The sequence below is a fragment of the Trichomycterus rosablanca genome, chromosome 2 (genome assembly GCF_030014385.1).
Source record: "Trichomycterus rosablanca isolate fTriRos1 chromosome 2, fTriRos1.hap1, whole genome shotgun sequence".
Lineage (NCBI taxonomy): Eukaryota > Metazoa > Chordata > Actinopteri > Siluriformes > Trichomycteridae > Trichomycterus > Trichomycterus rosablanca.
Window position 1 is genome coordinate 37,070,043 of NC_085989.1, and position 144,179 is coordinate 37,214,221.

At 39.9% G+C, this 144,179-nt stretch overlaps 7 protein-coding genes across 10 annotated transcripts in view; 6 read left to right on the forward strand and 1 right to left on the reverse strand.

Annotated features, from left to right (window-relative positions):
- Positions 1 to 5,313: 5,313 nt before the first annotated feature.
- On the forward strand, positions 5,314 to 12,126 carry si:ch73-345f18.3 (uncharacterized). The gene is made up of 4 exons (XM_062990813.1): positions 5,314 to 5,353; positions 9,882 to 9,939; positions 10,047 to 10,256; positions 11,231 to 12,126. The coding sequence occupies exons 3-4, from the start codon at positions 10,073 to 10,075 to the stop codon at positions 11,599 to 11,601; spliced, it is 555 nt and encodes a 184-aa protein (XP_062846883.1). The 5' UTR covers positions 5,314 to 5,353; positions 9,882 to 9,939; positions 10,047 to 10,072; the 3' UTR covers positions 11,602 to 12,126.
- Positions 12,127 to 13,669: 1,543 nt separating this feature from the next.
- Positions 13,670 to 15,349, forward strand: LOC134301514 (piggyBac transposable element-derived protein 4-like). The gene has a single exon (XM_062986246.1). It carries the CDS (start codon positions 13,670 to 13,672, stop codon positions 15,347 to 15,349), a length of 1,680 nt encoding a protein of 559 aa, XP_062842316.1.
- A 3,072-nt stretch (positions 15,350 to 18,421) lies between these two features.
- Positions 18,422 to 73,476, forward strand: hycc1 (hyccin PI4KA lipid kinase complex subunit 1). Of its 3 annotated transcripts, none has more exons than XM_063015068.1 (12): positions 18,422 to 18,532; positions 44,837 to 44,918; positions 47,749 to 47,850; positions 50,161 to 50,340; positions 56,251 to 56,331; positions 56,408 to 56,523; positions 59,621 to 59,716; positions 61,542 to 61,658; positions 62,980 to 63,067; positions 64,409 to 64,568; positions 66,497 to 66,810; positions 73,399 to 73,476. In XM_063015068.1, exons 2-11 carry the CDS (start codon positions 44,868 to 44,870, stop codon positions 66,745 to 66,747), a joined length of 1,242 nt encoding a protein of 413 aa, XP_062871138.1. In that variant the 5' UTR covers positions 18,422 to 18,532; positions 44,837 to 44,867; the 3' UTR covers positions 66,748 to 66,810; positions 73,399 to 73,476. The 3 variants fall into 3 exon arrangements, with proteins under 3 accessions (XP_062871138.1, XP_062871154.1, XP_062871147.1); XM_063015084.1 differs by lacking the exon at positions 18,422 to 18,532 and adding an exon at positions 18,605 to 18,663; XM_063015077.1 differs by lacking the exon at positions 18,422 to 18,532 and adding an exon at positions 28,315 to 28,451.
- Positions 73,320 to 77,111, forward strand: LOC134333216 (hyccin-like). The gene has a single exon (XM_063015096.1). It carries the CDS (start codon positions 73,362 to 73,364, stop codon positions 73,938 to 73,940), a length of 579 nt encoding a protein of 192 aa, XP_062871166.1. The 5' UTR covers positions 73,320 to 73,361; the 3' UTR covers positions 73,941 to 77,111.
- A 3,070-nt stretch (positions 77,112 to 80,181) lies between these two features.
- tomm7 (translocase of outer mitochondrial membrane 7 homolog (yeast)) lies at positions 80,182 to 105,251 on the forward strand. The gene is made up of 3 exons (XM_062990814.1): positions 80,182 to 80,358; positions 90,548 to 90,596; positions 104,882 to 105,251. Exons 1-3 carry the CDS (start codon positions 80,220 to 80,222, stop codon positions 104,895 to 104,897), a joined length of 204 nt encoding a protein of 67 aa, XP_062846884.1. The 5' UTR covers positions 80,182 to 80,219; the 3' UTR covers positions 104,898 to 105,251.
- Positions 105,252 to 105,526: 275 nt separating this feature from the next.
- il6 (interleukin 6 (interferon, beta 2)) lies at positions 105,527 to 110,128 on the reverse strand. The gene is made up of 5 exons (XM_062986258.1): positions 110,041 to 110,128; positions 109,748 to 109,944; positions 107,468 to 107,572; positions 107,249 to 107,392; positions 105,527 to 105,724 (listed from the first exon to the last, which is right to left on the reverse strand). The coding sequence occupies exons 1-5, from the start codon at positions 110,126 to 110,128 to the stop codon at positions 105,527 to 105,529; spliced, it is 732 nt and encodes a 243-aa protein (XP_062842328.1).
- Positions 110,129 to 143,797: 33,669 nt separating this feature from the next.
- The window catches only part of rapgef5a (Rap guanine nucleotide exchange factor (GEF) 5a), a 117,945-nt gene continuing 117,563 nt past the window's right edge, over positions 143,798 to 144,179 (forward strand). For both annotated transcript variants that reach the window (XM_063015108.1, XM_063015113.1), the window contains exon 1: positions 143,798 to 144,171. In XM_063015108.1, the coding sequence (XP_062871178.1) occupies positions 144,025 to 144,171 (147 nt within the window). In that variant the 5' untranslated portion in view covers positions 143,798 to 144,024. The remainder of the gene's footprint in view (positions 144,172 to 144,179) is intronic.

The following is a 144,179-nucleotide window of genomic DNA, read 5'->3' on the forward strand; positions in this document are numbered from 1 at the left end:
GTGTAAAACATGACGTTAAAATCCAAATAAACAAACCAAACAATAACTTCGTCCTTCTTACAATTACTGTTTCCTTATGCTTCTTAATCGTGGAGATGCTTCATCTTGGAATACCGTATTCCGTTCAGTAAAGGCGCATTCACACGAGAAGCGGCAAAACCGCTTTTGCACTGCCTGTACCTCTATTTTCTATGGAGTGTGGCGGTGCACAATACTTAACATGACTTATTGTACTAAAACAAGCGAGAAATGTTATTAGTGGAGAGAACTTATGAGCAGTAATAATTAATTAAAAACACATTGAGTTTAAAGGAAATGTTGAGTTTAAGGGAACAAATTTCTCGACAAAGGGCATTGAGTTTCAAAGATTTTGAGTTTAGGGGACGTTGAGTTACAAGATACTACCATAAAACCAGAACATCACCGCAACCACAGATCTAGAGAGTTGAAAGATAACTTGAGAACTCATTTACATTTTCGGCATTTAGCAGGCGCTTTTATCCAGTGACAGTATATTGTTTAAGCAATTGAGGGTTAAGGGCCTTGCTCAGGGGCCCAACAGTGGCAACCTGGCACTGGTGGGGCTTGAACCAGCAACCTTTGGATTACTAATACAGTACCTTAACTGCTAGGCCACAACTGTCCCGTACACACTAACAGGTTGTTAATTATTTACTTTATTCTAAGAAAACCCTTCATCCTAATCAGTGTGGCAGTGCGTCTGGAGGAAATACAGACATGGCCATCAACCACACATTTACCCATTTACTCAGTCACTTAATTAGTTATGCCTAGGGGGAATTAGGATTGGTACATCTTATAAGACATGGAGTAAACCTGCCAAACTCCAAACAGACACTCACCCAAGATGAGGATCAGACCCAGGTCCCCTAGTCATTGGAGTTGATTGGAATCGCACAATGCAGAAGCTGTTGGTAATAGTGCACCACAGGTAGTGCTGCTGCATCAGTGCTCCAGGGTGCTTAGTTTAATCCCTCACTCTATTGTAGTCCACACTTTCACACCTTAATCCCACACTCCAGTTACTGTCTTTGTAGTGTTTTGTATATTTTTTTGGCCCGCTATTCTTGATTTTTTTTCCCACCCTCCATGTTGGTGATTAGTCTGCATTCTTTCATTTTGCACATTTATATAGTGTACCACACATGTTGCAACAGTGAGGCCAATGAGTAAGTTTTTCATGAAGCTGTACTGTTATAATAGATAATTCTGAATAGATAGTACTCAGTAATGCACTTTGTGGACTCCTAATGCAACAGAGAAACATTTATTCTTTTGTCTATTCTTTTGATCTTGAATACGCCATAGCAGTCTGTGGTCAGGTGTCCTAGAAAAAGTAATAAGCACTTCTTTTTGAGTGGGTGGAATGGAATTCCTAAAATGATACAGAAATCTGAACAGTTTTAGAATGGAATAGAATCTTTATAGTTACTATACACAGGTACAAGGAAATTTCAGGTAGACAGCAATCAACTAACAGTTTTTATCTCTCAAACAGTAGAAGTACAGAGGCATCTGCATTCTAAACAACCTAGATGGGACTCAAACCCACAATCCCTGGCGTAGGAGGCCAGTGCTTTATCCATTAGGCCACTAAGGCTCTAGTAAGTGGTTTTAAAACATGATCGAGTTCTATTAATACTAAACTATCTGGACAGCACCGTTTGTGTTATTTTCTGTTTCCAGTTATGTAGGCTACTTGTTAAAGTAAAGTTAAATCTAAAGCTGTGATGTCATTCTTAATCAGACACTAAAAGCAAATACGCCATGGTACAAAACAATGTGACTACTGGTACATTTTTACATAGTAATTTTAAATTTGGTGTATATGTGGATCAGGCTCATTGCAATTTTTAAATCAAGCATATTTCAATACTAGCAAAGTTCTATACACTTACATAAAAGTAGATAACAAAGTTCCCCATTGTGATTTAAAGAAAAGAATTTAAACCATTTTCAGATTCCCTTTCTGTAGTAGAAGAAACTTATAATAAGTTAAAATAACAACATCAACAACAGTAATAATAATAATATTAAATGACCTATCATAGCGAATCGGGCGTTTTGTCCCACCCATACGGACCCATACTCCTGGTCCCTGGTCAGAAGGGAGAACCACATTTAGCACTGGCATACGGGTGCAGTACAGGTCACCTGGCACTGACAAAAATCCACCTAAATGTGGTATTTAATAACATGCCATACTATACCGTATGGTGCAGTAGAAGATAATCAAGAGTGACTGGATGCCAAGTTCAAACCTGTGTTTCAGTTTGTTTCCCAGTTTGCATGCTGTGCCACCATGCTGTACAGTTTAAGAGTATGTAATAATGTGGCCTTTGGCTATTTTTTACTTCAGCCATCTTAAACCCCAGTGATTATCAGGTAGGCAGACTATACTAATTGTGATTTAATGGCTCCCTCTACTGTCTGAAGATTTTACAAGTACCGAGGAAAATTATAGTCTAGCCTTTTAGACAGAACTGTATTATTTGAGGCAACTGACAACATCCTGTATTGTTCTGCGTTTTAGAAATTATACAAGTAATTAAACTTACATTTTAATGGAACTATATTACCAAAACAGCCTTATTGTTTTTCTGTTTGTTTGTTTGTTTGTTTTTTTGGGGGGGGGGGGGGGGGTTATAATTTATAATTAGCGTAGTATGTTTATGATTGCTGGATTTATTTTCTCAGTTGAGTACATTGAAAAAAAAAATGTTATAAATCCACATGCTATTTAGGCACGCTGGCTCAGTGGGTAGCACTGTCGCCTCACAGCAAGAAGATCCTGGGTTTGATCCACAGGTGAAGCGTTCCGGGTCCTTTCTGTGTGGAGTTTGCATGTTCTCCCCATGTCTGTGTGGGTTTTCTCTGGTAGCTCCGGTTTCCTCCCACAGTCCAGAGACATGCGAGTGAGGTGAACTGGAGATACAAAATTGCCCATGACTTTGTTTGACATTAAACTTGGGAACTTATTAATTTTGTGTAATGAGTAAACTGCATGTTCTGTTATGAACAAAACAAAGTGTGTAAAAAAAGACGTTAAAATCCTAATAAATAAATAATAAATACATTTTAAATCCTTGTATGCACAGTATACAAGCACTGTGTAAGTGTGTGGCGCTCTGTAAACCTATAGCAGGCATGTCCCAAGTCTTCTGTCTTAAATTGCATTACTTGTGGCCCGCCAGCACAGTCAAACAACAACAACAAAAAAAACTAATTTAAGATGTAAATTCGCCTTTTTACAAATTGGTGACAGCAACACTGTAAGTACGCATTCATGAGAAGCAGCAAAAACGTGAATGAGACGTACTCATTGAAATGACGTGATCAAAGCGACACAGGTTTTAGAAACAACGATTAACGGGAACAAAATTTAACGTGACGTTTAGTACTAAAACAACGACCTAAGAATTTGAGTGGTGGAGAGAACTTATGCCCAGTACTAATTTAGAGAAACTCAGAGTTCCTGTGTCGTTCTTTTTGTTACATAAAGCCACATTAAGCAGAGTTTTCGCAAATCGCAAAAGAGTTTCTGAAAGTTTTAAAGTTTAGTTAGAAATTCAGATAGCTTGTTCTGTGTGTTCTGATTTGTTCATCTGAATGCTTACATTTGGGTGCTGTTCGCTGTGTGAAAATATTTATATGCTTTTATACAACAGTTAGTTCCAACCTTACAATCTGATTGGTTGAGAAGCGTTCTAACTGTGCTGATATTCGTGATAACAGCACGGTCTTTTCACACCACAACTGTATTACTCCGCTGACGCGTTGCCAGCAGGGCCGGCGCTAGGGGGGGGCTGAGGAGGGCATTGCCCCCCCAAATTGTGTCTTTGCCCCCCCAAGCAAAGCAGTCCAGAACCGGGGCTAGTGGGGGGCTGAGGGTGGCATTGCCCCCCCAAATTGTGTCTTTGCCCCCCCAAGCAAAGCAGTCCAGAACCGGGGCTAGTGGGGGGCTGAGGGTGGCATTGCCCCCCCAAATTGTGTCTTTGCCCCCCCAAGCAAAGCAGTCCAGAACCGGGGCTGGTTGCCAGTAACGACAAGCTTCATGCACACAAACGCGCATGCAGGCGACACAGCCTTTGTTTCCCGATCGCGTTTTAAATCCGTTATCTGATATACATTCTAGCGCACTGTGTAGGGAACATAAATCTGTTATCTGATACACAATCTAGCGCACTGTGTAGGGAACATAAATCAGTTGTCTAATATATTGTCTAGTGCACTATGTAGTGAACATGAATGCGTTATCCGATACACAATCTAGTGCACTATGTAGGGAACATTAATGTGTTTGTAACGCGAACAGTTAGCTTAATAGCCCAGTTAGCAGCTCCTAAAACTTCTGTTCTCACCTATATCCTTTGGTGTGTGCAAGATGTTTTTTATTTCTTTTTTTTTCTCTTCGGAGGTTCTTGACTTTTTCTTCTTGTTGTTCTTACCTCCCTGAAATGAGTTTTTGCAACTTGGGATGCTTGCTTTGTAGTGTTAAACTTTATATTCGTTGTGGAACTACTTTTTGGCGGAAGGTATTGTCAATATTAAAGCATATTTATTATGAAATTCAAGGCTTCTTTGATTTATTTTATTTCTTTATTTTGTAAAAACTGTTGTATAAAAGCAATAGAACACGAGAGGGAGTGTGTTATCGCGACCGAATCACAGCCGTGATGTTATTCGCGATAACACACTCCCTCTCGTGTTCTATTGCTTAATTATAAAACGGATAGTTCCGGTCCTAAAATCTGATTGGCTGAGCCGCGTTCGAAGCCGTTGTAAAATAAAGCAATAAGCCACGAGAGGCCGTACGTTACTGTGATTTTAGCACGGGGATGACAACTTCTTTCCCCGTGCTAAAATCATAACAGTAACGCACGGTCTCGAGTGGCTTATTGCTTTTATAAAACGGCGGTCAACAAAAAATATAATAAATACAACAATGTTTAATTCATAAATGTATTTATCGTGTATAAACTTACAATAAAGCATTCTTCCGCGACGCAAAATAGTTCGATTAACAGTGTTGCTAGGCAACATGAGGGCGAAAATAACATTAACTTTTCTATTCAGTGGCGTATTAATATGGAATGATGTGAGGTGGTCCTAGGTGTGAGTTTATCGGGGATTTTACAACGGCTTCGAACGCGGCTCAGCCAATCAGATTTTAGGACCGGAACTATCCGTTTTATAATCCCCGATAAACTCACACCTAGGACCACCTCACATCATTCCATATTAATACGCCACTGAATAGAAAAAGTTAATGTTATATTCGCACTCATGTTGCCTAGCAACACTGTTAATCGTCGCGGAAGAATGCTTTATTGTAAGTTTATACACAATAAATACATATATGATAAAAAATTGTTGTATTTATTGTATTTTATGTTGACCGCCGTTTTATAAAAGCAATAAGCCACTCGAGACCGTACGTTACTGTTAAGATTTTAGCACGGGGAAAGAAGTTTTAGGCACTCCGCTTCGCGTCGTGCCAAAAACGTCATCCCCGTGCTAAAATCACAGTAATGCACGGCCTCTCGTGGCTTATTGCTTTAATATGCTTATTTTATCGTTTAAAATAATGTCATCAGGGACGGTTGGCCCCCGGGCACTTTCACATATTCAAATATGGCCCACCTAGAAAGAAGTTTGGACAGCACTGGCCTATAGGTATTCTGGGTGGCACTGGATCCACTGCGACCCTGACCAGGACAAAACTAGGTAAAATGAACCAATATGAACTTCATATAGCGGTATGGGGCACAATGTGCGAAGTGTTGGCACGAAGTGCACTGTACTAGAGTCTACTTCCACTGGGTGGAGAACAATAAGGAAGTTATTGCGAAAAAATACCTTCAGCAGGTGCTATCTGCGCTCTTATCCCAACTCGTGATTCGGACGGTTCTGACGTCATGATAACAGCGCTTTTGGTTTCTACAAGTGAGAGCGGTGGTCAGTTTTAGGTCAAATGTTCTGTGTGCGGGTTTGCCGTTCTCTGTGCTGCGGTAGCTCTGATTCGTCTGAGGAAGAGGTAGGACGTTAACACTACAGTTTGGTTTATTTCTGTGCTGTCAGTATTTGACTACAGCCTACAGCTTTCTATACTCTCACACTGTATCACAACGGATCAATTTTAACATTTTATTACTGACATTCAAGGCACTTCATAATTTATCCCCTGCATATCTCACAGACCTTCTACAGTTTTACACTCCTTCCCGCTCGTTGCGATCTTCCTCAGCAGGTTTTTTGGCAGAACCAGCCATTAGCCTTAGTACAATGGGTACCAGGGCTTTCTCCTATGTTGCACCTAAACTCTGGAACACACTCCCCACCCATATTCGAACATTGCAATCCATCGCAGAATTCAAAACGGCTCTTAAAACTCATCTTTTTAAACTGGCTTATTCACTTTAACATATCTTGTACTTTTTGTTTTATGCTTGTGTGTTGTGATAATTTGTTTGTTGTAGTTGTAATAACTTATTGTATGTTTTAATTCTTGTTTTAGTTGATGTAAGGTGACCTTGAGTGTCATGAAAGGCACCAACAAATAAAATGTATTATTATTATTATTATTATTATTATTATTATTACTGTAACAAAAACACTGCAGTCTGCTTTGCGTTAAAGTGTAGTTCTTGTGTCGCCGTTGTTTAACCCCCGGGAGATAGTACATTTGTTAAAAACCAAATCACAAAAAAGCAAACATGTGGTGTGTTCTTCTACTTTACAATCATATGTCGCAGGCTAGATTGTTTTGTTTATTACGATGGTATGCTGTTAATGACACAGCTATAGGTAATGTGTACTACTTGTGTTGTGGGTGCAGACAAATAGCAAATAGAGTCAAATTGTGTCACAATATTAGTTGTGTGTGTGTATATGTGTTGTGTGTTTTGGCCATTTACATTGCTAATAGGTGTATATAAATCAGTTTATTTTCAACTACAACCCCAAATCAGAAAAAGTTAATAAAATACAATAAAAATGCAGAGTTCCTTACATTTACTTTGACTTTCATTTGATTGCAGACAGTCTGAACCTGAGATATTTCATGTTTTGTCTGCTAAACTACATTTCATTTGTTAATATACCCCCATTGGGACGGGGTATTTAGGGCTACTAATGAGGTGAAAAAACTAAATAATGATGTGATTCCAAACAGCAGGTGTCAACAGGTGATTGTAATCATGGTTTGGTACAAAAGCAGCATCCAGGAAAGGCTAAGTCTTTGATGAGCAAAGATGATCAGAGGATCTCCAGTTTGTCAACAAATGCATGAGAAAATGATTGAAATGTTTAAAAACAATGTACCTCAAAGAAAGATTGGAAAGGAATTGCATATTTCTCCCTCTACAGTGCATAATATCATTAAACGATTTAAGGAATCTGGAGGAATTTTAGTCGCAAGCTTAAGCTGAACGCTTGTGATCCTTGATCCCTTAGACGGCACTGCATCAAGAACCACCACTCAACAATAGCTGATATAACCACATGGGTGAGGGATTACTTTGGCAAACTTTTGTCAAGCACTACAATACAGAGTTACATGCACAAATGCCACTTAAAACTTTACTGTGCAAAAAAGAAGCCTTATGTTAACCATGTCCAGAAGCAGCGTCGACTTCTCTGGGCTCAGAGGCATCTAAGATGGACCATCACACAGTGGAAACGTGTATTGTGGTCAGATGAATCAGCATTCCAGGTCTTCTTTGGAAAAAATGGACGCTGTGTGCTCCGGACCAGAGACGAAAAAGACCATCCAGACTGTTATCAGCTACAAGTCCAAAAGCCAGGGTCTGTCATGGTATGGGACTGTGTCAGTGCCCTTGGCAAAGGTCATTTACACTTCTGTGATGGCAGCATTAATGCTGAAAAGTACATTGAGATCTTAGGGCAACATATGCTGCCTTCAAGACGTCATCTTTTCCAAGGACGTCCATGCATTTTTCAACAAACCACATGCTGCACACATTACAAAGGCATGGCTGCAGAAGAAGAGGGTATGGGTACTGGACTGGCCTGCCTGCAGTCCTGAACTGTCCCCAATAGAGAGTGTGTGGAGAATTTTGAAAGGAAAAATGCGACAACAACGACCCCGTGCTGTTGCACATCTTAAGACGTGTTTGCAGGAAGAATGGGACAAAATAACACCTGTTACACTAAATCACTTAATATCCTCGGTGCCAAAACATCTATTAAGTGTGATGAAAAGGAATAACATCATTACAAAGTGGTAAATGCTTTACTTTCCCAACTTTTTTGGAATGTGTTGCAGGTCTGAAATGCAGGAATGGATGTTTATTAATAAATGAAAGTTGAGCAGATAAAACATGAAATATCTCAGGTTCAGACTGTCTGCAATCAAATAAATGTCAAAGTAAATGTAAGAAACTCTGTGTTTTTGTTTTTTTTAAATTTGTATTTTCCACGCTGTCACAACTTTTTCTGATTTGGGGTTGTAAATAAATACATTTATTATTTAATAAATTATTTGCTTTCAGGTTTGTTACAGTTTTTGGGGAGGCACTTATCTGTTCTAGCCTGGTTGTTTCCCTGTGCTCAAAGTGAGATTCACAGCCCTGACCTTAACTCCATTAGATTAAATTAGAATAGAATGCTTTTGTCATATATACAAATACACGTGTATAGTACCTACAATGATTTTTTTCTCCTATATTTCAGCTTGTTTGGAAGCTGGGGTCAGAGCGCAGGGTCAGCCATTGCACTGCACCCCTCAAGCACACTGGGTAAAGGGCCTTGCTCAAGGGTCCAACAGTGGCTGCATAGGATTTTAACCGACAATCTCTCGATTGAAAGCTCAAAGCTCTACCCACTAGGCTACCACTGTACCACCCTCACGCATATTGGCAGTTACATTTAGAACTTTACATACACTTACTTGTATGGGACATCATTTTATTGATTTTTGCAAGTGTTTTGTTTTTCTATTAAGAATTAAAACTTTAAAATTCAAAGTTTCTGCTTCTAAAACATTTAAATACATACAAGCAAAAACATTCATTAAAAACAATCACAGCATGTACTGACATATTAAAGTAGTTTAAAGTGGGCAGTAAACATACAGGCATGTTTTTGGAGTGAACGTGATGTGTATCCTCCTATTTTTAGGTTTAGTTGTTTTAACCACACCCATTGTTGCCAGGTGTTTAATCATTTATTCATTGTTTTACTACTGCTTTATGCTATTCAGGGTTGCGGTGGGTCTGATGTACAGGGCAAAAGGTGAAAACATGAATGAAAAATGAATATGTCCTATGTAATTTTTTGACCCAGCATATTAAAAAACACAATGATATATAAACAAAGAAGTGTGCTCCCATTAGTTCCAGAAATCATTAAATCAGTAACTAACTAAAAATTGAATGAACACAGTATTATAAAGTTCTGTCAGACATTTTGGTTATGAAGGAGTTCACACATTCACATTCACACAATCTATTATTATGTCTCTAGGTATTTGCTTTTAATATTTGCATTTGCATTGGATAAAGCAGTGACTGAACCAGCCTGACCAGTATAAAGTCATTGCTGAAGAGTATTAAAAAGTGCAGTACACAGTGTCCTGGTTAGCAAGTCAGACATGGAATTTTGGCCTTTATTTTGAATGATGGAAATCATTTAAAGCCAGTGCTTAAAATGCTGTTAATTTTCAGCTCATTGTGAAACTGGGGTTAAAGCCATGGATTTATCAAGTTGTCACTTCCTGAGAATGGACTACTACATGAATTCTACATGAGTCCACTTGGGCTATTTGGGTAGCCAGCATGCTTGTGGAAAGGAGTCCTTATACATGTAGTGTTTGTTCATTCAAACCATTTGTTTTGCAGCGACAGCCTATAGTTGGGCAACCACAGTATGGACAAACGGCTCGTTCAAACCATAACGGTCAGTCCTCATAATTTTGAATTCTACTCGTCTCTCTACTCAACTTGAAAACACATTAATGCTCCATTACTATAATAAACACTAATGTAACACCTACTCTTGCTCAGGTTTCGAACCCGAAGATGTCAAGATTATGGTGCGGTATGTTGGCAAAGCTGATCTTGACCATCGCTTTAGTGAATTTGGAGAAACATTTGAAAAGCAGCAGAAAAACTTTGAGAGCATGAAGGAGAAACGACAAAATCTGATGGACAGCTATCACTGTTCTCCTGATGACAGCCTTTCTAAGTGTCTGCAGAAGATTAAAGAAGAACACTGTGAGTCAGAGCATTGTAAAGTTGAACAGTTATCTCTAGGTGGCAGTATTAGCTTAAATCTTACACTGATCAACTATAACATTAAAACCATCTCCTGGTTTCTACACACATTGTCCATTTTAGCCTGTTTTCACCCTGTTCTTCAATGGTCAGGACCCCCACAGGACCTCCACAGAACAGGTATTATCTGTGGATGATTCTCAGCACTGCAGTGACAATGACATGGTGGTGGTGTGTTAGTGTGTGTTGTGCTGGCATGAGTGGATCAGACACAGCAGCGCTGATGGAGTTTTTAAATACCATGTCCACTCACTGTCTACTCTATTAGACTCTCCTACCTGGTTGGTCCACCTTGTAGATGTAAAGTCAGAGACGATCGCACATCTATTGCTGCTGTTTGAGTTGGTCATCTTCTAGACCTTCATCAGTGGTCACAGGACGCTGCCCACGGAGCGCTGTTGGATGAATATTTTTGGTTGGTGGAGTATTCTCAGTCCAGCAGTGATACTAAGGTGTTTAAAAACTCCATCAGCATTGCTGTCTTATCCACTCCTACCAGCACAACACACACTAACACACCACCACCATGTCAGTGTCACTGCAGTGCTGAGAATGATCCACCACCCAAATAATACCTGCTCTGTGGTGGTCCTGTGGGGGTCCTACACATTGAAGAACAGCATGAAAGAGGGCTAAAAAAAGTATGTAGAGAAACAGATGGACTACAGTCAGTAATTGTAGAACTACAAAGTGCTTCTATGTGGTAAGTGGAGCAGATAAAATGGACAGTGAGTGTAGAAACAAGGAGGTGGTTTTAATGTTATGGCTGATCGTGTATTTTGCATATTTTGACTCTTTATGAAACACTTTTGTTAATGTATTGTCTGATTAGAAATCACACGATTGTTATACTGTAAATCTGATTCCCTTTTATTCCTGTCCTATTTGGTTTATTATTTCTTGACATGATTTAGACATACACCAAGTGCAACTGCAAATGAAGGGCTATGACTTCAGTTTGACTGTGACACCAGACGATAATGTGCCTGACAAGCTGAAGCAGACTCAGGAGAACATCAAGGAGCTGTGCCAAGCTGTCAAAGCCATCATGGCGGTGGGTCCAAAGCTTGAGGCGATGACCAGCTGGCTTTTAAAGGAACAAAATAGGCTGACCGTAGAGGTGAAGGAAGAGGCGAAGACATACCAGGATGCCGTACGCCTTGGAGACAACCTAAAAGGGAATCTGCAAGTAGTATCACAAGCTAAACAACTTAGTCCACTTTACAGGAAACAAGCTACCAAAATCTGTAAAGAAGTGGCAGAGCTGTCTGGTTGTAATCCATAAATCACTTTATCAGGACCGGAGTGTGAACTATGTGGAACTTGACCTTATTTAAAGGGAAACATATTAATGTGTGGTTGTTTTTTTTCTTTTAAAGCAGAAAAGTTGGCATTTAAAACATATTACTTTACTTACACAGTAGGCATCGTTGAGGATGTGAGAGATCTCCAAGCCAGGACAAGATAGGTTTTCTTTATCTCAGGTGAGAGATTTATCATTTATATAGCGATTTTTATTGTGTTTGAACAGTGTTTTTGTTTTTAATGGCCTTATTTACATTGTGTTATTTACTTTAAGCAACAGTATCGGATCGGATTACATGTCTTTTTCCTTCCAATATCGATCCAGTGATTTGGGACAATATCGGACCAATACAGAGTACCAGAACGGTGCCAGCCCTACTTAATATGTAAAACCTTTCCAACTAATGCCAATTTTTTAAAAATAACTAAACCAGGTGCAATTTATATACAAGCATTTTAAAACTTTATTTGCATTAATATTTAGATTTCTTTTTCCTTTTTTAATCTTACTGTAATATTTAATGTAGTGAGTAAGTGATTTGGCTTAAATTATGCTTGTTAAGCTTTTTTCATATTGAAGTAAAAAGTCAAATCATTGTGTGTAAATCTAAATGAGCTATTTGCAATAAAATTATATTGATTAACAAAAGTAGTTGATTATTTGTCTTTTCTACACTGCATGTCTTTGGGAATCAATGATTTCTGGTTGCAGCACAAAGTTTGTTTAATTTTATTTTTACTTATTTAAATTAGTTGTATTTTTTTATGTAAAATGCTTGCACACTAAAGGATGTATGGATACAGGATCAGCCTTGACATGTAAGCTGAGCTTTGGGGTTCCATGGTCACATAGAACATCAGAAAATGGTGAGCACAGTAACATTCTCAACACATCATTAAGACTGTGTATGCTATACCCAAGTGTTGCTAAAGGTTTTAAATGCACTTGGCTTGCTGTTAAAGCATTTAGGTTTAAACTAGGGCTGTCAAACGATTAAAATTTTTAATCGCGATTAATCTCAAAATTTCATATAGTTAATCGCGATTAATCGCATTAAGAAAAATCTGTGTAAATGTTATAGAAAACAAGGATTTTTAAGTGAAATGTTACAATTAAAATGGTGTTTTACGTTTTATGCTAAATGTACTAATGTTAAAAACTGCTGGGACAAGAGAAAACTGTAAGGGAGTTTTATTCACTCACATACTAGGCAGTAATACTATCCAATGATTTGATGGACGTTTCTACACGAAGTGAGTGTGTTTTGACCCTTTGGGGCTTCCATAGCTCATGAACTAACGTGCTTGACTCAGCTGTCCGGTATTCTTTACCGTAACAGAATAAGTTAATAAAGTGTTCTGCTCCCGACAACTTGTGAATATAGCGTGTATTTATTTCTTTATTATGCAAGTGCAGATGCTACGACGCTCTTTTACATTTTGTTAACAAACCGCAAATGAAAAACGGTGGCAAGTCCGACATTAAAACGTTTGTTCTACCAGTCAAGTCTCAACATGAACTAGAATTTGCGTTAATGGCACTATTTATCTTAATCGCGTTAACCCTTGTATTATGTTTGGGGTCAATTTGACCCATTTCAATTTTTGAGTGGACCAAAGTGCAGGTTATCCTTACTTTTTTTCCAAGATATTTTATGAGTTTTTCTCATCTAGGGTCATGAACTCCTGTGTAAAATCTGGACACTTTGATGTGTCGTGGATTGTCTGCACAGAGTTTGTATACAAAGATGATGTTGTGGGTCATTTTGACCCAGACAAAAACAAGCTGTTCAAATCCAAAATAAACATGTCTCTTTGATATTTTTTATTTTGACTGCCTCTGAATAGCCATTCAGAACCAGGTGTGTGTGTGTGTGTGTGTGTGTGTGTGTGTGTGTGTGTGTGTGTGTGTGTGTGTGTGTGTGTGTGTGTGTGTGTGTGTGTGTGTGTGTGTGTGTGTGTGTGTGTGTGTGTGTGTGGAAGAGGGACTTAATCTCCCCTGTCATGGTCACTGTTTCCATGCCCTTTCTTTGGGGGCATACACCAAAATGAGCTCCAAACAATTTACAGCTGAAGAAGTTTTATCGCAGCTTATGAACTGGGATAGTGATGTAGAGGAAGAGATTTCAGAGACGGAGGATCCTTCAGAGCCAGACTACAATGCTGTTGATGATCCAGATTGTCAATTTTCCCATGATGAGGAGGATTCAGAGGACGAGTCTGCCGGTGTCCCTTCATCAGATGAAAACCAAGACACGCAACAATTGTCATCCACACAGGGGACATGGACATCTAAAGATGGTAAAATAAAATGGTCAACATCACCACACCAAAGCCGAGGCAGATTGTCATCTTCTAATGTCATCAAAATGACGCCTGGTCCGACAAGATTTGCTGTCACAAGAATTGATGATATTGAATCAGCATTTCAGCTCTTCATATCCTCACCCATAGAGAAGATAATCCTCGACATGACCAACTTGGAGGGGAGGCGTGTCTTTCAAGAAAAATGGAAGCCACTGGATCCAACTGACTTGCATGCTTACATTGGAATTCTAGTATTAGCTGGAGTATACAGGTCAAAGGGTGAAGCAACTGCAAGTTTATGGAATGAAGAGAATGGAAGGCCAATCTTCCGAGCAACAATGTCTTTGGAGACGTTTCACATGATCTCTCGTGTGATCCGATTTGACAATCGTGACACCAGAGCTGGTCGTCGCGAGAGAGACAAACTTGCAGCGATCAGAGATGTTTGGGATAAATGGGTCGAAATCCTGCCTTTATTGTATAATCCTGGCCCCTATGTTACTGTGGATGAGCGCCTCGTACCATTCAGAGGACGCTGTACTTTCCGACAGTATATGCCAAACAAGCCTGCGAAATATGGCATTAAAATATGGGCAGCCTGTGATGCAAAATCCAGTTATGCATGGAACCTGCAAGTATATACTGGAAAGCCACCTGGAGGAGCACCTGAAAAGAATCAGGGAATGCGTGTGGTATTGGAGATGACTGAAGGGCTGCAAGGTCATAACATCACATGTGACAACTTCTTTACATCCTACCATCTTGGAGATGAACTTCAGGAGAGAAAGCTGACTATGTTGGGAACAGTCAGAAAAAATAAGCCAGAACTTCCCAGTGAGATTCTGAAGATGCAAGGAAGACCTCTGCATTCCTCAAAATTTGTTTTCACAGAGAAAACAACACTTAATTCTTACTGCCCAAAGAGAAACAAGAATGTTCTTGTGATGAGCACAATGCACAAAGATGCATCTCTGAGCACGAGAGAGGACATGAAGCCACAAATGATCCTGGATTACAACTCCACCAAAGGAGGAGTTGACAATCTTGACAAAGTCATAGCAACATATAGCTGCCAGCGCAAGACTGCCCGTTGGCCATTGGTGGTTTTCTACAACATTGTGGACGTGTCTGCTTACAATGCCTATGTGCTGTGGATTGAGATCAACCAGCAGTGGAATGCCAGCAAACTGTACCGACGTCGACTTTTCCTGGAAGAACTAGGCAAAGCACTCGTCACTCCCAAGATCCAGAACCGGGCCAGGCCAGCTCGATCCCCAGCAGCTGCAGCTGTCATCGCAAAAGTCCAGGGCAGGGCATCTGACCAACCAACAATGGATCCTTTGGATAAAGGTGCAAAGAAACGCAAAATATGTCAATTCTGTCCCTCCCGAGATGACAGTAACCTGCTGTATGAGGTGTAAGAAATACATCTGCAGAAAGCACACAGTCACATTCTGTCCATCATGTGGGGAACACTGAAAATGTTGAACATTGAAAACCCAAAAAAAGGGTTCGTGAAGAGGGAAAAATTTAAATCAGTTCTTTTCAGTTTGTGTCTTCTTAAATTGAAATTGAGTTATTTAATATAGAGTTGAAATTATATATCTCTTCTTCTGGTTTCTTCTAAATGTTTGTATAATTTCTTATTGGTTTAACTTCATTTTTGACTGTGTTGAGTGGATTTACACAATACGGGTAAAAATGACCCGCAACATAATCAATGTATTTTTTTCTCACCATAATACAAGGGTTAAATTGAGATTGCGTTAATGCGTTATTATCGCGTTAACTTCGACAGCCCTAGTTTAAACACAATATGGCCAAAAGTATGTCAACAGTATGTGAACACCCCTCCTAATTATTGAGTTCGGGTGTTTGTTGCACCCATTGCTGACAGATGTATAAAATCAATTTTATAAAATAATCTAATATGCACATTATACATTGTACAATACACATATGTGTGTTCTGGCAGCAGTTTGGGAAATCCTTTTCCTTTTCAGCATGACTGTGTCCATGTGTGCAAAGAAAGGTCCATGCAAAGATTCATGGTTTGCAAAGTGTGGAGAACTCCAGTAGCCTTTGACACTATTGAACACTTTGGGGATTACCTAAATGTGGATTGCAAGGCAGGCAAATCTATTTAACAAATCTATTTTCATTATGTTCTTGCATTCCCCATTCTTTCCAATCTAGTTATATTCAGCTCCCCAACTGTAACTTTCACCGCCCCCTGCAGACACCCCAGACCGAGTAGAGCCACCGATTATCACATGCACAAAACCTCCCCAGAAGAGCGGAGGCTGTTTATTGCTGCAAATTCAAGATGATGTGTCCATATTTTGAGTGACAGTACTATTCTCAACTTAGAAGTGACTTTATTTAGTGGCACCATACACAATTTTTTAAGGGAGTTTTCCTTGCCACAGTTGCTTTCGGCTTGCTCAACGGGACTTGACAATGCTGTGTCCCTGCAGTGCTCAAAATAGTCCACTACTTTCACAACATTTGATGACTGGCTATTAAGAAATGTTTTCTACCTGTCTGTTATCTGGGCAGTGGTGGACCTGTGGTTGCTCTCTGTGGTTACTGTCATTATGGTTACTGTCTGTGTGGAGTTTTCAATCTGGCTTTTTCCCATCTCAAAAAAGGTAGCTTTGCTACTCTAAATTGCCCAGGGTATAAGTGAGACATTGAATACTGTCCACACTATCCTCCTACCCCAGGGTTAGTCTAATTGGGATACACAGGTAATTAAGCTAAATAAATAAACATATGGTTTAAATTTACATTTTCAGCATTTAGTAGACACCTTTTTATTCAAAGTGACTTACAGTACTCTGACAGTATACAGTCTGAGCAATTGAGGGTTAAGGGCCTTGTTTAAGGGCCCAACAGCAGCAACCTGGCAGTGGTGGGGCTTGAACCAACAACCTTCTGATTAATTGCCCAGTAACTTAACCACTAGGCTACAACTGTAATTGTATACTATATGTAAATGTAATTCTTTGGTTTTACTTCTTATGTCTTCTTTTGCCGCTTGTGTCAAAGATAGAAGTCACTGTTGGAGAATGAAGAATATAAACTTACTTTCCCTTTATCAGAGATGGCCATTAGTGTCTGTTGGGCACTGTTACCAATCTTGTTCCTCTGCCTTTGTCCCGTTCGGTTGTGGGGTCGTCTCTCGGCCGATCATGATCCGGCACAATTTTTACGCCGGATACCCTTCCTGACACAACCCTCCCTATTTTTCCAGGCTTGGGACCGGCACTACAATGCACTGATTTGTGCATCCAGCGGCTAGGTGCGTATAGGATAATTCAGTGTCTCCAATTAGCCTGGCTGCATGTTTTTGGACTGTGGGAGGAAACCCGGAGCACCCGGAGGAAACCCACGTGGACACGGAGAGAACATGCAAACTCCGCACAGAAAGGACCCGGACCGCCCCACCCGGGGATCGAACCCAGGACCTTCTTGCTGTGAGGCGACAGTGCTACCCACTAAGCCACCGTGCCCAGTTCAGCACTGTTACCAATAATAATAATAATAATAATAATAATAATAATAATAACAACAACAACAACAACAACAACAACAACAACAACAACAACAACAACAATAATAATAATAATATAAATAAATAAATAAATAAAAGAAAATCTAAAATAAAAGTTGTGGCCTGAATAATAGAATATGATCAATTGTACATTAGCTGGCTACGTCTAAATACACTTTAAATAGTAGGTCAATTTGACCTTTTATTTAGTACATTAATATGCGGTTTGAGACACAGCCGACTGACAACCTAGCCCGCTCATGGAAATTGAAAAACAGACCCGCCTTTATGGTCATTTGATTGGTCACTATTTGTGGCGGGACGTGTGTGCTTTATATAGCTTTCAGTCATTGGATACTATTAATGTCGGTTTGACAAAAAACTAGGACTGTTCGACTCCAGAAACGGTGGAGTCGGTTCGGGTTCCACGTTCTTAATAATAGATGGAGTCAAATTAAGAGTCGATTCTGCACCACACAACGGGAATCTAAACGGATATATTATTGCTGCACATTAATAATATTCGGTGAATATTTAGCTAGTATTAAGTTACCAACAGCAAACAATTTATTCTCTGCGAACTATTTATTTTGTGTGAAATAGTTACTGATATAATTTGTCTTTTTTAAAGCATATTGCTCAGATGACTTACATAGTCTTTTTTCCCTCTTGTAATATAATAAAAGGACAGTGGTAGCTTAGTGGTTAAGGTTCTGGACTAGTTATCAGAAGGTTTGATTAATGCGAGTTTGACACTGTTTCTACATTTTGGAGTCAGTTTTATTGTGAGTAATTGACACTTAGGTTTTGGAGATGACTGCTTTTTATAAATGCCTGGAATCAAAGAGTCGACTCTTTGGGGGAGTTTGATTCGCACATCTCCATAATGCCCCAAATCTAAGGTAGTTTGAATTGTGAAAGTAGTGAAAATGAAGGACTCGGTGTTTGTAAATAATTCAGTATGTTTATAAAGTAACTGATATCCAGCAGTCGGTGGAAGAGAAAACAAACCAGGAGGAGAAGCAAGAAATATAAAGATAGCATGAACGTGAGTACATGTACTGCTAATAACTAAATACCACCTTAGCTAGATGCTAACCTGCTAACTTAGTACAGTTACTAGATAACGGTACGGTAGTAGTGAAGCGCATGGACATGCACAGACTCTCCACACAGCTAGTAATGTTTTATTTACTCTTCGCTTTCGAAATTACGACTAATATTTTAAAGTCAAGAAAAAGGAAAGTGGTGGAGTTTTGAGAACAAGTGAACTTGTTGATAAACTGGGTTTGAGTGCGAGTACAAAATGCTTAATAGTGCAAAATCTACACTGTGCTTGCAACTATGTATTGTAATACTGCAATAAGGAAATCTGATGTCATTATATGCAGCTGTAAATATAAATATACATTATTACAAGTGTATACACTGATGAGCCAAAAGATTAGGACAACCACATGAAATGTGCTTTGCAATGTGCTATTTCCTAACAATTGTAGCACGGTAAGGGATATGTTAAATGTTGTGCTAATAGTAGTTACTAATAGTACTCATGTTAATATGCAGATATGATTAACATAGAAACCTGAATGACCTCGATAAGAACCAAACTGTTTTGGCCAGGCTATTGGGTTAAATATCTCCCAAACAGGCTGGCACGACAGCTAAGCTGGTACCACTGTCGCCTCACAGCAAGAAGGTCTGGGGTTCAATTCCCAGATACAGTGGTCCAAGTCCTTTCTTTGGGGAGTTTGCATGTTCTTCCCATGTCCACATGGGTGTTCTTCAGGAGCTCCGGTGGGCGGCACGGTGGCTAAGTGGGTAGCACTGTCACCTCACAGCAAGAAGGTCCTGGGTCCTTTCTGTGTGGAGTTTGCATGTTCTCCCCGTGTCCTCGTGGGTTTCCTCCGGGTGCTCCAGTTTCCTCCCACAGTCCAAAGACGTGCAAGTGAGGTGAATTGGAGATACTAAATTGTCCGAGACTGTGTTCGATATAACCTTGTGAACTGATGAAGCTTGTGTAATGAGTAACTACCGTTCCTGTCATGAATGTAACCAAAGTGTAAAACATGACGTTAAAATCCCAATAATCAAACAAACATCAGGAGCTTCGGGTTCCTCCCACACTCCAAAGACACAGTCAGGTTAATTAGAGATACTAAAGTCCACCAAGGTATGAGTGTGTGTGTAAATGTGTTTGCCCTGTGATGGACTGGCGACCTGTCCAGGGTGTTTCCTGCCTTTTGTCAAGTGAATCAGTCCCACCGTGTGCCTATACAGAATAAAGTGGTGGTAAAATAGTCAATGAATGAATGAGTAAATCTCCCAAACAGCAAAGGGTGCTTACTGAAGACCGTTGGTGAGTACCCACTGACAGTGGTCAGATGAGGGACAAGCCACAAATTGCAGACAGGTTGTTGGGTAAATACCACACAGTGATGCCAGAGAACACAAAATCTATGGTTTTGGGTATATACCATAAGAAATGCTACTGTGGCTCAAATTGCAGATGAGGTGAATGTGACAGGTGACAGGCTGCATAGTTGCAGGCCAGTCAAAGTGCCCATGCTAGATCCTGTTAATTGAGAAAAGCACTAAATGGGCATGCAGGGCATGCATGCATCAGAACTGGACATTGCAGCAAAGGAAGAAGGTTGAATGGTCCAGTGATTCCTGTTTTCTCCCAGATTTTGGTGAAGGCTGGGCACGTGTGCACCATTTACCTGCTGAAGAGATGGCACCATGATGCACTGTAGGATTATCATTCTTGCAGCATGCAGCTAAAGTGAAGTAACTGCTGGTTATGTCCTGGTGCCAGATACTACAGGACTCTTTCCGATGTCTTGTGGAGTCCATGTCCTGGCAGGTCACAGCTGACCTGCTAGCATGTAATGTGGGTAGTCCATGTGTTGGCTTATCTGGTATATGCATTGTGTATGTATATAAATTATACATTTGAAACTCTATGTGTAGATTCTACACTACTTTGCGTATTAAATGTGACATGCAAATAAATTGAGCATAATGTTGGACCTTAAAGTACAGTGAAATGCAAATGTACCATATGCTTCGTTAGAGGTATGTGTAAGGAGTCCTGGTTTTTTTGAGAATTGTGGTCTGGAAAAAAGGTTTTCAGGTGTTGTGTGATGTTCAAGGTTCTTATTCTTGGTTTCTGTTTTAAAGAGAAACACTGGAACAGAGAGTGACTGGAGGTGTCTGAGGTCAAAAAATATTTCACAAGTGCTCTCTTTTACTCAGGAACAATATCAGAGGAAGTGGAGAGGTGCAATTGAAGTGTTTTTGTGCTTCTAACAAGATTCTGTAGCTTCTGCTTGAAATGAAAAGTTTCAGAGCAAAACCAGTCAGAAATGAAGGATGTAATGATCAATTATATTGTTGTAGAATAGATCCAACAGATGCTGCTGTGGCAACTAAAATTACTTTAGCTGTCAGAAAAAAGCACAAGCATTGCAGGGCATTTGTTGATTTTCTGTTTGATATCCTGATGAATTAAAGTATTTCCATTAGGGATGCACATTTCTTTTAACCAGTAAATAACCATCTTTAATAAATGGTTAACTTGTAATCGACAAGCTTACAGCCTCTCATCAAAATATAAAACACATCACAGTTTCATTAAAATAGTTTAATGTAGTGAACATGACAGTAATGTAGAAAAGTAAGATAAACAACATCAGATCAACTTCAGAATGTAGATTATAAAAGTATAGTATAGTAGCTGGTAGCAAAATTTTCAAAAGCTTCCTAAAGATGCAGTCATGTATACACCGATAAAGTATAACATTATGACCACCTTCCTAACTGACTGGTCTGAGGCTATGCAGCCCCATACGCAACAAACTGTGATGCACTGTGTATTCTGACACCTTTCTATCAGAACCAGCATTAACTTCTACAGCAATTTGGGCTACAGTAGCTCGTCTAGGAATAGGAAACAAGCACAGGCCAGCCTTTGCTCCCCACGTGTATCAATGAGCCTTGGCCGCCCATGACCCTGTTGCCGATTTACCACTGTTCCTTCCTTGGACCACTTTTGATAGATACTGGCCACTGCTGATGGGGAACACCCCACAAGAGCTGCAGTTTTGGAGATGCTCTGACCCAGTCGTCTAGCCATCACAATTTGGCCCTTGTCAAACTCGCTCAAACCCTCACGCTCGCCCATTTTTCCTGCTTCTAACACATCAAGTTTGAGGATAAAATGTTCACTTGCTGCCTAATATATCCCATCCACTAACAGGTGCAGTGATGAAGAGATAATCAGTGTTATGTGGTCATATATATATAAGATAAGATTCCTTTATTGATCCCCATGGGGGAAATTCGAGCCACATGATATATAATGACCACATACTGTATATATATACATTTATATATATATATATATATATATATATATATATATATATACAGTGCCTTGCAAAAGTATTCAGCCCCCTTGAACTTTTCAACCTTTTGCCACATTTCAGGCTTCAAACATAACGATATGAAATTGTAATTTTTTGTGAAGAATCAACAACAAGTGGGACACAATCGTGAAGTGGAACGAAATTTATTGGATATTTTAAACTTTTTTTAGAAATAAAAAACTAAAAAGTGGGGCGTGCAATATTATTCAGCCCCTTTACTTTCAGTGCAGCAAACTCACTCCAGAAGTTCAGTGAGGATCTCTGAATGATCCAATGTTGACCTAAATGACTGATGGTGATAAATAGAATCCACCTGTGTGTAATCAAGTCTCCGTATAAATGCACCTGCTCTGTGATAGTCTCAGAGTTCTGTTTAAAGCGCAGAGAGCATCATGAAGACCAAGAAACACACCAGGCAGGTCCGAGATACTGTTGTGGAGAAGTTTAAAGCCGGATTTGGATACAAAAAGATTTCCCAAGCTTTAAACATCTCAAGGAGCACTGTGCAAGCGATCATATTGAAATGGAAGGAGTATCAGACCACTGCAAATCTCTAAACTTCCTCTAAACTTTCAGCTCAAACAAGGAGAAGACTGATCAGAGATGCAGCCAAGAGGCCCATGATCACTCTGAATGAACTGCAGAGATCTACAGCTGAGGTGGGAGACTCTGTCCATAGGACACAATCAGTCGTACACTGCACAAATCTGGCCTTTATGGAAGAGTGGCAAGAAGAAAGCCATTTCTCAAAGATATCTATAAAAAGTCACCTGGGAGACACACCAAACATGTGGAAGAAGGTGCTCTGGTCAGATGAAACCAAAATCGAACTTTTTGGCCACAATGCAAAACGTTATGTTTGGCGTAAAAGCAACACAGCTCATCACCCTGAACACACCATCCCCACTGTCAAACATGGTGGTGGCAGCATCATGGTTTGGGCCTGCTTTTCTTCAGCAGGGACAGGGAAGATGGTTAAAATTGATGGGAAGATGGATGGAGCCAAATACAGGACCATTCTGGAAGAAAACCTGTTGCAGTCTGCAAAAGACCTGAGACTGGGACGGAGATTTATCTTCCAACAAGACAATGATCCAAAACATAAAGCAAAATCTACAATGGAATGGTTCACAAATAAACGTATCCAGGTGTTAGAATGGCCAAGTCAAAGTCCAGACCTGAATCCCATCGAGAATCTGTGGAAAGAGCTGAAAACTGCTGTTCACAAACGCTCTCCATCCAACCTCACTGAGCTCGAGCTGTTTTGCAAGGAAGAATGGGCAAAAATTTCAGTATCTCGATGTGCAAAACTGATAGAGACATACCCCAAGCGACTTGCAGCTGTAATCGCAGCAAAAGGTGGCGCTACAAAGTATTAACGCAAGGGGGCTGAATAATATTGCACGCCCCACTTTTCAGTTTTATATTTCTAAAAAAAGTTTAAAATAGCCAATAAATTTCGTTCCACTTCACGATTGTGTCCCGCTTGTTGATTCTTCACAAAAAATTACAATTTCATATCGTTATGTTTGAAGCCTGAAATGTGGCAAAAGGTTGAAAAGTTCAAGGGGGCTGAATACTTTTGCAAGGCACTGTATATATATATATATATATATATATATATATATATATATATATATATATATATATATATATATACACACACACACACACACACACACACACACACACACAGATATATATATACAGTACAGGCCAAAAGTTTGGACACACTAGGGCTGTCGCGGTGAAAGAATTTCCCCTTGCGATATTCAACCTGTCTCAATATCGCGGTATGCGGTGATATCAGCTTTTTTTTTTTTTTTTTTTTTTTTTTTGAGAAAATTACTTAATTAATCTGGATTTTAGAGCTATATAAACAAGCTTTATTGTTAGGCTATGATTCGGTATATTATTGCTTTATAATGACAGATGAGACAGCTTTAAGACCAATGAAATGCGTGTTTAATGTTAAATACAGAACAGAGCAGGGATGCGCGTCTTTTCTCTATTAAAAAAGGTTTAAATTTAGCTTTTAGCCTAGGATAGATATACACTGTGAAACGAAAAAAAAAAGAATTTAGGCTAAATATTTTAAACGCACATCTAATCAAAATATGATAAAAAAAAAAAAATAGAATAAAGAATAAAGTCTGTAAGAGTTTAAACCTGCGTTATCATGCACGCTAGAAAAACCAACACGTTCACCTGATGTGGTTTAGAGAGGATCTGAGTGGGGTAGAGATGTTCCCGACGTTACCGATGTTACACTAATTCACACGTGTACTGATCCTGCATGCGACTTTACAGATCAAAGCAAATCTAGCCTGGTTATCGCGCCACTATTAAATATCTATTTAGTAGATATAATTAACATAACAATATATACTACATTTTAAGTTATTATTCGTTTCAATACATTTTTATTCAACGAAAAAATACATTTAAATCATTCCAGCAAGCCAGCAAGAGAATATTTGCAGGCTGCAATGCCATATTATAAAACGGATAGTTCCGGTCCTAAAATCTGATTGGCTGAGCCGCGTTCGAAGCCGTTGTAAAATCCCCGATAAACGCACACCTAGGACCACCTCACATCATTCCATATTAATACGCCACTGAATCGAAAAAATTAATGTTATTTTCGCCCTCATGTTGCCTAGCAACACTGTTAATCGAACTATTTTGCGTCGCGGAAGAATGCTTTATTGTAAGTTTATACACGATAAATACATTTATGAATTAAACATTGTTGTATTTATTATATTTTATGTTGACCGCCGTTTTATAAAAGCAATAAGCCACTCGAGACCGTGCGTTACTGTTAAGATTTTAGCACGGGGAAAGAAGTTTTAGGCACTCCGCTTCGCGTCGTGCCAAAAACGTCATCCCCGTGCTAAAATCACAGTAATGCACGGCCTCTCGTGGCTTATTGCTTTATTAACCGTCATTAATTGTTTTAGTTCGCCGAGGCTGTTTGAATATAGTCTAAATTACAAGTATTTTATTGAGTGTGAACTCAATTTGATCATTAATAAACTTGCTTATAATTCCTGTTGTGATTGTTTACATTTTAAAACACAAAGCCTGACGCTCAGCAGCAACGCATGCGAACAGGTTGCGGGAAAATGTCGCTCCTAGCTCATTTTCATTATGAATTTATTTAACATTTATTACGCCCGATTGTAAGTGTATAAAACAAGATGGACCCTGCAAAAAAAAAAAAAAAAAAAAGAAAAAACGTGAATATCGCGGTGATGCGGTTGCTTGGCATGCCCTGCGGTTGGCTGGTCTATACCGCGATATTTCAAAATTGCGGTTAGCGCGACAGCCCTAGGACACACCTTCTCATTCCTGTGGTTTTTCTTAATTTTTTAAAATTTTCTACATTGTAGATTAATACTAAAGACATCCAAACTATGAAGGAACACATATGGAATTATGTAGTAAACAAAAAAGTGTTAAACAAACCAGAATATGTTTTATATTTTAGATTCTTCAAAGTAGCCATCTTTTGCTTTAATGACAGATTTGCACACTCTTTGAAATTTTCTCAACCAGCTTTATTAGGTATCCACCTGGAATGGTTTTCAATGAATGTTTGCGCCTTGTCTAGAGTGAATTTTTGGAATTTGTTGCTTTTTTAATGTGTTTGAGACCATCAGTTGGGTTGTGCAGAGGTAGAGTTGGTAAAATATAAAACATATTCTGGTTTGTTTAACACTTTTTGGTTCACTACATAATTCTTCATAGTTTGGATGTCTTCAGTATTATTCTACAATGTAGAAAATAAAAATAATCAAGAAAAAACATTGAAGAGAAGGTGTGTCCAAACTTTTGACTGGTGTGTCCAAACTTTTGGCCTGTACTGTGTATATATATATATATATATATATATATATATATATATATATATATATATATATATATATAAATAGAAAAATATCTGCAGTGTTCTTAATCCTTTTCATTTATTTGATTTTCTCAGTTGTTCTTGCTCACTCTTACTATTCACTGAAGTTTTAGCCAGTGTGACCAAGATCATTTATTAATGTTATGGATTGGAACCTTGTCCAGAAGATGAATTCCCTTCATTTGTCTTTCTGGGATTTTGGGCAGTATTTATGAAACCCTGCCAGGGTGGCTCTGTGAGTGCCTGACATAGAAATTCAGTGTTTTGTCAAAGAATGCTTGGAGCATTTCTTACCTTTTATGTAAGTCAATTCCATTTTTATTTCAAGTGTGATACTGCTTGGCTGAAGCAGTGTTGACTTTTTCTTGCCTGCTGGCTGATTACTGATGTTTATTACTGTCATAAAGAGTGGGCATGTGGGTTATTTCTGGCTTTGTACCATAAGATTAGATGGAACCAGAATTGCAATGATGCCGGGCTTCATTAAATGTACTAAAATTATCACACATCCCAGGGTGATGGAACCAAAAAGTGTGCATTTATTTAGTAGAAACTGTGTTTTAAATCACGACCTGCTGTTGGTATTGATTTGAATAATCTAAAGTCCAGACTGCTGATATTGATTTATTCATAATATAATTTTGTTTTAGCATCAGTTACACAGGTACATTTAATTAGAAGTTTTCTTACAAGTGCATTATTTCAAAACAGTATTTTTGTTTAGAATGCTGCCCAGTAAAGCAATCTCATATAGGTAATGAACTGTTTGCTATTGACTTGTGTAAGATGGTTCTGCATGTGTTTTTGTTTATTATACTGTTCTACATTACTGCCATGTTAGCTATGCTACCCACCGAGCTACCGTGCTGCCCTCAGTGCAGACAGGATATATTTGCAGAGGCTATATTTAACCCACGGTGATATAAAGCTTGTTTGATTGCCCAAAGTGTTACCCAAATTGCAGCAGCTGCTAATTTAATTGCAGGCCTGTTTTTTTTTTATTACATTTGATCATCCACACAAATTTACGCTTAGCATAAGGTGCTAGTTTGTTTTTTTCTTTCTGACCTTGACAAGATACCATTTTTTCATGCATGTTTTTATGAGTGCAATTAAATTAGCACTATTAATCTAGACACGTTACTAGCCAAATCAAAATCACTGGCAACTTTTGGCGGCATTCAATTAATTATCTAAGTTACTGTATGGATATTTTCCACCCAATGAATCATGGCCAAACCTATCCTAACACTAGAAGAGTTTATTCTACACCGCATCAAACTTGCATAACTTGCAAAGGTTGCATTCATATGATACATATTTTGTGCATTGGTCACCCTGAGGCTGGACGCGTATTGCTTTTTACTGCTGTGTTTACGCCATTTGCATGTTGCGCTGCAAAACTGCTTCCTGCTGACAAGCTATTTGATGGTTTTTGATAACTGACAAGCTTACAGCATCCCATTAAAATATAAAGCACAGTTTACCATACAGTCTTGACTCCATAGTGGCACAAAAATTTTATTTTAAAGTTCAGTTTAGAAACTCAGAATGTGGCTATACACAGAGCTGACGCATGCACATTGAGGGTGGGTAACAAGTACGGATTAAGGATAGTCTGGGCCCCTGGGCAAAGAGTTGACCTCAAGGGCCCCTGGGCGCTGGCCCCACTGGCCCGGTCAGTAATCCAGCCATGGTGGGTAAACTATTTTTAAACTATTTTAAAATGACATTTTTAACTGTCAGCAGTAATCATACATTAAGTTCTTTGTCGGATACTGATTTACCGGCTAATCACTGACACCCCTAATTGAGACTATTAATAAACTTTCTGACTCCATTGATGGATATGCAGTTGCCATTAGTCCATCTGTTTCCCCACCATGTGTTTCCTGTTTTTGATTACTTCCTAATTCTGTTTTCTTTGTCTACTGATGAAAAATTTTTGGTCACCTGCTGGCAACCTCGTGACTTGGACTCTTGCGTCACTAATGCTTGGATCTCATTTGGAAGCCTGGGTATTGTTCTATTGAGTAAGATTGTGTGGTTTAGTTATGACTCTCTGTTATGAGAGTTGTCTTGGGAAATGCAAACACGGTAAGCATTTCAGTCTGATTTGATTCCCTAATAATGTTGAAAGTTTCCTCCAGAACCAAGAGACATTTAAAGAGGTGTGTCTATGTTTGCTTAGTAAGCATGCATGTGGCAACACAGGAAAAAGCGGCCAAGCCAGATTATTCACACCCTTTCACCACCCCTCCTCCCTTCAAAACTGCCACTTGCGGCCTGATTGGTGGTGGCCGTGTTTCCTGACTGCCGTACTGGTCCGATGTCGGGAGGGTGGAGGGCTGAGTGTGTGCAGCAGGAAATAAAGAGGCTTTTTTGAGTTGAGGAGGGTTAGTCCGTGGGCGTGTGGAGCTCTCTCTGCCGTCTCGCGTCTCTGTTCAGCCAGGCTCAGTGATTATATTTAAACTCTTACATCTCGCACCGTTCAGCTGCATGAATTCTCCGTTGCCTGCGTAAAGCTGTCAAGGGTCTGTGGAGTACGTGTGGGCGAGTGGAAATATTTTCAGCCAGTGTCTGCGTGGTGGAATGAGTCACGTTTTAAACTCAAGCAATGGCCGGTGAGTATATGGTGGTAGAACGAAGAGTGCTCATTTGAGAGTGAGGAAGACTTGCGTTGTCTGAAAAGTGCAGGTTGTGCAATTTGTTCTCAACTTCATTGAACCTGCTACCTTATTAGTGTTTCAAATTAATAAGCACCTGTTTACTGCACCACTTTGCCACTCAGGGAGTTAGTGTGGGCTTTAGTGGGAGACAAAAGACCAAACAAGAAAAGTACAGTTGCATTTGTCAGACTGCATATGGTGAAACTGTAAGGACAGATTTTATTTATATGAATTATGTTTTTAAAGGTGGATTGAGGTTAAAAATTTGGCACATGCTGAAAAATGTTGTTACAGAGGCTGTCTCACGTACACATTAGGGATGGACAAAGACTAGACACGTAGCTGCCAAGGGAGCAGGAGGGTTCAGATATAGCAGTTACCTGCTATAACTTTTAATTATAGCAACACAAACTTTTGGTGGTGTTACACGCCTCAAGGCTGTAACTGAAGCACTGCTTGCACTATGAACGTCATCTGAGTAAAAGTTCATGCTAAGGTCAAGAACTTTTAACTTCTAATCTAACTGCTAGTGTGCCTAGAGTAAAACATGCTATACCGGAGTCATTTTAGGAGAGAAGAAAGATTATGACTACACCAGGGATGCAAATTCAGTCAAGTTTTTACTGTTTCATATCAACCCAGCTTCACGCATTATTAAATGAAAAACAGTGTAATGTAGTGAATGTGTATACACAGCCAGTGACAAACAGTTTATTACAAGCGGTAAAAAGTGTCAAACATGCTGATCGAAATTTAAAAAGGATGCAGTCTGGGTATTAAAGCTCTTTCTAACAACATCAGAGTCCTTTATATTGGAACACGATGCAAAATCCAAATCATTTCAACTAACTCCATACTGACCCGATACGGCCACCGTTTGTGATTTTAATGTGTAATAGTTCCATTAGTCATGCTTTAAATAACATAAGTGAATAAAAAAGACTAGATCTTGGGGATGTAACGATACACTCTTCCCACGATGCAATGCGATTCACGATACTGGGTTTACGATACGATTTTTTAAATTGAAGACAAATTATGACAAAGTTTCCTTTTATTGTTTCTCTTTAAAAAATAAAATGCTGTTAAATATATATGAATGTAACCAATGTACTGTATTTGTGCTTATCTTTTATTTATCTAAATAATGAATGCCCTTTTTTTGAGGTAGGTACAAACTATGCAAAACAATGCTGCGTTTGTGTAAAAAAACTAAAATGAAATAAATCCCACATTTAATAAATAAATGAATAATACAAATAAAGAAAGTATCCTCACATGAATACATTTTAGCTGGAAATTTCTGAACCTGGCAACCCTATAGTGATGTCAACCAGGCGATGTGAATAGCGCCAGTGCCCTCTGCTGTTTAAAGTGAATATCGATTCATTATACATGTAAACCGATTTGAATCGTTACACATGTGAATTGATTTTTAACTGTCTTGTGGTGCATCGTTACATCCCTACTTCTGCTTATTGAGTTTAAGTGTTTCAGCGAGAAAAGTATAAATAAATAAATGAATATAAAAATTGCCAATAAGAGCCAGTAGGGAACAGTTCTCCTGCTGATGAATAGACAGGTTTTTAAATGACACTAATTTCCAAGGTTTTATATTAAGGTTAATAGACCTCATTTAAGTCCTGATGATCCTACAGGTGAAGGTCTAAAAGATCATAATTGGCCCTGCTCTGTGTATACAAGCGGGGCAAGTGTGCTGTGCACTATGACAATGTATGGACAGCAGGTTAACAAGAAATGTGCAGCAATTTGATTATAAATAACGACTTACCTGGCTGAACCCAGAGCAGTTCATCCATCTACTTGTGCCATTACAGCTCATCAGCTGCAGTGTGGCCATCCTAAAGTGACAGACAGTGATCTCAATAAGGTCTCCGCTTGCCTGTTCTCTTCATTACTATCCTTCTCTTCAAGACATCCTTATTTCCCAGCCTGCCAGTTTCAGAATCTGTCATGAAGCCCAGTAGGATTTGCAGACAGGCCCAGTTAGGTGTTAAATTTCTCTCCTGTAACCTGTTAAGTCCCTTAGATGCTTGAATTCTTAAAGTTTTGTGTTTTCCCGCATAGAATAATTTAAGAAATCAGATTTGGGTGATAATTTGATTATGCTGGTTTAGTGCAAACTCATTCTGTAGACATATGAGTAGCCTTTTACTTTTCTGTAGAGAGGTAGTGGTGCCCCCTCATTTTAACACTGCTGTAAGTAATGTGCATTCTGTTGAGTCACATCATTTGGATTGAGCTTTTTGTCTGACCACTGGCTCTCAAGCTTAGACACTCTGGAGCAGTGTAAATGTGTTTTTTCTGACGGGGAAATAAATTCCACTTCATTGTCTTGCAGTCTGATGGATGAATCAGTTTGGTTCATTTGCATGGACAGTTCAGGTCGGGTAATAAACAGAAATATTTTGATGATTTGTGCTTGCTCCCTCTGTTTTATTTATTTGCTTTTAGTACCTGATTAATTGGGCGGCACGGTGGCTAAGTGGGTAGCACTGTCGCCTCACAGCAAGAAGGTCCTGGGTTCGAACCCCAGGTGGGGCGGTCCGGGCCCTTTCTGTGTGGAGTTTGCATGTTCTCCCCGTGTCTGCGTGGGTTTACTCCGGGTGCTCCGGTTTCCTCCCACAGTCCAAAGACATGCAAGTGAGGTGAATTGAAGATACTAAATTGTCCAAGACTGTGCTTGATATAACCTTGTGAACTGATGAAGCTTGTGTAACGAGTAACTACCGTTCTTGTCATGAATGTAACCAAAGTGTAAAAACATGACGTTAAAATCCTAATAAACAAACAAACCTGATTAATCAACCCATTTAGGCCATAACTGATCTGGGCTTACCTGCACAATGGGCAGTGTTTTCCAGTTGACCCACTTGCATCCTGAAAGAAATGGGGAAAACACAACTCTACGCTTAGAGTGACCTAAGCTTTAAACCCTGGTCTTTTGGATCCTGGAGATGTTCAGCACACCCAATACTTGTTGCACAATCCAAGACAAATGCTAACTGTACAGCACAAAACGTTTGGTAATACTTTAGGGAGAGCCATTTCTAGATTAATCATGACAAAGCAAGGTCCATTAAGAAACGGTTTGGAGAGTTGACTGGTGTGTGTGTGTGTTTCGCACTATTGCTAATGTAGCTTGTCTCCAAGAAAGGGCATCATTTTGTCTTGTTTAGTTTTCATGAGTCAGTCTTCATGATTCATCAGTAATGACCTTGCATCTGGTACAGTTTTGGTGACTCAAGTGTATCCAGCCTGGTTGCTAGAACACACCATGTGAAACAAACACAGCCAAACAAGTCCTGCTTTGTCACGTCTCTTTAATTGATTCTCTGGATGATGATGTGTATTTGAAACATACTCTAATTGGGCAAATAACAATGCTGATTCCATTTGCCAGTATGTTGTTTGTACAGGATTTATGTTTGTGTCTTCCTGGAAACGAGGCTGTCTGCCAGTAAGGCGGTCTTCCTGCAGATTGAACATTGCAGCATCTTTGTTTGGCGAGATGCACTCTTGGCTTGTTTAAGTACATATGTTATTAATGGCAGTCGGTCAGTGTTTAGGAGGGTTGAGCATCCACTGATGTTAAGATTTATCAGGTCATTATCTCTTGACTCCTGTAATTAGTCAGTTTTCCAACAAACCCAGAGTAAAGTCTGCCTTTAAATTGCTAGGACCAGGTGGTGTATACAAGATGCTGTATTCAATACACAGACAGAATAACAGACTTTTTTTGAGGGGTTTTTTTTCTCCCAATTTAGCGTAGCCAATCTGCTGCTGGGACAGCATCCAAGGAGAGTTTATATAGGCCTGACACACACTCCCTCTGACGTGTGCGCAGTTCGCCAATCCCTTATTTACCCATACTTTTTACCCATACCACCCAGCAGACTGGAAGCCAATTTTGTCTGCTGCAGGCATTAGCCAACTGTCCGGTAGCAGAGCCTAGATTTGAACTGGGGAGCTCAGAATCTTGGTGCTGGTGTGCTAGCGGATTATCCCACTGCCGCACTTTGCTGCCCACACATTTTTGATAAACTGGCCCGCATGAGGTCAGTGGCAATTAAAAATCAGACATAAATAAATCTACATCACACATGCCATATAAAAGGATTGTTTTTATTTTGACGGGAGCGCTATCTCTTTACATTTCCGCGTTTCGATTTATGTGTGTGCGAGACGAGTGCATCCAGCTTCACTGTAATGTGTCGGCGAACAGAACTGAGCACGACTGATGGAGACGATAGAGTTTTTAACAAGACATGATCTTCAGAAGTCAGATGTAAAGCTGTTTAAGGATCACAATTTAGATCTAGGGTTTATATCACCGTTACGGTACTAAACACAGAGAAATACAAGAACATGAACGATGCAGAGCGTTACATCTGAAGCTTCACTAACTAAACTGCAAACCAACACAGACTTTTTATAAAGTTTTACACATCCAGAACTGGAGCAGTTACGATCAGCTTTGTGATATTGAAATAGCAATAGAACTTTGTGTAAAGTTAATGTACATCTTGTTCACATTTGTTTGCAAGAAAGTTGATTAAATAGTAAAATAATGTTGATGTTTTTTACTCTGCCTGCTTTTCATTTTCTGATTGTAAGATCTACTTTGAACAATAACAGCTTATCAGAACTGTACAATTTAGGAAATAAAAAGAAATTTTATTAATATTCAGCAGAATGAAGTTCACCCTTTTGGTCCGACCCTCCACAACAGTAACAGTTTCTTATGTGGCCCCTTGGAAAATTGTATTGCCCACCCCTGCCATATTGTGTAGCATGCCAAACATAGCTTACAGTCGAACCCTAATGCTAGAATGTGTCATTTATGACCACAACAGATGACGGACCTTAACAGCAAGGACCGTTAAGGAACTGTTTAACAACACAAAAGCAAAGACATTCCTAAAATTCCTTTCAGAAACAAAACTAAAGCAACACTAATAACATAGACAACAGACATAACTTCACTAAGAGATAGAATAGCGACTTCTTTTTGTTGATCTATAAAAGACACTTCTGCTCACAACCATTTCTGCTATGAACATGGCACAAGAGTAGACATGGCATTAAAACACTAAGTAACTAACTACCCAGAGAGACTTAATGTAATTGGCCTTTCAAAGTGTGCAGTGTGCTCTTAGTTCTCATTTTACATCTGAGTTTCTTTTATGTCCAGCTCTTTTGGAAAACATCACAGCAGAATATGGTTGCAAACGACATGCCAGATTTTTCATAGGTCATTTTTTAAAAAGGTGTTGGTACTGCTCTGTCATTTATACTGTGACATGTTGGGCTATTTCTGGATAGATGGGATTATATAAAGTGATACAGAAATAGTGCTCTTGTTTCTGGAGTACTCGGTCCATTAGATAAAGCTTGAATGGAGCATACTGAGATTTTTATTGGTATTTTTTTATTCAGCTTTTATTGCTTCATAGTTCATGCTTTTTTTAAACAAAGTGCTTTTTTTAAACACAGTTGACAGTAAATCCTAAGTCAAGCAATCCTGACCAGTGGTAAATATTGAGTATGAGATTGGGAAATCTTGACGACACCCAAGTTCAGCAAAAAGCAAAGTATTAAAAAAAGTTGGGTATTAAATATACATTATATGGCCAAAGGCATGTGGACAACCTGAAATTCAGCTTGTTGGACATACCATTTCACAAACTTGGGAATTAATATGAAGTGCCACCCTCCTCAATTTGCAGCTCTAACTTTCTCAGCTCTTCTGGGAAGGTGTTTGACAAGATTTTGGAGTGTGTCTGTTAAATTAGCATTAGAGAGGTCAGACACTGATGTATGAGAAGGTCTGGCTTGCATTCAACGTTCCAATTCATTCCAAAGGTATTTAGTGGGTTTGAGGTCAGCGCTCTGTGCAGGCCAGTGGAGTTTCTAAACACCAGATTTTTTAACAGTGCCTTAATGTACCTCACTTTGTACACTTATGCTGGATGGGGTGACACATTACATTTTGATGAATGTTTTTGATTTTATATAAGATACAGTGCTGTGAAAAAGTATTCAGCCCCTTCATAATTTCTTCACATTAATCACATATACACCGATCAGCCATAACATTAAAACCACCTCCTTGTTTCTACACTCACTGTCCATTTTATCAGCTAAGCACTTTACTTCTACAATTACTGACTGTAGTCCATCTGTTTCTCTACATACTTTTTTAGCCTGCTTTCATTCTGTTCTTCAATGATCAGGGCCCCCACAGGACCACCACAGAGCAGGTATTATTTAGGTGGTGGATGATTCTCAGCACTGCAGTGACACTGACATGGTGGTGGTGTGTTAGTGTGTGTTGTGCTGGTATGAGTGGATCAGACACAGCAGCGCTGCTGGAGTTATTAAAAACGTGTCCACTCTGTTAGACAGTCCTACCTAGTTGATCCACCTTGTACATGTAAAGTCAGAGACGATCACTTAGCTATTGCTGCTATTTGAGTTGGTCATCTTCTAGACCTTCATCAGTGGTCACAGGACGCTGCCCACGGGGCGCTGTTGGCTAAATATTTTTGGTTGGTGGACTGTTCTTAGTCCAGCAGTGACAGTGAGGTGTTTAAAAACTCCAGCAGCATTGCTGTGTCTTATCCACTCATACCAGCACAACACACACTAACACACCACCACCATGTCAGTGTCACTGCAGTGCTGAGAATTATCCACCACCTAAATAATACCTACTCTGTGGTGGTCCTGTGGGGGTCCTGACCATTGAAGAACAGCATGAAAGGGGGCTAACAAAGCATGCAGAGAAACAGATGGACTACAGTCAGTAATTGTAGAATTACAAAGTGCTTCTGTATGGTAAGTGGAGCTGATAAAATGGACAGTGAGTGTAGAAACAAGGAGGTGGTCATAATGTTATGCCTGATCGGTGTACATGTTTTAGATCATCAAACTACTTTTGATATTAGACAAAGAGAATTTAAGTAAAATTAAAATGCGGTTTAAAAATGTTATTTATTAAAGGAAAAATGCTGTTTGGTTTTGTATCAAAAGAAATGTATAATAAACAAATGTAATTGCCAATTGGGTTTAGTTTCACTAGCCACACCCAGTTTTTAATTATAGTTTTTTTTTTTTTTTTTTTTTTTTTTTTTTTTTTAAATCATTGCCTGATTTTCTTTGTGTTAGTATGCCCAGTAAAAAGTTTTAGTCTTAGGTTTATGATGTGTGCTACATGTATGTGTCCTTGTGTATGTGCGTGCGTGCGTGTGTGTGTGTGTGTGTATGAAATGATTTGACACAACCTGACAGACTGCTGGGTGTTTCATCTGGCCATATAAATCTTCCATAATACAAACCTATGCTCATGCAATATACACAAAAATACACACACACACAACGTGCAGTTCTATTTTAATTTAATCTCACTTGTCTGGCAGGATAATAGTGGATTAATGGTGGGCGCTTTCATAACACAAATCCTGCACAAATCTTTTATGCTGAAATGTTTAAAATGGTGTTAAAATCCATCATGATGTGTTCTTGGTCACAATGAGTTTTTATGCTTCACTGGTTTGGACCGTGTGTCGTTTAAATGTGGTCGACTTGTTTTAGGGAAAGGGTTTGCTGCCCAACTGGAACGAGTCTGGGTTGTAAGATAATCATGTGCTATTAAAAGTTGTGTTGCGTCACTAGATTAAGACCTGATGTGGCAACAGGTCAGCTGATTCCAGATTTCAGTGTTGATGGAGGATTTGTTATTTTTGTGTGCTGTTCTTATGGCATTAGGGAGATATAAAATATCCTTGTCAGAGTCAGGTGATTTTCACCAGAATAGGAGAAATTAATTTGTGGTAAATAAGCTTTAAAAAATAAAATAAGGAATTAATACATGTACAGAGCTGCACATGCTACAGTCTTCTTCTTCTGGCGTATGTCCTTAGACTTTCAGCTCCGTTGTTGCTAGCCAGTCTAGTGTTTCGTCATCCAGATCCATTAACCCACGAGCGCCATTCGGTGGCCGGAATTTGGGGCAGCTGGTCATCACATGTTCCACTGTCTGTAATGGGTCCCCACATTCACAGTGGGCACTGTCCGCAAGACCCCATTTCTGCATCGCTGCTCCAAAGCGTCCCACCCCTGTCCTCAGGCGATTAAGGGTTGTCCACTCCTTACGGGTGAGGTGCTGGCCAGGAACATCTGTTGGATCTTTAATATAGTGATGAAGCATAGAAGTGGCAGATCTACAACAGACCAGGTGACCCTCCTGTGCCACGACATAGAGAACAGTTTCCAGGCAGGTGAGAAAGCTGGGGCCATCTTCCTGGATCTCACAGCTGCCTACGACACTGTCTGGCTGCGTGGGCTACATATGAAGCTTCTGGATACCATCCCAGACAAGCACATGGTGAGCTTCATTATGGAGATGCTGAGCAACCGCAGCTTCCGGCTATATACCAGCAACGGTCAAAGCAGCAGGGTGAAAAAGCTCAGGAACGGCGTCCCACAGGGTTCAGTGCTGGCACCAATGCTGTTCAACATCTATATCCACGATCTACCCATAACAACATCTCGGAAGTACAGCTACGCAGACGATCTGGCCATCTTACTCAGCAAGCCATCCTGGGAAGCAGTAGAGGAGGGCCTCTCCAAGGACATGGCCATCTTGTCCTCTTACCTGAAGAACTGGCGCCTCATGCTCAGTGCCGATAAGACTGTAGCAACAATGTTCCACCTATACAACAAGGAAGCAACCCGCGAGATCAACATCATGGTTGACAATGTCCGGCTACAGTCCCAGCCCTCCCCGACGTACCTCGGTGTGAAGCTAGACAGAGCTCTGTCCTTTAAACAACACCTGGAGAGTGTCAAGGCAAAGACCACTGCCCGTGCTGCACTGATACGCTGTCTCGCTGGCACTACATGGGGAGCCAGCACAAAGACACTGCGCATCTCCACTGAGGCACTGGTGTTCCCCACCGCTGAGTATTGTGCCCCGGTCTGGTGCCGTAGCCCCCATGTGAAGAAGCTGGATGTGGCCCTCAACACTGCCCTGCGGACTGTCTCTGGATGCCTACGAGCCACCCCAACCTATCAACTGCCTGTCCTCGCTGGAATAGCCCCGGCAGAGGTCAGACGAGAAGCGGCCATGTTGGCCCTCGCTCGGAAGGCACAGATGAGCGAATCACACCTCCTCCACAAGATCATCACAGAGACACCACAGCGCATGCGCCTCAAGTCCCGACACCCCTTTGCCACACATGCCCAGGAACTGCTCCGCATAACACCAGTTTACATCTCCAAGGCTTCCTGGGTGACGGCAAGATGGAGGGACCAGTGGAAGGCAGCAGGGCCATCTATGCTTCATCACATGCTACAGTCAGTAATTGTATATACAAAGTGAAGGTCCTAATAACCAATTTTATGCATTTTTTTAAATGCATTATTAGTATTATTCAAAAGTTTAGAGACCCCTGGTTAAATCCCATGTTTTTGGTGAAAAAACTTACACATTCTCAATAGGGAACAATCTTTTGCACGTTTTAATGCACAATTACAGCGTGTCCTGAGGAGCATAAATTGGATGTGCAAATAAAATATATGGAACTTATATTTGCACCAAACATATACCTTTGAGTGTTTTATAATAGATATAAGTGTATTTTAGTATATATTAGTAAGAAGGATTTACACAATATGTTGGTTTGTATGTGTAGATTTTACTTGCATATTTTTAAGCCCAGTCTGGGTTATGGTCGTGGAAAGCATAAACAGAGAATGTAGTTAAAAGGCGTGAAGGGAAATTCTAGCAAATATCGCTAATACCTTTTTAAAAAAATAATTCAATTGTTTGGAGACTGTCTCTAGGAAGTACTTGTTTAAGTGTGTAAGGCTTAGAAAGGTGTGTATTTAAATATCAACCGTTAACTCGGTATTAATAGTTATAATATTATTTTTTAACTGTGCTAATATTATTACATGGTATAATAAAGTATTAGTAATATAATAAAATTAAATATAACAAGAAATCTTTTTGGTTTAGATAGCATAGACCAGTGTTTCTCAACCTTTTTTTCAGTCACGGCACCCCATTAAAAGTATTCAAAATCTCGAGTCACCCCAGTCTAAAATGTATTAAAAAACTTACACTCTGCATCCCTCGGACTGCTAACACACAAAAACACTACAGGGAGGAGACGTACTGTGGTTGTATTGCATTAAGTTTTGCACAAATCCTCTCTTGTGCAGAGATGTGCCTGTGTTTGTTTCTGCTTTAAAACATACGTGCCATGAACCAATCAGATTTAACATCATTAAAGAAGTTTATAGTTTATTTCTCAATTATTTGTCATTATACCACTAGCACTGCTCATTGTCTGACTGGTTTCTCTGTAGCTCGGTTACGGCTCTCAAACTTAAACTCAAAAGAAGCTTTACTGGCATGACAAATAAGGACATTCGTATTGCCAAAGCAAGTTAGAGAGAAATAATAAAAATAACAATAAAAAAGAACAAACATATACAAAACAGTTACATGTGCAAAAATATAAAATATTAATAAAAACAGTGCAATAAAAATTATAATATTTACATTAATGAGGTAATGACCTCTCTCTCTCTGTGTGTGTGTGTGTGTGTGTGTGTGTGTGTGTGTGTGTGTCGCTTGCTCTCTCCGCGATACTGAAAGTGATTTGAATTTCGACAACAAACAGCTCTTATTTATTATGACTGATTAATTCCCTCTACTGATGGAAGCGGAATGGTTGAATTACAGCCAATAAGAACAGCACAGAAATATAAATATATATTATAATGGCTCCCAGAGGCGCGACTCGGTTCCTTTTGTTCATTTTAAAGAGCCGTTCAATAGAATCGGATCATGCGCGAACAACCCATCATTATAGGCAACGGGGCGTGTGAGACAAATTTTGATGTTTGAGGCGGCTAATGGAATACATTTTCATGATATGTTGACTTTTTTTGTATTTTATTATTTTTTTTAAAATTTATTTCATAATATCAGTAACGTGAGAATATTTTTGACGGCACCCCTGACGAAGGCACCCCGGTTGAGAAAGGCTGGCATAGACTATAATGTTTGTGATCAGTGGTGTTGCAATATTACATTAGAAGATCATTATGAACAAGCCAGATTGTTTACATAATAATTATTATTCATATTACAATGAAGTTATTGTTTTGTTTGTTTGCTCGTTTTTTAATTCTGCTTGTGTTATTCTTTTTATCACACAATGTAATCGTATCCAGTTAACCAAACATGTAACTGCTCATTGCTGTAGACCCACTACTCTGAACAAGCAGGGCTGTACCTAACATGCGTCCTTTTAAACACGTGTAGAAGCCACTCGCTTCTTTTCACCTGCCCGAGGCAGGTTCACACAGGGTTCAGTATTCAGCATCTTCATTATTCCCGTGTCTGTCCAGACGCTACTGACCAGCCAGCATAGGCTGCAATTGAAGCAGCAAGGCCAATCAGGTCTGCATGTAGGTGCTCAGCCGGCCAAAAGCAGAGTTGAGATTTGAACTTGAGAGCTCAAGATCTCAGCAATGGTGAGCTAGCATGTTTTACCACTGTGCCACTCGAGCGCCCGAGGTTATTGATTTTAATGCTTGTGTGTGGTAAGTTATTCAGTAAAAGATTATTTATTGGGGCGGCACGGTGGCTCAGTGGGTAGCACTGTCGCCTTACAGCAAGAAGGACCTGGGTTCGATCCCCAGGCGGGGCGGTCCGGGTCCTTTCTGTGTGGAGTTTGCATGTTCTCCCTGTGTCTGTGTGGGTTTCCTCCCACAGTCCAAAAACATGCTGTCAAGTTCATTGGAGACACTGAATTGCCCTATAGGTGAATGTGTGTGAGTGTGTCTGCTCTGCGATGGACTGGTGCCCCGTCCAGGGTGTTACTGTGTGTCTTGCGCTCATTGAAAAGCTGGGAAAGGCTCTAGCACCACCTCCCCCCGCAACCCTAATTGGATAAGCGGTTAAGACAGTGAGTGAATGAGTGAGTGAGATTATTTATTGGTATATTTAGTAAAGATCGCCGCTCAGGTGGCGCAGCGGTAAAAGACACGCGCTGCAACCAGAGCTGGATTTCGAAGGAGCGTCGTTTCGAATCCAGCTCTGCCTTCACGGTCGAGGCTGGGCGGCTATGGACAACGATTGGCCTGTTGTCCGGGTGGGGGGCGGGACTTGAGACCGTAGGGGATGCTCTCTCAGGAACGGGGCGGTTGCGCCCTCTGCTGGCTGGTTGGTGGTGCCTGTATGGAGACTGGAGGGGGTGTGGCGGAGTGTGTGATCCTCCGTGCACAGTACTCTGCCACGCTACACTCGTCAAGTGTGGGTGATAAGACGGTCGATTGGCTGTGCACGTTTCGGAGGAGGCGTGGAACGGCCTCGTCAGCCCCAATCAGGAGCAGGAATCCGCACTAATGAGAGGATGATAGATGGGACGAAATTGGACGTGCTAAATTTATTAAAAAAAATATATATATATATTTAGTAAAGATCATACAGGAACAGTGTAAGTTTTATGAGCTTTTTTCTTTTAAATTTGTCTGTGAATTTACTTGTCTACCTTTCTGATTTGAAGTACCTGCTGTGCTTTAAAATAATGTGGCTTGAATTGGTATGCAAGAACAATTTGGCATTAGTTTCTATATACTGTTATGACTAAGGTGCCATTACAAACAATGTATTTAAAAATATCAAATTTGCACTGTGATCTACAGTAATATTTGGTTGCACTCTTTGCATGTGAGCTAGCTGCTGGTGCTTATACTTTATGATTATTTGGGAAATCAGACTTTTGATTTAAATAATTTCCATTTTCTAGTGGAATCTACTCTGAGGTAATTCTAGTGATCTGGGGAAAGAGCCTCTGATGCAGTGCTCTACTCAAGCTGTTGTGTAGTAGCTCTGAGCGGGGTGAGAGAGAGAGGAAGGGAGGGATGAGATGAGATGTGAGTAGGCGAGAATGGGCTATAAGGAACAGAAGAGGAAATACATGGACTGAGGATTTATGCTTGAGTATTGAGACCGAGGTGGCAGGTGCTGCTGTGAGACAGTAGGAATGAAGCTTTGCTGTAAGTAAAAGATGGAGACAAGCTTTTAATATTTGCTAAAAATGTTGAGGGGGAATTTTGATCATGAAGCGTGTATTATAAAGAGGCACATCAAGAAGCTAGAAAAGCAAATCTGTGCTAAAGTTATCAAGGCATCCTTCGGTGTTGGGCAGATTTAGTAAATGAAGTATTAAAACAGCATTAGATTGATTTGCACTGGGTTTATCTGTAGAGATGGATCTTAGTTCCTTCGTTTAGCTGTTTGTTTCTTGAGTAATGCAGTGTTGTGTGCCAGCTGAAGGATGTACTTGCTGTTCAAGTCTCGGATACAGCAGGTTAACCGCTCTCATGATTGCCCAATTGAATTTAACGCCCATGGCAAGTGAAGTCAAAGCTGTGGAGTGATTACCGCTAATGATGTTATTGCTGATCTGATTTGACCCACCACAGTCTGAGAGCATGCGTGTTAAATTGAGTTAAAACAGTAAGGCAGTTTAGTTTACTCTTTTACTACCTCCAGGTTGGAAAATGCAGAAGACACTCAATTTAAAGAGGTTTTTGAGAGATTTTTAAGAGTTTTTCTGACAACATTATTTGTCGTTATGTTACATGCAGATTCACGTGTGCAGACGTCTCCACTTCTGGGTTTAACATGCAGTCAGGCTTCATAGTGATGCAAAGTGGCTTCACCCTTTAAGATTTGAATGTGCAATGGTTTAATCGTTGATTAATGAATTTAAATAAAAATAATAATACGATTTCAAATTAGAAAATGCAGCTGTACACAGAGCTGGCTCATGTGTACTGAGAGTGGGTAAGAGTGCATTTCAAATAGGCATCCTTACTTTGAACAGACCTGGTATGGTATTTGACCCACCACAGTCTGAGAGCGTGCGTGTTAAATTGAGTTAAAACAGTAAGGCAGTTTAGTTTACTCTTTTACTACCTCCAGGTTGGAAAATGCAGAAGACACTCACCGTGAACAACTACAGAATGATTCTGTGCTTTCTTTTTAATTATTTGCTATACATACAAAAGAAAAAAATGCCTGTGGAATTATATGTGCTTTTTGTGGATTCATATGGATATACTGTAGTCCAGGTTGTTTTGCTGCTTTAATAGCATTCACTCCTGTGGGAAGGCCTTCAAATGGATTTTGCCACAGGAGAATCAGTGACAATGGTGCTTCAGTTAAACTCAGAGCTGCATGTTGAACACATCTTAGTCATGTTTATATATCACATCACAGCTGAAGCAAATTAAGGGTTGTTATTAAGCTCCAAATGGTTGAATCATGTTGTAACCAAACTTTACATCATACAGACTAGCAGTCGGTTTAAGATCAGCAATATCATGTATGGGTTGAATTACTGTGACATGAAAATATGAACTAAATATGCTACTCTAAAATAACATCATGTATTTATTTGTTCATTTGCTGCATTCTTCAACTAAGAGGCTTTATTTAATTCAAAATCCAGCTCTGCAGAAAAAAGTATAGAATTATAAATCCTTATTTTCTTTGGTGCATTGAGTATTTGATTGCAACTGTAACAAGTCTCAGTATGTGGGAGTTTCCTCAGTCTTTACAAATCCCCTTGTCCCTGCCGCTGGGAAGCACTCCAAATGATGATGCTGCCAGCACGTTTTACAATATCACATGACTGTAATGTAATGTAAGCATGTAATCTGAGGCAAGCTGCCCAGACTGGGGCAACAGTGTACCTTTCAAAAGCCAAATTTTTTGCAACTGATTGTTGGGTGCCCAGGTGGTGCAGCGGGATATTCTGCTAGCACACCAGCACCGAGTTTCTGAACTTCTTGGTTCGAAGCTCGGTGTTGCCACCGGTCGGCTGGGTGCCATCTAGCGGTCATAATTGGCAGTGCTAGCAGCAGATACTAATTGGCCACTGTATCTGCAGGGTGGGGGCCGGACTATGTGTGGGTGGGTGGGTGGGTGTGTGTTCTTACGCTGTGTAAGAACCCCGATTGACGGAAGAGACGACATGCTGTCCTTGGATGCAATCTGGTATCTCTCAGCACCAGAAGACAAAAATTGAGTGCGTTAAATCGGGAGGAAAATTGGGAGAAAATGCATAAAAAAAAAAAAAAAAAGATAACTGATTGTCATTAGTTGATGGTTAACCAGTAGTCGACAAGCTTAAAGTGTCCCATGAAAATATAAAACATGTCCCTAAATTTTATATCAGCACGTCTTTATACTAAAGACTATGTAAAAATAGTTCAGCATCATGAATTTAAAAAGGTTTTTGAGAGATTTATAAGAGGCTTTACAAGCGCTAAATAAACACGCTTATCAAGATTAATATAGATGCAGCTGGTATATTAAAGGTTTTTCTGACAACATTATTGTGGTTATTATAAGACAATAATCAAAGTTTTCCTTCATACTGAATCATGATGCAAAATATCCACATTAAAAAAAACTTTACATACAGATACACATGTACAGACGTCTCCACTTCTGGGTTTAACATGCAGTCAGGCTCCATAGTGATGCAAAGTGGCTTCACCCTTTGGGATTTGAATGTGCAATGGTTTCATCGTTTTCATCGTGGGAGGAAACCGGAGCACCCGGAGTAAACCCACACAGGCACTGGGAGAACATGCAAACTCCACACAGAAAGGACCCAGACCCCCCCCATCTGGGGATCGAACCCAGGACCTTTGTGCTGTGAGGCGACAGTGTTACCCACTTAGCCACTGTGCCACCCCTACTGAGGGTGGGTAAGAGTGCTTTTCAAATAGGCGTTCTTACTCTGAACAGACCTGGTTGGTAAGCAGGCACCAACCTGTCAATTATGTGCTACAACTCTTACAATTAAACATATTTTGTTAGAATGTCCTAGAATTTCAGCCATCAGAGACGATTTGTATAGGCTTGAGAACATGAAAGACTTGTTCGAGAAGATTCCTCCAATTAAAATTCAGAACTTTTTAGACAGACTTGATATAAAACAAATGATCTGAACAAATAATGATGTACAGTTTCAATATCTGTCTATGCCATAAATATAGCCAGTATGTTGCTGATATGGCAATAAACCCAAACAAATAAACTCTGAACAGAAATCAAGCATCAAGTTGAAAATGAATTAACCAACAACATTAATTAACAGCATTAACTTCTTCGGCAGTTAACTGGTTAATTATTGACATCCCTACTTTAATATGGTTTTATTCAGTCTGTTGTCTGAGTAGCAGTAAGTGAACAGATGTTTTGTTCTTGGGATTTCCAGATTGACAGCTATTTGTGCCAGATGAGGAAGGATGCTGGCCATGGACCAAGGCGTGGTGGAGGAATGGCTTTCTGCGTATAAGGTAAGAAAACATTTCCATTGTCTAGTTTTCTCTATTTAGATCTCTCAACACGTTCTGCGTGGTGAATGAGACAGATAGATGTAGCGACGACTTTACCCCGGAGCATATTAATCAGTCACCTTTCAGATTCACACTAACATCTAATTAAATGGGATTTATTTCTCTCTCCCTCTCGCCCTCTCTGTGTCTGACTTACATTTCTTCCCTCTTTTTAGCCTTTCCTTTATTAACTCTACCACTTGTGCACACACTCACATTCCCTCAAGTGGTTTTGGCTGCTAAAGTGTTCAGCTGAAGAAGCCTTTTTCTCAGCATGTAAGCTAAGGCAGGAGCATAGCTGGGTGGTCAGCAGATAGCTAAAGAGAAAAGAAAAATAGGGGTTGAGGGAACAAAGTGGCATATTGAAATTACATCCTGTGGAAATCCCCTCAACCCACACAGCTGGAAAAGCCATCAGGCTTGCTAGTAGGATTTCTGTGATAGTTTCCACCACTACTTGGCTGTATGGTGGTTGTATTATAACCAGCTATACCACATGATACATTTTCAAAAGTATTAAAGTCTTATCTTATCTTATTATTGATAATGTATGTATTGTGTTGTCTTAGTTTGGATTGTTGTTGGTATAAAATTAATGCAGTGTCTTGTTTATGTGTTTTTTTTGGGGGTGGTGAGGGTGGAGGGTTACTTAAACTGGAAGTCAGTTTAAATTACTGACAAAAGAGAAGAGATGCAAGGTCACGAATTGTGCCTTCTGCTCTAATACCCACTAGAGAAGTAGAAGTAGATAATAGTAGTAGCATTGTTTAAGTTAACACTTAATAAATTTTCACTTCGCACAAGTATTGACCCACTTTTTTATTATTTTAAATGCCATTACTGTATGTAATTACTTCAAATGTACACATCAAAGACATTTTAATACAATATACATGTTTTGATTGAATCTTTATCTTCAAAAGAAGCACAAACACAAAAAGCTGCATTTTGTGTTTACTCGTGTTGTATTTATCACAAATGGGAAAATGTAATTCCTTCCCTAAACCTAATATGTGGTTGTGCCACTCTTGGCAGTAAGTACTACAAATGTTTGTGCCTTCTCTTGGGTGAGTCAATAATGCGGTCTTGGTAAAATATTGGTGGGAAGGTTCACCACTGTTTTTAGTTCTCTTCAATTGTGGATTTTGGCTTTCGGTATGGTTTACTGGAGTCCCGGATCTTTAACAATGGCTTTTTAACCCTTTCCAGAGTCCACTTGGTTTCATATGTGTATCTCTTTAGTATGTGACGTGTGCTACTTTTTGAGTAGTTGTAGTCTGCTTCACCTCGCCAGACAGGTTCTATTTATGTCTTGTTTAGATTCATCAGATCTGGCAGTAATCCAGGGTGTGACTATTAAAATTAAAGCTAGTTGTCAGTTAACTAGCTTTTGTCAGTTTGATTTACTGGTTGATTTAGTAGCTTAGAGGGCAATTACTTTTCACAGCATTTCATTTTTCCCTTCAGTAAATGAACTCACCATTCAAAAAACAATTGTGTTTGCATGTTGCAACCCTAGTTGAATAATCTGAAACATGAGTTTGTCAAATATTGAAAAATAATATGGGAAGAAATACTTTTTTACAGCAGTTTTCACTTCTCATGGTTTTTAATGTACATAATGAATCGCTTTGATGTTGGGCCGTTAAGCAGAATAAAGATGCATCTCATAAACAAACAAAAGCATTTTAAGCATCTTAAATTTGATAAAAATGTGTTAAAAAATAATTATTAATGGTTGTTATACACTGATCAGCCATAACATTAAAACCACCTCCTTGTTTCTACACTTGCTGTTCATTTTATTAGCTCCACTTACCATATAGAAACACTTTGTAGTTTTACAATTACTGACTGTAGTCCATCTGTTTCTCTACATACTTTTTTAACCTGCTTTTACTCTGTTCTTCAATGGTCAGGACCCCCACAGGACCACCACAGAGCAGGTATTATTTAGGTGGTGGATCATTCTCAGCACTGCAGTGACACTGACATGGTGGTGGTGTGTTAGTGTGTGTTGTGCTGGTATGAGTGGATCAGACACAGCAGCGCTGCTGGAGTTTTTAAATACCGTGTCCACTCAGTGTCCACTCTATCAGACACTCCCACCTAGTTGGTCCACCTTGTAGATGTAAAGTCAGAGACGATCGCTCATCTACTGCTGCTGTTTGAGTTGGTCATCTTCTAGACCTTCATCAGTGGTCACAGGACGCTGCCCACAGGGCGCTGTTGGCTGGATATTTTTGGTTGGTGGACTATTCTCAGTTTAGCAGTGACAGTGAGGTGTTTAAAAACTCCAGCAGCGCTGCTGTGTCTAATCCACTCATACCAGCACAACACACACTAACACACCACCACCATGTCAGTGTCGCTGCAGTGCTGAGAATGATCCACCACCTAAATAATACCTGCTCTGTAGTGGTCCTGGGAGAGTCCTGACCATTGAAGAACAGCATGAAAGGGGGCTAACAGAGCATGCAGAGAAACAGATGGACTACAGTCAGTAATTGTAGAACTACAAAGTGCTTCTATATGGTAAGTGGAGCTGATAAAATGGACAGTGAGTGTAGAAACAAGGAGGTGGTTTTAATGTTATGGCTGATCGATGTATATGATATATTATGTGTTGGTTTAGTCATGTGTACAAGGGTTTTACAGTAAAACTTACACTGGTTTTGAATGTGAAAGGCTTCTAAGTTTTAGTCTGTTTATATCATTATTTTTTCTTTTTCTCACTGGGCTGTGTAAACATTACGATTTGTATGACCCTTCACCGTGTTGTGTGTTGCAGACACTTCCTGACACGGCTATTTCCGGCTACGCTGCATCTCTGAAGGAAAAGGCCTCACTGGTTCCTGCACTATACAAAGTTATTCGAGAAAACTACAGTGATGTAAGCCTTTTTGTGTCTAGTTTTGTGGGAAAGAAAAACAAAGAAAGGGCTCAGTCAGATCTTAAAATGTATTTAGGTTTGTGTGTGAGTGCTTTTATTAGACTTGCATCATTTTTGCCTCTCAGGCATTCATTTTAATTCATTCTTATTCTGGGAACCTAGTCCCAAATGAACAGCACATAGGAGTCGAAAATGTGGCATCTTAACAGCCACTAGTACACCATCTGCAGAACTTCACACAAGCAAGCTGTTACATGATCATTCACCTACCTCCTTTCCCTATGTTAAATAACCCAATTCATACCTACAGTCAGTTTTTGATGCTAACTAGCAGTGTAACAGTTTTCATTGTTGTGTTGCTTGGCCTCCGGCAAACTGAGCAGTGAATGTTTATGAGTACAGAATGAATAATGTATAATTTGTGGCAATCTAACAAATGAATGGCGCTTGGGTGGCACAGTGGTAAAAACATGCTACTCCACTAGTACTGAGATCTTGAGCTCGCCAGTTCAAATCTCAGCTCTGCTACCGGCCAGCCGGGCACCTACAAGCAGAAACGATTAGCTCTGGTCTGCTACAGACACAGCTGGCTAATGTATGCCAGGTGGGAGGGCCAGAGGTATTCATCATCGCTGCTTCATTTACTGCCCTGGTCATTGATGCCTGCACCTACCTCGTGCAGGTGAAAAGAAGACAACCCCCCCCAATCCCCCAGACATTAACCACTGATTTAATGACTTCTTTAAATATTACATTTTTGGGTTCACTCACCTGTGGCAAACAGAAAAGGGCAGCTAATCAGAGCCAAATCACAAGGATCAACAAGCTAATGTGCGCATAAGAGAGCAGTTAGCGTTCCCCAGATAAGGTAATCTACACAGTGCTTTGCACATACTTGTTTAAGTACTCTGATAGAAATACAAAAGCAAGGACACACTGTTGATGCATGCACCAGTGTGACCAACCCTGATGCAAAAACTGCTTGGCAGCCATGCCCGCTGCCTGTCTTAATCACAGATATATATTAATTAGGGCTGTCGAAGTTAACGCGATAATAACGCATTAACGCGATCTTAATTTAACGCGATTAAAGAAATTAGTGCCGTTAACGCAAATTCTAGTTCATGTTGACACTTGACTGGTAGAACAAACGTTTTAATGTCGGACTTGCCACCGTTTTTCATTTGCGGTTTGTTAACATAATGTAACCGAGCGTTGTAGTGATGCAATTGCTTAATAAAGAAATAAATACACGGTATATTCACAAGTTGTCGGGAGCAGAACACTTTATTACACTTAATTAACTTCTTCTTCTGTACCGAATACCGGAAAGCTGAGTCAAGCACGTTAGTTCATGAACTATGGAAGCCCCAAAGGGTCAAAACACACTCACTTCGTGTAGAAACGTCCATCAAACCATTGTCACAATACTGATGGAGAAATTCTAACCTACAATCTGACATTTACTGCTTAGTATGTGAGTGAATAAAACTCCCTTACAGTTTTCTCTTGTCCCAGCAGTTTTTTAACATCAGTACATTTAGCATAAAATGTGTTCACCATTTTAATTGTAACATTTAACTTAAAAATCCTTGTTTTCTATAACATTTACACAGATTTTTTTTAATGCGATTAATCGCGATTAACTATATGAAATTCTGAGATTAATCGCGATTAAAAATTTTAATCGTTTGACAGCCCTAATATTAATACAAGTATTTTAACACATTGTGTGTATTCTAGCACAACAATTTACTTACCAGGACTGCTTTACTAGACATTTCATGTGACCTGACAGTGAAATATAATCCTAACAGTCAGTTGCTTTAAGTTCTCTAATTGTAACAGAGCTTTGAAATTCAGCGCAGTGAATTTTACCTACCACTAATCATGTAACCTTGGTCTTCTGATGCATGCAGCCGGCTGTGAACCCAGTTCAATGTTTTGGGGCTAACCAATGCACTTTAACAGAGAATTAGCATGCTTGCCATTTTGTGATGTTTTATGGGGTGTTGGAGCTTCACAACCTGGCGATTGTAGTGCATGGGCCATGGATTTGTTTTGCCATTTATCAATATTGCCCAGATTGTTATAGCTGCAAATGCGAAGAGGCAGCTTCATATCAGTGGTCAGGGCTTTAGGCTATTAATCTAAAGGTTGTTTATTTGAATCCTGGCTCTGCCAAGCAGCTACTATTGGCTCTGTGTGTGGAAAATTTGACTGGCGTTAGCAGTCTGTTTTGTTTATTTAGGCTTATGTTTTATGTCTTTGTTTAAAATGCCTTGCTTTTTCTCTCTTTCTCTCTCTCAGCTCTTGGAACCAGTATGTCACCAGCTGTTCGAGTTCTATCGCAGTGGGGAGCCTCTTCTTCAGCGCTTTACTCTGCAGTTTTTACCTGAGCTGGTGTGGAGTTACCTGTCAGTAAACGCTGGCAGAAACTCGCATCGCAGTGGCTGCATCGAAGCCCTTTTGCTTGGCATCTACAACCTGGTTTGTGGAGCATTCACTTGAATTTTAACCAGTTAGAATAAAAAACAACTTTGTATTAAGGGCAGAAATGTGCCACACAACAACTTGGGTCATAGGGACCTTTTTTTTAGCTGCATGGAGTACCGCATGGTCATCAAACTGTCTGTCTTTGATTTACGATAGGGTTACATTCCAATAAACCTATTGTAAGTTAATTATATCGCAGTTTTATATACTGTATATATCATAGCCTAGCGTACCTTTACATGCTTTAAACACTTCCATTAACCTACAGCCGGGCGAAATCACAAACACAAAGCCTCTTTTATAGTAAATAATAATGTACTGCTAGTAAAAAACAAAAACAGAATGCTTATACAGTACTCACCACCAGCAGGAGACACAGATGGGCATTTGATAGCCATGATGGATAACGCACATCATAAATATCATAGCACAGCACACAGACATCATCATAGCAACACAGAACACTACAGGATAGAGTACCAGTTGTACTGTATACACTAGCAACCATATGGCAAGTGAAATTATCCAGCCTAAAGTTAGTCTAAAACCGAATCTTCAGAACCTCAAACTAGCCCAGTTTGGTGGGATAATCGCAAACCTGGCAACTCTGTGTGGCAGACTAAGAGTGCTGCTGCTCAGCTTAGTCAGCTGGCTACTGACTGGATCGCTTGCACAAAGAAAAGTAGAAATTTAACATTTCAAATATGAATGTAGGCAGTTTTAGCCTAGTGGTTAAGGTTCTGGAGTAGTAATCAGAAAGTTGCTGGTTTAAGCCCCACCACTGCCAGGTTGCTGCAGTTGGGCCCTTAACCCTTGATGGTTTACAATGGTAAACCAAACCATCATAATCTGAGGAGTGTCTGTATATCGTTTGTGCCTATAACAGCCTCTGCACTTCAGGGAAGACTTTCCACAAGGTCTTAAAGTGTGTCTGTGTAAATCGTAGCTATTTAGTCAAAAGAGCGTTTGAGAGGTCAGACAGTGATGTAGAACTAAACAGCCTGGCTTGCGATTAAAGTTCTGGTTCATTCCAGAGATTTAATGGGGTTATGGTTAGGGCTCTGTTCAGACCACCGGATTTCCTCCACACACAACTTGTCAAACCATTTATTTATAGTTCTTGCAGAGTGTTACTAGAACAGAAATGCTTCCCCAATTGTTGCAACAATTTTGGAAGCATATCATTTATTTTATATAATGGATTTTCTGCACATATTCGCAATGGGTTGAAGTACTCAAAATAATTAGGTGGGGTGTCTACATATTTTTTGAGGGTGGCATGGTGGCTAAGTGGGTAGCACTGTTGCCTCACAGCAAGAAGGTCCAGAGTTCGATCCCCAGTTTGGGCGGTCCGGGTCCTTTCTGTGTGAAGTTTGCATGTTCTCCCCTTGTCTGTGTGGGTTTCCTCCAGGAGCTCCGGTTTCCTCCCACAGTCCAAAGACTTGCAAGTAAGGTGAATTAGAGATGTCAAATTGTCCATGACTGTGTTGGACATTAAACTTGTGAGCTGCTGAATCTTGTGTAACGAATAATTACCTCTCCTGTCTTGAATGTAACCAAAGTGTGTAAAACATGACGTTAAAGTCCTAATAAATAAATTAATAAACTTTTTAATCATATAGTGTATCTGCTGATGCTAGTGTAGCAGGTAATAAAAGAACTGCCAACAAATGAAAGTGATGTAATTATTTTTTTGTTAATTGGACTTGGAAGATGGAAAGTTCTCTGACCTTCCGAGATGTAGATTGTGGGGGGTAAAAGAGAAAAATAAATGAATAATTGAAAAATAGCAATAGCCAATAGAGTATGATAGCTTGTCAGTGCTTAAAGATTCTACAAGTGCTACAAAAATAAAATGGTAAACACGTAAATGAACAATAAAAAGTAATAAACTAATAAAAAACTGCAGATGTTTTTGACACAGAGTTAGCACATACTAGGCATTACAGAAAGAAGCTGATTAGATAGATATATCTAGTCGAGAAGTTTAATTAGATTGTTGTTTTATAGCCCAGCCTGAGTTCATTGTAGGGGAAACCAGGAGGGGTGCCACTGTTTGGGGCCTTTTAAGCTTCCTCTCATGTCTTCTCATCTCCCCAGCACATTGAATAACAGAATAGGTCATCTGCCAATCAACTGTCACACACGGTCTCAGCAGGCATTTAATCATCCTGACATTATCGACTCTGCTATTGGCTCTGTGCCCTGAGACAACAGAATTCTAGGCCTTGTGTTTTAGTGTGTGCTTACTGGAACCTTAAGCTGTTGAAACAAACACAAGCACAAGTCGTCAGCGTGCGGCAGCTTGGAGTCACTTTGTCTTAAACACACACACACACACACACAATACAAATACACAGACATATTTGAGTTGTGTCAGTTTGTGACTGGGATATTTTAGCCTTAGCTCTGTATGCTCAGTCTTTCCTTAATGGCTCACACCATATCTGAGGGCAAATTTTCTTCTGCTGTGTTGCTGTATTTTGTTAATCCAAACACAAAGAGCCATTGCTTTACTAATAGAAGGTGGGCGGCACGGTGGCTAAGTGGGTAGCACTGTCGCCTCACAGCAAGAAGGTCCTGGGTTCGATCCCCAGGTGGGGCGGTCTGGGTCCTTTCTGTGTGGAGTTTGCATGTTCTCCCCGTGTCTGCGTGGGTTTACTCCGGGTGCTCCGGTTGCCTCCCACAGTCCAAAGACATGCAAGTGAGGTGAATTGAAGATACAAAATTGTCCATGACTGTGTTTGATATAACCTTGTGAACTGATGAATCTTGTGTAATGAGTAACTACCGTTCCTGTCATGAATGTAACCAAAGGGTAAAAACATGACATTAAAATCCCAATAAACAAATAAACAAACTAATAGAAGGTACATGTAGAACACTAATACTTAATACTACTATCACACTAATACTTAACACTTCCTAATACTTCCTATTTATACAGCCTTGCAGAAGTTTAATTAGAATTTTTTGCCTAATTTGATTTGCCCAAGTCAAGTCTCTCAGTAAAAAGATTTAATTGTGCCCTATATTTGTAAAATTCACATAAATGTATGTAATTCATAGGAAAGCACTACACAACTAAAGTGCTAAAACAATTAGCTGCCATAAGTCGATGATGGACTAAGTGCATGTGCTTTGTACACACATCTGATCCTGTGTAAAAGCTACAGTCTTGAGTTACTCTGTAAAGTGCATTTTCATTTACATTTACATTTTCATTTTCGGCATTTAGAAAGAAGAAAGAAAGAAAGAAAGATATCCTTTATTTGTCATATATACATATACAGGTGTACAGTACAATGAAATTCTTTCTTCGCATATCCCAGCTGGTGTTGGAAGCTGGGGTCAGAGCGCAGGGTCAGCCAACTTACGGCGCCCCTGGAGCAGACAGGGTTAAGGGCCTTGCTCAAGGACCCAACAGTGGCTACATAGCAGAGCCTGGATTTGAACCGCCAATCTTCCGGTTGATAGCCCAAAGCCCTACCCACTAGGCTACCACAGGCCTAAGCGACCACATTATTCAAAGCGACTTACAGTACTGTGACAGTATACTGTCTAAGCAATTGAGGGTTAAGGGCCTTGATCAAGGGCCCAACAGTGGCAACCTGGCAGGGCTGAGGTTTAAACCAGTGACCTTTCAATTACATATATATATATATATATATATATATATATATATATATATATATATATATATATATATATACATATATATACATATATATACATACATACAGGGGTTGGACAATGAAACTGAAACACCTGGTTTTAGACCACAATAATTTATTAGTAATGGTGTAGGGCCTCCTTTTGCGGCCAATACAGCGTCAATTCGTCTTGGAAATGACATATACAAGTCCTGCACAGTGGTCAGAGGGATTTTAAGCCATTCTTCTTGCAGGATAGTGGCCAGGTCACTACGTGATGCTGGTGGAGGAAAACGTTTCCTGACTCGCTTCTCCAAAACACCCCAAAGTGGCTCAATAATATTTAGATCTGGTGACTGTGCAGGCCATGGGAGATGTTCAACTTCACTTTCATGTTCATCAAACCAATCTTTCACCAGTCTTGCTGTGTGTATTGGTGCATTGTCATCCTGATACACGGCACCGCCATTGGATGCACATGGTCCTCCAGAATGGTTCGGTAGTCCTTGGCAGCGCCCATCTAGCACAAGTATTGGGCCAAGGGAATGCCATGATATGGCAGCCCAAACCATCACTGATCCACCCCCATGCTTCACTCTTGGCATGCAACAGTCTGGGTGGTACGCTTCTTTGGGGCTTCTCCACACCGTAACTCTCCCGGATGTGGGGAAAACAGTAAAGGTGGACTCATCAGAGAACAATACATGTTTCACATTGTCCACAGCCCAAGATTTGCGCTCCTTGCACCATTGAAACCGACGTTTGGCATTGGCACGAGTGATCAAAGGTTTGGCTATAGCAGCCCGGCCGTGTATATTGACCCTGTGGAGCTCCCGACGGACAGTTCTGGTGGAAACAGGAGAGTTGAGGTGCACATTTAATTCTGCCGTGATTTGGGCAGCCGTGGTTTTATGTTTTTTGGATACAATCCGGGTTAGCACCCGAACATCCCTTTCAGACAGCTTCCTCTTGTGTCCACAGTTAATCCTGTTGGATGTGGTTTGTCCTTCTTGGTGGTATGCTGACATTACCCTGGATACCGTGGCTCTTGATACATCACAAAGACTTGCTGTCTTGGTCACAGGTGCGCCAGCAAGACGTGCACCAAGAATTTGTCCTCTTTTGAACTCTGGTATGTCACCCATAATGTTGTGTGCATTGCAATATTTTGAGCAAAACTGTGCTCTTACCCTGCTAATTGAACCTTCACACTCTGCTCTTACTGGTGCAACGTGCAATTAATGAAGATTGGCCACCAGACTGGTCCAATTTAGCCATGAAACCTCCCACACTAAAATGACAGGTGTTTCAGTTTCATTGTCCAACCCCTGTATGTGTGTGTGTGTGTGTGTATTTTTATTTTTATACTTTTTATATGTCTGTGGCTTTATCTACTGTCATAAAAAGTTTTTAAATTACCATGTATAAAGTGAAGGTTTTGAGTACTATAAGCTTTGCTTGGCCCTACAAAATGACACCATATATGATGGAATCAGTACGTGTGAAACAGTTGCAATAAATACAATTTTTATTGTTTATTTAAATTATAAGTATTATACAATTACCCTTAGCTCTTCCTTTAACAAATCAAACCACATTAGCAAACTCCACGGTAGAAAGAAAGGTGGACAACTTTCAATATCTCTGATTCCAGTTTGCTGGAACGTTGGTTTAGCAACTGACCTGAAGTATTTTTACCCTGTAAGACATACCTGGAATCTCTTAATTATTGCTCTGAAAGCCTCTTTCTCGACTGTCTATAGAGGAATATTATATGATTTGCTGCCTACTGAAGCCAACAGCTGTTGTATTAACTATTCTATGGTATGGCGGTATTTGAAAAATCCATACGGTATGAGGAATCAAAGATGGTATACCGAATGTACCGTCATACCGCCCAGCACAAATTTCTACCTGTTTTCACTGTGTAATCAGATGTTTGTATAGTAGCTTAAATGTTAGGCCAGTTCATTTAAAATTAGAGCTAGCTAAGGCTTACTACACTACACACTGCCTGACAAACAGTTTGTTCAACCTAAAATATTCCAAGAAGCTCAAGTGCATGCGTGTTTGAGTGTGCCCTTAAAGGAGAACATTGAACAACGGGTTACATTTGTTGTTCCTACAGCATATGTTGTTTTTCCCACAGCATAACTAGCCAAGCCATTGGCAATATATGGATAGTTGTGAGTTTAAATCTTTCTTGTGTGCATTTTTGCTCTCTAATGATTTGTTTTTGTTTCTTTTTTAGGAAATAGTTGATAAAGATGGTCAAAGCAAAGTATTATCTTTCACTGTCCCCTCCTTATCCAAACCGTCAGTGTACCATGAGGTATGTCAAAGGAGCTTTACATACTTTTTTAGTTTCTGCTTTGCCTGTTGTTAACTTCACCATTTTCAATTTTCAGCCCTCTGCCATTGGCTCCTTGGCTTTAACGGATGGAGCTCTGGCCAATCATGGGTTGAGTAAAGTTGTTTACAGTGGACCATACCTACAGAGAGAGACGTTTACAGCGCAGAACAGGTGGGGCTGCTCATCAAATATTTATTGAAGGCTTCATTAATTATTCATACATGAGTGAAGATTGTTTATGCATGTGTTACATGTTGTGTGCACACATTTATAGCTTGTTGGTGGCTTGAGATGCCCTGGCTGATTAACATTTGGTGGAAGGGCAAGTCTTGGTGTCTGGAGCTACAAGACTAAATTAAATTAAAAACTAAGCTTAATGCCACCAGTGAAATATCTGCATAAACCAGTTGTCACACACTTCTGGATCTATTTGTACATAAACTTGTGATGCAACAATCTGTGGCTGCAACATGACTGATTGTTATTATGTTGTGAGTGTTTAAATTGACAAGGCATTGGACAGTAATTTAGTTTAGGTCAGTGGGAGAGTATTTGAATGCAAATCAAGATGTTCCCTGTTCGAATTTAAGTTAAACCATTGCGACAGGGAGTGGGTTATTAATTAATTAATAGACCCTACGCTCTGACCTGAGCTTCCAAACAAGCTGGGATATGTGGAAAATAAATTTAATTTCGCTGTGCATATGTACACTGATCAGCCATAACATTAAAACCACCTCCTGGTTTCTACACTCACTGTCCATTTTATCAGCTCCACTTACCATATAGAAGCACTTGTTGTTATTGACTGTAGTCCATCTGTTTCTCTACATACCTTTTTAACCTGCTTTCACTCTGTTCTACAATGGTCAGGACCACCACAGAGCAGGTATTACTTGGGTGGTGAATAATTCTCAGCCCTGCAGTGACAATGACATGGTGGAGGTGTGTTTGTGTGTGTTGTGCTGGTATAACTGGATCAGACACAGCAGCGCTGCTGGAGATTTTAAATACCGTGTCTACTCACTGTAGTGGGCATGGGAGAGCCCTGACTTGAAGAACAGCATGAAAGGGGGCTAACAAAGTATGTAGAGAAACAGATGGACTACAGTCAGTAATTGTAGAACTACAAAGTGCTTCTATATGGTAAGTGGTGCTGATAAAATGGACAGTGAGTGTAGAAACATGGAGGTGGTTTTAATGTTATGGCTGATCGGTGTACATGTGTATATGACAAATAAAAGCCTTCTATTTTATTAACACTTCTTTTACTCTCCTATTACTTGTTTGGAAAGCGTCAGGTGATTGCTGTAAAAGTGTATTTCTTGTTGCTTTAGGGTTTAAAGAGAGGGTAACAAATCTGCCAAATCATTTTTTCTCTGATTATATGCAGTTGGAATGAAATCTCACTCTACTGTGCCATGTTTTCTTGTCTCTCTCACATGGAAATTAGTTCAAGAACAGACTGTACAGCTGATATGAATGTTTCAGATTTGGTACAGTTTACAGCACAGCACATAACTCGAATCGGTTTAGCCCTTAGCAACTGCCAGTCTGCATGAGCTGAAGTTTGGTTACAACGTTATTAAGCCGTTCATTTGCTCAGGTGTGATGTGTTATATAAACACCACTTACATATGTCCTGCCTGCCAATGAGAAAAAGCCCAAAATTTCATTTGGAGGCCTTAGCAATCTCATGTGGACAACAAAGAAAATCCCACTTGTTATTGCAGCAAGACTTACAGCATGACCACCTAACAACCAGGCCTTTATAGTCGCACTCCACGACGCATTCCATTTTTGTACAAGAAGTACAGTAACTGGCAGCCTTGACCATATGGCTGGCATCATGCTTTTACAGAAATATCAAAGCTTTTTGAACAGGAATGTTTTTCCTTTTGTGGTGAAATTGGTCCTTGGTGGTAACTGGACCTTCCAGCAAGACAGTGATCCCAAGCACACTTCCAAATCAACCAAAGCTTGGTTAAGGGATCAGTCTTGGAATACCCTATAGCTTTAAGTCTATAGAAAATCTTTGTTGGAATTTAAAGAAAGCAGTTGCAGCATGAAAGCCACCAAATCTAAATGAGCTTGAAGCTTTTGCTTAAGAAATGAGTGAAGATGTATATTTGTTGTATATTTGTATTAAATTCTATATACATTATAATAATAACTTTTAAGTGAGCAGGGATAATATTTCAGTCTGCAATTGTATAATGACCATGTAAAGTATGCTGCATTCCATTTAATTGTTTCCACATTTTATTTTGTGAAAAGAAACAAGCCTTTTCAAGTACATTAGGGTTATATAGGCTTGTAGGTTTTACAGTACACTGACTAGGCATAACATTATGACCACTGACGTGAAGAGAATAACACTGATTATCTCTTCATCACAGCACATGTTAGTGGGTGGGATATATTAGGCAGCAAGTGAACATTTTATCCTCAAAGTTGATGTGTTAGAAGCAGGAAAAATGGGCAAGCATAAGGATTTGAGCGAGTTTGACAAGGACCAAATTGTGATGGCTAGACGACTGGGTCAGAGCATCTCCAAAACTGCAGCTCTTGTGGGGTGTTCCCGGTCTGCAGTATCTATCAAAAGTGGTCTAAGGAAGGAACAGTGGTGAACCGGAGACCAGGCTTATTGATGCACATGGAGAGCGAAGGCTGGCCCATTTGGTCCGATCCAACAGACAAGCTGCTGTATTGGTGTATATACCAAAAGTCCAACCCCACCATCATCTTGGTGCTTTCTTCAGGTTTATTTCAGACTGCACTAAATGACTAAGCATCCCTTACTATCTGGTAATATCACCATAACAGCTAAAACTAAAAGCAAACCACAGCTGAAATCTTGGTCAGTCGCTCTGCAGACCCAACTGGCTGTGTCTGAGGAACAAAAGGAAAGACCAAATGGGGGTATCACCATGTTCTTACTGCAGTAGTGACTTCTACTGTTTGGTTGAGGCACTAGCCTCAGAAAGCGTTATGGCTAGATGTTGGAGTTAAATAGGCACATGTGCTAGTCTGCAGTCATTCTCTGTTCTTTTTCCATGCTGAAAATGTGATTGGGTTGAAGAGGGGAGTATCTGATATTGGACCTAGATAATAAAAGATAGAAAATGATTCACCAAAGAGAACAATGTCTTTCATGGACAAATTTTATGGTAGCAGTATACCTTTAATATATTGTTATAATGTTTCTTAAAAGAAAGAGGTTTCTGAAATGATGTACTGAGCCTGGCCTTGTTCTCATGTCTATCAGGTTTGAAGTGTTGACGTTCCTGCTTCTCTGCTACAATGCTGCTCTGGGCTACATGAACAGTTCGTCCCTCCAATCTCTTTGTCAGCTGAGCTCCAGGTTTGTTTATGCAATCCTGTTCCTCAATGAAATATAGATTTAATAAAGGTTGTATTGTCAGAGTCCTTTCCTTCCCTTTCAGGCTCACAGATTTATTAAATAAATGGTTCTAAAAATGACTGGCTGTCTAGCTTATTTATGTAAGTATTTTGGCCTGGTCCCACTCTTTGTGCACATGCATTATAAGGTGCCCATATGCGCCAAGGCTTTTAAAATTCTTTCTTCTTTTAATTCTTTTTGGGTGGCACTGTGGCTAAGTGGGTAGCACTGTCGCCTCACAGCAAGAAGCCCCTGGGTTTGATCCCCAGGTGGGGCGATCCGGGTCCTTTCTGTGTGATGTTTGCATACATGTCTTCGTGGGTTTACTCCGGGTGCTCCGGTTTCCTCCCACAGTCTAAAGACATGCAAGTGAGGTAAATTGGAGATACTAAATTGTCCATGACTGTGTTTGATATAACCTTGTGAAGTGATGAACCTTGTGTGAAGAGTAACTACCGTTCCTGTCATTAATGTAACCAAAGTGTAAAACATGATGTTAAAATCCTAATAAACAAACAAACAAAACTTTTAATTCTTTTTAAACATCTTAAACATTGTAATCTAAACCGCTTCATTTATTCAGTCTGAATTAATGACCCGATGTAAGACCTGTTTTTCCCTACCCTGATGACACCAGCTTAATTGGCATTGCACAGCTGAAGTCCAAGTACTGTACATTGAGCATTAACAATCAGAGCTACTGGAGAGAGCACAGATTACCTCCTACCTACTGAGCTTGTCCAGGGTCTCATTAAATCGCCTTCATAAAGTGTGTTGGCAGGACATCATTGATCCTTGAATAGCAAATCAAATAAGGTTCCTTTTTTCTTGCCATGCTTGATGAATAGAATTGATTTTGATCTGTAGAAATGGTTCTTAACAAAATATTCACAAATTCTAATTTCAAAATTAACAAATATATCACAAAATTAGTTCTGTAACCTTTAATCTATTGCTAGAATTTAGTACCAGAAATGCATTTTCCACTGTATGGGGAGGGATTTGTTCACTGGTGCATCGTCCAATCTTTTTTATTGCATCTTTAGAACCATTTATTACATTTACATTTTCGTCATTTAGTAGGCGCCTTTGACTTACAGTACAAGTACAGTTACAGTATACAGTCTGAGCAATTGATGGTTAAGGGCCTTGCTCAATGGCCCAACAGCAGCAACCTGGCAGTGGTGGGGCTTGAACCAGTGACCTTCTGATTACTAGTCAAGTACCTTAACCGCTAGGCTACAACTGCCTACAATTATGTGGGGCAGCACGGTGGCTCGGTGGGTAGCACTGTCACCTCACAGCCAGAAGGTCCTGGATTTAATCCCCAGGTGGAGCGGTTCGGGTCCTTTCTGTGTGAAGTTTGCATGTGCTCTGTTTTCTCTTGGAGCTCCAGTTTACTCCCACAATCCAAAGACATGCAGGTGAGGTGAACTGGAGATACAAAATTGTCCATGACTGTGTTTCACATTAAAACTTGTGAACTGATGAATCTTGTGTAACCAGTAATTACCCATCCTGTCATGAATGTAACCAAAGTATGTAAAACATGACGTTAAAATCCTAATAAATAAATAAATATTATTACATTGTGACTTAGAAACTCTGTTGCTTTACTGAGGCATTAAAAGCAGTTTAATCACTGAAAAAGCCAACCAACAAATTGCTGCCCTGCTTGTCCATAATAAAATAGAGATTCGAACTCCGATAGTGTGAAATAACAACATGTTCTGCACTCTACTTAAGTAAATATTGAATTAAATATTGTTTCTTGTTCTCTCTGCAGAGTGTGTATCTGTGGTTATCCTAGGCAGCAGTTACGGAGGTATAAAGGCATCAACATCAGAATGATTGTGACTGCAGATTTCTTGGTGCAGTTGATTGCAGGCATTCACTTTGCTTTGTAAGTAATATTGTACTTCTGTTGTTTGTTCTGTTAATGTGTAATACAATTCTGAGGGGTTGATACTGAAATGACATTGAAGCGTTCACCCAGATTTTGTTTTAAAGCTGAATATTGAAGACAAAGTTGAGTTGCACTGTTTTAAACGCCTTTAAGTTTTAACTTCAACTGCACAGTAAACAAATAGGCATTTTTGTGCCTTCGTCTGCTCCCGTATTTAGAGGTCAACACAGCAAATCATTTCCTGTTTTTATCCGGGCTTAGGACTGCCACTGAGAGTGCTCTCACAAGTTCACCTCCCACTGTCTAGGCTGTTCACCCACACCCCAGAGACATAGACAGTGTAGACACCAGACGGACTGATAGCCCAGCTGAGATTTGAATCCCTGATTTCAACAGTAGTGAAGTAGCGTTTTTCACTGCTGTGCCACCTGAGCCCCTTTTTAGATAATTTATTATTCATTCATTTAACTCAATGGATTCAAATCCAGGCTCTGCTATGCAGCCACTGTTGGGTCCTTGAGCGAGGCCCTTAACACTGTGTGCTCCAGGGGCGCCGTACGATGGCTGACCCTGCGCTCTGACCCCAGCTTCCAAACAAGCTGGGATATGCGAAGAAAGAATTTCATTGTACTGTACATCTGTATATGTATATATGACAAATAAAGGATTCTTCTTCTTCTTCATCCTTATTAGAATGGCAGTGGGTTACATTCACAGTTACGGCATTTAGCTTTTATTTCAAGTAAATTGCAGTTGTTGAATAGAATCTGAGCAATTGAGGGTGAATAGCCTTGCTAAAAAAAATGGAAGTGGCAACAAGGATTTAAACCAGTGACCTTCTGATCACTTGTCCAGTACTTTAAACACTGAGCTATTAAACAACTGATCTGAGCATATAATGTTTTACAGTTCTAATATCTGTCTATGCCATAAAATAGCCAATGTGTTGCTGATATGGCAATAAACCCAAACAAACAAAACACTGAGCTACCTCTGCTCTGATTGGTTAACCTTTTGCTGCTCTTAGAAAAATGTGTTGGGATGTAATTTATCAATATTAGTATTATAGATCTTATTTTATTTTTCCTCAGTGTTATGTCCTGATTGCATGGTTTAATCCTGAAATCTTTTATTTCAGTGTTGATTTGCTTGTTTTTCTAAAGTTTTGTGGCATGTCTTTGACATCTTGTTATGCTTTCGACAGTCAGCATAGTCAGAATCACTGTGACGGATCAGGACACTTTTGTTAAATTAATATACACTGTTCTTTATTTAAACCTAATCTCTAAATAAGACTCTAAAAGACTCAATTTTGCAGGTGTAATGGAGAGTCTGATTTGGGCTCCAAAGCTTTGGATGATGTCTTGTATCGAGCCCAGCTGGAGCTTTACCCAGAAGTTCTGCTGGTGAGTTTACTCCTATATTGAGATTTTATGCAAAGCTGCACCATTGCCTACTAGTTACATATAGTATAGTTTTTCAGCTTTAAAAGATGTTACAATATACAAAGGGCTAAAATAATTTACATGTGTTACTGTATAGCAATATGATCATATTCATAATTATTCAGCCAGTTTAGAAACATTTTAATCAAAATTGCCTTTGGTTTATCAGTGGATTTTTAAAGTATATAATTGAGATGCTAAATATAAACACAATTAGATTAAAAATAAAAAAATCCAAATTTGGCTAATTTTTTCTAGCTGCCCATTATGTTTACTTATTTAAGAAACAATAATTAAAACGTTGTATGAATAATTAAAGTACAGATAACTGTAAAACTCTGACCACATAGTGACATCGAAACAGTAGTGTCCTTTAAAACAAAAACGCCATGAACTCTGAAGCCCTGTGATGGATTGGTGTCCTGTCCAGGGTGTGTTACTGTGTTACACCCAGTGATTTGGATCTACGGTGACCCTGACCAGGTTAATGCTGTGGTCAAACACAAAAATGAATGAATATAATAAATATGGGGCAGCAAGTGGTCATTGCAATATGGCATCAGGGCGTTTGCCACACATCCTATATCAGCTTGAGTTTCTTTAGGTACTCCAGCTTGCTTCCACCTCCCATAACATGAAGAAGATGGATTAGCTGAGCTGGTTCTTGTGACAGCTGCCCTGTCCACTCCAGTCTTGCTTTCAGTGTTTGAGTGGTTCAAACCTACTCCGACTTTATTCAGGATAAAAGAGTTATGAAAAATTTATTATAAACAAAAGTAATTATGGTATTGATAATTACAACAATAACAATGAAATTCATAAGAACAATAATACACAAGACTAATAATGTAGTAATAATAATAAATACAATTAAAGCAATTATAATAGTAACAGTAATTCTATTAATTTCAATATTTATAATAATAATTATTATTATTATAATCCTAATAATATAATAATAATAGTTATAATGATAATAATAAAACATTGTATTGTTGATACCCTATTAAAGACTTAAAAACAATACTTTCAGTTTTTTTTGTTTTTTTTTGCTATGAGATACTTTAGATGCCTATGGCTGCATTCACATGATATACATTTTGTGTCATGTTCACTGTGAGGCTGGGCACATATTGCTGTTTACCGCAGCGTTTAAGCCTTTCACATGTTTTGCGGTAGTGTGTCTGGCTGTTCTACTGAGCGGCAAGCTTTAAAACATTGGTTAATTTATTGGGTTGATGGTGTGCTGTATGTTTCTAAATGTCCTCTGTGTGTAAAAGCATGTGTGTGTGTGATTCGTAGGTGGGAAACGCTATTAAGTCATCACTCCACGGAGCAGCCTTGAAATCAAATAGAAAAGGCACTCGCTCCATTCAGGTTGAGATCACACCCACCGCCTCACGGATTTCCAGAAATGCCGTTACCAGTCTCTCAATTCGCGGGCATCGCTGGAAGCGGCACGGTAAGCTAAACTCAATGCCAGCCACTGCAGCAGAGTGATCATACTAGATTACCAAAGACTGTAATGGTAAATGTATGGAAAATCTGTTTGACAGTGATGTTGTCAGATCCATTTTATACTGTCTCCATCGTCTACACACATTTCCATCCAAGTTTGTATTTCCACAGTCATGTCTCATCTGTTTCATGACCTTGGATAAGATAGTGATAGGACACTCATTAATATCTGTTATCGTGATGAGTGAGCCAAGCTTCCTGCAATCTGCAGCTGTAGCAGTGTGGAGATTGGATCTGGTACAGGCAGCTGGCATATTCAGCCTGACGGGCATTAGAGCCTGTCCTCCTCACATCCGTAAGAGTGTACGCCAGTAATTACAGCCCTGTGTCGGGTCAGCTCAGCAGCCCAGCTTTAATTAAAGCATGTATCAAAGAAAGCGCCAATTATGCACCTCATGCAGCTTTTTGGTCCTTGACTTCAGCTTTAAACTATGCCACTAAAAATATTAAAATACTCAGTCATGAAGCCAAAACACAGAAGAATAACACATCCTGCTTTAGACTTTATTCTCTTCATGAATTGCAGTCTGTGCTTTTCAGCTTTGTAGGAATTACACATGCCACTTCCATTTTTTGTGTATTTTGTGTTTGGTTAAAATTGACATTTATTTTCATTTCAGCCATTGTGGTGACTGTGGTGGTTCCTCCACCCTGCAGAGCTGGTCCTCCCTGACGGTATAGATAATGTTTGATTATTTAAACTTTCTTAAACGGTCACTGTAAGTGGGTGAGCTTCAAGAAATATTGTAGTCTTCTAGTGCACTATACACATCTGATCACGAGGGATCAGCCTCTCATAAATCCTACGATAGTGGCCAATACATGATTGGTCATTTTGTGACCACAGGTTATTGTCCAGTATGCAGTTGATCACAAGTAATAAAAGGATAGTTCAGAATAATTGATTGGTCTTAAGTGACTAGTCATCTTGGATCATAGTGATCAAAGGGTAGTGCACTGTATGTGATCAATCACAAAAGAATCGTTATATCATTGTAGAATAGTGTACAAAACACAGTTGACCACGAAAGAACAGGGATGTTCATAGGATAGAGTACATAACATGATTAATCATGAGCGATCTCTCCTCTTGTGATCATATAATTACGAGAGATCTTCAAAAAGTTTCTGCACTTTATATTTTTGTTGGAAACGGTGAGGGCAGGAGGAGTAGTAATTGGTCCTGTCTGAGAGACAGAGAGAGCTTATAGTCTGGTTTTAGTGCCATCTGATTTTCACCAGTTTGGACCGCTCAAAGAAGCTTTAAGAGGAAGAAGATTTTCATGTGATGATGTGAAAGCAGCAGTGCATCAGTGGCTACACGCTCAACCAAAAACATTTTTTTCTGATGAAATTAAAAAGTTTGTATGGCGCCCAGGTGGCACAGCCAGGTGGCACAGCGGGATATTATTGCACACCAGCACCGAGATTCTGAACTCCTTGGTTCGAAACTTGGTGTTGCCACCGGTCGGCTGGGCACCCTCTGGCGGGCATAATTATATAATAATATATATATAATATATAATAAAGTTTTAGTAGACAGTAGGGTATTTGGGACACATCACACAGCTTATACGTAGCACAGGTGGTAATGTCATGCTGTTTTTGTTTGCTGGACTTGGAACTAGCCATTACGGAGTGTACACTACATGACTGATCCTTAATCATTTCAAACATACTGAAAAATATTAAAGGCTCAGTGATTAGCCAGCAAATTAGCCTACCGACATTATCTATATCACTAAATTACCTAACGTTAAATTCCTCAAACTAGTGACCAGCTCAGCAGGGGGATCACCGCTCTCAGCACACTGTCATGTCTGTGTGTGTCTCATGTGCATGTGTTTGTGTGTGACTGCCATTTCCATTCAGAGTCTCAAGAGAACAGTGTAGACTCTCCGGACTCGACTCCGCTCGGCCCCATCCCCACCATTAGCGTTACAGGGGTGAGCGGCGAGCGTGTGGCGAACGGAGAGCTACTGCGGAGCAGAACTGAGGCAGAGGCGCTGGGGGGCGCAACTGAGCTGGGGCAGGACCCTAGAGGTCAAGAGGTCAGGAGACAGAAGTCTGTGCGGAGGCATGTGGAGGACGGCTCGCCCTCCGCAGGGAGGCTCCAGTTCTAGAGCCCCTTGCCCTCCACAAACACTGTGACCTGTAGCCCTTTCCTCTCCCCCTTAGAACCAGAGGTATTATGAGAGGGTGGAGCTATGTGTTATGGGTGCGGGGTATAATGTTTATTTTTGCACACCTTGGCTTGGCATGACTGAGTGGCCTGCAGATCCTGCAAGGAAATCGAAGCCAATTTGTATTAAGCATTTATTAGGATTTGACACGTGACAAAATTTAGCAGAATACTCCAGCATTTTAACCTTGTATTATGTCAGGAAAGTCTGGTTTATACTTTAACAGATGTGCTTCTTTGCAGTTACCAAAATAAACTTATAAAAGGATGGAAACAATGGATTAATGTTTAGAAATTAAGTTCAAGCGCTCGAGATACTGAATACCCCGGTTCGAATCTCAGCTCTGCTACCGGTCGACTGGGCACCATCTAGACACAATTTGGCCACCGTGTCTGCTGGGTGAAGAAATGACCTGACTAAGTGGTTGGGATCTTCAAACGCTGTGCAAGGACTTTGGTTAGTAGATAGAGGCACCTGTGGGTGTAAAGAAGGGGGCCGCTAGGACTGCGCACATGTCGGAGGGCACGTAATCGGCAATATACCCTCCTTGAACGCAATCAGGGATCCACAGCAGCGGAAGACAAGTAATAATCTGTACTTTATGTAGCAGCTTTGCAGCCCATCAGTAGGTCTCGGAAAAACACTTTTTTCAGAGAAAATGGATTTATATTTTCCCTCCAGATCTAATTTTAGCTGCCTGAAATGGAGTGTATCTCATATGTCTCATTTTTAAGTTGCATTATCTACCAATAGCACTATTGCTATTTTGTGGTGAACTCTAGAAGATTGCAGATTCATTGGATAAAAATGCCAAGGTTGTTTACTTTAGTGCTTTTTATTCATTATTGGCAAATAATGAATATTCTGACAAATTCTTAATGTGCTTTCTTTCTGACTTTTTTGATATTATTTTTCTCCCAGTTTAGCGTAGCCAATCTGCTGCTGGGGACCCCAGCTGCATCCAAGAAGGGTGTATATTCGCCTGTCACACACTCACTTCGACGTGTCCACCAATCCCTTCTTATTGACCCATGCTATAGTGGATTTGCATGTGAAGTTGGCTTCACGTACAGAGAGCCACGCCCTGATCTCTGCGCTCCTCCACTTTCTGTACAGGCACCCTGGGCAACCAAGGTCCTTACACAGCATTAATAACCCCACCCCTAAGACTGGTTTCTTCCACTCAGCAAACTGGAAGCCAGTTTTGTCTGCTGCAGGCATAAGGCAATAGTGCCTGCTAGAGGGTGCCCAGCTGACCAGTAGCGGAGCCGAGATTCGAACCCGGGAGCTCAGAATCTCGGCGTTGGTGTGCTAGTGGATCATCTCGCTGTGGGCCCCTTTCTATCTGAATTGACTTAGTATCCTAAAATAATTTGGCAACATTAAATTGTATTTACAAAACTGCCAAATGATTAATTTATTTTAAATTTAAATGCTTACCCATGGCTAAATTACTAACTGTACCACAATAGATTTGTTTCTTGTTGCCAGTTCCATCTTAATAACGCTGATTTTGCATGCAAATGTAAACTACAATATTAAAGCCTGACCACAAGCTTAAGAGTTTTAGGGTTGCATTTTCCACCCAAGGTTAAATTCTTATCCTTCTTATCTTAATTGTATCCTCATTATTAGTAAACCACTACTGATAGTTCACTTTGGCCTCGGCCTGAGTTTGCTGCTGCTTGCCCGATCATAGATCATATATCGCAGTGGGGGAATAAACCCTGTCTAACCTTCCCTTCCTTAAACTCCAATTATGTTTCTGTGGATGCTCAACCAGGTCCATGACTGCTAAATTCCACGTTGATGTGCTAATGCATTAGGCCGCTGTACCACCCTAGCACCCCAAGCCCAATTTAATCCATATATGGGGAAACTGGTACTTATTGTTAAAGATTGTAGTGTTTTATTATTAATTCCTGTCTGTTTCACACATACACTACAGATGTTCTATAGTGATCAATTAAAAATGCTGGGGTATTCCTTTAAAAAAACACTTCACTTAATGAGCTGCTGAGTCTTGTTTTGGTTGTGGTAAGATTTCCTTGCGAGTATCGAGGTGTGCTTAGTCGTGTCTGAACTTTGCTTTGGATGCTGACGAGTCCCTAAAATCTTTTCCTTACACCCTGCAATGGACCCTGTGTGCATGTTCTGCTTCTTGCTACTTCTTATGGTCCTCAAAACCCTATCTCCATCACGTTTAACACTGGAAAGCAACATTATTATTCAGCCTGGACTTTCAGATCCTACTAACAATTTCAGAGGTCACATAATGACTTTTCTCACCTCACTGCTACTGAAACAAAGCGGGCTTGTGAAAGTAATCTAGCTCTAACACTTAACTGCCTGGTTGCTATGGGAAATGGTCATGCTGTAGACTGGCTGTAATAACAGAGGCTTCTCGCCAGCTCCAGATAAGAATACAGCACGCTGTTTCAAGCAAACACTTAAACCTAAAAGCTTTCTAACTGGCTATGTCCTAATTACTGGACTGATAGCTTTCTGTCTGACAACTGTCTTGAAGCATTTTATGGAATGAACTGGTATGTGATTTCTATCCCCATTTCCCTTTAATCTGTCTCATTGCTCTTTCTATTCACTCTGGTAATTCGGTGCTTGATGGACCTTAAATGAATGTTTTCAGTGTTGTATTTCTAAATTGAGGGTGTACTTCCTATTGAATCATTTCTCTAAATGTAAATTGATTTTTGTCAAGCCTTTATCATGGATACAAGTTTTGCATGCACTCTGTTTGCTAAAATAGTTTAGCTCTTAGTAATACTTAGTAATACTTAGTAATAGCTATCTGCAGAATTTTGGTTATTAAAAATATTTTTTTAGCCTTCCTGCAAGTATTTATAAGCTGTAGCTGTAAATACTTTTTGTGTGGCCTGTAAGACTGACCTTTGCCCATTGTTGTGACCCAGCTTAAAAATGTTTACCTCTTAAAAATGTCAGTAAGCGATAAAAAATATATTCTGCAGAATTCAGGTGGGATGACAGATTTGATGCCCTGTTAAAGACATTCCAAACAATTAGTTATCAGACCTAAAATAGGTGACAAATGAAAGGAAAAATCTTAGTGTACCACTGGAACAGCTTTAACACTTCTTGACAGTGATTCAGAGTCTGTAAAACTCTGAAACGCCGTTCCTCCAAAAGACAGTGCCTTGGTTTGTTCTTTATTTGTATGGGTTAAGCACTCGGGCCTGTACCGTTCTCTTGGTGTATGCTACACATATACTCGCTACTTCAGATTTTCTGCTGTAGCTTGATCCACATTTAAGGCCACATCTGGGCCTGCTTAGCATTTTTACACGTCGCAGAGCATGGTAAGATGTTACCTGCTTAATTGTTTTATCTACACTTATGTTTCTCCACTAATTTCTTTAGGGTTTTTTTTTCTTTTATTTGCCACCTATTTTTGCAAACAGACATTTGATTTCCACCTCATGTGTGTACACATGAGAAGTCAAGACATTTATTGCTTAAAAATTCAATTAACAGACATGTCCAGAATCTACTGTAAAGCTATTCTGAAATAAAGCAATAAGCCACGAGAGGCCGTACGTTACTGTGATTTTAGCACGGGGATGATGTTTTTGGCACGACGCGAAGCGGAGTGCCTAAAACTTCTTTCCCGTGCTAAAATCATAGCACTAACGCACGGTCTCCAGTGGCTTATTGCTTTTATAAAACGGCGGTCAACATAAAATACAATAAATACAACAATGTTTAATTCATAAATGTATTTATTGTGTATAAACTTACAATAAAGCATTCTTCCGCGACCCCAGGTAGTTCGATTAACATTGTTGCTAGGCAACATGAGGGCGAAAATAACATTAACTTTTTCTTTTCAGTGGCGTATTAATATGGAATGATGTGAGGTGGTCATAGGTGTGCGTTTATCGGGGATTTTACAACGGCTTCGAACGCGGCTCAGCCAATCAGATTTTAGGACCGGAACTATCCGTTTTATAATTGTAGTTATTTACATAAATAAAAAAAACATTAAAAAATAAAAAAAGTACCTATATTAATATTTTAATATATTAACATATTATTTTAACTATATTATGTATATTAATTGTCTGTCTCCTTAAAGCCAGGAATATGATAAAGAAATTATACACTGATTATTTCCAATCCATTTATAGGCAGATCTGGTCTGCAGATTTATAAGACAGCCATATGTGGAGAAGGGTCTTGACTTTTTCCACTTCAGATTGGATTTCTTGTCAGTTGAAGGCAGTTGCAGTATATTCTCATGAAGCCAATTCATTTTTTGTAGTTTAGTGGTGCAAGGGTTTTAACCTGTGCCCCCCTCCTTTGTTTTATATCAAGTTAAATTATCTGTAGACTAGAAAAGAAGCAAAAGAAAGAAGCAAAATTGCATGACAATACAGTGAAATAATTCAAGAAGATGACCTCAAATTAATGAAAAATGCTCAGAAATAGGTTTCATAATCTTAGAACAGTTTTATTCAAAATCTTATTATGGAAAATAAAAAAAACAGATTTACTTATAGTCTGATAGGACTCGAAGTCCTGTTGCATAACCATGGCTTAATCTTGTGCAGGGCTCTAGACTAACGTTTTGCACTGGTTGCACTGGTGCACCTAACTTTTTTTCTTAGGTGCACCAGCACAAAAGTTAGGTGCACCCAAATTTTCGACCGCATCGCATTTAACACCGCAGTTTTACAGGTTCACTTTTTTTTTTTTTTTTAAATCACTGTCCATACAGGCAATATTGACTTGTAAATAACTAACAATCTGGTCAACATGGCCTCGTCTGATGATCTGTTTGCTGCTGCCTGACAATGAAGGGCAGTGGGGAGAGGGGACACTTGGGCAGTGCATTTATCGAGGCATGTAATGTGTTTTATAGATGCATTGGGCTTTTTCAGCCTTTCAATTCAAAATGTATTAGAACCAGTCACAAATATACTATTGCAGGCCACTGTCTTCTTTACAGTTAATTATAGTATTACAGACTAATTATAGCACACTTATAAAAATTATAAAAATTATAGAGTAAATGTGTATGTATGTGTGTATATCTATTTATATGTGTGTGTATATTTAAAATTATATGTATATGTTTGTGTGTGTGTTAGAGTGTAATCTTAAATGCAGTGCATTATATTATCGGCTTTACTGAATCTTTTACAGATTCCCAAAATCGCTTGCGGTGCACTTACTGCGTATTTTGACTACATGTATTGTAATATATTTTGGTCTTTTAGTTATTTTTATTTTACTTAACGAAAATATTGTCGTGTTTTTACTTTCACTATCGCCGCACTTTACCGCTAGAATTAGCCCCTTGCTACTGTAGAGGGTCGGCTCACCTAGCCGCTGTCCGGTGGGGATGCTGCGGGTCTTTTGCTGTGCGGTGGTGGAGGTGTGGGAATAAAGGCACACGACAGGGTAGAGTCACTTTAACTGTTTAGTCAGGACTTAAGTGAGCGTTACAACACTTTACACCGCCGAGCTCCAGAACCCGAACTTCCATTCTGGAACATCCGGCGAGTCTCATATACAAAACTAAACTTATGGCAGAACGTCCGAACGCACGTGTATAAACCTGGTGCTGCATTCTGATTGGCTGAGCTGAATGTCGCTCACATATCACCGCTACAATATTGTCCCGCCCTTCACTATCTCTGATTGGTTTAGACCATGATATTGGCCTAATGTGTGTCTGTTGTTGTTTTTTTCCCTCGGACGCCTGGTCGCACCGGTGCGACCTGAGATTTTTTTTAGTCGCACCATTGAGAAATTAGGTCGCATGTGCGACCAAATTGGTCGCACTCTAGAGCCCTGTTGTGATTAAAAATATCTTGTTTGCTTGAAAATGGGAAACAGTAGAGAATTCACTGAAATCTGTGACGACATCTAAAAAGATGAATTTAAACACTAACAATTCTGACATCCTACAATACAAAGAAACATTAACAAAAATACCACCCTTTATTTCCTTCTTATCCTTTGCAACCAGTTTTGCGTGTCTGACAGAATGTAAGAATGTAAAGGGTCTGTTAAGAACGCTCTTGGTAATTACAATGTGATGTAACAGTGGGGTGTGTCTGATGGAAGTCAAAGAAACTGGATTTGTATAGACTTGAAGATGTCTTACCACTCTTCTTCAAGTAATTATTGGCTTAGAGGAAAATAAATAAAATGTCTTTTTATTTTATAATTAATATACAGCTACTTTAGTTTTTCAAACCCTTGTTTGTCAGGCAGTGACAACCAAATTGGATGAATGTAACTCGGTCTCACTGTTTTCCTGCACATTGGAACTAAACAAATACTAGCAAACTAAACACAGTGCACCATGATAACCTTATTAATATAAGATATTTATTTGGAAAAGCAACAATAATAATGATAACAGCCTTTTTAGTTCTGTGTTTAAATAATACAGCAGAGGATGCATTTTTAAATGTAGTGAGGTAAATGAGGTTGATGATAAAAAAAAGGATCGGTACCGCCATAGTCCTACACAAATGTTTCCAGTTTGGCTTGACTGACTTAGAAAAATGAAAAATGACTTTTGCTGCTCCTCGTTTCTTACAGATGCGGTGGATCTGGGTTCCCCGGAAGAGCTGATGGAGATCTCGGAGGTGGACGAGGGCATCTACACACAGCCCGCCACTAAAGGGGGCAGCCCTCCTACCATAGTGATCAGCTGTACCAATATCACACCTAGCACTGGGAAAACAGCCAGCAAGGGTCTGCGGCGTCTAACAGGCAGCAAATCCAGCAAGGACCGAGAGAAGGAAAAAGAGAAGGATGCCGAGACCTTGTCCAAGCATTCATGCAATCGGGCTATGAGTGAGAACCTGGACCTGCTTTCCCTCAAGCGTCTCACGCTCACCTCAAGCCAATCGGTGCCTAAAGGTGGCGCACTGAGCCTTTCACGCACCGCCAGCGCTGCCTTCTCACGATCCTTTGAGCAGGTCAGCAACGCACTGGGCGTGAGCAACCGTGCACCCAGCCCCGTCCCTGGTCGCAGTCCCAAAGGGAACCGGCACTCGGCTTGCAGCCTGCAAGAGGAGGCCTACATGGATCACACAAGTCCAGCTAAAATCAGCTTGCAGCTTAGCTCGGATGCCTGACTTAATGAAAATACTGATTCTAAAAGCCTCCAGGTACTCTGGATTTTGAGCCATAAGCCACCAGTTTGTTTGTTTTTAAAAAAGTGAAGAATGAAGAGGTATAAACGACCCCCCAAAACTGTTGCACCTTAAATAAACCAGTTTTTTGTGTGTAATTGTTAGTGTTTTCAAATGAGTGTGTCAAATTGTTCTTATAAATGTATTTAAAATTGTTGAAGAAAAACTGTTTGTTCATGTACGTGTATGTTTTCCACTAACTTTTTAAGGCGGTCAGCCTGGTACTGAAATTTGTACATAAGCTGTAAAGGGTATTTTTGATGCTGTATTGATTCCTATTGATTAATGTTGAAGAGTTGGTATGCTCATGTAGCTTTCCAAACAGGGTGTTGATTACATTTTTAAAAATAGCACAAGTGTGTGTGTGTGTGTGTTAGGGATGCACCAATCCGATATTAAATGTAGGTACCATGGCTTGTATTGGAGGTGAACCTCTGCAGTGTGTGCTGCATCTTGTGTGCTGTATTCAGTGTGTGACATGATAAAACATTCTACACCACCCATCCAATCACAGCAGAGGTCATGCATCATCATGTTCAACAGGTTCTGAGTATGGATGCAATGTTTGCCAATTTGTTTGGGTGTGTTTTTGATTTCCCCGGGCACTTTGTGAATTTTCCTATTAGCATGTCACCCTACGCTCTCAAAAAGATGACCACACTGCTCTGTCTCTTTCAGCCCATTCAGCCAGAGTTGCTGTTACAGTGGCACTGAAGAGACTTTCCACCCCTCTGACACGGCCAACTGTGTGCGTTGAGCACATGGCCAGGCCAGTAGCACCATCAAGACTCATATTTGGGAACTTTTACTCTCTGCAGTGGTGAGCTAATGAGCTAATGTATTAGACTGCTGTTTTACCCGAGTGCCACTTTGCCAGATTTGACCAGTAAATGGTCATTATTCATCTGCAGTTAATTGTGAATTGTTGACAGTCCTACAGTGGCAATAATATTGGGTCTGTTCGAGAACCTAGTGAGCTGCCTTGCTGTCCACTGCCTACATAGGCAGCTGCCTAAGTAGAGAGGATTCTAACTATGTCATCGACTTAAGTCAAGTTATTAAAACGCACTACTTAGACAGCGATTACATTAGTTTTTGCTTACTAAGCCAACACAGTTAGCCTCATGCCATTGAAACCAATGGGATGAGGCGGCACAACGCGCTAGCATGTCAACTAACATCTCCCTCCGTGTACTGAAAACGGTTAAATTGTCACTGACAATCCCGAATTTACAAATGAATAACACTTGTACACATTTATACAAATTAAAAATCAATTATAATTTATTTACATTGAAAATAACTTAGTTGTGCCGCACTGAATGCTGGGATTGCCTTCACCGCTAAGGAAACATCGGATGCTCCCTCGTTATTTAGTTCAAATTTAAGGTACCTTACTAGGCAGCATTTTAGGGCATCTAAGAATTCAGATAGCCGTCTTCTCTGGAGTGTGCATAGGATGACGTAAAATGCTGTCTATGTAGAGAGCGCTCACTAGGTTTTCGAACACACCCATAGATTATATCACCAAAAGGTGTGTACCTGACCATTAGCTTTTGGACATCCCATTACAAAACTACAAGCACTGGTATGGAGTTGGTCCACCTTTGTGGCTAAAACAGTCTTCCTTCTTCCCACTTTAAGAATGTCTATTGAGCTCATTTACTAAAAACACTTTTTTTAAAATTTTTTTTTTTTAATGCATTTTCTCCCGATTTTTTGCGTGTCCAATTTTTACCCAATTGCGTTATGCTTCCTCTCTACTGGTGCTGACCACCACCCCTGATTGAGGAGAGCGAACTGACGCACGCCCCCTCCGATACGTGAGCAGTAGCCATCTGCATTTTTTCACCTGCACCAGCCGAGTTCATAGGCGAATCATCCCTGTGCACGGAGAGCCACAACCTGATCAGCATTATTCCTCTACTCTGTGCGGACGCAATCAACCAGCCAGCAGAGGTCATAATTGCATCAGTTATGAGGTCCCTATCCGGCTACCTAACCCTGTATGAACGACAGCCAAACGTTGTTCATATAGCCGCCCAGCCGGATGACAGATCTGAGATTCGATAGGATACGATGTATTCGAAATCCCAGCTCTGGTGTGCTAGCGTATTTTACCCCTGCGCCACCTGAGCGGCCCACTTGATCACTATTAACTGTATTTGATAAACTTTAAGTAATACAATATGCTTAATGCAAGGGTGGCATGGTGGTGCAGCGTGGAGCCTCCAGTCACTGTGTGGGAAGTATGGCATTTTCTTCCTAAATGTGGGGAATTTTGTCATGGTACTCGGATTGTCTTCCACCATCCAAAAACGCACAGACATGAGTGGGTTGGCTGCTCTAAATTGCACCTCTAGGGTATTAATTCATGGGTGAGGGCTTGCTGCTCTGTTGCTGATCAAGATGAAGTCTAAAAGTGAATGAATTAATTATGCTTTCTGGGCATTTTAAAGTGGACAGACAGTACTCTTCTAAATATGTATCACTTGTTTGGTACATCCAGTCTGATTCCTGGAGCTGCTTATAGCTCGCTGTGGTGCAACATAACTTCTGGTGTACAAGAGGACTTGATTCCAGGATTTTTATCAGACTAAATGTGATATATTTTTCAATCTAATCTATTTTGCTTTAATGAGGAACAGATTTTTCTAGAGGTTGTGGAAGAGACTCTAAACATTGGTATTCATTGGTGGATTGGTGCATCCATAAGTGTGTTTGGTGAGTTAGAAGAACTTTAATTGTGCTTCCCCTTTTCTACATACTGAGCTTTATTAAAAGCTGTCAGTCCTTTGTTTGGCAATATGTCAGTATCTCAAAACAATGAAGTTTTAACTCAGAATTGGTAGAATTGAAGACCAAAACAGTCTTTGTTTACATCAAGCTCTTCTAGTTGTATTTTTGAAGCAATATTATTGTCCTGGCAGCAGAATCTGCCCTTTTATATTGGCTAACAAATTCACTTACGCTAGTAATATTTTCTTATAAAATAAACACAGGTGTTGTGGCTCAGCCGCAGAGTGCAGTATTAACACAACTTCATGATTTGAGACCCGCTTTTCAGCTTAATAATGTTTCAATTATTTAATTATTAAAACAACACAAATCTCATTCAGTTCTGTGTGATTTTTTTTCTGCTTGGATAAGTGTTGTAATCAATTTTGTTCATGAGCTTTTATTCATGTGTGTGTCACTTTTGCTTTCAGTGAGAAAATGTGGAAACACTGTGGTATTGTACTAAATGTGTTGTCTTTTCCAAAAAATAAACAAGAAGCCATGTTATTTTTCTCTACTTTTGAAAATGTTTTAGAATAAATATTTGATCTGAACTGTTGGTGCCTATATTAGTTTTTTTATTATTAATAAATTTAATCAGGTTCTAAAGACTTGTAAAGTGTTTTCTTACATATAATTATGTGCATTTCCAGTTTACAAGTGTACGTACCCCTGGCTAGATTGACAAAATGTTTCCCATTAAAAATGGTCTTTTCCACTAGCACACCAGAGCTGGGATTTCGAATACATTGTATCGAATCTCAGCTCTGCCATCTTGCAGGGCTGGGCGGCTACATGAATAACGATTGGCTGTGGTGTTCAGGGATTCAATTCAAAAAAGCTACATTTGAACAGATAATTTCACGCCAAGTCATTTTTTACTATGAACATTGTACAGTACTACAGCATCTTTAGAGCCTTAAAAATACAAAAGCTACTGGTTTCACTCCTTTTGTAAAAAACAAATTGCTATATTATGCTATTAACTTCCATCCTCCATTATTTTTTAAATAAAATATTAACATTGTGGAACTCTATTTTACTATTAACTGTGCACCATTTGTCGATGGTTAAGTGGCAATCGACCAAATGACAGCATCCTTTTGGACTGGAACTTTTCAGGTCTACAGATCAGCAGTGTGTCTGAAGGAGAAAGAATGAAGCATAATGCTCCTGTTTGATCTTACCATCAAAGGTGACCCTGCCAAGAGCACCGCTCCAAATAGTATCACAAACTTCTCCACCACAACAAGGTAGCCAGGAACCATATATCAGGAAAGAATAGTTGATCATTAACGATTTAAATAATATAAATGCATACATTTTTCCTGTTTGGTGTAAGAAGAGCTGGTGCATGCACACTGAGGGTGGGTGAGGGTGTGTTACAAATCAGCATTCTCACTCTAGTGATCTAATATGGAAATTTAAATGACATTTTGACTGACTGAATTGAACGACATGTTTGTTGGTTAACGGTTAAGCATTGATTTATTTACGTAACTTATTTGCAATAATGTTTGTATTCACAAAATTGCCTTAACATTTTAAGTTCGGATGACAATCGTCAATACAAATTATTTTGTTTTTATTTTTAAGTCTTGAGGTTTCTTTACATCTGTGGTACAGTGGTACCTTGAAACTCAGTCAGTTGATTCTGGGAGTGGCGCTGAGTTTTAAAGGCATTGAGTTTCAAGGTATTTTTTCCCATAAGGATGTATGAGAAACCTGTTAATGTGTGGAACTGCATATAGTTTATTATATGAATATTATATTATATATATTAAAAATAATCTTATAATATTATCTTTTATTGCCAACAATTTATTAATGTGGCAAATTGTTGCAAAATTCTGAAATTTGGAAATATTCTGTAAACATACAAAATGGCCACAAAAAAGTAAAACAAGAGGATTATATCCCTAATGGAACAACACACGGGTAAAGATTTCGTCTCAATTTGAAGAAAAGAAGCTCAGGTAAGCAGCGGTAATGATTTTATGCTGCTGTGCGGTTGATCTGGGTTGCAGTGCTGCTGTTTACCGTGCACGTTTATTTTGCAATGATAGCAAAGCATTATCAAATATTTAAATCTTTCAGGATTTTTTATGCTCATTTAATTGAAGTAAAACGGCAAGGAAAAATGTGAACAAGGTGACATTCGCACACATTTTGAATTTAAGGTAAAAGTCAAGTTTAAAGGTGCAAATTACTCGACACCCTTCAATTTCGAGTTTAGGGGATGTCGAGTTACAAGGAACCACTGTATTTTGGTATTATTTGGCTTAGGTCTAACATATATCTACAAAATAACTCCATTTAATACCAGTATCACAATTTGAATCCCACAGCTCTATATGCAGATTGAAGGATTCACCTTATCTGCTGCAACAATTTGTCTATACAGTTCAGATTTCCAATAAGATTCTGCCATCTAGCGGAAAAATTGCATACTGTCTTTTTGATCCAGTGGCGTTTGGAGTATGATGGTAACAAAGCCTAAACCAGGGGTGCCAAACTCATTTTCACCAAGGGCCACATCTGCATTATAGTGGCCCTCAAAGGGCCGATTGTAACGTATCCTGCTGTGATTGCAGTCTGCCTTTTAAGTCTTGAACAATTTGTTGTTTTTCTTGGAGGCTAAATTCTGTGCCAAATGTATACAGTATATTTATAATGTATATATGCATATATATTGTACTCCTTTACCAGAGACACGGCCTCATAACACAAGAGATGTAGCGGTTTTCCTTTAAAGCACAAACTTGTATTTACTTTCCCATCTTTCATTAAATTCTCTTCCTTCATTAAATTATCTTCCTACCCGTTCAATTCACTATCCAGTTGGCAAGCATTAGAGAGAGAGAGTCAAGAGAGTTTTATTGTCATTTCAGCTATATACGAGTACATATTGAAACGAAACAACGTTCCTCCAGGACCAGGGTGCAACATAGAACAAAAAGTGCAAGACAGTACAGTACAGTGCAGATAAACAACATTACAATAAATACAAGAAGGCCTAAAATAAATACAAAAAGACATTCATAATCTAAAGAGTAATTAAGGAAGACAAGACTAGAGACAAGTGTTGGTCAGTACATGGTACTGAGTAAATGATGGGTGAGGTAGAAAAACATATTCTGATATGTAAAAGTAAATGTTTCAAGCATTATTCCGGCATATAACGTTTCAGGTTAGAATTAGAATAATTGTATAATGTCCAGATGTGCAGGTATTGTACAGCATAAGTTATGTGTATCAGTCAAGTCAAGTCAGACTCATTTATATAATGCTTCTTACAAAGAACATCTTGCCAGCCATGCACTAACCCAGATTGTACTGTAGGTGGTGCTATTTCTTTACTAGTGTAACTGTCGTAAACTAGGTCTCGGTTTATTTTCCGGCAACGTGTTCTGTGTACTGTGTGGTTGTCCTTCACCAGGTTTGATGCTTTTTACAGAGCCCGTTTATAACGTTATAAACATGGTTAAACTCAGCAAAGAGAGCAAACAGCGGCTGCAGCAGGTCTTTCAATGCGGACAGTTTGTTATCCGGTGGGGTTTCATCCCTACTGTGCTTTATCTGGGTAAGTAATGTAGCTTAGCTGTGCTGGTTAGTATGAGCTAAGCTAGCATCACGTATGCTAAGATGCTAAAACGCAGCAAGTAGAATTATGACCATTCTTTTATTGTTTTAGGGTTAATAAATGGATGCCTTATTGCCTGTGTAAATTTGTGTACATGATTAATTACTGAATAGCTCATTCATTTTGAAGGTTTCCATAATTGGATTAATGAAGTCCATGTAAACCCATGCAATCCTGCAGTAATCTGACTACATGTAAACCAGAGGTGTGCATACATTCGTGGCTTGAAATCTACTGTTTCAGTCGACAGGTCATTGCGGTCTACTTTTTTTTTTTTAGCTTTGAAGCTTTTTTAAATGTGCTTCAGTTGCCTATTTTGATATCCAGCATTACAGGGCAAGTGACTAAAAAATCTATAGAGAATCTAAACAGAATAACCTTATTCTGATGATTTGCACTGAATGGTGTAAGCCAGGTTTATGTAAGGCAAGGCCAGTTTATTTGTATAGCACCTTTCATACGCATTGGCAATTTAAAGTGCTTTACATAAGGAAAAAAAATAATTAAAAGAATCAAAACATTCCTGAGATCTAGAACCTCAACATGAAAGTAAAACAAGAGAGATAAAAAAAATTAAGAACATGAAAAACTAAAAGAAAATATAGTAAAATATACCCTACAATATAATAGAGAATATGAGATTAAAACAAGAGAGATAAGCAATTAAGAACATGATTTAGTATCTCCAATTTACCTCACTTGCATGTCTTTGGACTGTGGGAGGAAACCGGAGACACGGGGAGAACATGCAAACTCCACACAGAAAGGACCCGGACTGCCCCACCTGAGGATCGAACCCAGGACCTTGCTGTGAGGCGACAGTGCTACCCACTTACCCACTGTGCCGCCCTTTCTGTATGATATAATTATAATTAAGTTTTATATCAGTTATGTTTATATCAGATATATCAGAGCATTGGGTAAATACCTTTTATAAAACTGCATCTTTTCACCTGCACAAGACGAGTTCATATGTGGATCGGCTTTGCGCACAGAGAATCACATTCCTGATCCATTATCCCTTGTCTCTGTAAAGGCACCATACATCAGCCTGCAGAGGTTGTAATTGCATCAGTTATGAGGTCTCGTCTGGCACCCCTCCCCCCTTTAACAACAGCTAATCGTTGCTTGTGTAGGTGCCCAGCCTGCTGGATGGCAGGGCTGAGATTTGAATCGACAAGTTAGAAATGTCAGATCTGGTATGCTAGTGTGTTTTACCGCTGCGCCACCTGTTTAAAAACAATTTAGTCCAACAAACAATAATATAATAATAAAGTTCAATTGTATAAAAGTGGAGCGGCGCTGCAGATAGTGTGGGTCATGGGGATCTTGGTTTAAGTCTTGCCCAGGGTCACATTCTCAGTGGGGTTAGTTATAATCTTTTTTGTCCTCATCAATTTTCTCCATGTACTCAGTTTCCTTCTACATGTAGTTAGCCGTTCTAAAATGTCTCTAGGTGTGAGTTAGTAAATGGGTGAGTGTGTGGTGCGTTACAGTGGATTGGTGCCCAATACAGGTTTCTTACTGCCTTTCGTCCCGTGTTTACAGCTAGACAATGAGCCCTCCATTAATAGGAGAAAGCAACTCCTAAAGCTTCATGGCAAGTGAAATGTACCTGTATAGCATGCTTGACAGATTTTAAGCTGAGGGCACTCGTGGAGAGGAATAACTCCCTAAATATCTTAAGGGTGAACTCTTGAGAGGAACCAAACCTCGAAAAACAATGGATGGTTATGGATCTATGGAACAGGAAGGTGTATGAACCACAGTGACTTTTTTCTTTATTTATTTAGAGAAGCGGCCACCAACCTTTTTTGCACCACGGACCAGCTTCATATAAGTTTAGTTTCATATAGGTTTCACGGACCGGCGGGGGCGGGGGAATTTAAAATAGAATAACTATAGAATAGAACATCAGTGTGAAGCCTGAGCTTTTTTCGATGCAGTGAGACACTGCTCCCACCTAGTGGCGATTACAAACAATAACACCCGAAGAGTGTTAATTGCAATTGTAGCGATCTCTAATTATTTATTCTGTCTGTGCGGCCCAGTAATAAATGACCAGCCCGGTGGTTGGTGACCGCTGATTTAGAACACAAAAATATAATTGGTGAAGAAGAACGTATTTACATTTTTTATTGAACTTAATATTTATGAACCTCATTACGAATATAAGCTTTTTGGTATAATGAATTATGACATACATTAACATGCATTAGCTTACAGGTGGCATGTCAAGCATCATAATATGAACTTTACTGTGATTATGTAGAATCTGTGATTCACTCTATGCTGGCATCCGTAGTTGCACAAGGGAAATTCAACCACTAATGTAATCTCAAAAATCAACATGTATTGTGATGCACTCACATTTTTCCAGTTCCTTTTCATCGTTTTTATTGCTTTCCAAGATGTCGTCACGTTGAGTCGTGTGCTCATATTTATTTTTAGTTGTGACCACATTCACTTTTGCGCAACTAATATCACGTCACACATTACTGTTATTGCATATATGTGTTAAGACCATTATCCTGCTAAGCCTGAGAGATATCGATAGGACTCAGAGGCTGATTTTAATGTAAAATCTCCTGGTACTTTGTGCAGTCCATGATGCCATGTATTTTAACTAGGTTCTGACCACCTTTTAAGGAAGAATGATTATTGAGAACACTAGCATTGAGAGTTCTCCAATATACTTAACATTTGGGATTGGGTTCCAACGTTTTATAATTCTACTTAAAATTGTGATTCCAGAAATCTCTATTGTTTTCTCATCTGATCATAGAACCCAGTTTCAGTCAATCTGTAGTCTTTGTCTTTGTTTGCTACACATAGTGGAACATTCTGGCATTTTTCTGGCCCCTCTAACTCAACCTGTTAATCAGCCGATCTGCAACAGTGGCTGTTAGCAAGTAGGACCTGACAAATATGTTGATTAGTTAATATCAACCTATACTGGGGTTCAGGCCGAAGAAAGATATGTGGGTTTTTTTTGTTTTTTGTTTTATAGTTCAGTAGACTATATTGGTTGTCATTTTATTCTAAACCTAAATGCTTGTAGCTACAGAAGGGTGCTTTTTAGAATCTACAGTTGATTTGGACAGTGGTAGCCTAGTGGGTAGAGCTTTGGGCTATCAACTGTAAGATTGGCTGTTCAAGTCCACGCTCTGCTATGCAGCCACTCTCTGCTCCAGGGGCGCCGCACGATGGCTGACCCTGCGCTCTGACCCCAGCTTCCAAACAAGCTGGGATATGCGAAGAAAGAATTTCATTGTACTGTACACATGTATATGTATATATGACAAATAAAGTAGATCTTATCTTGTTATCTGAAGTTATTTACTCTAATGTTCAATGACTCTCATGCATGCCCCCTTCACCAAAACTGATATTTAAAGTTCCAGATCCAGAGGTGAAAATGTAATCAGATGAGAAAACAATAGAGATTTCTGGAATCACAATTTTAAGTAAGTCTGTTGATGCATGCTCAATAATCCAGGTACACAAATCCACAAAGTTGAATCAGTTCATCTGGACACAAGTTTGTTGTAGAGATACGTTTCGTCACTCAATCCGAATGACTTCAGAAGTCGTTCGGATTGAGTGACGAAACGTATCTCTACAACAAACTTGTGTCCAGATGAACTGATTCAACTTAGTGAATTTTAAGTAAGGTTTATAAAATGATAGAACCCAATCCCAAGTTTTAAGTATACTGGAGAATTACTATTTATTTTCCAATTTTCCCCCCAATTTAGTCTTGTCTAATTACCCGAATGCATTTGCTTCCTCTCTACTGCAGCTGACCTCCATTCCTGACCGAGGACATGCCCCCTTTGACACATGTGCAGTAGCCGACTGCACGAAACGGGTTATTTGGGGCTCAGTCTCATGTTTGGAGAGTCACGTACTGTTCTCCATTATCCCTAGTCTTTCATGCAGTCACAATTAATTAGCCAGTATGGGTTTAATTGCATCAGTTATAAGGAATCCCCTCCGGCATCCAACCTGACAGACAAGCCAATCATTGTCCATGTGGGTGTCCAGCCTGCCGATAGCAGAGGTTCGAACTTGCGAGTTTGAGATGTCAGCTCTGGTGTGCTAGCATGTTTTACTGCTGTGCCACCTGAGAGCCTATTGTTTTACTATCTATATTTTTACCTAGTTGAAGGACAAGCTAATTAGCTAGGCAAAGCTAATTGTGCCTGTCAAAGTTGGAAGCATATAAGCTGTGTTTAATTCATGCCCCAGCTGGAATGTTTGCTGCCAAAACTCTGTTATTGGGAGTTTCTACATACATCTGACCATATAGGGTATAATACTTTTAATTCTATTCTAAGAATGTAATAGTGCAGTCTGCATGTCTGTGTGTCACTACATGACTGTTAAACCACTTATTGAAATAGTTAAATCCATTGTTGAAATATGGCCAGTTTCATCTAGTGAATCAGCACTCTCACTAGACGTAATAACCTTTTTGCTATTTCATAACTCTGTCTGCGTTAACGGATGCTTTTCCTGCACCTCTGTACAAAAATGTTAATGTTGCAAGAATGTTGTTCTGTGAGCTCCTTCCGAGTCACTTCACGGACTATTTTAGACAGAATGTATGAGTTTAAGCCCTTAGGAGCTCTGTCATCTTATGGAAAATGTGTGTGCCTGAGTCTGAGGTTCTTAAATGCCAGAGATTTAATGTGCTTGGTGTAAAATGTTTTCCAGCTGACTAAGACCAGTGACCGTGTGTACATACACACATAATTGTGCTAGCATTACAACCCCGAATCAGAAAAAGTTGGGACAGTATGGAAAATGCTAATAAAATAAAAATGCAGTGTTCCTTACATTTACTTTGACTTTTATTTGATTGCAGACAGGATGAACCTGAGATATTTCATGTTTTATCTGCTCAACTTCATTTCATTTGTTAATATACCTCCGTTCCTACATTTCAGGTCTGCAACACATTCCAAAAAAAGTTGGGACAGGGGCAATTTAGGGCTACTAATGAGGTGAAATGAGATTCCAAACAGGTGTCAACAGGTGATTGTAATCAAGGTTTGGTACAAAAGCAGCATCCAGGAAAGGCTGAGTCTTTGATGAGCAAAGATGATCAGAGGATCTCCAGTTTGTCAACAAATACGTGAGAAAATTATTAAAATGTTTAAAAACAATGTACCTCAAGGAAATATTGAAAAAGATTTGCATATTTCTCCCTCTACAGTGCATAATATCATTAAACGATTCAAGGAATCGGGGGGGGATTTCAGTGCATAAAGGTCAAGGCCGCAAGCTTAAGCTGAACGCATGTGATCTTCGATCCCTCAGACAGCAATGCATCAATAACCCCCACTCAACAATACCTGATATAACCACATGGACAAGGGATTACTTTGGCAAACTTTTGTCAAGCACTACAATACAGAGTTACATGCACAAATGCCACTTAAAACTTTACTGTGCAAAAAAGAAGCCTTATGTTAACCATGTCCAGAAGTGTTGTGGACCTCTCTGGGCTCAGAGGCATCTAGGATGGACCATCACACAGTGGAAACGTTTATTGTGCTCAGATGAATCAGCATTCCAGGTGTTCTTTGGAAAAAAATGGAGGCCGTGTGCTTTGGACCAAAGACGAAAAAGACCATCCAGACTGTTATCAGCAACAAGTCCAAAAGCCAGGGTCTGTCATGGTATGGGACTGTGTCAGTGCCCTTAACAAAGGTAATTTACACTTCTGTGATGGCAGCATTAATGCAGAAAAGTACATTGAGATCTTAGAGCAACATATGCTGCTTTCAAGACGTCATCTTTTCCAGGGACGTTCATGCATTTTTCAACAAACCACATGCTGCACACATTACAAAGGCATGCGAAAGAAGAGACTGTCTGCAGTCCTGACCTGTCCCCAATAGAGAATGTGTCAAGAATTTTGAAACAAAAAATGCAACAACACAGACCCCGTACTGTTGCACATCTTAAGACGTGTTTGCAGGAAGAGTGAGACAAAATAAAAGCTGAAACACTAAATCACTTGGTATCCTCGGTGCGTGTGGTGAAAAGGAATAACAACATTACAAAGTTACATTACTTTTTTTGGAATGTGTTGCAGGCCTGAAATACAGGAATGGATGTTGAGCAGATAAAACATGAAATATCTCAGGTTCAGACTGTCTGCAATCAAATAAAAGTCAAAGTAGATGTAAGAAACTCTGTTTTTTATTATTTGCATTTTCCATGCTGTCCCAACTTTTTCTGATTTGAGGTTGTAAGAAACTTTTTATTACATTGAAGTGAGAGACGAGAGAAGCTGTTGGTCAACTTGGGAAATAATGAGTTTGATATTGTATATACAGTAGTTTACAGTTTCTCTTCAGTAATTATTTATAGCCCCTGAGTCATGAAAAAGGCATGAAAGTTTCACCAGTTTTTATCTGTTTACCAGTTTCACTAGATCTTCCTGGAAAAGGATACATTTTTTCCTGTGAATGAGGAATTCACTTTTTGAGAAGGAGAATTTAGTGCAATACTGGCAGGACAGTGCAGCCAACCGAATGTGCTGAGAACAGTTTCTTAGACTGCAGTCACAGTGTTTTCTCTGCCATGGAAAACTGAAAGTGAATTGGCAAGTTTATTGATCTAAATTAAATAAAACAGAACTCTAGAGTGCGACCAATGTGGTCGCACATGCGACCTAATTTCTCAATGGTGCGACTAAAAAAAATCTCAGGTCGCACTGGTGCGACCAGGCATCCGAGGGAAAAAAAAAACAGCAGACACATACAGTATTAGGCCAATATCATGGTCTAAACCAATCAGAGATAGCGAAGGGCGGGACAATATTGTAGCGGTGATATGTGAGCGACATTCAGCTCAGCCAATCAGAATGCAGCACCAGGTTTATACACGTGCGTTTGGACGTTCTGCCGTAAGTTTAGTTTTGTATATGAGACTCGCCGGATGTTCCAGAATGGAAGTTCGGGTTCTGGAGCTCGGCGGTGTAAAGTGTTGTAACGCTCACTTAAGTCCTGACTAAACAGTTAAAGTGACTCTACCCTGTCGTGTGTCTTTATTCCCACACCTCCACCACCGCACAGCAAAAGACCCGCAGCATCCCCACCGGACAGCGGCTAGGTGAGCCGGCCCTCTACGGTAGCAAGGCGCTAATTCTAGCGGTAAAGTGCGGCGATAGTGAAAGTAAAAACACGACAATATTTTCGTTAAGTAAAATATAAAAATAACTAAAAGACCATAATATATTACAATACATGTAGTCAAAATACGCAGTTATAAAACGGATAGTTCCGGTCCTAAAATCTGATTGGCTGAGCCGCGTTCGAAGCCGTTGTGAAATCCCCGATAAACGCACACCTATGACCACCTCACATCATTCCATATTAATACGCCACTGAAAAGAAAAAGTTAATGTTATGTTCACCCTCATGTTGCCTAGCAACACTGTTAATCGAACTATTTTGCGTCGCGGAAGAATGCTTTATTGTAAGTTTATACACAATAAAAACATTTATGAATTAAACATTGTTGTATTTATTGTATTTTATGTTGACCGCCGTTTTATAAAAGCAATAAGCCACTCGAGACCGTGCGTTACTGTTATGATTTTAGCACGGGGAAAGAAGTTTTAGGCACTCCGCTTCGCGTCGTGCCAAAAACGTCATCCCCGTGCTAAAATCACAGTAATGCACGGCCTCTCGTGGCTTATTGCTTTATTAGTGCACCGCAAGCGATTTTGGGAATCTGTGTAAAAGATACAGGAAAGCCGATAATATAATGCACTGCATTTAAGATTACACTCTAACACTCTAGAGCCCCATACACACACACACACACACACACACACACACACACACAACATATACATATAATTTTAAATATACACACACACATAAATAGATATACACACACACATACATACACATTTACTCTATTATTATTTTTATAATTTTTATAAGTGTGCTATAATACTATAATTAACTGTAAAGAGCATGGGAAGACAGTGGCCGGCAATAATATATTTGTGACTGGTTCTAATACATTTCGAATTGAAAGGCTGAAAAAGCCCAATGCATCTATAAAACACATTACATGTCGCGATAAATGCACTGCCCAAGTGTCCCCTCTCCCCGCTGCCTTTCAGTGGCAGGCAGCAGCAAACAGATCATCAGACGAGGCCATGTTGACCAGATTGTTAGTTATTTACAAGTCAATATTGCCTGTGTGGACAGTGATTAAAAAAAAAAAAAAAAGTGAACCTGTAAAACTGCGGTGTTATATGCGATGCGGTTGAAAATTTGAGTGCACCTAACTTTTTTTTAAGAAAAAAAGTTAGGCGCACCAGTGCAAAACATTAGTCTAGAGCCCTGTAAAAGCATTTTAAAGAACCCCCACAAATATTGTGGGATATTTTGGGAAATTCACATATTATTAGTATTATTATTTATTATTATTATTATTTTTATGCATATTTCTCCCATTCTTCAATTTTAGTCAATTTGTCTTCCGCTGCTGGGGATCCCCAATTTTTTGGCAGTTGAGCTGGGTATACTGCTGCTCACACCTCCTCCGCAGCCCTTAACGCAGGGGTGGGCAATTACATTTTCCAAGGGGCCACATAAGAAACTGTTACTGTTGTGGAGGGCCGGACCAGTAGGGTGAACTTTATTCTGTTCAATATTAATAAGATGTCTTTTTATTGCCTAAATTTTACAGTTCTGATAATCTGTTACTGCTAGGAGTAGATGTTACAATCAGAAAATGAAAAGTAAAACATCAACATTATTTTACTATTTAATCAACTTTCTTGCAAACAAATGTGAACAAGATGTACATTAACTTTACACAAAGTTCTATTGCTATTTGAATATCACAAAGCTGATCGTAACTGCTCCAGTTCTGGATGTGTAAAACTTTATAAAAAGTCTGTGTTGGTTTGCAGTTTAGTTAGTGAAGCTTCAGATGTAACGCTCTGCATCGTTCATGTTCTTGTATTTCTCTGTGTTTAGTACCGTAACGGTGATATAAACCCTAGATCTAAATTGTGATCCTTAAACAGCTTTACATCTGACTTCTGAAGATCATGTCTTGTTAAAAACTCAATCGTCTGTCAGTCGCGCTCAGTTCTGTTCGCCAACACATTACAGTGAAGCTGGACACATTCGTAACACACGCAAATCGGAACTTGTAGAAATGTAAAGAGATAGCGCTCCCGTCAAAATAAAAACAATCCTGTTATATGGCATGTGTGATGTACATTTATTTACGTCTGATTTTTAATTGCCACTGACCTCATGCGGGCCGGTTGGGGATGGCTTGCGGGCCGGATGTGTACAATGCCCAGGTCTGCCTCAACGGAACCCTTTTCCACCCATGCACTCGGCACAGGTGCCTCTATCCGCCAATCAGGGTCCTTACACAGCGTTTGAAGACCCCGCCCACATATTCCGAGCCATCCCTCTCTGCAGACACTGCCAATTATGCCTGCTAGATGGCAACACCGAGTTTCAAACCGAGGAGTTCAGAATCTCGGAGCTTGTGTGCTAGCGGAATATCCTGCTGCGCCACCTGGGCGTCCACGTATTTTTTTATATGCAACCCCCGATCTGATGCGTATTCTTATGAGCTGTCTTGTGTTTTTGTGGACACCTGGCCAGGTCGGTTGCTCTGCTGAGATTCTAACTCGCAGTCAATCCGCAGGGTTGTGCTTACTCGTTGAACTGCTGCACCTCAAGATTTGTTCTTTCTTATGAGTAAAATCTCTGTAAATTAAAGAACTAGAAACAGGCAGTACTCTGAGTAAATAAGGAGTGGGTCAAACTTTTAAAACATATTTAAATTTAAATAGTTCATATATTTCCCCAAGAACCCCAAAACGTTACCTGATTTAACACAGCATTATTATTGTATCAATAAAATTGCTGAATAATATTTCTGGATGTAAAGGCAATTTTACTGCTTCTTTACAGTAATTTTATTTAGCACCCTGCCGTATTGCAAGTAAGCATTTATGGTGACATGGCCAGTTTTGCTTCTGCAAAAGAGGTTTTGTACAATTCTGCAATACAGTGTGAATTCTGTAGAATTTTTGACTGACGTGTGTACTCTGCTTCCTTTGCAGGATTCAAACGAGGGGCTGATCCTGGAATGCCAGAGCCCACAGTTTTAAGGTACTCTCACCTCCTCACTTTACTAAAATTTCATGGTCAAGCTATAACACCTGTTTTACCCAATACACAAAAGTTAATGGGGTGTTTTTTTCTGCTAAAGGATTTGCATTGCACTCTCTGTAAATCTACTCTCTGTAAATCCAGCTGACCTGTTCGGGCCAAAGAAAGTTGAAGCACTGTCAACACAATTATGGATACACAGTTGCACGTTGGGAGATTAATTGTAGATTAATGCATACAAATTGCAGTTATATCCATTCACAATTAAGTCCACAATACAAAGTTTGCCAGAAGTCTGAATCCAATGTATTTTTTATCAATAATTTATAGTTATGTATAAACACTTTTACAGCCATTTTTCAGAGAATATGAATGATAATACAAAAACTTTTCTTTTGTTCATGGTTGGTGGTTGGGTGAAGCCATTTATTATCAAACAATTGTGTTTGATAAATTGCCCTTTTTAAATTAGAACAGAAACTACCCAAATGATCTTGATCAAAAGTTTACGTACCCTAGTTCTTAATACCGTGTATTGCCTCCTTTAACATCAATGACAGCTTGAAGTCTTTTGTGGTAGTTGTGGATGGGTCAATGATACTGAGGTCAGGAGACTGAGATGGCCACTCCAGAACCTTTACTTTTTTCTGCTGTAGCCAATGACAGGTCGACTTGGCCTTGTGTTTTGGATCATTGTCAAGTTGGAATGTCCAAGTGCGCCCCATGCGCACTTGATGAGTGCAAATTTTCCACCAGTATTTTTTTTTTCTCTCATTTTCTCCCCTTTTTTCTCCCCCTTTAGCGCATCCAATTGTCCAATTTGCATCTTGCTTCCTCTCTGCCTATGCCGAACCCTGCCCTGACTAAGGAGATCGAAGCTAACCCACATCCCCTCTGACATACAGTGTATCACAAAAGTGAGTACACCCCTCACATTTCTGCAAATATTTCATTATATCTTTTCATGGGACAACACTATAGACATGAAACTTGGATATAACTTAGAGTAGTCAGTGTACAACTTGTATAGCAGTGTAGATTTACTGTCTTCTGAAAATAACTCAACACACAGCCATTAATGTCTAAATGGCTGGCAACATAAGTGAGTACACCCCACAGTGAACATGTCCAAATTGTGCCCAAATGTGTCGTTGTCCCTCCCTGGTGTCATGTGTCAAGGTCCCAGGTGTAAATGGGGAGCAGGGCTGTTAAATTTGGTGTTTTGGGTACAATTCTCTCATACTGGCCACTGGATATTCAACATGGCACCTCATGGCAAAGAACTCTCTGAGGATGTGAGAAATAGAATTGTTGCTCTCCACAAAGATGGCCTGGGCTATAAGAAGATTGCTAACACCCTGAAACTGAGCTACAGCATGGTGGCCGAGGTCATACAGCGGTTTTCCAGGACAGGTTCCACTCGGAACAGGCTTCGCCAGGGTCGACCAAAGAAGTTGAGTCCACGTGTTCGGCGTCATATCCAGAGGTTGGCTTTAAAAAATAGACACATGAGTGCTGCCAGCATTGCTGCAGAGGTTGAAGACGTGGGAGGTCAGCCTGTCAGTGCTCAGACCATACGCCGCACACTGCATCAACTCGGTCTGCATGGTCGTCATCCCAGAAGGAAGCTGACGCACAAGAAAGCCCGCAAACAGTTTGCTGAAAACAAGCAGTCCAAGAACATGGATTACTGGAATGCCCTGTGGTCTGACGAGACCAAGATAAACTTGTTTGGCTCAGATGGTGTCCAGCATGTGTGGCGGCGCCCTGGTGAGAAGTACCAAGACAACTGTATCTTGCCTACAGTCAAGCATGGTGGTGGTAGCATCATGGTCTTGGGCTGCATGAGTGTTGCTGGCACTGGGGAGCTGCAGTTCATTGAGGGAAACATGAATTCCAACATGTACTGTGACATTCTGAAACAGAGCATGATCCCCTCCCTTCGAAAACTGGGCCTCATGGCAGTTTTCCAACAGGATAACGACCCCAAACACAACCTCCAAGATGACAACTGCCTTGCTGAGGAAGCTGAAGGTAAAGGTGATGGACTAAACCCAATTGAGCACCTGTGGCGCATCCTCAAGTGGAAGGTGGAGGAGTTCAAGGTGTCTAACATCCACCAGCTCCGTGATGTCATCATGGAGGAGTGGAAGAGGATTCCAGTAGCAACCTGTGCAGCTCTGGTGAATTCCATGCCCAGAAGGGTTAAGGCAGTGCTGGATAATAATGGTGGTCACACAAAATATTGACACTTTGGGCACAATTTGGACATGTTCACTGTGGGGTGTACTCACTTATGTTGCCAGCCATTTAGACATTAATGGCTGTGTGTTGAGTTATTTTCAGAAGACAGTAAATCTACACTGCTATACAAGTTGTACACTGACTACTCTAAGTTATATCCAAGTTTCATGTCTATAGTGTTGTCCCATGAAAAGATATACTTAAATATCTGCAGAAATGTGAGGGGTGTACTCACTTTTGTGATACACTGTATGAGCAGCAAGCCAGATGCATCTTTGCCACCCACACCTTGATGAGTGTTGCACCACCTAGCGTTGCATGCAGAGAGCACTCCTTCCTGATCTCTGTGTGGGCGCCTCTAATCAGCCAGCAGAGGTCGTAATTGCTGACAGAGAGAGACCCACATCCGGCTCTTTGTCCCGCCCTCTTTGTCCCGGCTCTTTGTCGGCCCAATTCTTCTGGCGACTTGACCGTGCAGCCCATTTTTCTTCAAGTGCCTCCTTATTGTGCATCTTGAAACAGCCACAGCACTTTTTTTCAGAGAGTCCTGTATGTCAGCTGACGTTATTTGTTGGCTTTTCTTTGCATCCCGAACAATTTTCCTGGCAGTTGTGGCTGAAATTTTTGTTGGTCTACCTGACCTTGGTTTGGTTTCAACAGAATCCCTCATTTTCCACTTCTTAATTAGAGTTTGAACACTGCTGATTGGCATTCTTAATTCCTTGGATTTTTTTTATATCCTTTTCCTGTTTTATAAAGTTTAACTATCTTCTCCCGCAGATCCTTTAATAATTATTTTGCTTTCCCCATGGCTCCTAATCCAACAACGTCAGTGGCAGCACTGGATGAAACATGCAGGGGTCTGTCAGGAGCCCAGAAACTCACTGACTTTTTACACACACACACACACACACACACACACACACACACACACACACACACACACACACTAATTACAAGCAAACAGATCACAGTTAAGGATGGTTACCTTTTGTAGCCATTTAAACCCGTGTGTGTCAACTTGTGTGTATGTTATCATGCCAAAACTTCCAGGGTATGTAAACTTTCAGGATCATTTGGGTAGTTTCTGTTGTCATTATGATTTAAAAAGGGCAAACACATTTGTTTGATAATAAATTGCTTCACCCAACCACCAACCTCGAATAAAAGAAGTTTTTGTATTGTCATTCATATTCTATGAAAAATGGCCAAAAAATCACAAATTCTGCCAGGGTATATAAACTTATAAGCACAACTGTACATAATACATCTAAAGTCATGTTGACCTGAAACTCAGTTATGTGGTTCATGCTTTAATGGGTTGCTCTTAGTTTGTCAATTATTAGAATTGAGCAAAATGTGTATCTCTGATGTTGTTTATCTTTTTTTTAATATTCACATATTCATATATTCACATTAATACTCCACAATAAAACATATCACATTTGGATTTACCACACATTTCAGGAAAAAATATAATTTTTGGTTATTTTAATTAGTTGGTCTAATTAAACACCTATCCAGAACTTTAACATTACATTGGCACTAATAGTTTACATACGTTTTCGGGTATCAGAGAAAAAAGCTGATTTTTAATACGTTTGTTTTACAAATCTGAGATCTTCTCATTCGAAGAACAGCTGATCTGTACTGCAAAACTTATAATTATTTTTATAGGTGGTTAGTCCATAAACATGGATATAGGAACCCAACTTAAATAATTGGAAAAACCTTCTGCGAAATATGTTGTTCCTGATAACCCATAATACTTTTCACTTTCTGTTTAGTTAGTTGCTAAAAAATTTTTTGTTAATATTAAGATATTATCCAATACTTATGAAAATTCTTCATGAATATACTAAACTCACAGTAATCAGACTTTACCAGAGTGAAAAAGTTGCCCCTGTGCTACATGTTTTGGTAGCATTGACACTAAAAGCCACTGTATGCATTCACTTAGATTGCTAAATTTATTATGTATGAGAACTGTTCTGTCAGTCTGTCTGACTGAATTTAAACTTTGCATGTAAACATAGTAGACTTATTCCAACATCTTACTTTAGATTAAAATAGAATGGCTCACAAATATCCATACATCAACCTGGATTTTATGGCGTCAAAACAGGGCCAAAAGTATTGAGAACCAAAAAGCAGATTTTGAGAACCTAAAGAGCAGATTGTGTGTTCATTTTGTATTTTACATTTATGAATAGTCTGTTTTACGCTTTTGGCTGCGCTGTTTCTCAGTCACGTTTCTCTCGGTCTCGCTTTCAGTATAAAAAGTTTCTCGCTTGCGCTGTTTTCTGTGCTGCTCTCAGTTATGCTGCTCTCAGTTTTTCTCTCGAGTAAAAATTTTTCTCAAGTTAGACTTTTGGCCCCGTTTTGATGGGTGGGCGGGACCTCGTCACTCATTGGCTGCTGGAAAACAAGCCCTGCCGGAACACTTTTTTGACGGGTGGGTGGGATCTCGTCACTCATTGGCTGCTAGAGATAAGCGCCGCTCTCCGAGTACATCCTACAGACATCCTTCGTCTCCTTAATCCTGCAGCCTGAAATGGTTCCAGCTCCTGAAGGAGATTAAATGTCTGAATTTTCATTTAGCAAGCAGAAGTCAGGAAAGGGTTTTTACAACTTTGTGTAAATTTGAAAATGAAATCAGACAGATGAATATATTATTTACACTTATTAAAGAGTTAGATGCGTTTCTCTGATTACAGCCCACAGATTATTTGTAGATGTTTGAATAAGAGACGCTGCTCTAAAGGATCATACAAACGGGAATCGATTCCTCTGTTCATATTGCTGCAAATACTGCACCATGCTGCTCCACACGGTCAATAAAGGAGCAAAAAGAGATATTAATAAACTAACTATGGTTAAAACATTGGAAATAAATAATAATTAACAAACGTTCCCTGAGATAAAGTCTTATATCCGCTGTAGTTAGCAAAGTAAGCTAAAGCTAAGTAATTAAACTAAACATAGGGTTAGTAATATTTCAAACATATATTTTATTAGCATTTAAATATTAAAATAAAGTGAAAACACTTACCTTAAATACACTGCTGCTGCAAATGTCCAAACTGTGTTGTCATCGGGGTTGCCAGATTGCTACAGTGTTAAAACGTATTTTAAAACCCACCGAAATGCATGGAAAATCACCAATGTGTGCTCATAAAGAACATTATACTAATAAACTGCTGATATCTTACAGATTAGTTATTATACATTTAGTGACATTTAAAAATTTTTTATTAGCAATGCTGTGTTCCTTGAACCCCCCAAGTTTAAAATAAAATCCTCCCAATATTATCTCTAGCAGCCAATGAGTGACGAGGTCCCGCCCACCCGTCAAAACGGGGTCAAAAGTCTAACTTGAGAAAAATTTTGACTCGAGAGAAAAACTGAGAGAAGCATAACTGAGAGCAGCACAGAAAACAAGCGCAAGCGAGAAACTTTTTATACTGAAAGCGAGACTGAGAAACAGTGCAGCCAAAAGCTTAAAACAGACTATTCATAAATGTAAAATACAGAATGAACTAAAAATCTGCTCTTTAGGTTATCAAAATCTGCTTTTTGGTTCTCAATACTTTTGGCCCTGTTTTGACACCATAGGATTTGATTAGAATATCGATGCTGAAGAGCAGCCAGAGATGAATCAAATCAAGGTTTATTTGTCACATACATAGTCATACACAGTACAACTGGCAGTGAAATGCTTTAGTGTTACAAAATGGACAAAGTAGACAAATATATATGTATACAAAAAATAGAATTTTTTTTAAAATCTAAAAGTGTAGAAAAATACAAAAAAATTTTTTTAAATTGAAATGAAAAAGAAACTTAAATATAATTAAAAAATAGAAGCAATTTAAAGTGAACCGAGTGTGCGAAAGTGACAACAGTTGTGCAAGAACTGAACATAACACTGACACAACATATATACAGTGTATCACAAAAGTGAGTACACCCCTCACATTTCTGCAGATATTTAAGTATATCTTTTCATGGGACAACACTGACAAAATGACACTTTGACACAATGAAAAGTAGTCTGTGTGCAGCTTATATAACAGTGTAAATTTATTCTTCCCTCAAAATAACTCAATATACAGCCATTAATGTCTAAACCACCGGCAACAAAAGTGAGTACACCCCTAAGAGACTACACCCCTAAATGTCCAAATTGAGCCCTGCTTGTCATTTTCCTTCCAAAATGTCATGTGACTCGTTAGTGTTACTAGGTCTCGGGTGTGCATAGGGAGCAGGTGTGTTCAATTTAGTAGTACAGCTCTCACACTCTCTTATACTGGTCACTGAAAGGTCCAACATGGCACCTCATGGCAAAGAACTCTCTGAGGATCTTAAAAGACGAATTGTTGCGCTACATGAAGATGGCCAAGGCTACAAGAAGATTGCCAACACCCTGAAACTGAGCTGCAGCACAGTGGCCAAGATCATCCAGCGTTTTAAAAGAGCAGGGTCCACTCAGAACAGACCTCGCGTTGGTCGTCCAAAGAAGCTGAGTGCACGTGCTCAGCGTCACATCCAACTGCTGTCTTTGAAAGATATGCGCAGGAGTGCTGTCAGCATTGCTGCAGAGATTGAAAAGGTGGGGGGTCAGCCTGTCAGTGCTCAGACCATACGCCGCACACTACATCAAATTGGTCTGCATGGCTGTCACCCCAGAAGGAAGCCTCTTCTGAAGTCTCTACACAAGAAAGCCCGCAAACAGTTTGCTGAAGACATGTCAACAAAGGACATGGATTACTGGAACCATGTCCTATGGTCTGATGAGACCAATATTAATTTGTTTGGTTCAGATGGTCTCAAGCATGTGTGGCGGCAATCAGGTGAGGAGTACAAAGATAAGTGTGTCATGCCTACAGTCAAGCATGGTGGTGGGAATGCCATGGTCTGGGGCTGCATGAGTGCAGCAGGTGTTGGGGAGTTACATTTCATTGAGGGACACATGAACTCCAATATGTACTGTGAAGTACTGAAGCAGAGCATGATCCCCTCCCTCCGGAAACTGGGTCGCAGTGCAGTGTTCCAGCATGATAATGACCCCAAACACACCTCTAAGACGACCACTGCTTTATTGAAGAGGCTGAGGGTAAAGGTGATGGACTGGCCAAGCATGTCTCCAGACCTAAACCCAATAGAACATCTTTGGGGCATCCTCAAGCGGAAGGTGGAGGAGCGCAAAGTCTCGAATATCCGCCAGCTCCGTGATGTCGTCATGGAGGAGGGGAAAAGCATTCCAGTGGCAACCTGTGAAGCTCTGGTAAACTCCATGCCCAGGAGAGTTAAGGCAGTTCTGGGAAATAATGGTGGCCACACAAAATATTGACACTTCAGGAACTTTCACTAAGGGGTGTACTCACTTTTGTTGCCGGTGGTTTAGACATTAATGGCTGTATATTGAGTTATTTTGAGGGAAGAATAAATTTACACTGTTATATAAGCTGCACACAGACTACTTTTGTGACACACAAAAGTGAGTACACCCCTCACATTTCTGCAGATATTTAAGTATATCTTTTCATGGGACAACACTGACAAAATGACACTTTGACACAATGAAAAGTAGTCTGTGTGCAGCTTATATAACAGTGTAAATTTATTCTTCCCTCAAAATAACTCAATATACAGCCATTAATGTCTAAACCACCGGCAACAAAAGTGAGTACACCCCTTAGTGAAAGTTCCTGAAGTGTCAATATTTTGTGTGGCCACCATTATTTCCCAGAACTGCCTTAACTCTCCTGGGCATGGAGTTTACCAGAGCTTCACAGGTTGCCACTGGAATGCTTTTCCCCTCCTCCATGACGACATCACGGAGCTGGCGGATATTCGAGACTTTGCGCTCCTCCACCTTCCGCTTGAGGATGCCCCAAAGATGTTCTATTGGGTTTAGGTCTGGAGACATGCTTGGCCAGTCCATCACCTTTACCCTCAGCCTCTTCAATAAAGCAGTGGTCGTCTTAGAGGTGTGTTTGGGGTCATTATCATGCTGGAACACTGCACTGCGACCCAGTTTCCGGAGGGAGGGGATCATGCTCTGCTTCAGTACTTCACAGTACATATTGGAGTTCATGTGTCCCTCAATGAAATGTAACTCCCCAACACCTGCTGCACTCATGCAGCCCCAGACCATGGCATTCCCACCACCATGCTTGACTGTAGGCATGACACACTTATCTTTGTACTCCTCACCTGATTGCCGCCACACATGCTTGAGACCATCTGAACCAAACAAATTAATCTTAGTCTCATCAGACCATAGGACATGGTTCCAGTAATCCATGTCCTTTGTTGACATGTCTTCAGCAAACTGTTTGCGGGCTTTCTTGTGTAGAGACTTCAGAAGAGGCTTCCTTCTGGGGTGACAGCCATGCAGACCAATTTGATGTAGTGTGCGGCGTATGGTCTGAGCACTGACAGGCTGACCCCCCACCTTTTCAATCTCTGCAGCAATGCTGACAGCACTCCTGCGCCTATCTTTCAAAGACAGCAGTTGGATGTGACGCTGAGCACGTGCACTCAACTTCTTTGGACGACCAACGCGAGGTCTGTTCTGAGTGGACCCTGCTCTTTTAAAACGCTGGATGATCTTGGCCACTGTGCTGCAGCTCAGTTTCAGGGTGTTGGCAATCTTCTTGTAGCCTTGGCCATCAACATGTAGCGCAACAATTCGTCTTTTAAGATCCTCAGAGAGTTCTTTGCCATGAGGTGCCATGTTGGAACTTTCAGTGACCAGTATGAGAGAGTGTGAGAGCTGTACTACTAAATTGAACACACCTGCTCCCTATGCACACCTGAGACCTAGTAACACTAACAAATCACATGACATTTTGGAGGGAAAATGACAAGCAGTGCTCAATTTGGACATTTAGGGGTGTAGTCTCTTAGGGGTGTACTCACTTTTGTTGCCGGTGGTTTAGACATTAATGGCTGTATATTGAGTTATTTTGAGGGAAGAATAAATTTACACTGTTATATAAGCTGCACACAGACTACTTTTCATTGTGTCAAAGTGTCATTTTGTCAGTGTTGTCCCATGAAAAGATATACTTAAATATCTGCAGAAATGTGAGGGGTGTACTCACTTTTGTGATACACTGTATATATACAGTGGGGGAAATAAGTATTTGATCCCCTGCTGATTTTGTAAGTTTACCCCCTTACAAAGACTTGAACAGTCTATAATTTTTATGGAAGGTTTATTTTAACAGAGAGAGACAGAATATCAACAAAAAATCCAGAAAAAAAAACATTAAATAAAAGTTTATCCCCTACCAACCAGCAAGAATTCTGACCCCCACAGACCGGTTATGTGCCCATGAGGCACACAAATTAGTCCTGTCCCTGTATAAAAGTCTCCTGTCACAGAATCAGTTTCTTCCGTTCAAATCTCTCGACCACCATGGGCAAGACCAAAGAGCTATCAAAGGACGTCAGGGACAAGATTGTAGACCTGCACAAGGCTGGAATGGGCTACAAGACCATCAGCAAGAAGCTTGGTGAGAAAGAGACCACTGTTGGCACGATAATTCGAAAATGGAAGAAATACAAGATCACAGTCAATCACCCTCACTCTGGAGCTCCATGCAAGATCTCACCTGGTGGGGTAAGAATGATTCTGAGAAAGGTGAGGTCAGTCCAGAATTACACGGGAGGAGCTTGTCAATGATCTCAAGGGAGCTGGGAGCAGAGAAATGCTGGATTTGACCCCAAGAACACCATCCCCACCGGGCATTTCAAACACGGCGAGTGGAGTTGATGCCAAAGAGCTCAATTTTGGTCTCATCTGACCATATCACATTCTCCCAAGCTTTCTCTGAATCATTCAGGTGTTCATTGGCAAACTTCAGACGGGCCTGTACATGAGCCTTCTTGAGCAGAGGGACTTTGCGGGCACTGCAGGATCTCAATCCATTACGGCGAAGTGTGTTACTAATGGTTTTCTTGGTGACTGTGCTCCCAGCTCCCTTGAGATCATTGACAAGCTCCTCCCGTGTAATTCTGGGCTGACCTCACCTTTCTCAGAATCATTCTTACCCCACCATGGAGCTCCAGAGTGAGGGTGATCGACTGTGATCTTGTATTTCTTCCATTTTTGAATTATCGCACCAACAGTGGTCTCTTTCTCACCAAGCTTCTTGCTGATGGTCTTGTAGCCCATTCCAGCCTTGTGCAGGTCTACAATCTTATCCCTGACGTCCTTTGATAGCTCTTTGGTCTTGCCCATGGTGGTCGAGAGATTTGAACGGAAGAAACTGATTCTGTGACAGGAGTCTTTTATACAGGGACAGGACTAATTTGTGTGCCTTTTGTGCACATAACCGGTCTGTGGGGGTCAGAATTGTTGCTGGTTGGTAGGGGATCCAATACTTATTTCCCTTAGTTAAATACAAATTAATTTATAACTTTTATTTAATGTTTTTTTCTGGATTTTTTGTTGATATTCTGTCTCTCTCTGTTAAAATAAACCTTCCATAAAAATTATAGACTGTTCAAGTCTTTGTAAGGGGGTAAACTTACAAAATCAGCAGGGGATCAAATACTTATTTTCCTCACTGTGTATATACAGTATATACAGTGTATCACAAAAGTGAGTACACCCCTCACATTTCTGCAGATATTTAAGTATATCTTTTCATGGGACAACACTGACAAAATGACACTTTGACACAATGAAAAGTAGTCTGTGTGCAGCTTATATAACAGTGTAAATTTATTCTTCCCTCAAAATAACTCAATATACAGCCATTAATGTCTAAACCACCGGCAACAAAAGTGAGTACACCCCTAAGAGACTACACCCCTAAATGTCCAAATTGAGCACTGCTTGTCATTTTCCCTCCAAAATGTCATGTGATTTGTTAGTGTTACTAGGTCTCAGGTGTGCATAGGGAGCAGGTGTGTTCCATTTAGTAGTACAGCGCTCACACTCTCTCATACTGGTCACTGAAAGTTCCAACATGGCACCTCATGGCAAAGAACTCTCTGAGGATCTTAAAAGACGAATTGTTGCGCTACATGAAGATGGCCAAGGCTACAAGAAGATTGCCAACACCCTGAAACTGAGCTGCAGCACAGTGGCCAAGATCATCCAGCGTTTTAAAAGAGCAGGGTCCACTCAGAACAGACCTCGCGTCGGTCGTCCAAAGAAGCTGAGTGCACGTGCTCAGCGTCACATCCAACTGCTGTCTTTGAAAGATAGGCGCAGGAGTGCTGTCAGCATTGCTGCAGAGATTGAAAAGGTGGGGGGTCAGCCTGTCAGTGCTCAGACCATACGCCACACACTACATCAAATTGGTCTGCATGGCTGTCACCCCAGAAGGAAGCCTCTTCTGAAGTCTCTACACAAGAAAGCCCGCAAACAGTTTGCTGAAGACATGTCAACAAAGGACATGGATTACTGGAACCATGTCCTATGGTCTGATGAGACCAAGATTAATTTGTTTGGTTCAGATGGTCTCAAGCATGTGTGGCGGCAATCAGGTGAGGAGTACAAAGATAAGTGTGTCATGCCTACAGTCAAGCATGGTGGTGGGAATGCCATGGTCTGGGGCTGCATGAGTGCAGCAGGTGTTGGGGAGTTACATTTCATTGAGGGACACATGAACTCCAATATGTACTGTGAAATACTGAAGCAGAGCATGATCCCCTCCCTCCGGAAACTGGGTCGCAGGGCAGTGTTCCAGCATGATAATGACCCCAAACACACCTCTAAGACGACCACTGCTTTATTGAAGAGGCTGAGGGTAAAGGTGATGGACTGGCCAAGCATGTCTCCAGACCTAAACCCAATAGAACATCTTTGGGGCATCCTCAAGCGGAAGGTGGAGGAGCGCAAAGTCTCGAATATCCGCCAGCTCCGTGATGTCATCATGGAGGAGTGGAAAAGCATTCCAGTGGCAACCTGTGAAGCTCTGGTAAACTCCATGCCCAGGAAAGTTAAGGCAGTTCTGGGAAATAATGGTGGCCACACAAAATATTGACACTTCAGGAACTTTCACTAAGGGGTGTACTCACTTTTGTTGCCGGTGTTTTAGACATTAATGGCTGTATATTGAGTTATTTTGAGGGAAGAATAAATTTACACTGTTATATAAGCTGCACACAGACTACTTTTCATTGTGTCAAAGTGTCATTTTGTCAGTGTTGTCCCATGAAAAGATATACTTAAATATCTGCAGAAATGTGAGGGGTGTACTCACTTTTGTGATACACTGTATATATATATATATATATATATATATATATATATATATATATATATATATATATATATATATATATATATATATATATAAATTTAAATTTAGATTTGTGTAAATCAGTCCTGGTTGCTATTTTGGTTGAGGACCCGAATAGCTTGTGGGAAACAGCTCCTTCTCATCCTCTCCATTTTGGCTTTTAAGGCACGAAAACGCTTCTCAGACTAACAAAGAAAACAGTCCATTACTGGGATGACTGGGGTCCTTTACTATCTTCCTGGCCCTCGACCAGCACAGTTTTCTGTATTAGCATTGTAGTCCTGAGTCTAGTGGTTAATCTGACCTAGATTTGTTTTTGTTTATTAGGAGTTTAATATAATGTTTCCTGACCTAGATAAAATCATTCTTAAATCATAGTTACAAGTTTGGCTACTATCCTTCAATGTTAAAAATGTTAATAAAACTGGCTGAAGTTTTTGTCTAAATTGCTGAGACTTTTGCTGAGTTAACCTGAGACAAAAATAAAATAAAACTGTTCTTGTAGGCTTTTTCCAGTTGGCAAAGTTCCTAAAGGTAAAAAGCTGCAGCCAACTGCATGCTGTGTAGAAGCTATGCTTAAAGTACTAATAATTACTATTAAGTAGGGTTGGGCGATATTGCCACTTTTCATACCGTCGAACCGAGTCGCATCTCTGGGAACCGTTATATATATGTTTTATATGTTCTTTTCATTTTTGCGCCATTCTTATTGGCTGTAATACACCCATTCTGCTTCACATCAGTACGGGGAATTAATCAGGCATAATAAAAGCTGTTTATTGTCGGAATTCAAATCCGAAATCCGAGTATCGCGAAGAGTGAGCACGACACACACGCACAGATAATATTATATTGTATAAACTTGCACAAGTGTGTTTTTTTGCAAGTTCGGGCTTGTCAGTGAATGTAACTGTATTCGGTACAAAGAGATGTTATATTGACATGCTAGCACATTGTGCCACCCCATCCCATGGTTTTGAATGGCAACATACTAACTGTTAGCTTAGCAAGAAAAACCCGATGGAATCGCTGTCTAAGTAGCGCGTTCGAATAACCTGCCTTATAATAAGTCATTGACTTAATAGAATCCTCTCTACTGAGGCAGCTGCCTATGTAGGCAGTAAGACAGCAGGGCAGCTCACTAGGTGTTTGAACACACCCCATGTAGAGAGCGCCCTAGCTTTTGTGTTATCACCTCAAAAAGTGAGCACCCCCACAACCAATCAGTGAGCTCCAACCACCTACAACTCCCACCCCTCCCTTATTGTGGATGCACGCAGGTCTTAAAGTCTCCGTTTTCAAGGTGGACCTTAAGCAGAAATTTGGTGCTTCACATTTTTAAAATACCGTCACCATTTTTAAATACCACGATATACCGTCATACCGTCATACCGCCCAACCCTACTATTAAGTACTAATAACAATTAGCAGTGCACTGATTCAATATACAGTTCAGTACAGTTTGGTCTGATTTTCAGGATGGCAGGTAAACAAAATGTTTTAAAGCCTTTATATGTTTACATTTTTTTTAAACGGATAATGTTAACATTTGTAGGGACCTATTTTTTGTGGCTTTTTTAGACACTGACCCAAACAGGTTAATCATAGTTAGCTGTGATTAGCCATTGAGAGATTGTTGCTATGGTCAGTAATGTGGGTAAATATTGAAGCATCTTTGTGAAATAAAATGTAAATGTTAAATGTGACAATTCCTTGGTTTTGTGGTTTACTGTTCTGGTTGTGACTGACCAGTGTTTGTTTCCGTTTTATCAGTTTGCTTTGGGGATGAAGAGTGATGATGAAACCTTGCAGAAGACCAAACCGTCTTAACCTCCTTTCTGTCACAGAGGTTTCATTTCCCTGTCTGTAAAGGCATAACTGCGTAGTGAAACTACGCCTGCCTACACCTTTGGACTCAGTTTTAACACAGAATAAATTTTTCCCATACCTCTCATTACCAACTTGTTTGTAAGGATGGTCAACAACACATGCTTCCTCGTGTTATATTTGTATGATATGTGATATGTATGTGTTTTTTTTTAGTTATTCCTTTTGTCTGTGTTGATCTGTGTAAACTCTGTTCAGTGCTGACCACAATGTGAGCCAATAAAGAAAGATATGCCAGGTATCTTATTTTATAAAACTTTTATTTATTCATTCATTTCTTTAGTGGCTGAGCAGCAGTAACATTTATTTGTGTTAATATAACATATACAAGGATGCTTTGAGTTAACGTAACTCGGACCACGATTTCTACAAAATATTCGTCATCATATTTAGTTGTGCAGTTTATTGTCACATAAAGACATTGACACATGTTTTTAATTAAATAGCTAATAAATAGATAGATAAATAAATATCTGACCACATAAATAGCATTACTTGCATTTGCTAACAACACAAATCCATATAACATTTCTAAAAGATTGTGCTTTTTTGTGCCTTTTGAAAGGCCTTTTCCTGTTGTGTCTTTTTCATGTAAGAAATTGCCCTGACTGTAGCATTCATAAATGTTGCATAATGGAACAGAATGGAGTGTGTTACTGTCTTCTGTCTCCATGCTGAATCCTCAGGTAACACACTGCTGAAGTGCTGTGGGACCTGGCCATCGTTTACCTGCATATGCAAAGGATCAAGCTGTTAGAGATGGTTGGCACAACCCCCCCACACACACACACTTCACATTGTGTCCACTCCACAAATTGATGCAACAGAAACATTAATTTATACACTGATTAGGCATAACATTATGACCACCTCCTTGTTTCTACACTCACTTCTTATTATCAGCTCCACTTACCATATAGAAGCATTTTGTAGTTCTACAATTACTGACTGTAGTCCATCTGCATGCTTTGTTACCCCCTCTTTCACCCTGTTCTTCAATTGTTAGGACCCCCACAGAGCAGGTATTATTTAGGTGGTGGATCATTCTCATCACTGCAGTGACACTGATATGGTGGTGGTGTGTTAGTGTGTGTTGTGCTGGTAGGAGAAGATCAGACACAGCAATGCTGATGGAGTTTTTAAACACCTCACTGTCACTGCTGGACTGAGAATAGTCCACCAACCAAAAATATCCAGCCAACAGCACCCAGTGGGCAGCGTCCTGTGACCACTGATGAAGGTCTACAAGATGACCAACTCAAACAGCAGCAATAGATGAGCGATCGTCTCTGACTTTACATCTACAAGGTGGACCAACTAGGTAGGAGTGTCTAATAGAGTGGACAGTGAGTGGACACGGTATTTAAAAACGCCAGCAGCGCTGCTGTGTCTGATCCATACCAGCACAACACACCACCACCATGTCATTGTCACTGCAGTGCTGAGAATGATCCACCACCTAAATAATACCTGCTCTGTGGGGGTCCTGACCATTGAAGAACAGCATGAAAGGGGGCTAACAAAGTATGCATAGAAACAGATGGACTACAGTCAGTAATTGTAGAACTACAAAGTGCTTCTATATGGTGAGTGGAGAAACAAGGAGGTGGTCATAATGTTATGGCTGATCAGTGTATATTCTGACAATTTTCTTGGTAACTACCTTGAACTCGCAACTATTGGATAACATGTACATCATCATATGCACTACCAGTCAAAAACATCTATATGCTACACTTACAAGCACTGTTCAGTATTTTGTAACCTTTAATTGCTCCCAATGGGTGTAAAACATGACTCCAATATTGATTAAATAAATACTTTACAAATAAATCTTTACTAAGCACTTAAGTTGAGAACAAACATACAAACACTCATTCATTTATCTTTTCCTTAAAAAATGTCTTAACAGAGTTTCAGCAGATGTGTGTTCTTGGACTGTTGTCTATTTAAACTAGAGTATGGAAATGTTTACTGTGGAAGATCTTCTGTAAGTCGCTCTGGATAAACACTGAAAATGTAAATGTAACTGGCTTGTTTTATTAACCCAGTTGAGATTCCAAGTATGCATGTTCCAGCTTTGTAATTATAGCTAGTGTCTGTTGCGGTAGTGTGCAGTATTCAGAAGCTCACACATTGTACATAACAACATAGGATACAGTCAGTAAAGTAAGTATTCCTGATCAAATTTACAGTGAGCATAAGGTAGGTGTGCTTTATGTGTATTTACATCAGGTACAAACTTTAACTTGCCTTTTCTTTGATGATGTGAAGTAATCTGGTGGTGGCGAGGTTGATATTGTTCATGAGGGCTGTAGTCAGGTTTTGTCGTTCAACATAGGGAAGGTATTCTTTATATATGCTCAATCCAGTGTATATCTTTCTCAGACATCTTTGCTATAAAGAACAGGTATCAGTAAGAACAAGTTTTCTAGTGAACACAGGTTTATTTAAGTCATTTTCAGTACTTACTGCTTTGAAATTCTTTGACAGACATCCATCAGACGAATTGAGAAGAGGCATACTCATGGAAAAATCCTTCATCTTAAATTCTGTTTGCCCAAAGTCCCTTTTGAACTAGAAGTGTACAAATATATTGAGTTTATTATGATTATTAGATTATAAACAGAAAATATTGCTACCAAGCTTATGAACTGAAGTTGGTTGTCAGCTTTTACATTTTGTAGCAGATCTCAGACATGCCATGCTAGAGTAAACCAACTAGCAAGGAAAAATTACTAAAAACTACCACTTTTACTTTTAGGAAACATTTAATTGGTTTATTAATGACTAAATTATGTCTATAGCTGCTCTGTCCACCACTGCCAGGTTGCCACTGTTGGAATCCTGAGCAAGGCTCTCAACCCCCATTTGCTTGAACTGTACTGTGCAATTGTAAGCATCTGCTAAATGCCATAAATGTAAATGTGCCAACCAACTGCAATATTGGAGTAAGGTAAAAAGAAACAAACAAACAATAAAAGATCAGATTACGTAAGGAAATAAAATAATCAAAAAACAGTTTTAATCAATAAAATGGCTTTGTTTGATTTCTAGTGTGTATATTTTATATGTAGTTATACATAAAAGAAATTTCAAACAATGTGTAGTAATGGATACATTTTGAGTTAATATCAAGCTAAAGTTCATGTTAGCCAGGTTGTATTACTTATTTCTGGTTTTAAAATTAGATGATTTGCATTTTTAACACAAAAATTCCAATTCCACAAAAGGTTTCCCCCACATTAACCATTTTTAACCCTACAATGTTAATTAGGTCAATCTTTCCAATGTTATCTTTAACAGCTTTACAACCCTGTTCTTCCCTCTGGTAAAAAAGTTTGGTAAAAAGTTTGGTAAAAAATTCCAAAACTCTAATTGGTGCTATATTCTACATGTCTGGAACATACCAGAGCTTCTAATTTTCAATTAAACATATCACTTTATTGATGCTATAGATGGTAATAGCTAAGTTAGCTAAGTTGAATGCTATATTGTTGGTGAATAGGTAGTAACGCTCATGTTTCCTTATTACATTGTTACATTTATCAATTTAATTCATTTCATCAACCACTTTTTCTTGATCAGGGTTGCAGCAGGTCCAGTTCCACTGAAAAAAAATAGGCACTAGGAATACTCTGGACTGGGCACCAATCCATACCACCACAAAGACACCCTCACCCCAGAAATAGCCTTTATAGATTATTTACATCATTTATTAATTTACTGTATTATAAAGGGTATTTATGGGTACTTTTTACTATTTTATTTGGTTTATGGATACAAAAATATAGGTTTACTCCACTCTTAGCATGACTGACATACACCGATCAGACAACATTAAAACCACCTCCTTGTTTCTACACACATTGTCCATTTTATCTGCTTCATGTACCATATAGAAGCACTTTGTAGTTCTACAATTACTGACTGTAGTCCATCTATTTCTCTGCATACTTTCTTTAATGGTCGGGACCTCAACAGGACCACCACAGAGCAGGTATTATTTAGGTGGTGGGTCATTCTCAGCACTGCAGTGACACTGACATGGTGGTGGTGTGTTAGTGTGTGTTGTGCAGGTATGAGTGGATCAGACACAGCAGTGCTGCTGGAGTTTTTGTCAGTAATTGTAGAACTACAAAGTGCTTCTATATGGTAAGTGGAGCTGATAAAATGGACAGTGAGTGTAGAAACAAGGAGGTGGTTTTAATGTTATGGCTGATCAGTGTACAGTCACCAAGCTCAACTGTCACAAAGTCAAAAAAGCTGAATTTTGCAAAGGATAAAAGTTAAAAGTTTACTATACAGTGCTGTATGCTGTAAAACCACATGGTTAAGACTTGAGTTAAAACTTGTTTTAATTTGATTAACTACATTATACCATATTGTGACGATAATTCTGTGTACTGGAAATTTTTCTGTATTTTAATTTAACCCCCAAAAATATCTAAAATGGTATTCTCATATGTTTAATAAAAATTAGAAGGTATATTATTTAAATGTTGATTTACATCTCAATAATCCACATTTGTTCATGACTTGGAAACTAACAAGGTACCAAACAACCTTTTCCTTATTCACTTAAAAAAGTTACGATTCACACAGAACTACACTAGATATATATTCTGACGTATAATTTATTCTCCAACTATTACCCGTTTATTTTTGAATACATTTTAGTTTTTAACAGTGGCACTAAAACGCAGACGCACTTGAAGGTAACACACGTGAGGTGCACAGAGTTAGCGGTACCTGTTCGTCGCGTAGTATCGCGATATCTTGCTGCAGTAAACTGGCGATTAAATTCCACTTGCCGTGGTCCACAGCGTCTGTCAGGTCCTGCTGCAGCTCGCCTGAAGTTTCTTCTGAGTCTGGATTCCTGCTGTGGAGTGGAGTCTGGTTTCCGAGAGAGCAGATAGACAGCACTGCGACCAGGAACAGGTTTAGATCTGCACAGAAGAGCGATGGGAGTGAGACTAGGCGGGGAGTGAGTGAGACGGCATCTGTGGAGGAAGGTTCTAGTCTGGCTGGTGGGCATTACTTACAGTGAGCTGAGGGCATGGTCATGAGGAGATGAGTTCCTGTGAAGTACCTGATTGCTCTGCTCTGCTCACTCTTTACTGCTTCAGTCATTTTTCAGTTTACTTATATAGCCAGCTGAAGGAATTTCCACTCCCCAAATTTTAAACTTACTAATCATTATCATGGAGACATTTATTCAGAAATTACACTGTATTTTTAGATTCCAGGACTTTCACTTTTAGGTCACTGAGGGACGTGAATGAGTTAATGTGTGAATGTCATAATTCCCTTTTTACACAACTACATTCAATGTACACCGATCAGCCATAACATTGTCCATTTTATCAGCTTCACTTACCATATAGAAGCACTTTGTAGTTCTACAATTACTGACTGTAGTACATCTGTTTCTCTGCATGCTTTGTTAGCCCTCTTTCATGCTGTTCTTCAATGGTCAGGACTCTCCCAGGACCACTACAGAGTATGTATTATTTGGGTGGTGGATCATTCTCAGCACTGCAGTTACACTGACATGGTGGTGGTGTGTTAGTGTGTGTTGTGCTGGTATGAGTGGATCAGACACAGCAGCGCTGATGGAGTTTTTAAACACCTCACTGTCACTGCTGGACTGAGAATAGTCCACCAACCAAAAATAACCAGCCAACAGCGCCCCGTAGGCAGCGTCCTGTGATCACTGATGAAGGTCTAGAAGATGACCAACTCAAACAGCAGCAATAGATGAGCGATCGTCTCTGACTTTACATCTACAAGGTGGACCAAGTAGGTAAGAGTGTCTAATAGAGTGGACAGTGAGTGGACACGGTATTTAAAAACTCCAGCAGCACTGCTGTGTCTGATCCGCTCATACCAGCACAACACACACTAACACACCACCACTATGTCAGTGTCACTGCAGTGCTGAGAATCATCCACCACCTAAATAATACCTGCTCTGTGGTGGTCCTGTGGGGGTCCTGACCATTGAAGAACAGGGTGAAAGCAGACTAAAAAGATATGTAGAGAAACAGATGGACTACTCCTGCATGGTAAATAACCAAAAAAAAAAAAAAACTAAAATTGATATTTGCAGAGTTGGCGTTTAAAGCACTACATTTACAATAAAGGTCTCAACCAAATAACTATCAAGGTTAATTATATTCGTTTTAGAATTTTGGTTTGGATTTTTTATGGTAAATTTGGCTTCCCCAATGTAAAACTTTCTCCTACACTCTTGCATATTCATATTTCACATTGCTTCCCCCTTTAAGAAACCCACAACCAGATTAAATAAGGCCTTATTTTGTTGGCATCTAACAAAGTAAAACTGCCTAAGACCTTTTTAAAGCTGGCACATGCAGTTAAATTCATAATAAAGTTTTTTATGTGCTCTTTTGTCCTCAGTTGGACAAAAATTAAAAGTTGAAAGACAAATATTCTTGTCTGTGTTTTCAACCCCCCCACCCTCCACAGAATTGGTTGGGAGTGTTTCACACTCAGTAACATGAGTATTGTTTATAGCTACTTTAAACTTCGACATCTTAGACATTTCATCTAACAGATTGCTAATGTAACGGAGCCTCTTTACAGTTTACTGTCACAATCAAAGTTAATATTACTTGTTTTAGAACTTTGGTTTGGATTTTTTTTGGTAAATTTGGCTTCCCCAATGTAAAACTTTCTTCTATGCTCTTGCATATTTATATTTCACATTGCTTCCCCCTTTAAGAAACCACAACCAGATTAAATGAGGCCCTTTTCACACAAACATAACTGTCTTGTTGTTAACACTGTTTAAACTGTCTGTTACACACAATAATGTTTTTCTCTCTGCATCCACACAAACTTCAGAACTCAGCCCAAAAGATGACGTGTACGTATAGTGCCGTATGTGTCAAAGCTGTTTGCTGATACACCTGTAGTTTAGCTACCCACTATTTTGTCTGTAAGAACTCTTTTAGTAGCTTAACGTTTTGTTGACGTCTAACAAAGTAAAACTGCCTAAGACCTTTTTTATAGGTGGCACATGCAGTTAAATTGTGACGTAATAGGGTTTATTTTTATGTGCTCTTTTGTCCTCGGTTGGACAAAGATTAAAAGTTGAAAGACAAATATTCTCCTCTGTGTTTGCACCCCTCCAGTCCCACAGAATTGGTTGGGAGTGTTTCACACTTACATGAGTATTGTTTATAGCTACTTTAAACTTAGACATCTTAGACATTTCGTCTAACAGATTGCTAATGTAACGGAGCCTCTTTACAGTTTACTGTCACAATCAAAGTTAATATTACTTGTTTTTGAACTTTGGTTTGGATTTTTCATCAGTGTAATGGAACTTGTAGTTGTGATGTAGTAATGTGTAAAATAAAAGCTTTTTTGTATTCTGTTTTGTCCACGGCAGCTCGGTTGCTTGGTGGGTAGCACTGTCGCCTCACAGCAAGAAGGTTTGATTCACAAGTGGAGTGGTCTGAGTACTTTCTGTGTGAAGTTTGCATGTTCTCCTCGTGTCTGTGTGGGTTTCCCCCGGGTTTACTCCCAAAGTCCAGAGACATGCAGTCAGGTTAATAGGAGATACTTAATTGCCCTAGGTATGAATGTGTCTATGTGGGTTTGCCCTGTGATGGACTGACAACCTGTATTGGGTGTTCCCTGCGTTCTGCCCAGTGAATCGACCCTATTTCCCACCGCGACCCTAATAGGATAAAGTGGTGGTAAAACAGAATGAATAAATGCATAAATGTTTTGTCCACCCTTGTACATCAGTCAGACTCTTATTATCCTGTTGTTTATAAGACAGGATTCTAATTCTCGGACAGTTCTAGTAGTAGTTCATTCATTTTGTTCTGTTATACAGTGGACCCTTGAGTTACGAACCGTTTACCATACGAACATTTTGGGTTACAATCTTTTTCAACTTAACATACGAAGTTGACTCTGACTGTCTCTCTCTCTCTATATATACAGTATATGTATGTATTTATATTTTGTAAAATTCAATATTAAAATGTCCCCAAAGAAGATGCAGAGAAAGCGTAGTGGTGAGAAAATGAAAAAATCTATTGCTATTCGTTGTTGTATAATTACTCCTGCCAGTAGCTGTCACTGTGTATCAGACAGAGGGGACAGTGAGTGAGAGAGAAGAAGGAATTCGGCTCAGTAAAGTATTCTTTCTTTCTTGCAGTTACACCTACAAAATACAACACTATTGAAATAAAGAAGGAAATAATAGAGAAATATGAGAGTTATTGTTGTTTCTGGTAGATACATTTTATATAAAAAGGAGGAAATGTATTATGATGTATAGTACACCACACGTACTGTACTGAAATGTGATGTGTGTTGTTTTATGTACAGTACTACTGTGTGTTGTTTATTATTGTTTATTACAGGAATGTCTATTCTATAATTTAAGATTTAAGGGAAAATACACTTTTATTTATAACAAAAAAGACCATTTAAGACATTAGAGATGTTAGGTAAGGGGGTGGTTTGGGGGGTCTGGCACGGATCTATTTACATTATTTCTTATGGGAAAAATAGGTTTAACTAACGAACATTTTGACTTAGGAACAGCCCTTTGGAACCAATTACATTTGTAAGTCAAGGGTCTACTGTACTCTTAAACAGAACCGATGGTGAAAGCAGTCTTTGTTACCTAATTTTTATTCACTAAATATAAGAACAGCCAAAAGAACAGCCATCTTGTCATATTGTTAGTGATAACATAGTTAGTGATAACAATCTATTTATGATTTCTCAATTTTACAGTCAATTACAGTCATAAAAACTATTGCCGAGCCCGCAGAGAAATGATTGCTGGACTGATGTTCTTTTTATCCACACTAGGCGGCGACAAAGAAGCTTCTTTAATCTAACTCCTAACGTTCCAAATTGAATAAGCAGGTAAGATATAAACTATTTGCTTAGATTTGTATTTGTTTAAATGTTTAAATGTCAAATTGTTTTAGGAATATTTTAGACCTTTAGGGTCTAAAGGACCCTGGCTGTTTGTCACTGAATAGTTCATATTAGTTTTGCTCAGACAGGATCTTTATCTTTACACCATCTCTGCTTTACTTGCTAACTATAGAAATTGTTCTAGTTAATTTGGTTTTATTAATACCACAAATTTTCCAGTTTTCCACATCCCGATCAGTGTATTTAAGCATCCTGTGCAAATATTTACTCTCACTTTTCATCGTCTTGTTAAGTTGACTCACATTTCTGGAAATTCCAACTGTTTAAGATGGGTTTTCAGTTTTTAGTAACGTCACTCAGACTCTGAGGGAAAACACCACACTTCACTGCCTCTTTTTTCACTGTCTCACAGTTTTTTTATGAGCATCCTAAAATAACTGTTTAGCTGAATCATTAAAAACAGTACTGTCTGAAATGAGGGAACTTCTTATTTAAGTTCATAATTTTACTTAATGCATGTATAAAGCCAGTGATAGCTCAGTGGTTAAGGTACTGGACTAGTAAACAGAAGGTTGCCGGTTCAAGCCCCACCATCACCAAGTTGCCACTGTTGGGTTCCTGAGCAAGGCCCTTAACCCTCAATTGCTCATTGTGTTCCGCTCATTGTGTAAGTCGCTTTGGATAAAAGCGTCTGCTAAATGCTGAAAATGTAAATGTATAAAGACATTATTCCACAGCATGGAAAGAAAGCTAACCAGTTTCCCTTGGAAAATTTTTGGTACATGGCATGAGGGCAGCCAATTTGCTCCTTTGTATTATTTTTGCTTTCATTTCTTGGTCCTTTTTCCAAGGATGTGAGAAAAGGAAGCATGAATAAGAAATGAAGAAAGAAACTCAGGGTTATTGTATTAGCCAATTAACACAAAGCAGTATACACTGATCAGCCATAACATTAAAACCACCTCCTTGTTTCGACACTCACTGTCCATTTTATCAGCTCCACTTACCATATAGAAGCACTTTGTAGTTCTACAATTACTGATTGAAGTCCATCTGTTTCTCTGCATGCTTTGTTAGCCCCCTTTCATGCTGTTCTTCAATGGTCAGGACTCTCCCAGGACCACTACAGAGCTGGTATTATTTAGGTGGTGGATCATTCTCAGCACTGCAGTGACACTGACATGGTGGTGGTGTGTTAGTGTGTGTTGTGCTGGTGTGAGTGGATCAGACACAGCAATGCTGATGGAGTTTTAAAACACCTCACTGTCACTGCTGGACTGAGAATAGTCCACCAACCAAAGATATCCAGCCAACAGCGCCCTGTGGGCAGCGTCCTGTGACCACTGATGAAGGTCTAGAAGATGACCAACTCAAACAGCAGCAATAGATGAGCGATCGTCTCTGACTTTACATCTACAAGGTGAACCAACTAGGTAGGAGTGTCTAATAGAGTGGACAGTGAGTGGACACGGTATTTAAAAACTCCAGCAGCGCTGCTGTGTCTGATCCACTCATACCAACACAACACACACTGACACACCACCACCATGTCAGTGTCACTGCAGTGCTGAGAATGATCCACAACCTAAATAATACCTGCTCTGTGGTGGTCCTGTGGGGGTTCTGACCATTGAAGAACAGGGTGAAAGACTAAAAAAGTATGTAGAGAAACAGATGGACTACAGTCAGTATTTGTAGAACTACGAAGTGCTTCTATATGGTAAGTGGAGCTGATAAAATAGACAGTGAGTGTAGAAACAAGGAGGTGGTTTTAATGTTATGGTTGATTGGTGTAATTACATGAATTAACAACAGTCACAACATTATTGTGCAAGAGCATCACATTCCTAAGTACTTAAATATGCAATTTAGTTTGTAAAAAATGCTATTCTCTCATTAACTTAGATGTTACATATAAGGAGGATGGGGGTCCCTGCTGAGTCTGGTTCCTCTAAAGGTTTCTCCGTGAATTTTTAAGGGAGTTTTTCCTTGCCACTGTCACCCTCAGCTTGCTCAACAGGGGGTTTTGGTCTGCTAATCCTGGATTCTGTAAAGTTGCTTTGAGACAATGTCCATTGTAAAAAGTGCTATACAAGTAAATTTGACTTCACTTGACCCGACATATGTGCTTAATTAAAAAACACATATATCTTAATCTTCTTTAGTACATGTTTTTATTATTGTAACGTTTCTAATGAATGTATGTAATAATCATGTAATTATTTTGAAGATAAAATATGTATTAGCTACCATGCGCTTACAACACTGACTAGAATAGAAAAGACTTCCACATTAAAAAGACTAATATATTCTTGCTTTAGTTGCTTGATAGCTTAAAGTGCATTGTTATTACATTTTTAAAGCTTGCTTCAGTTCTAGGTCACGGCTACAGATCTTCAGAGCTAGAGAATAAAAAACAGAGTTAAAATTTGGAAAGGATCAACAGTCCTGACAAATATCATATGTCACACCTGGGCATTGTACAGCCCCTGGGCCACATTTGGCCCTTTGGGTGTCCCAACCGGCCCACATGAGGTCAGTGGTAATTAGAAATCAGGCGTAAATAAGTGTACATCATACATGCAAAACAATGGTATTAATTTGATTTTGAAGGGACTATTTAAAAAAATGTTTTTATTTAAATGCATGTGTGCAAGTGGATCCAGCGTCACTATAATGTACTCGTGAACAGAACTGTGATTGATATAAAATTTATGAGTTTTTAGCAATACATGGATGTCTAAGTATTTATTTACTGAAGTCAGATTTAAAGCCGTATGTTTAGTTTTTGGAGAGCAGACTGCTGTGTTTAAGGATTACAATTTAAATCGCCATTATGGTACTAAACACAGAAATACAAGAATTTGTACGATGCAGAATGGTCACATTTAAAGCTTTGCTAGCTAAACTGCAAAAGCACTTTTTATAAAGTTTTACACATCTAGGTTTGCAGCGGTCAACACCAGCTGTGTGATAGTCAAAAGAATATCCAACAAGAACAAAGGACTGAAAAACAGCAAATGAGGTAATTAGACAGCAAACAAAATAGAAATAGCACTTTGTGTGAAGTTGTGTGTGTGTATTCTTACCAGTAATAGTTTATCAAAAACATACAATTTACTGCTTTTTAAAGAGATATAAGCGTTCTTCAAAAAGTTTTTTTTAAACTCTTTTTATTAAGAAATTCAAAAGCAAATTATAAGAATTACAAGTGATTGCAGAAAACATCAGTAGATGATGCTTTTCCTCATCGTTATTACAAGGTTCTTCAAAACGTTTCTGCACTTTTTAAACTCTTATTTATTAAGAACTAAAAAAAAAAATCTTCTTCCCCTTAAAGCTTCTTTGAGTGTCCAAAAAGGTGGAAATCAGATGGCGCTAAATCCGGACTATAAGCTCTCTCTCAGTCTCTCAGACACGACCAATTACTGCTCCTCCCGTCCTCACCGCTTCCAACCAAAATATGAAAGTGCGGAAACTTTTTGAAGATCCCTCATAAAATAAGTATTGAGTGCAATTAAGTTCAGCCTACTGGTCTGGCCCACCACAACAATCCCAGTTTCTTATGTGGCCCCTTGCAAAATTAACATTGCCCACCCCGTCATGTGTGAACAATTTCTAATTACATAAGCATCTCTGCAAACAACAAACCTAAACATTATATTATTAATGTATATGCTTATATTTTACATATTTTTGTTTATTCTAAATGCTAAAGTACTTTTTTATGTGCATACGAATACATTCGTTTAAAGACAAGGTTTTTCAGTACACAGTTGCAAGGAATTAAAGCATTTTACCATTTCCAGTTCAAAACATTTATTGTTTATTAATTTATTAGAATTTTAATGAAATGTTTACACACTTTGGTTACATTAATGACAGGACAGGTAATTACTGGTTACACAAGATTTATCAGTTCAAATTTAATGTCAAACACAGTCATGGACAATTTTGTATCTCCAATTCTTCTGTGGGAGGAAACCCACACAGACACGGGGAGAACATGCAAACTCCACATAGAAAGAACCCGGACCGCTACAGCTGAGGATCGAACCCAGCTGTGAGGCGACAGCGCTACCCACCGAGCCACCCACAGTCCAAAACATAAAAAATTTTAGATTTCAGCAGATGAATCGTCTTTAATCCCTCAGATTGCACTGCATTATTAAAACATCATGCCATCATGAATATTTTCAGAAAACCATTGTTAGTAAACACAGTTCATTGCTGCATCTACAAATGCAAGTTAAACCAAACCAAAGTTTAAAAACCAATGTGTGTCATACCAGTCATAACATAAGTTGCACATCTGTTTGGGCATCATTGTTGCTGAAGTGTACATGGATACATGGTTTCTCTGAAATGGTACAACGTCAATTTTACTGAGAAACACAGTTTCCAAAGAAACTTTCACATGCACGTACACACATTTACACACAAACAGCAAAGTAGCCATCACTCTCACACCTCATCTAACAGTTAAACTGATTTTAACACTTGACTAAGGGTTTCGGGAAACAGAGCTTTTACAGTTACAGTTTATCATTTCATCTACAGCAGTGGTTCTCAAACTGTGGTACGCGTACCACTGGTGGTACGTGAAGCAGCACGAGGTGGTACGCCAGATAATCTCGGAAAAGTAATTACATGCACCGAAAAAATAAATAATTTAATAATTATGAATAAAAAAAATCATATGAAACAAATTGTGTAAATTACTAATAAAATCTGTTTCAAAGTTCTTATAATTCTGTTTTAATAAAATCAGTTTAATTAAAACAAATTGTATTAAAACTAATGTGTTTTTAAAAATATTCTGGGCTACGCAGCCACCGTACTTCATTACGTCTATACTTCACGTTCGCGGTTTCCATCTCGGAATTTCCGAAACGTTATCAGTAAAGTTATCAGTAGCTCTCTCACTTTTATCAGAGCAGATCTGCATTTGAAGCTCACTGATCTCGTTCCTGACATCAAAAAGCTACTCCGCTAAACACGCGCACTCACTGAAATGGTCAGTGGTAACTGCATATATACTAGTGATGAGTCGTTCGCGAACGATCCGATTCTATTGAACGGATCTTTGAAATGAACGAAAGGAACCGAGTCTTTTATTTCTGAGCAGTTCTTATCGGCTGTAATCCACCCATTCAGCTTCACATCAGTAGAGGGAATTAATCATAACTCGTAATAAGAGCTGTTTATTGTCGAAATTCAAATCCGAAATCACTTTCAGTATCGCGGAGAGCAAGCGAGACACACACACACACACACACACACATAGAGAGCTAGTAGTATAATGACAAATAATTGAGAAATAAACTATAAACTTGTTTAATTGTGTTAAATACAAGAGAGGATTTTTCTGAAACTTAATGCAATGTAACCACAGTCTGTCTCTTCTCTGTAGTTTTATTCCTTTTAAAATAAATCTTTTTTTCTCGTTTAAGTGTTGTTTGAATTAGGAATACATTTAAGGCAAAGTAGCAAAATTTGATATTAATATCGGGGGTGTCTTATAGTTTACGCAGTAGCGCCTCCCGAAGAACGAAGAGCCATTTTTTTGAACGGCTCTTTAAAAGGAACCGAGCCAAAAGATCCGACTCCCTTCAAGAAGCCATAATTCCCATCACTAATATATATACACACACACCTAATTAATGTGTGCCATATGTGGTTCTGAGATGAGAAACATAGGTGGTACTTGGAAGTTTTGATTTGATAATGGGTGGTACTTGGTCTAAAAAGTTTGAGAACCACTGATCTACAACATTTAAATACTGCACACACATGCAATAATTTGATATTCGAGAAGAAAAAAAATCTTTTTTAATCAACCATATCCAAAAAGGGGTTCATACAGTGAATCGTGTGTGATTGCTGTTATTAATGAACTATTATACAAATTGAGAATGTCATGAATTTATGCTAGTTAAATTTACTGTTAGAACTAGTTATTATACTGTGCTTGATTTACATCATGTTCTGATATATACCTGCCTTGCTTACAAATTTTAGGAAGGTTCCAGACCCACTGTGAACCTAGTCTTAGTAATTGTATTATAAAGATGAATGAATTACAAGCAAATATGGGTGACACAGTGGTGCCATATAACTTCAGGCTCTTGACAACGTGAGGTTAAACCTAGTCCCCATTGATGGTCTGTGAGGAGTTGTGCATGTGTTTTAGTGTTCGCCAAAAATGTGGCTGCTTTTTTGCCATACTGTAGACATAATAGTGGTGATAACAATATTAGTCCATTTGATTACCACTCTCTACGAGCGGCAGCAGAAAATTGGGGCCCCTAAGTAACCGAGGGAACAGGAAACTAAGTTATTCCCAGTTGGGAAAATGTGACAGTACTATTATAGTCATAACTGTGTCATATTGTGCAGCAATACATCATCACAGTTAGCCTACTGCCTTTTACCCATAAGATTCATGTGAAAAACCTTAAAAACCTTTGTCTTTTCGAACATATTTAAACATATGGACATTCGAGCTTCATTTGAACAGTACTGAGAGATGGAGCTTGTATAACTAAACAAAAAAAATGTTAAAAATTACTTAATTACACCCCCACATTTATTACTACTTAAAATGTCTAAAATTAGAATCCATTGCACCACATCAGCTGCAATGATTAGACCATCGTTAGAGGACATTGGAGTTTTATTTAAACCTCAGACATTAGTTTGGTTTGCTCTTGATTGTTGAGGTGAGTGTTATCACCATGGTAAAATCTTAAGAGCTCTCTGAGACCTTCAGAAATAAGGTTGTAGATGCATATGAGTCTGGGAAGGGATTTAAAACGATCTCAAAACAATTAGAAATCAGCTATTCCACTGTCCAGAAAAATCATTTACAAGTGGAGAACATTTAAAACAACTGCCAACATGGCCAGGTCCGGCCGTCCTATCAAGTTCAGCCCAAGAGCAGACTACAAGATGCATAAAGAAGTCTCCAATATTCCTACAATGTCATCACGGGACCTACAGGTAGCTCTTGCCACAGTTGATGTCAAGGTACACGCATCTACCATCAGAAAGAGACTGCACGAGTTTGATTTTTTTATGGGAGGTCTGTAAGGAGGAAACCCATGCTGTCAAAAAAAACAAAATCTCATGGTGTGGGGCTGGCAAGCTCTCCATTATAGAATCCACGATTCATTCATTACTGTATCAGAGGGTGCTTGAGGAAAATATAAGACCATCTGTCCAAAAACTGAAGCTGAAGCGGAGGTAAACCATGCAACATGACAACAACTCAAAACATTCCAGTAAATCCACCAAGGAATGGCTCAAAATAAATAAATGGAGAGTTCTGGAATGGCCAAGTCAAAGCCCGGATCTTAATCCTATTGAGATGCTGTGGGGTGATTTGAAACGGGCTGTGCATGCAAGAAACCCCTCAAACCTCACACAGCTGAAGAAATTCTGCACGAAGGAGAGGGAAAGACCTTCTCCCAGCTGATGTCAGAGACTGGTAAATGGTTATAGGAAACGTCTAATTGAGATTATTTCAGCCAAAGGGGGAAATACCAGCTATTAGTACATAGGGTGTCCTAACTTTTTCCTCACAATCAATTTCCATTTTTGTTCATTACATTTTACAACTTGTGTTTAAAAGTATTTTTTTCAGTTTTATTTGTTTAATGATATAAGCTCCATCTCTCAGCACTGTTCAAATGAAGCTTAAATGTCCATATGTTTAAATATGTTTATATGTTTAGATTATATGTCCCCTCAATTCAGATGTTGTCTTTTTGCCATCACCTGCTAGGTCTCCTCTATTACACAATCACTGATTCAAAAGGATAAGGCTAGCATTTACTTCCTCTATAACATGTAAAGCCAGTTATCACCTCCTTACAAGTTTGTGTAAAGCTTGTGCAGTGTTGTTAGGGCTGGGAAAGGGTGCTTACAACTCGTATTAATATGTAGGAGCCCACAGACAAAGAGGGGGGCAATCAGATCTGATGTTTGTATGGACTTTCTTTGCGCATTAGTGCCGATCCCTTAGTTTCATGGTCTGTGGTAAATATTTGGAGGGACTGTCCCCTGCCATTTACTTGGTATATATTTTAACTGACTTATGATTGCAGTTTTTCCCCATCTTACACACAAAAAAAATGCAACTATGAACATAGTTCCAAAAACCCATGTCTAAGCAGCTCATTTATCAAGAACATGACCTTAAACTACTAAATTCTAAGCACAATTTGTTTTTTTAAATATTTTATTTATGCATTTTCTCCCCTTTTCTCTCTTTCTTTTAGCGCGTCAAATTCTTCCTCTCCACCAATGCCAATCCCTGCTCTGACTGAGGAGAATGAAGCTAACCCACGCCCCCTCCGACACGTGGGCAGCATGTCATATGCATCTTATCACCTACACTTTGACGAGTGCAGTGCATCTCAGCACTGTGTATGGAGAGACACACCCTGAGAGCACTCTTTTCTCATCTCTGTGCAGGCGCCATCAATCAGCCAGCAGAGGTCGTAATTGCATTAGTTATGAGAGAGAGACCCCATCCGGCTTAATCCGACCCATATCTAAACAACAGGCCAAATGTTGTTCATGTGGCTGAGATTCGATACGATGTACTTGAGATCCCAGCTCTGGTTCCAGCGTGTGTTTTTACCGCTGCACCACCTGAGCGGCCCTTAAGCACAATTTTATTTGTTCTTATTTAAATATCTTTCTAAATCACAGTTTAGCAAAATCTTTAAATAACAATTGCATTATTAGCACACTTTGGTCACATATGAACACTGGCCAATGCAACACCCTGATTAACAAGTAGTCTCACCTGTACAACCTCAACTTTAAGAACAATCTAATTATTTGTCTGTAAAAAGGACACAAGTGACTTATACAGGTGATGCACAAGAAGATGGATCAGACACTGCACTAACAAATAAATATTTATTTTGTTACCTTTTTTGTGTATGTGCACTGATTTTTCCTTTAGTGTTTTTCATTGTGCTTACATAGGTAAGAGTTTTGCTACATACAGTGGTATCTTGTAACTTGATGTCCTCTAAACTCAAAACTCTTGAAATTTGTACCCTTAAACTCGACGTTTCCCTTAAACTCAAGATTGCTGTTTTGTTCAGTGCTCGGCTGGAGCGGTGCAGTAAAACGTCATCAAAATGTGAACATGAGACGAATCTGCATTTGTGTAGAATAACCATCAGTCTAAAAGCAGTCCAAAAGCATCCGCATGTATCTGTGTTTAGCTGGATTTTTTTCCGTTTCACTTCTAAACTTGTGTTACAGCTCGGGGTGCTGAGAAATGGTGAGAATCAGCTTCTAAAAGAGTCTAAAATGCTTATCGTACTAAAATAACGACACAGGAACACTAGACTTCTCTTAATTAATACTGCTCATAAGTTGTCTCCACTAATGAAATTCTTCATTCGTTGTTTTAGTACAATAAGAAACGTTAAGCTTTGTCCATGACACACTCCATAGGAAATAATGGCCCAGTCATGTGAATGCGCCTTTACTAATCGGAATATGGTATTCCAGGATCAAACATCTCCATGATTAAGAAGCTCAAGAAAACAATAAAGAAGTAAAGGTAAAGTGCAGGTTTTATTGTATTGAACTGTTTTTCAATTTTATTTCAGTGTTTTGTTTATATACACCGATCAGGCATAACATTATGGCCACCTCCTTGTTTCTACACTCACTGTCCATTTTATCAGCTCCACTTACCATATAGAAGCACTTTGTAGTTCTACAATTACTGACTGTTGTCCATCTATTTCTCTACATACTTTTTTAACATGCTTTCACCCTGTTCTTCAATTGTCAGGACCCACACAGGACCACCACAAAGTAGGTATTATTTGGGTGGTGGATCATTCTCAGCACTGCAGTGACACTGACATGGTGGAGGTGTGTTTGTGTGTGTTGTGCTAATATGAGTGGATAAGACACAGCAGCGCTGCTGGAGTTTTTAAACACCTCACTGTCACTGCTGGACTAAGAATAGTCCACCAACCAAAAATAACCAGCCAACAGTGCCTTGTGGACAGCATCCTGTGACCACTGATGTAGGTCTAGAAAATGACCAACTCAAACAGCAGCAGTAGATGAGCGATCGTCTCTGACTTTACATCTACAAGGTGGACCAACTAGGTAGGAGTGTCTAATAGAGTGGACAGTGAGTGGACACGGTATTTAAAAACTCCAGCAGCGCTGCTGTGTCTGATCCACTCATACCAGCACAACACACACTAACACACCACCACCATGTCATTGTCACTGCAGTGCTGAGAATGATCCACCACCTAAATAATACCTACTCTGTGGGGGTCCTGACCATTGAAGAACAAGTGAAAGCAGGTTAAAAAAGTATGTAGAGAAATAGTTGGACTACAGTCAGTAATTGTAGAACTTCAACGTGCTTCTAAGTAAGTGGAGCTGATAAAATGGACAGTGAGTGTAGAAACAAGGAGGGGGTTTTAATGTTATGGCTGATCAGTGTACAAGAACACTTTTGACAGTAGTGTTCTAAATGTATCACATTAGTGTTTATTTGATTATTTGATGCTCTGTGAGTTATAAGGATGTGATGGCTGTGTATATTGATTTGGTAGAAGGAATCAGTTTGGAGAAGAAAGAACATGGTTTTCTGTGTTTGTGTGGTTAACTCTTTACAGTTTGTGTTCAGAGACTTAAGAAACTGAGCCACTTTTACTGGAAATGTGTTAAAATATTTGGGAAAAACTGTAAAATAACCAGAAGGGATGTTGGTGCAGCTGGTAGATAGGGTGCCCTACGGCAACGGAGTTTTACATGTTTTTTTTTTTTTCTTTCAGTTTTTGCGTGAGTTTATTTTAGGTTCTCTTACTTCCCCCTCCTTTTAGAAGAAGGGTTGTTTTTTTTAATTGCCCTGCATAGGAAAGATGCCCTTTCAAAGATGTGTTCTTACCTTTCATTTTGAATTGATAATTACAAACAGGACAGTGGTTGCTTAGGGTCTGGACTAATAATTGGAACATTTACATTTTCAGCATTTAGCAGACGCTCTTATCCAGAGCGACTTACAGAAGTGCTTCCAAAGTGAACATTTTATTTCTCAAGTTAAGGTAAACAGTCGAAGAACACAAATCTGCTAAAACCTGTTAGAACCAAAGTTTTTTTTGTTTTTTTTTTGGAAATGGAAAAGGATGGAACAAGATGTTAGTAAATAAGTACAAGTCAGCTTAAGTGCTTCATAAAAAGGTGGGTTTTTAATCGCTTTTTAAAGACAGCAAGAGACTCAGATGTTCGGACAGACAGAGGAAGTTCGTTCCACCACTTGGGCGCTAGAACAGAGAAGAGCCTTGATGCTTGTCTTCCTTTAGTCCTGGATGGAGGCTCAAGTCGAGCGAGACTGGTGGCTCGGAGGTTACGTGGTACAGAGCGGGGTTTGATTAGACCACGAAGGTAGCTTGGGGCTGGTCCATTTTTGGCTTTGTAGGCGAGCGTTAGTGTTTTAAACTGAATGCGTGCAGCTACAGGAAGCCAGTGAAGAGAACGCAGCAGTGGGGTGATGTGGCAGTGTTTGGGTTGGTTAAAAACCAGACGGGCAGCTGCATTTTGAATGAGCTGCAAGGGTTTAATAGTGGACATGGGCGCTCCTGCCAGAAGGGAGTTGCAGTAGTCCAACCGTGAGATTACAAGTGATTGCACCAGAATCTGGGTAGCTTCCCTGGAGAGAAATGGCCGAATCTTCCTGATGTTGTACAGGAGGAACCGGCACGATCTTGTCATGTTGGCTATATAAGAAGAGAAGGTCAGCTGGTTATCCAGGACAGCACCAAGACTTCTCACCTTATCAGATGGTCTGATCTGGGAGTCATCCAGAGAAATGACTAGGTCCTGGGTTGGAGACTGATCTCCAGGAATAAGCAACACCTCTGTCTTGCTGGGATTAAGTTTTAGATGATGAGCTGACATCCATTGTGAGATATCTCGCAGACATGCTGAGATGCGAGCTGAGACTTGTGTGTCTGAAGGAGGAAATGACAGAACGAGCTGAGTGTCATCTGCATAGGAGTGGTAGGAGAAGCCATGGGAGGCTATGACCTTACCCAGAGAGCGGGTGTAGATAGAGAAAAGTGGGCCAAGTACAGAGCCCTGAGGAACACCGGTTGAGAGAGTGCATGGGGGAGATATGGATCCCCTCCATGACACTTGGTAGGAGCGCCCTTCGAGGTAGGAGGCCATCCATTGCCATGCTGAACCTGTTACACCAAGGTTTGAGAGTGTTGACAAGAGAATGCTGTGATTCACGGTGTCGAAGGCTGCAGAGAGGTCAAGAAGAATAAGGACAGGTGACAGTTTGGCTGCTTTGGCTGCATGAAGCTTTTCAGTAACAGCTACAAGTGCTGTTTCCGTAGAATGCGCTGCCTTGAAGCCAGACTGGTATGGATCGTGGAGGTCACTCTGAGTAAGAAAGGCAGATAGTTGGTTATAGACAGCACGTTCAAGAATTTTGGATAGAAAAGAGAGGAGTGAGACAGGTCTGTAGTTGTTCATGTCTGTAGTGTCTAGTGTAGGTTTCTTAAGAAGGGGAATGACCTGAGCCTTCTTAAAAGCAGTAGGGACAACACCTGATGTCAGGGAGTTGTTGATGATGGGTGTGATGAAGGGGATTAGGTCCTGTGAGATGTCTTTAAGGATGGTGGATGGTATAGGGTCGAGTGTGCATGTAGTGGGATTGCTGGATGATAGGAGCTGTGTAACCTCATCCATTGTGAGTGGGGTGAGTCTGGTGAGTGTGTTGGTGGGTTGAGGATCAGTTGAAAGTGGGTCAGTCGGAGAGAAGGATTGATTGATTTTGTCAATCTTGTCCTGAAAGAATGTTGCAAAGTCAGTAGCAGTGAGAGAGGCAGATGGGGGAGGAGGAGGAGGGTTCAGAAGAGAGGAAAAGATGGCATGAAGCTTACGTGGGTCAGCAGCAGATTGTTCAAGCTTGGCTTTGTAAAAAGATGTTTTTGCAGCAGTCACGTCAGATGAGAACCTGGACAGCAGATCGTGGTAGGAGTGGAGATCCACACTGAGCTTAGATTTCCTCCACTTTCTCTCAGCTGCCCTTAATTATCTTCTGTTGCTGCACAATGCATCTGAAAGCCAAGGAGCAGGGTGAGAGGGTTTTCCTCGTTTGAGGGTAAGAGGACAGAGCTGATCGAGGGATGTTGAAAGAGAAGAGAGTAGAGTATTAGTTGCAGAGTTGAGTGGAAGGGTAGCAAGCATGTCAGGGTTAAGTAGTGAAGTTAGGATGTTGGAGATCAGCAGGGAGGAAGATAAAGAGTGAAGATTGGGGCGTGTTGTAAGGGTGAAAGTGTGGTTGGAGGTAGGAAGAGTTGGGAGACAGAGAGAAGGACACAAAGTGATGGTCAGAGAGGTGAAGTGGGGTGACAGTGAGGTCCAGAACAGAAGCTGGACGGCTGAAGACCAGGTCCAGAAGATTGCCTCCTTTGTGTGTCGGAGGGCTGTGGTTAAAGAGGAGGTCGAAAGATGAAAGAAGAGGAAGAAGACAGGAGGACTGAAGTTTGTCTGTAGGGAGATTAAAGTCACCAAGAAGAGTCAGAGGAGTTCCATCTGAAGGGAAGAAACTCAGAAGAACGTCCAGCTCTTCTATGAAGTCTCCCAATGAGCCAGGTGGTCTGTAAATGACAATGATATGAAGAGTAATTGGAAAAGTAACAGTAATAGCATGAAATTCAAAAGATGAAATGTTAAGGTGAGAAACATTCACAGTAGTGAATTGCCATTTCCTGGTCAAGAGCAAACCTGTACCACCACCCCTACCAGATCCTCTCTGTGTATGAGAGAAGGTGTAGGCAGAGGATAAGGCTGCTGGTGTTGCTGAGTTCTCGGTGGTGATCCATGTCTCAGTCAGTGCCAGGAAGTCAAGGCTGTGAGAAAGTGCAAAAGCTGAGATGAAGTCAGCTTTTTGGATGGCTGATTGACAGTTCCAGACCCCACCTACCACCACTGTTTGAGATTGTTGCAACAGTTGGGGGTAGATGAGGTTGCTGGCGTTGCTGTTCCTGTAATGTGACTTCTGATGTCTGCGGGGTCTGTGAGATATAAGCACAGGAATGATTGAGTAGCACATGCTGAGAAAAGTTTGATAGATTAAACAATGTCAGAGACTGATAGTACTTACCCAAAGTTAGTTTAGTTTAGTAGAAAAAAGTTAGATAGATTAAACAATCCAGACACACATTAAAACCTAGTGATAGAGAAGACCAGCCGCACGTCTGTAGCGAAGATTTAATTTTATACTAAGCTTAGCCCTGCCCCTCAATTCACACCTAGGCCTCTAACCATAAGACACCTGAAACCACTTTAACCAATCAGCAAAACACAGATTAATGCAGCCACAGACTAGCTTAGTTTTTAACAAATAGTTAAATTCTAGCACAGTTAAGCAAGTTAATAATCAAAGTTGCAAAGATAGATTCTAAAACAAGTTATTCTAAAACAAGTTACAGCAAAGAATATACTTCAACCAGTAGCCTACCTTACCCAGGAATACAAATGAACACAATGGAAGTTACAAGCGCTGATTAATTCAATGGCTGGAGATTTAATTTTATACTAAGCTTAGCCCTGCCCCTCAATTCACACCTAGGCCTCTAACCATAAGACACCTGAAACCACTTTAACCAATCAGCAAAACACAGATTAATGCAGCCACAGACTAGCTTAGTTTTTTACAAATAGTTAAATTCTAGCATAGTTAAGCAAGTTAATAATCAAAGTTGCAAAGATAGATTCTAAAACAAGTTATTCTAAAACAATACAAGTTATTCTAAAACAAGTTATTCTAAAACAAGTTACAGCAAAGAATATACGTACTTCAACCAGTAGCCTACCTTACCCAGGAATACAAATACAAATACAAACTCCAACGTTGCTGGTTCAAGTCCCGCTGCTTCCATGTTGCCACTGTCCTCAAGCAAGGCCCTTTATTCTTGCACTGTTTTTGGTTTATGCAGTTTTACACCTTTTTCTCCCGACTTTAAGGGTATCCAATTACCTAATTGCATTACGCTTTCACTCTACTGATGGCGATCCCCGCCCTGATTGAGGAGAGCGAGACTGACAAACGTTCCCTCCGACATGTGTGCAGTAGCCAACTGCATCTTTTCACCTGCACGAGGCGAGTTCATATGCGGATCAGCTTTGTGTACGGAGAGCCACACCCTGATCAACGCAGTATACCTCGACTCTGCAAGCACCATCAATCAGCCAGCAGAGATCATAATTGCCTCAGTTATAAGGAGTCCCTATCCGGCTCCCATCCTGTATGAACAACAGCCAATCGTTGTTTGTGTGGCCACCCAGCCGGATGGCAGAACTGAGTTTTGAACCGACGAGTCAGCTTTGGTGTGCTATCGTGTTTTACCGCTGTGCCACCTGAGCGCCCACCCTTGCACTGTATTCAGTCACCATTGTAAGCTGCTTTGGATAAAGGTGTCTAATAAGTGCTAGAAACTAGTTTGTCTTGTGTTTCATTGCATATCTGTCATATACTGCCCTTAGGTCTCTCCACAGATATTTAGTAGGGTTTAGGTTTGGGCATTGGCTGGGCCACTCAAGAACATTCATAGGCTTGTACCTAGGCACTTGGTCAGTGTTTTACTGACTAAATGCTTTGTGCCATTATCATGTTGAAAATTTAACCATTGCCTTGGAGGAGGTTTTCATTAGGGATGTTCCTGTATTTGACTGCATTTAGCTGTTCTTCAGGTATTACCATTCTTTTACATAATGATAAACAAATTACAAGCGGGCTGTCATATGTCTGTTACTTTAACAGTGGCCTGTGTTGCACTGTTTTCTGTGAAATTGGTTTAAAAACATTTTTATTTCGAATGCAAGACTCAAGATGTTGTTGCATTTCTGATCTTACTGATTACACGCTGATAAGAGCTTGCAGCTTGTCTGCTGACCCAAATCAATTCTTAAAGTCTTCCATTTTTCTGGGGTATAACATTTAACTTTCTAAGCTGTCACACTCGCAAGTTAATAAAAGTATTGCAGTTGTTTTTTTAAATATGGAACTTGTGTTATTTCACTCTAGTGGTAATTCTGTGACTATTGCATTTGACCAATCAACATTTCTCTCTTCACACTTAAAACCCACTTTGGTACACTTGATACCTAGTCAAGAAAGGTAACTACATTAAGCATAAATAATTAGGTACAGTACAGGTCACTTGGCAATAGAAACCACTAACTGTGAGATCACAGATTTTAAAACGTACCATACCATAGTGTACTGGTCAGTGGAAAGTGGCATGTGTGGGAATATATACCTATCAATCAATAAAACATTTTGTTTAAGTCTGGCACTGATGTTGGACCAGACAAGTTTCAGTTCATCCCAAAAGGTGTTCAGTTGGGTTGTGGTCTTCACACCAAATTCAAATCACGTATTTATGGACCTAACATTTACATTTTCAGCATTTAGCCAACGCCGTTATCCAAAGCAACTTACAATACTGTGACAGTGTACAGTCTAAGCAATTGATTGTTAAGGGCCTTGCTCAAGGGCCCAACAGTGGCAACCTGGCAGTGGTGGGGCTTGAACCAGTACCTTAACCACTAGGCTACAACTGTCCTTACTTTGTGCACAGGGGTACAGTCATACTGAACTTTCATTGATCCATCTATTCAGCGATTAACTTCGATGATTATTGTAATTTCTCTGTTTTTTCAAAATCATTTCTGTATATATACAGTATGCGAGATATTTACTTATCAATGTTGCTCACTAGATGGCAGTAGAGACCAATCCTCTTCACCTGTAAGTTCGTTGTCAAAGAAAGCAGACGCAGCAAAGAAAAACAAAACTAAATAAATGACGCTTTACTCAGCTATTAAGGTTATTAATTTTAGGCCAAAGCCACACATGTACTTGAAAAAAATGCACGTAGATTAATGAAAACAAGTGTTGAACTACGTTTTAATTGTCATCTCACAGCAAGGTTCTGGGTTTCATTCCTAATCGAGCGGTCCGGGTCCTTTCTGTGTGGAGTTTGCATGTTCTCCCCGTGTATGTGTGGGTTTCCTCTGAGAGCTCCAGTTTCCGCCAACACTACAAAAACATGCACTTAAGTTAATTCGAGAAATAAAAAATGCCCTTATTTGTTAGTGTGTGTGTGTGTGTTTGCCCTGTGATGAACTGGTGACCTGTGTGTTTCTTTTTAGTGAATCTTAGTGCTTAGTGAATCGTACCCACTGCAACCCTGAAGGATAAAGGGGTGATAAAACAGACAACGAATGAATGAATGAATTACTGCATTTATTTATATATACATTACATTTACAAGATTACAATCAAAATTCAGTTGCGTTGATAATAATACTGCAGATAAAAATGTTTTTGTACAAGGTGCATAGGGTATTATTGCAACATGTAGAGATCTTGGTGAAATAAACATCTTTCCAAGTAAGATGTCACCTTGACGTCTTAATAAAATCCCACTCCACTGCGTCAATGGTGCCATCATACAGTACTCCATGCCAAGGGCACTGATCTACCCTCACACCATCACAGATGTTGGCTTTTGTACCTTTCGCTGATATCAGTGGCATTTCTGCATAGAATAATTGTATGGCTTTCTTTTTGCATAATAGACTTTCAGGTTGAATTTCTTGTTGCAGCTGTGAACTGTGTTAAGTGCCAATGGTTTTCTGAAGTAACACCAAGCCCATAAAGCTATGTTTATGTTGTATGACAGTTTCTCGTGCAATGCTGAATGAGGGCTCAAAATTGCATTCCCATTTAATAGTGATTTATGGTGTTGTACTACACAGACTGAGAATTTCCTGGATTCCTGAAATATCTTCACATAAGTATGTTGGTAGATTGTAAAATACCTAAATTATTTTGTCTTGCGTTGATAATTTTTTAAAACAGATTGCTATTTCTGAAGTATATACAGGGCTGAGATTGAAAGGCTTTGTTGATATAAGCTGTTTAATGCATATACTTAACTGAAGTATTCTGGCCTGTAATTAAATCACTTACTGTTCCTGTATTCCATTAACACTTTACTCCTCTTATATTATTTCCTTCCTCTCGTCTCCTGTATTTACTTGTTATTCCCGACATTCCTCTTCACTCCCTCCTCTTCACTGCATGTTGGCCTCTGTTGAACTGGAATTGGATTTGCTGCTCTACTTGCCACGCGGTTCTTCAATATTTAATCAAGACTTAATCTGAAGGGTTCTGTCTGTGAATAAGAGAGGATGTGCATGTAAGAACAGCTGTGTGTGTATGTGTGTGTGTGCAGAATGAAAAACAGGAGATATGAAGGAGGTTTATCTGTAGGGGATGAAAGGCTTCCTCCAGTAAAGGATGAAACGACAAAAGGAAGTTTTTCTTCTGGGACACACAATTGATCTTTTTTATGAATTATTTTCTCTTCCTCACTTTCTCTCATACACAATGAATGGTCAAAGATGTGGATGCCTGACACCAAAATTTCACATACAAGACTTTCCCCCCTTTTTCTCCCAATTTAGTGTAGCCAATCTGCTGCTGGGGACCCTAAAGGAATCCAAGGAGGGTGTATATTCACCTGACACACACTCCCACCCCTTAGTCTGGTCTTTTCCACCCAAAAGACTGGAGGCCAATTTTGTCTGCTGCAAGCATTAGCCAGTTGTGCCTGCTAGAGGGCGCCCAGCCGACCTGTAGCAGAGCCAAGATTCAAACCCAGGAACTGGTGTGCTAGCGGATTATCCCACTCTGGCCACGTCATTTTTGTGACAGTTTTCCATTACACCTCAGAACATGATTGTGGAAGTAACTCCGAGGTCTGCCTCTGATGTTGATGTGAGGTTGAGGTTGATGTGCTTAGAGTTGGTGGTCCGATTCATCCTATGGTTGTTAAATGAGGTTGAGCATAGGTTTCTGTACAAGTTCTTCCACATCACATTTCTGGTTGGGTCTCACCTTGTGCATGGATAAACTGGCATTCTTAAATAAAAAATCTTCCCCAGACATGAAAAATTGAGAGCACACATTTACGTAGGATGCTACTATATTCTGTAGCATTTACATTTTCCCTTACCAAGGCTAACTGAGGGATCCAGAACAAACCATTAAAAACAGCCTCTGTTTGGCGCCCAGGTGGCACTGCGGGATATTCCGCTAGAACACCAGTGCTGGAATTCTGAAGCAGTACCAATCTCAGCTCTGCTACTGGTCGGCTGGTTACCTCTTAGCAGGCACATTTTTAAGTGCCTGCAGCAGATAAAATTGGCCACTAATCTGCTGGGTGGGAATAGACCAGACTAAAAAAGGAGTGGGGTCTTTGATGCTGTGTAAGGACCCTGGTGAGTAGCCCGAGCCGCCTGTACAGATGTGGAGGTCAGTGTGTGACTCTCAATGCACAAATCCATTCAAGTATGGGCGAATAAGAGGAGGTTGGTAAACTGAATGCATGTTGGAGGGAGCATGTGTCGGACAAATATAGTCTCCTCAGATGTGATCATGGTCCCCAGCAGCGGAAGACTACATTGGGAGAAAATGCATAAATAAAAATAGTAAAAAAAAACAAAAACAGTCCCTGCTGTGGATCCCTGATTGCTCTCGAGGAGGGTATATTGCTGCTCACTTGCTCGCCGACGTGCGCTTCTGTACAGGCACCTCGTTCTGCTAACCAGGATCCTTGCACAGCGTTTGAAGACCCCACCCACTTGGTCCGGTCATTTTACCACCCAGCAGACACGGTGGCCAATCTGTGTCTGCTGCAGGCACTGCTAATTGTGCTTGCTAGATGGCGGCCAGCCGACCGGTAGCAGAGCCGAGATATGAACCGGGGAGTTCAGAATCTTGGCGCTGGTGTGCTTGCAGAATATCCCGCAGCGCCACATGGGCGCCCTAACATGTCATGTTTTACACACTTTGGTTACATTTATGACAGAACAGGTAATTACTAATTACACAATTACACCATTTTAATGTCAAACAGAGTCATGGACAATTTTGTATCTCTAATTCACGTCACTTGCACGTCTTTGGACTGTGGGAGGAAACCGTAGCTCCCGGAGGAAACCCATGCAGACACAGGGAAAACATGCAAACTCCACACAGAAAGGACCCGGACTGCTCCACCTGGGAATTGAACTCAGGACCTTCTTGCTGTGAGGCTATATGAAATCATTGTTTACTCCCTACCCAGTGATGATACCTTCATATTGGTATTTGGGTATTCTTATGAATAAGAATTCTTATGAATAATATTGTTGTTTATTTAGGTTGCAATTTAGGTTTGCATTCAAACACAAGCTGAAATTACTGAACGTCATGTGGCGTTGCTGTTCAGCTGTGTCAAACAGTGCTCAGCTTGTCCTTCCACATACACAGAGCTCAGGGAAGTAAAGAGACAGGACTTGTCCTGCATGCTAATCAGGGATGAGAATGATGTGTCTTTGAGGATTATACAACTCCTCTCTGCAGTGGTATCAGTCAGTCAGGCTCAGCACCTCTACCCATAACCCATACATGAGAATACAATCAGGTGTAGGTGAATTTATTGACTCTGGTTGTGTTTAACTTTATGTTCTTAAGCTCTTTAAATTACAGTAAGATCTTTAAAGTGTAATAGCTTGACATTGTGTATGCTTTATCAGATCTTCTGCTGTTACATTTAAACACTTAAAATGTATACCTAAATGAATGAAAGTGAAAACAATGACTTTTATACTGGGCTAGTCAAAGTCAAAGGCTGGTCATCTTAAGCTGTAGCCTAGTGGTTAAGATACTGGACTAGTAATCAGAAGGTCGCTGGTTCAAGGCTCACAACTGCCAGGTTGCCCTTAACCCTCAATTGCCCAGACTGTGTACTGTAACTGTAATGTAAGTCGCTTTGGATAAAAGTGTCTGCTAAATGCTGTATATGTAAAATGTAAATCTCATGTTTTTTTCAAATACTTATTTTTTTAGTATAACTCAAAATTCTGATAATTCTATGTGATAATTATAGACCTACTTTAAGGATTTAGTAAATACACTGGATTTAGTAAAGACCCTAGGAAGACTGTATCAGTTGTACTTGCTGCCAAAAAGACTTTTGCAAAGTATTCAATAAAGGGTGTGAATACTTTTGTCAATGAGATTTGTCTTTGATTTTTTATTATTGTTTTTAAAAACTCTACACTTTTTTTTATTATTATGTACCATTCTACACCATTGAATAATTATACAATAGATTAAAGTAATCTACACATTAACTACAAATTAGACCTACAAACCATCCTCAAAACCAGACCTTAAACCACTTCTGTACTGAATCCCTCTATGCTGAGCTTTATGTTCTTAAGCTCTTCAAATTACAGTAAGATCTCATTTAATAGCTTAGCACAGCACTACAAATTAGACCTACGAACCATCTCCAAAACCAGACCTTAAACCACACTGAACCGAATCCTTTCCAGACCCCACACCAAATCTAAACAATTTTAGGTCCTAGGCTAGACACAACCAATCATACTTTCACACTAAATGAAAACTGCTGTTAAACACATAATTCATGCTAGACCCAAGCCAGCTCCTTGTAAAAAATCTAATTAGACATAACAACTAATAATAATTAATTAATTAAAATGATTACTAATTAATAATTATTGACATTATAGGTGAATAATTGTAGATTAACAACACAATAAACAGCCACTCAGGTGGCGCAGCGGTAAAAACACACACTGGAACCAGAGCTGGGATCTCGAATACATCGTATCGAATCTCAGCTCTGCCTGCCAGCTAAGGATGAGCGGCCACATGAACAACGATTGGCCTGCTGTTCAGATATGAGCCGGACTAAGCCGGATAGGTTCTCTCTCCCATGACTGGTGCAATTACAATTTCTGCTGGCTGATTGATGGCGCCTGCACAGAGATGAGAAAAGAGTGCTCTCAAGGTGTGTCTCTCCGTACACAACGCTGAGCTGCACTGCAGCACTCGTCAAAGTGTAGGTGATAAGATGCATACGGCATGCTGCCCAAGTGTCGGAGGGGGTGTGGGTTAGCTTCATTCTCCTCAATCTCCATTGGTGGAGAGGAAGCATGACGCAATCGGGCAATTGGATGCACTAAAAGGGAGAAAAAGGGGGGAAAAATGCATAAAAAAACAAAAATAAAAAAAAAACACAGTAAACACCAAAAAAGTCAAGAGGTCTGAGTACTTTTTAAATTCACCATAAGAATCAGATTCACTATAGTGTTCTTTTATGTGCTGGAGAGGACGTAATACAGCAGCTACTGTGTGTTACCATGTCAGTACAAACAAGACTTCTACACTGACCATTATGTCCTCTGGGAAGAAGAAGGACAGGGACCCCTTAATGGTACAAAAGAGCAAAAAGATGCTCTAGAGGAAAATAAAAACATGACATCAATTGCTGTCAGGGGAAATTCTCGCCCCTGCTGCTGCTGTGAACTGATGGTTTCAGTCTCTGGTGTTGAATCCTGGACCCTGGGGCTAGCGTCCATTACACCCATTACTGAAGCTTAACAGCTGTTTACAGCTCTAGAGTATATGATTCCTGTCATCACATAATGTAATGTTGGTTCTGTACTATAAATCCTCTTGGATATCAGTGTACCACACTTTCTATAAGAGATCTTTGTGTGAGGATGTTGGAGGGAGTTTAAACAGTGTTGTTTATATGCAGCACTGAGTATGATTATTACTTTTTTACTCTTTGGCTTTAAGCTAAGCTTTTTCAGGCTGAGGCATTCTGGTTCTATATTAATATTTTAAACTTTTCGAAATTACAAAGAAATATTACAGCACTACAGGGGGATAAAGAGGGAGGAAAAGTGCTTCCAGAACTTCATATGAATCCTTGGAGAGTAAGAACAGGGGAAAAAACAGAATAACATAGTAGCAAAGATGTTATTAGATTTCCATAAAAAGAAGATTGCAGCTCATATTGCTGAACTGCTTTCTCTATAGCTTAGCTCTTTGCTAAAGCCCACACAATAAAACCTGGTTCCTTGTGGTCCTTGTGTCACATAACACCACTAGAAGGTCTAAACTGAAAGGATAGAAAGAATATGAACACTTTTTTGTCTTACCCATCCCCCCAGACCTCACTCTCTGCTCATCTTTACACTTTTTAGGACTGTCATGTAGGGATTGTGCATCCATCGTGCCCCCATTATTTCAAAACCTTTGATAAAGGTCTTTAATCCTGTTGTATACATGCAGGCTATTTTGCACTTAGACAATGTGCTCAAATGTCACCTGCTGGCCATCTGTTCCACAGGATCTAAAGAGATCGGTTTAGCTAGGTGCATTCACGCTGCTGTGTATGCACTTTACCATAAAAATGTGCAGTTCAGGGTAGATAGTAGACGCCTTATAAACTGTACTTTATAAGGCTTTAAAATACTGAAGGCCAAACTACACCGATTAGGCATAACATTATGACCACCTTCCTAATATTGTGTTGGTCCCCCTTTTGCTGCCCCAAAAGCAACAAACTGTGATGCGCTGTGTATTCTGACACCTTTCTATCAGAACCAGCATTAACTTCTTCAGCAGTTGGATCAGACCACACAGGCCAGCCTTCGCTCCCCACATGCATCAATGAGCCTTGGCCGCCCTTGACCCTGTCGCCGGTTTACCACTGTTCCTTCCTTGGACCACTTTTGATAGATACTGACCACTGCAGACCGGGAACACCCCACAAGAGCTGTAGTTTTGGAGATGCTCTGACCCAGTTGTCTAGCCATTACAATTCGACCCTTGTCAAACTCGCTCAAATCCTTACGCTTGTGCATTTTTCCTGCTTCTAACACATCAAGTTTGAGAATAAAATGTTCACTTGCAGCCTAATATATCCCACCTACTAACAGGTGCCGTGATGAAGAGATAATCAGTGTTATTCACTTCAACTGTCAGTGGTCATAATGTTATGCCTGGTTGGTGTAGGTTTGTGATGTAAAGGCAATAAGGTTTGTAAACCATCAGTTACCCAACCAAAGGTCAGTTTTTAAGCCTGGGGGCTACCAAGCATTTGATACAGCTACAAACCATTTCCTACCCACCATGCAGTTCAAACAGCGTGACTATCTGACAGATTGTGTCAAAAAGTAATGGGAAAAAACATCAGGGTGTACAATCAATAAAAGAAACAAACAACAGGTTTAATCCCAACAGCAGTACCATAAAAGACTCCCACACCAACACCAATACTAACTCAAGCCCTAAAGAAAGTCCAAAAGATTTACCTACACCTACTACTCCAGTTCTCACAATAGAACTAAACTAGACTCTATACCAGTTCCCATGCCAAATCATAATCAGACCCATATTTAACCTAATTTACTTCAACATTAAGCTTTAACTACAAATCTGTAGTATGAATTTTTAAATCCAAATTAGACCGACAAACCATCTCCAAAACTAGACCTCCTCTGTACCGAATCCGATCCAGACCCCACACCAAATCTTACCCAGACTTAAAAATTAGCTCCCACACCAAATCCAGGCAATCTCCCAAACCAATTAGGTCCTAAGCTAGACACTAAGCAAGAGCCAAATCCAACTCATAGCCAAATCTAGCCACACCAAATGCAAATTAATCCCTAAACAAACTTCCACTCTGAATCCAAATAAGACTCCAAAAGCTGCTGACAAATGCAAAAATCAATCTAGACCAAAACCAGCTTCCAATAAAAAGCTAATTATACGTCACAACTATTTTTCCATAATTGAATGAATTAAAATTATTACTAATTACTACTTCTACTATTATTACTATTCTGCAACTCCCAGATAAAATCCATACTATTAAACTCTGTTGCCAGAAATGTTGATGACATTTATATTTGTTGATTAACCTTTAACTGACAAACAGTACAGAGAAAGAAGTTCCAATGTTTTACTGGCTTTATTGTATTTTGTAAATATAAACACATATAGAATTTGATACCTTCAGGTTGCACCATTTTGAAACATTAAACAATAACAAGATAAATTGGCCAATCCACTGCAGGTTCATCTGACGCCATCCCTTCCTCAGACATAACCTTTATGTCTGTTTAGATGCCAGGCCGAGAGCAGAGCTGTCCTTTTTCTCCAAAAAACCCTGGGCAGGCATATCCATTTTAGGGCTTCGGCCACTGCCCCACTCCTCACACATAGCTGATCATATCCCGCCAGCCGATAGCACTGCTGAGATTCAAAATTCTATATTAGATCGCTTCACCACCCAAATGACGGAGGTGTAATGTGATCCTTAATAAGGTAAAACAAGACTATTGATTAGGACAAATGTCTATCAAGACAATAGGCAACTAACTGACTGCCAAAGGTTAATCCTTCAGAAAAAATGTCTTATTAAAGCAAGATTCTCAGATAAATTCCTATAATCCCATAGTCCATGTACTCTATATTGTGTTTTATCTTTATCTTATAGGAAAACAAGCATAGAAGTGATTGTGAGACCCTAACGTCTGGATTCACATTTAACTCTATTCTTTGAAATCTACCAAAGTTTTGAGATGTTTGGCTCTAATACTGTGATGATCTGGTTAAGCTGATCGTCGTGTGATTTAGGTTAGGATAATAGAGTAGTGCAGGTAAAACTGATAAAAAAACAGGAGTATCCAGGATAATCCTCAAAGGGTTGGTGTGGTTGCAGGTGTTTTTTCAACCAAGCATTTACATTTGCAGCATTTAGCAGACGCTTTTATCCAAAGTGACTTACACTACTATGATGGTATATTGTTATAAGTTAAGGGCCTTGCTCAATGACCCAACAGTAGCAACCTGGCAATGGTGGGGCTTGAACCAGTACCGTAGGCTACAACTGCCTAGGAGCACTTTTTACAAATCCTACCTTTTCAGTCACAACTGGCTATATTTAATCTAGCTCATTGTCTAATCATATCAGTATGGTAGTGGGTGTATGGAAATAAATTATGTCTCACTGGGAAAAAGCTACCAAGGGCTCATTTTGAGTCGACAGGCGAGTACATTTTCTCTTACAGCCACATATTTTCACTTAACTGTGTCTGAATGCAGCCACAGGCCAATCTACCCAAGCACTGCCACATTACACACTGCTGCGCTCTTGTCACTGGCTTCCTGTAGCTGCCTGCATTCAATTTAAAACAATGAACAAAGGCAAAACAGACAAACTGTGACCTACCTCAAAGCACGTATAAAATCTCATTTTGTCCATCGTATCATTCAAGTTGCAAGTCTGGTTCTTCTTGATCCACCTATCAGAACTCAGGGATGACAGGTATCAAGGCTCTATGTACTGGTACCCAGGTGGTGAAATGAACTTCTGTGTTTGTTTGCACAGCTGAGTCTCTTGTTGTCTGTTATACTAGATACCCTCCTATAGCTTTTTCTCTCACTATCAGACTAAGTTGGGGGACTAAGTACCTTGTACTGTGTCCCAGAAACATACAAATATGAAACAGACCTGAACTGAAAGTCGCACTGCCATTGTGTTAATAGATTCATTGATGACTTGCTTATGAGTTTGGAGCTGAAGTATTACCACTACACTTTTTAGATGATGTAATAGTGGTGTAACAGTGCTACACAGCACCAGGATCTGGGAACCTGAAACTAGAAATGGACTTGCAGTAAATTCCCGCCTACATGTAAGGGAATGGGTAAATATGTGATGCTCTGTGATAGGTGCCCTACAGGGAGTATTTTTTGCCCTAAGTAAGTTTTTCCAGGTGGTCCCGGACCCTAATTAGAATGAAAAGGTTATTGAAGATGAATAAATAAATGAACAGGGAAGCAGTTCAAAAGGCAAAGACATTCTGAAAAATTAAGTATAGATAGCCAATTTTGATCCATTTTTTTGGGATTTTCTGCCTAATACATTCAGTCTGATCAGAATCAGAATCTTTATTTATTTCGCTAAGTACAAGGAATTTCTTTTGGTGCAGGTGTCAACATATAAACATCTAATTAAATGCCGCTCAGGTGGTGCAGCGGTAAAAACACACGCTGTTCGCCAGAGCTGAGATCTCGAATACATGGTATCGAATCTTGGCTCTGCCTTCCGGCTGAGGCTAAGTGGCTACATGAATAACGATTGGCCTGTTGTTCAGATAGGGGCATGATTAAAGCCGGATGTGGACTCTTTTTCAGACTAGTGCGATTATGACCTCTGCTGGCTGGTTGGTGGCACCTGCACGGAGATGGGAAAGGAGTGCGGTAGGGGGTGTGGCTCTCCGTACACAGCGCTATACTGCACTGCACTCGTCAAGTGTAGGTGATTAGATGTTCGATTGCTGTGCACGTGTCGGAGGGGGCGTGGAGCAGCCTCGTCCTCCCCAATCAGGAGCAGGGACCAGCATTAGTAAGAGGATGATTGATGGGTAGAAATTGGATGCACTAAAGTGGGAGAAAAGGGGAAAAACAAAACAAAAAAAACCCCAACATCTAATTAAATAATAGAAAGTTGTACTATACAGTATATAAACGTAGAATAAAAAAAATAGCAGCAACAACAACCAGAGGGAAAAAAATATAGCAGCAACAACAACAGTATAGCATCCGATAAAGTTTGCAATACAGATGTATAGTACAGTACACTGCCAGACAAGTATAAAAAATTGTGCAATAGATATTCCAAGTAAAAAGGTGCAAATGTTTAGTAAGGGAAGAATGTGGAAGGCACGTGTGATGTGCAGCATGTTAGTTGAAGTCCATGTGCGATTGTTAAAGCGGAGGAATGTGGGAGTAGTCCTTTTTAAGTATGGTGATGGCCTGTGGAAAGAAGCTGTGGAGGTGACGGTTGGTCCGAGTCTTTAAGGCTCGCACTCTCTGTCTCCACTGGGATGTAAACCGCTGGAAAAATGAGTGAACAGGGTGTGAAGAGTCCGCCATGGTCTTCCCTGCCCTCCTGCCCTCTTTCTCATCCTAGACGAGTACAGATCTTCCAGAGTGGAAAGCTGGCAGCCGATGATTTTCTCTGCACATCATCCTAATAGTCCTAATTCATTAATTGATTAAAACACTGTCTGTTTTACTACTGCTTTATTCTGGTAAGAGTTGTAGTGGGTCTGATCCATTGGTACAAAGTAAACACCCCGGACAGGTCGTCAGTCTAATACTGGGCAGACACACCAAATACAAATTCACACACTCTAACATTAAGGCAATTTTAGTGGCTCTAACTGGGTCGACTACATGTCTTTGGACTGTGGATACAGGTGGAACAGAAAGGACCCTGGCCGCCCAGCCAAGAATCAAAACCATGCCCTTCTTGCTGCAAGGCGACAACATTACCTACAGCATCCAATTATCTGCATCTAATTATATATTTATTTTCTTCCTTGCATGATGGGTATAAAAACTGAAACATCAATATGAAGTGATGAAATGGTGCCTTCAGTGAAAGGTTTAGGCAGCCATGTAGGCAGCTGTAGCCTTGTGGTTAAGGTACTGGTACAGTAACCAAAAGGTTGCTGGTTTAAGCCTCACCACTGACAAGTTGCCACTGTTGGGCCCTTGATCAAGGCCCTTATCCCTCAATTGCTTAGATTGTATAGTCACAACTGTAAGTCGCTTTGCTAAAAGTGTGCGCTAAATGCCGAAAATGTAGATAGATAGATAGATAGATAGATGATAGATAGATAGATAGATAGATAGATAGATAGATAGATAGATAGATACATTATTGATCCTTTGCAGGAAATGTCTTTGTTACAGCAGCACACATCAGACAACAACTTCTTACATACACACAACATTAACTAACAGCATAAAAACAAGCAATAAATATAAAAATAATTTACATTTACAGCATTTAGCAGGCGCCTTTATCCAAAGCGACTTACATTATAGTTACAGTATACAGTCTGAGCAACTGAGAGTTAAGGGCCTTGCTCAAGGGCCCAACAGCAGCAACCTGGCCATGGTGGGGCTTGAACCAGCAACCTTCTGATTACTAGTCCTGTACTTTAACCACTAGGCTACGGCTTGCCCCTAATAAAAAAAATAAAAATAAAATACAAAAAAAAGAGTTTGTGTATTCTGCTGCCTGCATCTACAGTACATCTCTAAAACATCTATTCATGTTTAAGCATAGTATTTAAACAGTAGATTGGCCAATCAAATAGCATTCATGCTTAAAATAACCAAAAGGTTGCCAGATTTCTGACACAGTTGAATCCACAATCCAGACTTTGCTGCACTGTTTACAGAGGTTCACACAGTGAATTTAAAGCTCTGTGATCCAGATGTTGTTACACCTAACTGTAATGAAACATTTGTATTTTTTTGAAGCATTGATGGTTTGACTATTCAGCACCTGTGACAGGAGCTAAGACAAAATTTATAGTTTTGATTTTGTCAAGCAAGTATTGCTTGTTTGGGCAGTTTATTCCAGTCCCATGTGTGTGTGTGCGTGTGTGTGGTGTGTGGTGTGTGTGTGTGTGTGTGTGTGTGTGTGTTTAGCCCCCCTACTTAAAACATCTTCCAACTCGCCTGCTACCCCATTCCCAAAAACATGCCCCTAGGTGTCTGGCGACCTTAAATTGCCCTGATATGTTAGTGAGCGATTGAATAGGTGGGTGTGTGACGCCCTGTGAGAATCGGTGCCCTGTCATGGTTGTGATCTTGGCCTGCACCCAGTCCTAGGTATTGAGAGCTTTCCAATGATGAAAAATGAACTAATTGTGCCAAAAAGGGGGAGTCAAATTCCCTGTGGCTGGAGGACAAGGTGGAAGTGATGCATGGCTGCTTCCTGCCGCACCTGTAACACTGTCACCTACCCCTCCTCCACCCCATCGTGCTCCTGACACACACACGCGCGCACACAAACACACGCAGACGCGCGCACACGATCACGCGCGCACACGCGCTCTGCACCGATGGCAATATGAGTGAGGGTGGAGCTGCAGAAAGTCGTTAAGCTGCACACTGCGCTGTGCGTCTCGGTACTTTCGGTGCTCAGGTGGCTTTAATAACCGAGTTCAGGAAAACGGATTTAGCGAACGAGGTTCGGTGAGTGTGAACACGGGGAATGGTGGTGGGCGGAGGCGGACACGGCTGAAGCTTCTCTCCGGTAGGAGACATGGAGGAGTCGGAGAGCAGCGCGGAGGACGGACTGCTGGCCACCTGGAGATGGAACCGCAACGCGCGGGAACAGGTTCAGATCAAGCAGAAGATCCGGGACCTGCCTGGTTTATTAAAACATGGTTTGCATCTCAGAAAGAAGAGCGTGAGTAA

What these genes read in the sequence shown, in the direction of transcription:
- si:ch73-345f18.3 (XM_062990813.1), top strand. Translation starts at nt 10,073, where the DNA reads ATGGTGCGGTATGTTGGCAAAGCTGATCTTGACCATCGCTTTAGTGAA. An exon ending in GAAGATTAAAGAAGAACACT is followed by an intron (nt 10,257 to 11,230) that starts GTGAGTCAGAGC and finishes GACATGATTTAG; the next exon opens with ACATACACCAAGTGCAACTG.
- LOC134301514 (XM_062986246.1), top strand. Translation starts at nt 13,670, where the DNA reads ATGAGCTCCAAACAATTTACAGCTGAAGAAGTTTTATCGCAGCTTATG.
- hycc1 (XM_063015068.1), top strand. Translation starts at nt 44,868, where the DNA reads ATGCTGGCCATGGACCAAGGCGTGGTGGAGGAATGGCTTTCTGCGTAT. An exon ending in GCAGGCATTCACTTTGCTTT is followed by an intron (nt 61,659 to 62,979) that starts GTAAGTAATATT and finishes TCAATTTTGCAG; the next exon opens with GTGTAATGGAGAGTCTGATT. An exon ending in TTTACCCAGAAGTTCTGCTG is followed by an intron (nt 63,068 to 64,408) that starts GTGAGTTTACTC and finishes TGTGATTCGTAG; the next exon opens with GTGGGAAACGCTATTAAGTC.
- LOC134333216 (XM_063015096.1), top strand. Translation starts at nt 73,362, where the DNA reads ATGAAAAATGACTTTTGCTGCTCCTCGTTTCTTACAGATGCGGTGGAT.
- tomm7 (XM_062990814.1), top strand. Translation starts at nt 80,220, where the DNA reads ATGCTTTTTACAGAGCCCGTTTATAACGTTATAAACATGGTTAAACTC. An exon ending in CCCTACTGTGCTTTATCTGG is followed by an intron (nt 80,359 to 90,547) that starts GTAAGTAATGTA and finishes CTTCCTTTGCAG; the next exon opens with GATTCAAACGAGGGGCTGAT.
- il6 (XM_062986258.1), bottom strand. Translation starts at nt 110,128, where the DNA reads ATGACTGAAGCAGTAAAGAGTGAGCAGAGCAGAGCAATCAGGTACTTC. An exon ending in TGTCAAAGAATTTCAAAGCA is followed by an intron (nt 107,393 to 107,467) that starts GTAAGTACTGAA and finishes TGTTCTTTATAG; the next exon opens with CAAAGATGTCTGAGAAAGAT. An exon ending in TTCACATCATCAAAGAAAAG is followed by an intron (nt 105,725 to 107,248) that starts GCAAGTTAAAGT and finishes TTGCATATGCAG; the next exon opens with GTAAACGATGGCCAGGTCCC.